The sequence below is a fragment of the Crinia signifera genome, chromosome 4 (assembly GCF_055691185.1).
Source record: "Crinia signifera chromosome 4, ASM5569118v1, whole genome shotgun sequence".
Lineage (NCBI taxonomy): Eukaryota > Metazoa > Chordata > Amphibia > Anura > Myobatrachidae > Crinia > Crinia signifera.
This window is the reverse complement of record NC_139220.1, coordinates 279,388,211-279,532,389: the sequence shown is the minus strand read 5'-3', so window position 1 is coordinate 279,532,389 and position 144,179 is coordinate 279,388,211. Positions and strand designations below refer to the sequence as shown.

Genomic DNA, 144,179 nt, shown 5'->3' with positions numbered 1-144,179 from the left:
GAAAACAATCACACATCTGGTACCATTTTCTGATTAAAGTGGGATAATAAAGACAGAAAATAAAACTAAATAGATACAGCTGGTGACATTTGTATAAATGCAAATGAAAATAGAATCTGTTCACTAAAGCCAAGATTTTAGTCAAAGGGAAGTCTAAAGGATTGTATGGATTGTTAGCAGTACCTAGGAACCACTGCAGGAAGGGCCTCATTCAGACCTGATCGCAGGGAAAACCATGCTGCACTGCTGGTGGGGCAGATGTAACGTGTGCAGAGGTAGTTAGATTTGGGTGAGTTATTTTGTTTCTGTGCAGGGTAAATACTGGCTGCTTTATTTTTACACTGCAGTTTAGATTTCAGTTTGAACACACCCCACCTAAATCTGGTTATGGCATAGTGGGTCGACAATGTCGACAGTCAATAGGTTGACCACTGGCGGTCGACTTTGACTAGGTCGATACCTAGAAATGGTCAACATACCTTAGGTCAACATTGACAGGTTGACAAAGCAAAAGTTGGACACACATGGTTGACACTGGAAAGGTCGACACTAGGTTATCACGTTGGACAAGGTAAAAGTGTACCATGTCCCCTCGCATGGCATGCTGTGATCTCCATGCTTTGGGCACGCTGCCTTGCTGTGCTCTGCACAATATTATAATCTAACTCTATACCCACTTGGATGGTAATGTACGAACCAAGTCGGTCTAAATAAAAAAAACCTGAAAAACTCTTGTCGACCTTTTCAGTGTTGACCATGTCAATGTCAACATTTTGTTTGTGTTGACTTTCTGTCAATGGTCGACCTAGGGTATGTCAACCATTTACAGGTATCGACCTAGTCACGATCGACCATTAGTGACAAGTCGGCCTTGTGACTGTCAACCTAGACATTGTCAACCCAGGGACTGGATTCCCCAAATCTAACTCTCTCTGCTCATGTTACATCTGGGTGAATACATATCCAGTAAGTGTTTGCTCCTAACATGCATGGTTGTAGAGAGCTGCCTTCCTTGCAGCTATAACCTGAGTAGTGTGATGCCCCTTACCGGCTTACACAGAGGTGAGTGGCGGCTCCAGGGACAGTGCACATGGTGCAGGAATGGACAAACTGGAGATTCCTATGGATGGGCCCCTGGGCTCAGACTCTGACTAACACACTGTGTGACCTCAGCAGCTGGAATATTTCTTAATGCGCTCGTCATGCCTTTGTTAACAAGCTGCCTCTTGTATTTGTGCTAACAGACGGAGGAATCTCAGCAACACTTCCCACGGCAATTGAGAAACCACAGGAAACAAAGATCCTGGAACTTAATACATGGAATGAGGTGACGGCCACATAAATATGATACAGTCAGGGGCTGCTCATCCGAGGTGACGTTTATAATGTACCCTTCAGACAAATAATCACAAAACAATGGGGGTGACATCGCAAACATGGTAGGAAATGTAATTCTTCATCTGTAACGCACAGTCAGTCTCATGTATACTATTAGTGCCCAACAGCGTTGGGTATGACAGTATCAGGGCCATATCCCATTAGCTGTAGGTAAATTCCTGCTATAAATGTATCGCCTGGGGCTATCCAATTAGCCCTGATAACATGGCACTTATCATAGATTATGCTTCAGAGGCCTCAGGCTCCCAGAGTATAATCTCCAATAAAATGCCCACAGATCCGCAATGTTATTGCCCAAAAACAGGACCTTTTTACTGCAAAAAATAGGCGGTAATGGATAACATGCTAATGACATGTATCTCATGTCATGTATCTCACTATCTGCCCATTTTTTTTCTGTTGTCAGGGCTAATTGGATACCGATATTATAGGGTTGCCTATCCTCCCGGAATGGGCCGGAGGGTCCCGGAAATCGGTCCCCCTCCCTGCCCCCCGGAAAGGGGGGAAACCCTCCCGCATTGCTGTCCACCTCCTGCAAACCGCCCCTCGGAGGAGGGGTGGGGGGTCCGCGGTTAAAATGACGCAATCGCTGCATTTCAGCCACGCCGTGTAATGCCTGAAATTCCGGCATTGCACGGCGGGGGGTGGGGCTAAAATGCCGTGATCACTCTAGACACGCCCCCACTAGAGCATTGCTTCCATGGCTCCACACCCGAACTGCCCCCTTTTGCCTCCCATAGATGGCCTGCCCCCTACTTCACTACTGCCCTCTCCCGGAGAGGGGTAAGAGACAGTCCAGCGGGACGCCGCTCAGACAGTTAGTTCCTTACACCCTTAAAGACTGTGACACTTTGTTAATATAAAGACTCTCCTGTACAGACCCTCAACATCGGGTCAGCTCAGTGATACTGCGCTGGACCTGTCTCAAGATCTAAAGACACACGATTAATCAATTGATTTATTATTAGACAGCACCTAACTAATCAAATTATTAACACATTGAACCAAACCTGTTAAACCAAAAATAAACTCATACTCCTCATTATTTATAATTAATTTATTGCACAAGCTCCATCATGCCTTGCCACAGTTTTGCTATTAGGGAATGCTAAAAATATAGCAAGGCATTCTGGGATGTGTAGTTTCACAACAGCTGGAGGGCAACAGTTTGGACATGCCTGTCCTATACCTTTACAGCACTCAAGCGCAGGCACTAATATCAATATAATCAAAGACCTTCAATGGTTAACCCAATGTATGTCGGCCTTAATAGTGTCGATCTAACCTATACCCAATTACACTTGCCTACTTTTGAAAAAGTATTTCAGGGAGATTGTGAAGGTTATGCCCTATAAGAGCAGGACCTTATTCTGGTTCACTCGCAAAGGCCAATTCCGATCTATATTGCAGTGTAAAAATAATGCAGCCCGTATTTTCCCTGCACAGAAACAAAATAACTCACCCAAATCTAACTCTCTCTGCACATGTTACATCTGCCCCCCTGCAGTGCACATGGTTTTGTTCATTTGAGAAGAGCAGATCTGTACTGCTACATCTGAGGTGTCATGGGCAAATGCAGGATTTCATGGGTCCAAATGCATTCCACTGTGCGGAACATTAGAGCAAGCGCAGGAATCTGAGGAAGTAGTAGCCAAACCTAGTACCGGCCCAGGGCATATAGTATATGTACTGGTCTTTCTATACACCGAATAAATGGTCTATAGCAGTTATTTTCAACCTTTTTACCTTGCTGCACACTAAATAAGATTTAAAAATTGCCAAGGCACACCATGAGATCCCCACAGGGCAGAACACATTGGCCCCCACAGAAAAAAAAAAAACCTATTGGCCTCCATATAAAAAACTATCACACTGGTCCCCACAGGTAACAAAACTAAAATACACTGGACCTTTACATGAAAAGAAGAGACCAGTAAATAACAATTGAACTGGTGCTGGCTCTAAACTGATTTGGGCATCTCTAGCTCTGGGGGCACACTTGAGAGCAGCTCAAGGCACACTAGTGTGCCATGGCACAGTGGTTGAAAAACACTGGTCTATAGTATAGTCTGTATCAAATATTTTAATATCAATAAATGGTCAGGTAAAGGATAAATATCCCATAATATAATACCCCATAATTACACACAGATGTAGGAAACAGAACTGCACTTTATTAGCACATATTTTAGACTATTATCCTACCTCATTGTAAAAAAAAAAGAATCCCCAATGCAAATAGTAAGATTTGTGCTCTTGACAATTATTTAACAGCTACATAATGGGGATAAGGTGCAATCAGGGAGATGTTTACTCTGATCATGGAGTCTGTGAGATTGCTACTAATTCAAGGCATCTCTCTGACAATTAGGCAGAGTTGTAAATCCTCACAACTGTAGACATTGTTGTGTCAATTGATGGATGTCAACATCCATAGATTCAAAATACAATAATAATGATACTACCGAATGTTGGACAATTCTCTGTCAATCACATCATTCAGCCTCACTCCGACTGTGCAATGCCGCTATTTAATGGTTTGTGTATGTTCTACTAAAGCTGGGTACACGTTAGACAATGTGTACCCGACGCAATATCCGGAGCAACTGTGGTGGGGTTCCTCCGGGGCTCTGGCTTGCCATATCCTCCGCCATCCTGCATGTACAGAGGATGTACTGTAGAACATCACTATTGACCCGCGGGAGTGCACATCTTTAACAATATAGTGCGTACATACTGGACAAAATGCATGAAATTATCATTAACGATGTCAATATCGTGCATATCGTTTACTTTATCGTCTAGTGTGTACACACCTTTAGACTTTAATAAAAAAATGTATGTTTCAAGCACAAACATTATTGGACTATACAGAGACATATAGAATCTGTCAAAACAAAGTTTATATATATGGCCCACTGTCATGCACATTGCACTTTATGTCTTTATGGATTGAATTGGATTAAACAGAAGTAAATATCCAAACCAAAAGTCCGGTGAGTGTCCTCAATTTTTTCTGCAAGCTATATTGGATTGCCAGAGAGATCTGGAGTTCCTGAGCTGACACCCCGGCAGTTGCTGCACTGTTGGTGGAGAGTGTGATCCTTGCATGTGGAATATATATGTATAATATATATATATATATATATAAAAGGAAGAAGAGATAGATGTGTGCTCTGTCTATTTCACCACTTTAGTATATCATAAATCATACATTGGTGCATAAGATTTATATTTATTCAAATTTTCTTTGCAATGATAAAATATCAATAAAAATAAGTCTGTACAACATTTGATGCAGGTTACAACTTCAGATACAGTTTAGTTCAGGTAAATGACAACAGATCCAACTTCAAGGTGTATAAGACTTCTTAGGATACGAAACCCTACGCGTTTCGTCCCTTAGGACTTCATCAGGGGTAACTGGGGATCCAATCGGAACAGTACCATAAAGATAGGCTTCTTCCAACAATAGTTAATATAAAGGGTTACTGACCACGTCAGTTTAGATAAAACCTCTGTCCTGCAGAGGTGTAGGACTTCAAAAAGCCCAAATTTCGGCCGATAACAGCTTGAAGTACACTGCTCAACCACAGGGGTCTCTTCCACGTATGTGTGGTTTAAAAAATACAATAGAGTAAAGTATGCATCCAAATCCTGTGGGTGTGCAGCGAGATATATATATAATCCGCAGGTCAATATATTGTACTAATTCTTACCTGTAACTATAGCGATACGTTTGCTTCATACATTCTTGAATTATTTACTGTAACCAACCAAGTACAACTACTGGGATCTACTGCTCTTTCCTCACATGGGACACTCTGTACTGTCTGTAACACAATACTGCAGGAGAGATGTTACCAGCAATATGTAAAGAAACACTACAGCCTCCCTATTCCTGTATAGATAGATAGATAGATAGAGAGAAATACCCCTTCATGATGTCTTAAGACGAAACGCGTTGGTGGCTGCTCTGCCTCCGTGTGTAAAAAAAAGTGGTACTTATGTATTATCTGGGCTCCCATGTTAAATGCACCTAATTTTTTCATACCCCTACTATCCAATTACGCATGGAGTTGATTTTATATAGTGTGGCGAGCGCAGCGAGCCACCGTGCCCGAAGCGTGGCGAGCGCAGCGAGCCCCGCGAGGGGATGCGGTCTCATAAGAAAAACGGGAGCCCAGATATTACATAAGTACCAAAAAAGTTAAGATACCTTGTGAATCTTTTTATGCTTCTTTTAAAAAAAATGTATATATTTTTTCTTTCATATATTTTTGGGATCATTTATGTGTGTCTCCACTTTATGCATACGATAAATAAATGTCTTGTTAAAAATTAAATCGATTCTCTGTGTAATATATATATATATATATATACAGTATATATATATATATATATATATATATATATATATATATATATATATACACACACAACTCCATGCTGGCGCGGCACTCAGAGCGGATAAATGAAGCAAAAGACTCAACCAAGTATAATCAACGTTTCATTTCTCTTGGAAATATTGTCAGGATAACAAGTGCAAAAGATTTTAGCTCACCTTATACCAACACCGTGGGTGCGGGATCCGCCTCTCGGGTAACGCCGACTTCCTCTCTGCACGGAGTGTCCACGCCGGCTGTCTCACCTCTGTGACGTCAGCTCCACGGTCTCTCCTGCAGCGCCGTAGTAACAGGGCGGCCCTAGTTGCATCTCCCGAAGGTTTCCATGGCGACCTATACACAAAGTACACAGAACATCAATGATTATACATAGAAACAATGTTGCAAATGAGATACTGTCACAAGTTCAACATAATTGACACAATAAACTTCAAATCTGTTAGATAGCTTTCTAATGTATATAGCTATAATTAGGATGTCACAGACCAATCAAAGAGATTTTCTCATTTAGGGCCAGATGTACTAAGCCATAAAAAGTGCTAAAATGGAGAGTGATAAACAACCAGCCAATCAGCTCCTACCTGCCATATTTCAAACCCAGCCTGTGACATGATAGGTAGAAGCTGATTGGCTGGCTGTTTATCACTCTCCATTTTATCACTTTTCAAGCTTAGTACATCTGGCCCTGAATCCCTTTGGGGATAACACATACGCTTGGATGTGTTATCCCCAAAGGGGGATACAAATACTCGATGGGATCTGATCTATCATTTTGTAATTTAATGTAGGTAGAGGATGTTTGTGATCCCCAAAATGTCGGGCTCCCTCCAACGCTGACTTGATGGGCAAGGGGTGCGCCGCCATCCATTCTTTGAAGGATCTTGTCATTTTTCCTACATACTATAAAAGAGCCCACAAGGGCAAAGGATGATATAAATGCTATAGCAACTTGCACATGGGAGGATTTGTTTAATTTTGTACTGCTGACCAGAATGCGGATGTACAAAGGAATTACCAGGTTCTACATAGCCACACGTGACACAACCAGTACATCTATAGAACGCTTGTAGGAATAATTGTACACAACATGAGAATTGTGTCTGCTGGAGGGAACGTTTAATAAGATGGAAAATGTAAGATCACTAAGGAGCACTACAGCTATGGGCATAATTGTGCAAGGGGCACTACAACTGTTGGCATACTGTAAGGAGCATTAGAGCTGTGGGCATAATGTGTGAGGCAATACTACGGTGGACATAATGTGGATCCTCCACCATCGTTATAGATAGTCAACCGTTGGTGTTTACGAACCCCCAAATGTTAATGTGGAGAAGGTCAAACAGATAGAGGCAGTGATTTCCAACATTTTCCAATGTGCAGACCACAAATAAGATTGTAAAATTGCCAAGGCTCACCATCAAACCTCCACAGGGAAAACACACTGGCACCCACAGGAAAAAAAAACATTAGCCCCCAAATGAAAAAACAATCACACTGGTCCCCACAGGTAACAAAAATAAAATACATTGGCTCTCAAATGAAAGCAAGAGACCAGTGAATAACAGTTGAGCTGGTGGTGGTGGCTGTAGACTAGTGTGGACATCACTAGCTCTGGTGGCACACTTGAGAACAGCTCCAGGCACAATAGTGTGCCATGGCACAGTGGTTGAAAAATGCTGGATAAAGGTATCTTTAACATACCAGAGTACTGTATCCCCTCGTGGTAATAATGGACGACTCAACACATATAAAGGTTTCTTTAACCAATTTGTGTCCTGGGGCTAATTTCCTTACATCCATGTAGTTACATCCAAATGATCAGTGAATGAGTAAGAAAAAAAAAACTTTTATTTAAGAAAAAAGGAACAAAAAACATATAATGGTACAAATGTTCCCCATATTCAAAAACTGTAGGTTAAAAAGATATGAAGTCCATCCAGTATAATTCATTGTAGCATACCTCCAATATATGGATAATAGGATCGGCATATCGGAGTGTGAACAGCCAATCCTATTCTGAGACAGCGTAATCACAATGCTCACTGCCATAACCCTGCACAGCTTTCTCTGCCTGCTGACATAGGAAGCTGTGCAGGCACCCGGCCAGTGTGATTATTTTGAAAATAAAAAAATGAAAGGGAAATGATGCTCACCTACTCCCAGTGAGCTGTGATCGGTGGTCCGGTGAGGGATGCCAGTAATTGGATCTCATGTGCTGCTGTGTGACCCCCAGTGCAAAGCAGCATCTAACTTTACAGTAGTGGGGGTCACAGTGGGAAGAGGATCAGATGAACAGCAGCTCTCCAATTGCCAGTACCAACAGGGTAGAGGATCTTGTGGTGTTGGTAGTACCGATGTCGGTGGCAGTGGTTGGTGAGAAATTGTCTCCAGGTGGTTTACCCACCATAAAACTAAAGTAATAACGTCAGTAAGCTATTATTTAACTTATTCATTTCAGCCATGAATTAATTATTCTTATTTTAGGCTCTTCACTGCGCTCTTCCAGTGTGAAGAGCTGTCTCCCAAATGCGCCATTGCCCAAGCCCAAGAGAGAGGTGTATCTGCCCATCCCTGGATCCTGACGGCTATTGGACCTTGCGCCATAGCCGGTCACACAGCTGTCATCAAAGACAAATCATAGAGAAGAAGATGAGGAAGGACGGTGGCCGAGCTGGCAAGTATATGTTGTGAAGCTGGGGTGGGGCTATTGGCATTGGCAGAGAAACATGGTAGGGCTTCATTTGAGCACATAGAACAGAGGATGGAGAATACAAGGCAATTCAAAACTGTGTGGGTACAGCACTGCCTAAATGTGTGCAGATCACTGTCATCTTTCAAGATTCTGAGGGCCAGATGTATCAAGCTTCAAAAAGTGATGAAATGGAGAGTGATAAACAGCTAGCTAATCGGCTCCAGTCCTAACTGTCATGTTACAGGCTGGGTTTGAAAAATGACAGGTAGTAGCTGATTGGCTGGTTGTTTATCATCCACTTTATCACTGAAGCTTGATACATCTGGCCCTGAATGTTGAAATGTCACTAATGGTATTCTGCCACATTCTGATGCCATCCCTACAGAATCTTAAGAACATCAGAAACCATAACTTGTATATTTGAGAGTAACTATTAATTCCAGCAAATGACATAGATTGTAAAGTGCAGATAGCTGCTGCCTTACTCTGTGTGAGAGTCCCTCGGGGGTGGGGCAAACATTCTCTGATGGGCAGGGACAGTTTTATCCAAAGCCACAATGTAAACATGTCCCCCAACTTCTACGCTGTAAGTTGGCAGTGCTGAGAGAGTGGCCAACTCTGTAGGGAGGACAAGAGTTCACCAGACCTGTGACACCCACATCAGTCCCACAACAGGCCTATAAAATGGTGCATATCTGCATGTCTGAATAGCAACCTCATAGCTGCCGCCAAAGAAAACCCATTTAATCTGCCATACATTACATGAGACTGAATGGGAGCAACAGTGCAAAAGCCAGGATCTATATCTCCCAACATACATGTCTGTGCCTTGCTTAGTGAGCTGGTGGTGGATAGTGGTCAGTAAGCAGGTCACTCAGAGTGATCCAGTGCTGTGCCTCGGATACAGCAGCAGATCATACATGCCTGCAGAGGGCATCTTATTACACCAGACACAACCATGCAGCAGTGTTGCTAACACACTGTCAGACACTTGCAATGTGCTACTTAGAGGCAGGGACGCCGAGAGGAATGCTGGGCCCCGGTAAAATTTGGGGGCGTGGCCTAATAACAGGAGGCATGGCCACATCCCCCTTTAGGGTTCTATTTATCAATAATCTTATAATTAATGGGACCTGTGGCTGATATCAGCAAAATCGCATTGGAGTATGCGAACATTCCACCGGCATGTACTGTACAACAGAGCACCCACAGCGGAGCCTGTCCCTTTGATGTGCTTTGAGTGGCAGCAGAACTACTCCACAGCCATGGAGGGTTCAGGAGAACATTTGACATGAGCGTGTTACGAAGAAGGGGATCTAATTTCCCCCCATAAAACAACAGCTTTTTTTCCCCATTGTTTCACTTTTGTGATTCGGCTGCTATCAGGTCAGTGATTTGGCAAAGAGGAAGGGACTGGTAAGGGTGCTGGGGGAGTAGGCCCTGGTGGTTGTTGGCAAGGAAGAAGGCCAGCTATGTTGCATTCAAATGTAAGGCGGTCTAAACGGCCAAAAAACAATAGCTCGCTGCTTATGCGTTCAAAGGCCATTTGCTGGGTAGGACTCAGCTGGCGTAAGCCGTCTGACAAATATTTCCCGAAAGCATCAAATCGGTCAGGAGGCCTACGTAGAACCTGTTCGGCCCGTATCAGTAATTCCTCCTCTGGGTTGGCTATTTTCTTTTCCTTGCGGCGCGGTTTTTTACAGGCCTGTTGTGGCAGTGTGGGTGTAGTGGCTATTCCTTGCGATGTTCCTGGAGACTCCGACAATCGAGACAGGTCCAGGGTCGGTGAATGTTCTGTCTCTGCACTGTGTTGCTGTGGAAACAAATACAAAGTTCAATTTATTAATCAAGTTTATTTATTATTTTTACAGTTCCCTACCAGCATGAAGGATTGGCAAAACATCGCTGCAGAGTTTGAAGAGACATGGAATTTCCCAAATTGTGGAGGAGCCATTGATGGGAAACACGTCCGCATCAACCAGCCTGCCCAGAGTGGTTCCTACTACTTCAATTACAAGGGATACTTTAGTATCGTTCTAATGGCTGTGGTTAATGCGAACTACGAGTTCATCTTCCTGGATGTTGGCAGGAATGGGCGTGCTTCGGATGGTGGAACTTTGAAGGATACCAAGTTCTACCAGAGGCTCACCTCCAACACTCTTCACTTGCCGTCGGTCCAGGAAACCAAACATGGGCTCAATTTTGTGTTCGTGGCAGACGAGGCATTTGCCCTTCATGAGCACATCATGAAGCCATATGCCAAAAGGGGCCTGGACCACGACAAAAGAATTTTCAACTACAGGCTTTCCAGGGCACGGCGGCTTGTGGAGAGTGCGTTTGGTATCCTGGCAAGCCGTTTCCACATTTTTCATACTGCCATCAACCTGAGGGTGGACAAAATAGACTGGGTCGTCATGGCGTGCTGTGTCCTGCACAATTTACTGCGCCGCAAGGAAAGACCACAAAGGCCTACAGGACCAGCACCACCAGAGGTCCCAGAGGAGCCAAAGGAGGTAGTGCAGATATCCTCCGTGGAAACGCTGGCGCAACAGTATAGGGGGACTACACGCGCCATGCAGGTTAGAGACCAGTACAAGGACTATTTTAATGGAGTGGGTGCTGTCCATTGGCAGGAGAACCACATTTAAGACATGTATGGACTGAACCTATTCTCCGGGCCCAAAAAAATAATGAGGCAGGACATGTGTCAATACTGGGTCTGTACTTACCGACAATGGTTGGGAACTTTCATCCACAGTCTGCAAAACCTCATCCCCCTCGCTCTCCACCATGAGGTGCAGTCCGGTCCTCTGTGCCTCCTGACTCAGGGTGAACGTTAACCCCTTCCTGACAGAGCCAGTTTTTGCGTTCCTGACAGAGCCCTTTTTTTCAAATCTGACATGTCTCACTTAAGTGGGTATAACTTTTTTTTGCTTTTACTTATCCCAGTGATTTTGAGATTGTTTTCTCGTGACACATTGTACTTCAAATTAGTGGTAAATTTGGGTCGATACAGTCTGTGTTTTTTTGTGAAAAATACCAAAATATCGTGAAAAAATGGAAAATTTAGCGATTTGCAAAATGTTAAATTTTCTGCTTGTGAGACAAATAATCTTACCACTCAAAATAGTGAATAACTAACATAGGCCATATGTCTACTTTATGTTGACATCATTATTTCAACTTCCTTTTAATTTTTTGGGACACTAGGAGGCTTACAATATGAATAGCAAATTCTCAAATTTTCAAGAAAATTTCAAACACTGATTTTTTTAGGGACCAGTTCAGTTCTGATGTGACTTTGAGGGACTTGTATGTGAGACACCCCCATAAATGATGCCATTTCAAAAACTGCACCCCTCACAGTATTCAAAACAGCATTTTGGAAGTTTGTTAACCCTTTAGGTGTTTCACAGGAATTAAAACAAAGTGCAGGTGAAATTTCAAAATTTCTTTTTTTTTGCAGATTTGCAATTTTAATACATTTTTATAAGGAACACAGTACATTTTACTAGAGAAATGTGACTAAAAATTGATTCCCCCAATTCTTTTGTTTTCATAAATATCCTATATGTGGCCCTAGTGTGCACGGTGACCAAACCACAGGCTTCATAATAGAAGGAGCACCTACTTGATTTTGGAGCCTCCTTTTTATGAGATTATTTTTTAGGCACCATGTAGGTTTCAAGGCACCATAAGATGCTAAAAGTTAGGAACCCCCCCACAAGTGACCCCATTTTGCAAACTACACCCCTCAGGGAATTCATCTAGGGGTATAGTGTACATTTCAAACCCCCAGGGGTTTCACCAATTGTGGTACAACTGGGCAGTGAAAATGAAAAATTATTTTTTTTACACAAAAATGCAGTTCTGGCTCCAAATTTGTCATTTTCAGAAGGTATGAAGGAGACAAAGCACCCCAAAATCTGTGCCCCAATTTCTCCCGAGTACGGCAATGCCTCACATGTGACCAAAAAATACCAGTTGGGTGCATGGCAGGACTCAGAAGGGAAGGAGTGATTTTTGGATTTTGCAGCTCAGATTCTGGTGGAATTTTGGTGGGTGCTATGTCGCATTAGCAAGACCCCCCAAGCACCAATACAGTGGAACCCCCCCACAAGTCACCCCATTTTGAAAACTACACCCCTCAGGGAATTCATCTAGGGGTATAGTGTACATTTCAAACCCCCAGGGGTTTCACCAATTTTGATACAAGTGGGCAGTGAAAATGAAAAATTACATTTTTTTACACAAAAATGCAGTTCTGGCTCAAAATTTTTCATTTTCAGAAGGTATGAAGGAGAAAAAGCACCCCAAAATCTGTGCCCCAATTTCTCCCGAGTACGGCAATGCCTCACATGTGACCAAAAAATACCAGTTGGGTGCATGGCAGGACTCAGAAGGGAAGGAGTGATTTTTGGATTTTGCAGCACAGATTCTGGTGGAATGAATGGTGGGTGCTATGTTGCACCAATACAGTGGAACCCCCCCACAAGTCACCCCATTTTGCAAAGTACACCCCTCAGGGAATTCATCTAGGGGTATAGTGTACATTTCAAACCCCCAGGGGTTTCACCAATTTTGATACAAGTGGGCAGTGAAAATGAAAAATTACATTTTTTTACACAAAAATGCAGTTCTGGCTCAAAATTTTTCATTTTCAGAAGGTATGAAGGAGAAAAAGCACCCCAAAATATGTGCCCCAATTTCTCCCGAGTACGGCAATGCCTCACATGTGACCAAAAAATACCAGTTGGGTGCATGGCAGGACTCAGAACGGAAGGAGTGATTTTTGGATTTTGCGGCTCAGATTCTGGTGGAATTTTGGTGGGTGCTATGTCGCATTAGCAAGACCCCCCAAGCACCAATACAGTGGAACCCCCCCACAAGTCACCCCATTTTGAAAACTACACCCCTCAGGGAATTCATCTAGGGGTATAGTGTACATTTCAAACCCCCAGGGGTTTCACCAATTTTGATACAAGTGGGCAGTGAACATGAAAAATTACATTTTTTACACAAAAATGCAGTTCTGGCTCAAAATTTTTCATTTTCAGAAGGTATGAAGGAGAAAAAGCACCCCAAAATCTGTGCCCCAATTTCTCCCGAGTACGGCAATGCCTCACATGTGACCAAAAAATACCAGTTGGGTGCATGGCAGGACTCAAAAGGGAAGGAGTGATTTTTGGATTTTGCAGCTCAGATTCTGGTGGAATTTTGGTGGGTGCTATGTCGCATTAGCAAGACCCCCCAAGCACCAATACAGTGGAACCCCCCCACAAGTCACCCCATTTTGAAAACTACACCCCTCAGGGAATTCATCTAGGGGTATAGTGTACATTTCAAACCCCCAGGGGTTTCACCAATTTTGATACAAGTGGGCAGTGAAAATGAAAAATTACATTTTTTTACACAAAAATGCAGTTCTGGCTCAAAATTTTTCATTTTCAGAAGGTATGAAGGAGAAAAAGCACCCCAAAATATGTGCCCCAATTTCTCCCGAGTACGGCAATGCCTCACATGTGACCAAAAAATACCAGTTGGGTGCATGGCAGGACTCAGAACGGAAGGAGTGATTTTTGGATTTTGCGGCTCAGATTCTGGTGGAATTTTGGTGGGTGCTATGTCGCATTAGCAAGACCCCCCAAGCACCAATACAGTGGAACCCCCCCCACAAGTCACCCCATTTTGAAAACTACACCCCTCAGGGAATTCATCTAGGGGTATAGTGTACATTTCAAACCCCCAGGGGTTTCACCAATTTTGATACAAGTGGGCAGTGAACATGAAAAATTACATTTTTTACACAAAAATGCAGTTCTGGCTCAAAATTTTTCATTTTCAGAAGGTATGAAGGAGAAAAAGCACCCCAAAATATGTGCCCCAATTTCTCCCGAGTACGGCAATGCCTCACATGTGACCAAAAAATACCAGTTGGGTGCATGGCAGGACTCAAAAGGGAAGGAGTGATTTTTGGATTTTGCAGCTCAGATTCTGGTGGAATTTTGGTGGGTGCTATGTCGCATTAGCAAGACCCCCCAAGCACCAATACAGTGGAACCCCCCCACAAGTCACCCCATTTTGCAAACTACACCCCTCAGGGAATTCATCTAGGGGTATAGTGTACATTTCAAACCCCCAGGGGTTTCACCAATTTTGATACAAGTGGGCAGTGAAAATGAAAAATTACATTTTTTTACACAAAAATGCAGTTCTGGCTCAAAATTTTTCATTTTCAGAAGGTATGAAGGAGAAAAAGCACCCCAAAATCTGTGCCCCAATTTCTCCCGAGTACGGCAATGCCTCACATGTGACCAAAAAATACCAGTTGGGTGCATGGCAGGACTCAGAAGGGAAGGAGTGATTTTTGGATTTTGCAGCACATATTCTGGTGGAATGAATGGTGGGTGCTATGTTGCACCAATACAGTGGAACCCCCCCACAAGTCACCCCATTTTGCAAACTACACCCCTCAGGGAATTCATCTAGGGGTATAGTGTACATTTCAAACCCCCAGGGGTTTCACCAATTTTGATACAAGTGGGCAGTGAAAATGAAAAATTACATTTTTTTACACAAAAATGCAGTTCTGGCTCAAAATTTTTCATTTTCAGAAGGAATGAAGGAGACAAAGCACCCCAAAATCTGTGCCCCAATTTCTCCCGAGTACGGCAATGCCTCATGTGTGACCAAAAAGTGGCAGGACTCAGAAGGGAAGGAGTGATATTTGGATTTTGCAGCACAAATTCTGGTGGAATGATGGTGGGTGCTATGTCGCATTAGCAAGACCCCCAAAGCACCAATACAGTGGAACCCCCCCACAAGTGACCCCATTTTGCAAACTACACCCCTCAGGGAATTCATCTAGGGGTATAGTGTACATTTCAAACCCCCAGGGGTTTCACCAATTTTGATACAAGTGGGCAGTGAACATGAAAAATTACATTTTTTTACACAAAAATGCAGTTCTGGCTCAAAATTTTTCATTTTCACAAGGAATGAAGGAGACAAAGCACCCCAAAATATGTGCCCCAATTTCTCCCGAGTACGGCAATGCCTCACATGTGACCAAAAAATACCAGTTGGGTGCATGGCAGGACTCAGAAGGGAAGGAGTGATTTTTGGATTTTGCGGCTCAGATTCTGGTGGAATGAATGGTGGGTGCTATGTGGCATTAGCAAGACCCCCGAAGCACGGTGAAATTATGAACCTAATATTCCATAGATGTGTGGTATATTTTAAAACACTCCTTTATACATAGGCCGGGTTTGTCGGGGCAAGTGTCACACTGGAAAATAGTTTGCTTTCTTATTCCCTTTTTATAGCAAACTTTGCACCTTTTTTGTGTCCTGCCCTTTTTTCCAGTGGAGGGGATTTCATCAGGAAAATGCTGCCCTGGTACAATACGGGGGCCAGTACTAGAAGTACTGGGGCCCTCTGCCTGCTGGTTCCCAAATATTAGGCCCTTTATGACTTCCTCTTGAAAGTGCATAAATGTCCCCCTCTGGCCGGTAGAACGGAATAGCACGTAAGCGTTATACAGTGCCATCTGGATGATATACACGGCCACCTTCTTGTACCAGATTTTTGTTTTCCGCAGGGCACTGTACGGCTTCAGTACCTGATCTGAAAGATCCACTCCGCCCATGTACCTATTGTAATCCAGGATACAATTAGGTTTGGAGGTGTGGGTACTGGTACCTCGTACAGGGACGGAGGTGGTACTGTCTCCGTGAATTGTTGTCAGTATAAGGACATCCCTCTTGTCCTTATATTTGACCAACAACATATTTTCGGTGCATATTCCCCTGCTTTCACCCCTTCTCATTACTTGGGCAATGTGCGTTTTTGGGAGGCCTCTTTGGTTCTTGCGCACAGTACCGCAAGCTGCTGTACCTCTTGAACCAAGGGCCTTAAACAGGGGGATGCTGGTGTAAAAGTTATCCACATAGAGGTGATAACCTTTATCCAGGAAGGGGTGCACTAAATCCCAGACAATTTTCCCACTAACACCTATGAGGGAGGGGGGGCATTCTGGCGGTTCAATTCTTGAATCCTTCCCTTCATAAACCCTAAACCTGTGGGTGTACCCTGAGGTGCTTTCACACAGTTTGTACATTTTTATGCCATACCTTGCCCTCTTACTGGGAAGGTACTGGCGGAATTTAACCCTTCCTTTAAAATGTATAAGGGACTCGTCGATACAAATAAATTTTTCAGGGATGTACACCTCTTCAAATTTGGCACTGAAATGATCAATGACCGGCCTGACTTTGAATAGCCGGTCAAAGGTGGGATCATCTCTGGGTGGGCACTGTGCATTATCGGTGTAATGTATAAATTTAAGAATTGTCTCAAATCGAGTCCGGGGCATGGCCATACGGTAAAATGGAGTACTGTACAGAACATCTGTACTCCAATATTGCCTAATTTCTGGCTTTTTTACTATGCCCATATGAAACACCAGACCCCAAAACGTCATCATCTCTACTGCATCTACAGGGGTCCACCTAGCAAATGATGACGTGGGGTTTTGAGCAATAAACTGCTGGGCATATAAATTAGTTTGGTCCACCATTAAATTTATAAAATCATCAGAGAAAAATAATTTGAAAAAGTCAATTTCTCTGAGACCTGTGGAATCAAATTGGATTCCTGGCATGGCCAAAAACTCAGGAACCTGGGGCTCAAAATTGTCTGGTGGTGGGGTCCATACGAGATCAATTATTGGGGGGGGGGGTCTCAGCTGCTCTACGGGGGCGTCTTTGAGGGGGTCCCTCATCACCAGAGGAGGAAGAGGAGCTTAAGGCGAATCCTTCAAATTCCCCGCTTGCATCACTGGCTGTGTCAGAGTCAGAAGCAAGCAGGGCATATGCCTCCTCCGCTGAATACATTCTCCTGGATGACTGGGAGGACATTTGGGAGGACATTTGGGAGGACATTTGGGATGCCATTTTTATTTTTGTGTTACTGGTAGTGAAATGTTTCAACACGTGTATAGTGTAGGGGGGGGTACAAACTTTATTTCAATCCGGGGGGTATGTAGTGTGTAGTGTGTATGTGGTGCAGAAAAAAAAAAAATACTTTATACCAATAAAAAAAAAAAAAAATGAAGGGGTTAAAAATAAAAAATTTAAGGGGTTAAAAAAAAAAAAAGGTCCTGCGCCAAAAATTGAGCACAGATGTTGGTCAGTAACGTCTGTCACTGAACAGCGCTCAAAGGCAACAGGAATTTGATCAAAAAAAAAAATATATAGATCAACCCTGTACCGAAAAAGATGATCAGTGATGTACGTCACTGATCAGCGCACAGCGGCCACAGGACACCCACAAAATCACAGTGTGTGTAAAAAAAAAATTAAAAAAAGACCCCACAGCACACACACACAAAAAAAAAAGGTGATCAGTGATGCGACACTGATTACCAGTGAGGTGCAGCAGGTGCACAACCTTTGGTGCAACTGACAGGTATATATAAAAAAAAAAAAACCTCTGTACCCCCAAAAAAGTTGCTGATCACCTCAGATATAGTGATCAGCACAAAAGGCGGGGGCAGCAGACAAAAAATTTAGCACTCTCTATCACTCTCTGTCACTATCTCTCTCTATCTCTCTATCTCTCACTATCTATCACTCTATGACACTGCAGCAGCAGCACTGACAGGTATATCTATATATAAAAAAAAACCTGCGCCCCCAAAAAGTTGCTGATCAGTTAATTTATACTGATCAGCACAAAAGGAGGGGGCAGCAGTCAGTTATATCAAAAATATATAGCACAATCTGTCACTATCTCTCTCTATCTCTCTCTCTCTATCTCTCTATAACTATCACACTGCAGCAGCACAAAATATAGCACTCTGTCACTAGGCCTCTCTATCTATCTCTCTCTCTCTATCTCTCTCTATCTATAACTATATCACACTGCAGCAGCACAAAATATAGCACTCTCTGACACTATCTCTCTCTATCTCTCTCTATCTCTCTATAACTATCACACTGCAGCAGCACAAAATATAGCACTCTGTCACTAGGCCTCTCTATCTATCTCTCTCTCTCTATCTCTCTCTATCTCTCTATCTATCTCTCTATCTAGCTAGTACACTGCAGCAGCACAATTTCACAGGAAGGCACAAGTAGCAACAGGATCCAGGAAGCAGTGATGAAGCAGCGATCAGCACTCTCTGACACTATCTCTCTCTCTATCTCTCTCTATCTCTCTCTATCTCTCTCTATCTCTCTCTATCTCTCTATCTCTCTATCTCTCTATCTATCTCTCTATCTCTCTATCTATCTAGCTAGTACACTGCAGCAGCACAATTTCACAGGAAGGCACAAGTAGTAACAGGATCCAGGAAGCAGTGATGAAGCAGCGATCAGGTAAGTATGGAGCAAGCTATGGAGCAAGGTTCTGGTCAGTATGGCGGCAGGGAGGTACGGTGACCGCACTGCACGCTATTCCAGACCGGAATGGCGTCTGCAGTGCAGTCACCGTTAGTTTAAATCCCCCTCCTTGGCTGTGATTGGTCCGTCGGTCCGACGAACCAATCACGGCCTTTGGGGGCGGGCGGGGTGCGGTGGGGTGACACCAGTGTCACCCTCACACCCCGCGGTGATTGGTGCTGTACTTTACAGCACCAATTACCTCTGATCCCGTGTCACCGGCGAACGTTATTCGCCGGTGACGCAGGAAAACGCTGTAATTGGCTGTTCACACTGAACAGCCAATCACAGCGATCGCCGACGGGGGGGCGGCATCGCAGCCCCCCCTGGGCATGCACGGACATGTCTGCTGTCAGGGACAGCAGACATGTTGAAACTGTCACCGCGTCTATAGACGCGGTGACAGTTAAATGCCATGACGTACATTTACGCCATGTGTCGGGAAGTACTTCCCGACCATGACGTAAATGTACGTCAAATGTCGGGAAGGGGTTAAGAGATTGTAGTACCACAAGGAGGTCTCATACACATCGCCGGCTCCGGCACCAGATCTCTTGGTGGTCTGCATTTTCTTATGCTCTTTTAGGAACACAGTGCGGAGATTTTAGATTTTTTTCCGCACCCACTCCGCATTGGCTTCAACGTGATACGAACGGCTGAAATCGGCCAACTCATCCAGGGCATTTGTTCTTTTAATTTTGTTACTGTAGTCTTTGGACTTCGTCTTCCAAAGACATTCGTACTCCCTGTATTTGTCGATAAATGCTTCGACGAAGTCACGTTCCTTTGCCAGAGCCTGAGACATGTCTATAAGAAAATAGATTAAAAAATTATTTTTTTCAAAATCCTATGATTATAGTTTATATATTGTTAAGACACTTCTTTTATTTCAGGTTCACTTTTGTTAATATCACAATAAAGTTTAAAGTTTCACCAACCAGTTTCCTTTTTATTGTAAACAAGGTGATAGTGTACACAGCTTCATCTATTCCAGTGTTGGCCAACCTTGACACTCCTGCTTTAGTTGAACTACACATTCCAGCATGACCTGCTGTGGTTTTGCTATTTACCATTTACACACACAGATATATCACTGCACTGCATTGGTGGGCATCAAATGCACTGGGGGGTAATTGGTGTGCAGCTAATGCATTGGTGGCCAGCGGTGGGCAGCTAATGCATTGGTGGCCAGCGGTGGCCAGCTAATGCGTTGGTGGCCAGCTAATGCGTTGGTGGCCAGCGGTGGGCAGCTAATGCATTGGTGGGCAGCTAATGCATTGGTGGCCAGCGGTGGGCAGCTAATGCATTGGTGGGCAGCAGTGGCCAGCTAATGCATTGGTGGGCAGCTAATGCATTGGTGGGCAGCGGTGGGCAGCTAATGCATTGGTGGGCAGCGGTGGGCAGCTAATGCATTGGTGGGCAGCGGTGGGCAGCTAATGCATTGGTGGGCAGCTAATGCATTAGTGGGCAGCTAATGCATTGGTGGGTAGGGAAGGTCCAAATACCTGTCTGCAATTTGGCTGAGATCCAGGATCCTCCGTCACTGCTATCCTGTACCATCCACGAGTCTCACAAAATGGCTGCGGAGGGAGTGACCAGGAAATGAGTATAAACAAGCCGGATCTGACGACGGTCTGACGAGGCAAGTGCACACGATCATAGTTACATAGTTACATAGTAGATAAGGCTGAATAAAGACTTGCGTCCATCTAGTTCAACCTACGTTTTAATAGCTTATCCCTTGTAAAAGACAGAATATGGTTCTTATTAGCACCCCTGGATATTTTTATCCAATAAATGCTTGTCCAACCTTATTTTGAACGTATTTATTGTATCTGCCAACACCACCTCTCCAGGAAGAGAGTTCCAAAGTTTGACTGCTCTGACCGTAAAGAAATTTTTTCTTTTGAGGGAACGAAATTTTCTTTCCTCTAATCTAAATTCGTGCCCTCGTGTCCTAGTTTCCTTTCTTGCAGTAAAAAGAGTGCTTGAGAGTTCCTTATATTGGCCCCCGATATATTTGTACATGTTGAGCATGTCCCCCCTTAAACGTCTCTTCTCTAGTGTAAATAGTCCTAGCTTGCTTAATCTCTCCTCATAGCTTAAATTCTCCATTCCCCTAATAAGCTTTGTTGCTCTTCTTTGGGTTTTTTCCAATTCCATGATGTCCTTTTTATAGTGTGGGGCCCAGAACTGTACTCCATATTCAAGGTGTGGTCTAACCAATGCCTTGTACAGTGGCATAATTACTTTTGAGTCCCTAGTTTCCATGCCCCTTTTAATACATGCTAGAATTCTGTTGGCCTTTTTTGTTGCAATGTGACATTGAACACTGCACCCCAGCTTATTATCTATATGGACTCCTAGATCCTTTTCAAGTGCTGAAGTACCTAATGCCTCCCCGCTTAGGTTGTAACTTGCACACTGGTTACGTCTCCCGAGATGCATAACCTTGCATTTATCCACATTGAACCTCATCTTCCACTTTTTAGCCCACTCATCTAGTTTGTTAAGATCATTTTGAAGTATGTTCACATCCTCTGTTGATTCAATAACTCTACTCAGTTTTGTGTCATCAGCAAAGATGGATATATCGCTGAGAATCCCCATCCCGATATCGTTAATATAAATGTTAAACAAGATGGGCCCCAGTACCGAACCCTGTGGCACTCCACTTAGTACTGGTATCATAGTTGATACTGCACTGTTCACAACCACTCTTTGTTCTCTATTACACAGCCAGTTCCCTACCCATCTACAGATATTTGCACCTAGTCCCAGGTCCACCATTTTATTTATCAACCTCTTGTGTGGTACTGTATCAAAAGCTTTTGCAAAATCAAGGAAGACCACATCTACTGCGTTTCCATTATCAAGGTTTTTGCTGACATCCTCATAGAAGCCCAGTAAATTTGTCTGGCAGGAACGATTTTTCACAAACCCATGTTGGTTAATACTAAGTAAACTATGAAGGTCTAAGTATTCCAGGATACCATCCCTTAAAATTCCTTCAAAGATTTTACCCACTATTGATGTTAAACTCACAGGCCTGTAATTTGCAGGGTCATCCCTTTTACCTTTTTTAAATATTGGCACTACCTCTGCTATTCTCCAGTCTTTTGGTACCATACCTGTTGATAGTGAATTTTCAAAAATGCAATATAGAGGGGTCGCTAGTTCCTCCCTTAACTCCATTAGTACCCTAGGATGTATACCACCTGGCCCTGATGATTTGTTAGTTTTTATTTTGCTGAGCCTCAAAATTATATCCTCGGTCGAGAGATCCATATTGAGGTCCGGTTTGTTTGTCCCAGTTGAGGTATCTGTGCTTTCCACTAACTGCTCTCCCCTAGTAAATACTGATGAGAAGAACTTATTTAACACTTCCGCTTTTTCATTATCTTCACAATCTGCATACAATCAGCCCCCAATCTGAGGTCGGATTGATAGATCTTTACTGCAGTAGGTAGGATCTTCAATCCGACCTACGACCGGCGGGTACGCGCATCGGATCGGAATTGTGGGCTTAAAACAAACGATTTTGCACCAATTCATAGCAAACGCTCGTACGACCCATCGAAATCGGAGGTTTTTATGCCAAATCGTCCTGGTGTGTACGGCCCCTAACTCTATTTCTCCTCTGTAGTCTTGAATAATACACTATTTAAAATAATTGGCATACAGCCCAGAAAAGTATCTGTTATGTGTTTCATACATTTGGATACATTTTCATTGAGTTATTGTTACTGTTTATTTTGTAGCAATTTCTTTACACAGAGTGTTCAGTTCTTATGGGCATTCAAATATTATGCAGGATCTCTCTTGTTAGGGAGATCATTGACAATTAAATTATTTTACATGTTTAGATGACACTTATATTGAGATTTCTATTAGTGCTTTGTTGGTCATATAGAGATCGTCCCATATAGGTTTTATTTAGGTTATTATATATTTATGCTGTTGTTTCTCTGCAGGTTATGCTGTCAGTTGTACTGATCTTATATCTCTGCAGGTTATCTCGCAAACTCCTGCTTGAGGCAAGCTAAACAAAATCCCTGATAAGCAGCGGGCAATCGGCTATCACGGAGGTAGATTGGAGGTAGGAGCAGATAGGGGTGGAGAGTTTGTGGGAGTTGGTCCAGCTTAAAGTGAAAGTAAAAACTGTCACAGCTCAAAATGAAAGTACATTGCAGAAGCCGTCATTGTGATGAGCTTTTCACTAGTGCTATATAACTTACAGTAGCGACTGCCTAATACCAACATAATATACAGGATTTCATTTTTATATTTTAATTCAGAGGTCACGTCTAAAGATGTAACTTTTAATCTACGTCTCATTTATTTGATTATACAAAATAGAGTTGTGCAATTAAAGGCCCATTGTAATATAACGAGCTTTGTGTAATAGTCAGCAGGTGATGCTCACATACCTACATACCTCTTATGGTATATATTTAGCTTCTTGGTTAATGCCCATTAAAGCGTGTAACATATTATTTGGATATCAGTCAGTTTGGCAGTGAAGGGGTGAACGGATTTGCCTGAGGACCAACACAGCTGGGCCGAGCTATTCTGAGCACTTAATAAACAACAAAAAGGAAAAACAAACAGACTTATAAATATACCGCAAAGAATCTGAATCATGTTCTGTGCTCTGATTCTCTCATGTATAAATAATGGCGCTGTGATTCACAGATCCAATACAGGAGATCATTCTGGAAATTAGAAGCTTTGCAGGTCATGTAAACTCCGCCCGCACTGATGCCCGCACGCCCGCCGCCTGCACGCAGGCTACACCCCCACGCATGCGAATGGATGGTTCGTATAAAAATCCATTCGCAGCTTGCGTGCGGCGCAGAAATCATTCGATGATCGCCGACCATCGAATGATTTCTCTAGCACTCGCAGATCTAGGACACTCTTGGTGTCTTAGATCTGCAGCGCCCCTGTACGGGAAGAGGGCGGGCTGCTGACATCTGCTGATGTCAGCTGCCCGCCCCCGCATCACTGGCAAAGTTCACACACAAACAGCCCATGCGGAGCGGCATGTAAGCGTATAAATGCCTGTTAGGAGGTACACTTTTAGCAGTTAGCATAGAACAGATGCAGGTACAAAGTGACGAGGAGATCTTGTGGTGTGGTGAACTAATCACATACTGGGCCTTATTCAGATCTGAGCTCAGTACAAATCTGTACGGAAAATGGGCAAAACCATGTGCACTGCAGGGGGGCAGATGTAACATGTGCAGAGAAAGTTAGATTTGTGTGAGTTATTTTGTTTCTGTGCAGGGTAAATACTGGCTGCATTATTTTTACACTGCAATTTTGTACAAATTTGTACTGAGCTTAGATCTGAATAAAGATGCCCACAGACGCATCGATCCCGGCGTGCGTTCTGTGCTTAACTAGCACACATAGCATTGCATCGTATGCCTTGTGCATGCGATGTGCATGCGATGCGATGCTATGCAATAAAAAGCTAGTACAAAAAGTATGTGCAGCACATACTTTTTGTACTGTGCGATGAGGTGCCGCGGGAGCGCGCACCCCATCGCATAGCATCGCACCGCCGGGATTGGTGCGTGTGTGGGCACCATAAGGCCCACTATGCAGATACAGAGAAGAAGGCTTTGCAAGAGTCCTATAGGTTTGTGTGTGTGCGCGACAGTAGATGTTTTTTTCTTAGGATCTATCTTTTTACTAACGTACACTCATCTTACACCTATGCATCTGCCCTTATATCTTTATCTGCATAAAGCAGCGGTTCCCAAACTGTGTACTTAGGCACCCTGGGGTGCCGCGAGGGGTCTGAGATGAGGATTTCCCATATATTTGGCTTCTCCAATCCCCTGAGCCAGGCATCTGGAGAAAGGGAAATTATCCTGATACACCTTTAATGTAAAGGCTCCATAACTTCATCTCCAGCCTATAGTACTGACCCTAAACCTACATATTATACAGAGAGGCTCTGAGGTAAATGTAATCTGTGAACTGCAGGCATTGATAGGTTCCCTGCAGTTGTCTGGTGTTTCAAATTGTCAATCATTAAAAAGACAAAACCAACCTAATGTCAGTTACATTTCTATACCACATCTCTTGGCAAACTAATCAGATCTTTCAGATTTCATCATCATCTGTGCATGAATGATACTCAGATCTACCTATCCTCCCCAGACCTGTCACCATCTGGTGATTGGTATTGATCCATGCAGGGGTATCATGAGAGAGGAGGATGACCATGTGTACGCTCCTCCAGCCGGGCCCCCTCCTTCTGCCGGGAGCAGTAGGGTCTGAGCACTAGAGTGAACGCCTCTCTGTCATTTCATATTGGATGTCATCTCTCCACCTTAAATGTTATATTTCCAAAATATAAATAATATTTCCACCGACCAATAGTATTTAATAAATATATTGGCACTTTTCAACAATTATCGGTTGAATTTACATTCCACCAATTTAATCTCAGTGACGATTTTTCGACCTGGGCACACAATATTGTGCATACACACTGAACGATAGGACGAACGATGAATGACGAACGATCTAACAAGACTCTTTTTAGCAAGAAGCTTTTTCTGAAAGACATCCGAAACTGACCTGCCTGCACAGTCAACGAACAATCTTGATGAACGAGCAGGGGGACCACACATCGTCGTTCACTCAAAGGCTGATATTTTGACCAATATGGCCAAAATGACTGATATTGGTCCAAAAATTATCTAGTGTGTATGTGCCTTTAGTCATGCAGCCCATTATGAACCTTCTCAATGTTACAGAACCATTATACAATTAGCTCCTATTCCTTGTGTATCACTGCCTATTCTATTCTATTACTGTTGTTCCCATTGTAAAGCACAACCGAATATGCTGCACTACATAAGAAACTGATAATAATTTACCCCTCTGACTATCGTTTCCTCAGTACTGCTTCTAAACCTTTATGTAGAGCAGCTCTCTCACTGGGCCAGATGCAATAAGCTTTAAAAGTGATAAAATGGAGAGTGATAAACAGCCAGCCAATCAGCTCCTACCTGCCATGTCACAGGCTGTGTTTGAAAAATGTCAGGCAGGAGCTGATTGGTTGGTTGTTTATCACTCTCCATTGTACTTTTGACGCTTAGTGCATCTGGCCCCCTATAACTTTTAAGTCTTTTGAGCTGTTATGGAACAGCTATAATCCAGACTGGCATGGCAAAGCTGAGACTTGCAGTTCCATAAAGATACAGAATTAATTCCTCCACCCCCTCCCCCGGGAACAGACACGGAGGCAGGTGAGGTCAGGGCACGGAGTTAATATTACCCTTTCTCAGCCCTGTGGATTACGCTACTGTCCTATCAGCATCAGTTCTATATTTAGAAGGACAATACACACCTGACATTCCTGTGGTAAGTGATGGAACTTGCAGCACAATGTAAGGTGTTTGTCACCTCTCCCTATATATAGCTTATATCTGTCCTACATGGGAGTGCAGGCATTCCCTTCTCTCTGCTCAGTAACAGAATTATATTGCTGTTGTTGGGGCTGTGCTTCTAGTGAGAAACCTCATAGGTGCATAAGAAATAAGTTGGGTACACACGTACAGATTTTCTGTCTGATCTATCTGGTGGGAACAAAAACCTGGAAATGTATGGGAGCATATGACAATCATAAATTTCCACCCAAATGCAGGAAAACAGAAAAAAAAAATATGCTTTGATAATATTTGTTATATCAGAACGATTAAACAATTTGTCTGACTGATCACTGTCTGTTTTCAAGTGTTTGGGAACAAATTTTTGATTTTCATATGCTCCCATACATTTCCAGGTTTTTGTTCCCACCAGATAGATCACAGAAAATCTGTACGTGTGTACGCATCTATAGCTGCAGATTTTATATCAGAAATATTTCCATGGTTACATATGTTTATGTGCAATTTTATTTTCACCATGATACATCCCCTTTGAGGCTATGGTCATAAATGACTAATTAACCATTACTAGAAGAGCACAACTCACTGGACAGAGACCCCCTTCCCCATACTGTAGATCTGTCACTCAGCATTACCCCTGAATGTCCCAAAATTCAGTACTTAAGACAACCCAACGATCCACATTATAGAGATATCCTATACTTGAGCACAGGTGTCTTATATTTAGTACCTTGGTTGATTTGATTTATCTGCAAACTTGATATCCATGGAGTCTCTGAACCACAGACATAGAACATTTAGTTTCTAACTCCAATATCCTTGAATGTACTAAGGCCCTTATTCTGTTTCACTAAAAAAAAAAGCCAATTGCTTGTCAAATGGACAAAACCCATGTGCACTGCAGGTGGGGCAGATGTGTAATGTGCAGAGAGAATTAGATTTGGGTGGGGTTTTTCTTCAAAATGAGATCTATATTGCAGTGTAGAAATAAAGCAGTCAGTATTTTCCCTGCACATAAACAAAATAACTTACCCAAATCTAATTCTCTCTGCACATGTTACATCTGCCCCACCTCCAGTGCACATTTTTTTCCATTTGAGAAGGAATTTGCCTTTGAGAGTGAACCAGAACAAGGGCCTATAGGTGGTATCACATATTTGGAATCTATATATACCCCTGTGACTGTACCCCTGATTGCATTTTGCAATTTATTATTTTCATATCCCCAAAGATAAATAATTTATTTAGATCATGGGTTCTCAAACCTAGTCATCAAGTGCCCCCAACAGGTCATGTTTTGTGGATTTCTTTAGTCATGCCCAGGTGAATTTTCTGTTGCTTGGTCGATAATTACCCCACCTGTTCCTTCAGCCAAAGGATGGCCTGTCAGCAGTTATGTAGTTTAAAAGGTGGAGAACACCGGATTTAGAGTTTGCATACTGTAACATATACCAATGCTGGCATTGCCCAATATATTAAGAATGCACTTGCAAGGCAATCACTCATTAAATAAAATTATTTAAAATGAGTAGGTGTGACTGAACTAGATTAGAGGGAAACAAGTGCAGCAGCCATAAAGCGAGACCTCAGTATGGGAAGCGCAAACACCCTGTAACTGTTGTGGAACTACAAGTCACAGCACACCTTTCTGCTAGAAAGCTACCCTGACCATGGGTTTATCTACTGCTGTTACCAGAGGGGAGGATGCTGAGCAGGATGGATGGATGGATGGGAGTTGTCATACATTAAGCAGGGAATATTTAATATTAGTTTACACCAGTGTGCCTACAATGAGCAGAACCAGGATGATATTCTTATTATTACTAATACAAATAAAAAAGACATACAAAGTAGAAAAGTAAAATTATAAAAAATAAATTTATTAACAAAATATAGTCGGCAAATAATAAATAGCTTAGGTATTTTAGCACCAGTAATTTAAAAAATAGTCTATTTGTAGAAACTCGGTCCTCTGTCCATATGGGGGCTGCTTCTCCCCAAAAGCCGTTTGCCAGGAGATTGATCTGGAGCCAGTTCCATTAGGGGCATTCACGTGGCACAGCGAGATGCCCCCATCCAGCTGGTAGTGCTCAGCTGGCACGGTCACCCCCTGCAGACCTGCGTGCAGTCTCTTCCGAGCACGTGTCTTATAGACTCGTCACCAGGCAGGCACAGTCTCTGTAGATTAGATTGCAAGCTCTGTGGAACAGTCTGTACACACGCTCTCTGGAGCACTGTCTCTAGCAGTGACTGTACAGGCTCACCAGGCTTCCCCTTCAGAGCAGACGCCTCAGGGTCACTTCCATTGCAACGCTTAGATTATAAGCTCTGCTGCCAAGGCGTTCAGATCAGTTGTAGAGGCAGCTTCCTGAGCCGTAGGAACTGCAGGATCTTGTCCCTGGTCCTCTGCTTCAGGGCCAGCAGTGCCCGTGCTTTCTCCTCATTGTCCTGGTCAATGCAGAAGATGATCCTGGCTCTGTCCTCCGCCTTCTTGTCCCCGCATTTCTTGAATAGCCGCTGCAGGGAGTCCTGGTCTACGCCCTGGAAGATGTTGGCTGCGGCTTTTTTGCGGGCGGCAGTGTCAAAGTGGTAGCCGTGCACGGAGGGGCTGACTCTCAGGGAGGTGGACATGCTGCAGGCTGGCCGGGTCTTGGCAGTGTGACTGACTACAGGTAGCAGGATGATGTGTCATCTGCAGCTGCTGGCTGAGTGTGTTGGAAACTGCTGCCTTAGCCGCTTATATACCCTGAGTCAGTGCTGCTGACATTATCCCCCGCCCCCCCGGGGAGGGACCGGAACTGGGACGTTAACCCCTTCTGCCTGGAAGCAGCCTCTGGAGCGGCAGAGCCCTGAGATTGTGCAGAAGTCCTAGTACTCACTAATGCGTAGGTTTACCAGCCACAGCCATCGCCTGTGCTGCTGCAGGTGCGGGGCATGTTTCTCTCCTCCCATGTGCAGGGATCACTTGGAATGCGGTTAGTAAAAATCTGCAGTATATTGCACCCATGCAACATACTTATTAGTATTACAGGGATAGATGCTCTGAAGATTACAATAATACAATAAAAAAAATAAACCAAAGGTTAATAATGAAATATAGAAGGCAAATAATACTTTAATTTAGGGCATTGGGGGACATAAGTAATGGGCACCTTATGGAGCTATTATGTAATGTATGTAACAGGTGACTATCATCTCTGCTGGCACCCGCCTGAGGTGGCAAGCAGTTAGGCTAGGAGCTCGATGGCAAAGGACTCCATTGCCTAATGAAGTTCTGCCACTGTGCTCTGTGCCCAAATGGCATTTTCATTGCGAATTTTCTTTGTCACTGAAACTTGTCTGTCAGTTCTCTGCCCATATGGACAAGTCCTAAGTAAAGGTTCCAGGTGCCATAGGCTAATACACATGTTGGGACGTGCGGTGAGGTAAATGGCTCAAGAGTCCCTGGCAAGTACCAGAGCCAGATTTGCACACAATATATGAGCCCAGGTGTACATACCAGCATTATAAGAGAGGTGCAGAAAAGGTAGCCAGGTGAGGCAGTGCCTCACCTGCCATAGACTTTTTACTCCAGAGTTTTGACTATAAAAATTATTACAATAATAAAAATAAGACTTTTTTTATAAATTATTTGTATTTGTGACATCATTTATCAATTCAAAACATCAGTATATATGCTAGTATGACAGGAAAGGCTGTGCCTCACTTGCCTCACCCCACCGCACGCCACATGTAGCTCCCCTTATAATGCTGCTAAACACACGTGTATGGGCGCTCAGGGACTCGCCAGTCATACTGCCCATGTGCATGTAACAAAGGTTATACACCTGGCATGTAGGATCTAATGCTTGTGGCATGTGAAGGAGACTTTGGCTTTAGACTGGCGCTGTAGCACAATGTACATAAAGTAATGTTCCATCAGTAAGGTACATTGGCACAGCCACCTGGCTGTCACCTTAATAACTTTTCCCACCACAGTACATTGGAAAGGGTGATAGCTAACAAGCATGGAACCTGCAGCCCCCCAGTCCTGGAGCCCTAGGCTGCAGCCTAATCAGCCTAATGGTTAATCAGGCCCTGCGTATGGAGGCTGCATTTCCCCAACTCATTTGGTTTAGTCAAGCATTTTAAAAATAGTAGTAACCGTGGAAGGCCCCATGAAAAAGGCTGTGTATGCAAGTACTAAATGAGTCAGCCCCCCCCCCATCCTCTTGTAATACAGAGATGTTTGTTTAAGCGTAAGCTCTGCAGTTTATCATAGTTACTCTTGAAATGTTTTGGATGCATCTCTGTTTATGCTGGTGTTAAACAAGGGTCTGATTAATGGCTGTTGTGGTGTCTGTGCTGCTGTGTAGTAGGAAATACTATCAGGTCTGGCTTGTAGCTACAAAAATGTCACCATAAATAAACCTTTCGCATGCACAGTGCACATCCATGTACAGCCCACCCCAATAGATGCATAATAATGTTTTCGGTATGTAGCTGTTGAAAAACAAAATTGCAGCGTTAGTTATGGCTTCTGGGGCCCATACATCTACAGTCTAATGTTGAAATTGTTTTGCAGATTCTGGCTCAAAAATGAGCAAAGTTGGCGAGTCAGGGTGTTTTACATGCCGATTTCCCAACAAGTCTCTGATCATCGAGTCAAATGATGATCGGATCGCCGATCCATGCTGAGAAATCAGAGAATTGTTGGTTGGATGGATGTGCCGCTACAACAATTTTATTTTGAACAAAAATGTGACAACCTGTATATTAACTGAAGGTTACCTTCATGAGAATGCAGATTTCATACCTGGAAAGAGAGGACACAGGAGGTCATTCAGGTGCAGTTTCACCTAAAACCAGAAAGTTGTAACTGTCCTGCTCAAATCAGGTATGAATATATGTTTCCCTACCCAAGGGCTTCTAAAGAGAGGAGTGGGCCCTTGTGCAGCCTCCTCAGCCGGGCCCCCTCCTCTCTGCCAGGAGCAGTAGGGTCTGGGTGCTCTAGCGTTCGGACCCTACTGTGCGCCCACGAACCTCAGCTGCGTTGTAGAGTCCACTGCGCATGCACAGATCACCGTAAAAATGGCCGCCGCACCATTTTTCCCGGCGATTGCTGCATCGATGCTGCCGCTGGACTCTGCAGGGTAAGTATTATCAAAATGGGTGCAGTGTTGAGGGCCCCCCTGGGACTCAGGGCCCGTGTGCACCGAGCACACTACCCCCATTATAGATACGCCTCTGTCCCTACCCCATCTCCCCAATGCGGTGGGAATAGCACAAAATACACACATTAGGCCTCAATAAAGCAGCCATAATGTTATGTGAACATTAGTTTTTATTATACTATCTGACTAAAAATATCTTAAGTCCTTATTCACAAATGTCAATTTTAAGAACTCTACCGTCAACATGCCAGAAGAGATGTTTACAGCATTCCGCGGTGAAAGTTACCTCAAGATTTGACTCTTAGCAATTATGATCACAATGGGGCAGATGTATTAAGCCTTAACAAGAGATTAATGCAAGGGTGATAAAGAGAGATAAATGTCCAGCCAATCAGCTCCTTACTTACTTTTTTCAAACACAGCCTATAACATGGCTGTTAGGAGGTGATTGGCTGGACATTTATCTCTTTATCGCCCTTGCATTTATCTCTTGTTAAGGCTTAATACATCTGCCCCATAGTTAGATAATTAGATCAGTTAGTATGATATCAACAGTACATAATTACTTTTTATTAAGTTGCATTTCACCTTTGCAGCCCATACATGTTCAAGCTTAAATGGCTTAACAGAACTGTATTTTAACTTCTTTTTTTTTTAAATAAGACAATGCGCAAGTTTGTATGTTAAGGTGTTTTTTTTTCCAACTGTCATTTTGAGCAACTACCCAGTATGCACAGTCTTTGGGATAAATTGACTAAGGTGGGAGTTCTATTTCAGATGGATATTGCCCATCACAACCAATCAGAAACTACTTATTTATTTAACACCTTCTAAAAGAGAATAGATAGTATCTGATTGGTTGGCCATAGCAACATCCCATCTGAAATGGAACGCCCATCTCAGTAAATAAACCCTTTTGTGTTTAGCCCCAGGGGATGCACGTCTCCATCGCGATGTAACAGGGGCAAGAACATTAAAGGGTGTGAGTAGTTAGATGGTGTACTGTATGCTAAATAAAGAACAAAGGCTTGTATCAGGAAGCCATAAAGGCTTTACTTAATTCAAGGGATGTGAGATGATTTGTTTTACAAGTACTTTGTTTAATTGCAAGATAAACAATAACACAGCCAGCTATACCCTCACGTACCCACAGACTGCCATGCCAATGCTGATGACCCTGCCTTACTATAGGAAGTTCCCTACTGTTGCCTATTAGCATGCCTGCATGCATGTGCCATTCCGCTTCTAATTTTAGAGTATTGTTGCGGATACTCAGCCTCTATGGGTGTGTGTGTGTGTGTGTGTGTGTGTGTGTGTGTATATATATATATATATATATATATATATATATATATATATATATATATATATATATATATATATATATATATATATATATATATATATATATATATATATATATATACACACAGTTATAGTGTTATCTAACTCCAGGGAAACATCTGATGCCTTATGTCTTCATAACTCATGTGAAGGAATATACCATCCTACTTGTAATACATATTAGGCAGTAATAGGCTTATGCATTTACGTACTGTACATCAAAGCATTACTGTCTTGTCATGTAACACGTTAACCCTTTCATTTCTTGCCTGCCTCTGGGCCTGATTCAGTGGAGGACGGTCAGTGCTGTGTCTTTGTTCACAGAGGATCTGCGCGGGCACATGCAAATGTTGCCGGAGCCGTCATTACAGCAAAGGATGTCATGTGACAGCAAATATATAGTTTATGTCATGGTGTGTCCATGCCAGAAGTTATACATTGGTAATATAATTAGAACTAAAGGAACGAATTGCAATGCATTGTTCTTCGATTAAAGAAGCAGCCAATGCCAGAGACTCTAGTACACCACCAGTTTTGGAACATTTGTTTGAAGCTGGACATATCATCAAAGACTTTAGATTTATGACACTTTTTCAAGTCAGACCATTTAAAGGGGGAGGAGACCGTCATTTGAAATGATTACATAAGGAATGCAAATTAAAATATGATTTTGACACATTGACACCATTAGGATTGAATGAGGAGTCAAATCTGAATGTTTTTTTTTATAGTGGGACTGCTCATGCATATTTTATAACTTCTGTTATGTGCTGCAGCTTAATAGTATTGTTGTTTTTGAATATTCTTTATAAAGATTTTTTCCTTATTCATCTATATTAATAAGTACTGTACAGTATATAGATTTGTTTGATATTCTTTATTTTTATGTTTATATTTATGTGGCCTATGGTTTTCTTTTTCTTAACTTTGTTTTCATTGTGCATTTGGGATTTTTTGTAGGTGCCTTGTAGACACATTCATTCTACTGTATAGTAATTTAAATACAGAATAAGCTTTTTTTTATGGAGAGCGACTTGGATAGTGGAGAAGTAAATAGGTACTCTTGTATTTAGTTGCTTGGCAATATCATGAGACAAAACTATTATTATTTTCCTGTGGTGACATCCGGGAGATCGGGGGGATGGCGGTGTGCTCCACTGTCACCCTCTGTGTGTTCCGGAGTCTACACAAGGGCTGATGGCGGTGTGTTCCATCGTCATCCTACGTGCATTCCTGAAGTTGCATACAAAGTGACAAGATGCCGGAAGCCGGGGGTGATGGCGGTGCGTCTTCCGCTTAGTGATGAAATAGCTCCACATACCGGTCGGCTGATGTGTGGCCTGGAATGATGGGCTCTTGGGCCATTGTATGCTGTTGTGGAGATGTGGACTAGTGATTCTTGTCCAGCTGGATGCTTTGATGCCCCAAGTTCAGGATGTAAGTAACCTCGTGTGGACACCGCTCCAGTGGCTTAACAATCGTCCAGCTGCCCCCGCCATACTCAGCCAGCCGCAGGTATTTGATAGAAGCCATCTGGGCATTCGCTATGACCTATATGTACAGACGGGGACTCTGAGGGTGCGATTTCTAGGATCAATAGTCGCAGGGCGTGAATGTTTTGGCCGGAGGGACTTGTTTAAAAAGTCTGCCCCTGGCCGTGGCATTACCCTGCTGGCTGGTTGGGCCGGTGCTGGTGCTTGAAAATACTCATTGTGTCTCCCAAATTTTGGGAACCAGGAACGGCACTTGAGCCTGGTACTGGTTTTATAAAATCCGGGGGACCCCTGCTCGGTTTGACCAGTGATTTTATTAAATCAGGACCGGCTCTTTGAGCCCGGGGCTGGTTATGCTCAGGAGGGGGGACCCCAAACTGTTTTTTTTTTTTTTGTTTATTTGTTTTTTTTACACATTTTTTTTTGGACAGAACCATAGTTCTATCAAAATCGCCCATCACAACCTCGTCTGTTTGTGTGGTGATTTTTAGTAACTTTTCCCCCAAATATCCATCCCATTAAATTTGCGATTTGTATACTTTTTAATGGGAAAACATCTGTATGCGAATTTAAAATTTGCCAGCGGTGAGCCAATTAAGAGTTGAGTATAATTACATGGGTGCAGGGTGTGCGGTGTGTATGAAAACATGGACCTAGTGGCCCACCGCATATCTTAATAATTAATATACTGGATGGCGATCCTGCACTCCTTGCTAAGGGGTTAATTGCCCCGGTGCCTTTGCAGGAATTAATGCAGAGATGGGTAGGTGTTATCCTATATGGAGAACACACAGCACGGCACTCAAGGTCTTGTGAAGAATGTGAAATTTATTCGAGCAACAGTTTCGGAGCCCTAAGCTCCTTCCTCTTGATATTGCTTGCTGTTAGCCTGTTAGTGCTGTGTGTTCTCCATATAGGATAACACCTACCCATCTCTCTCTATCTCTCTCTCTATATATATATATATATAATATGTGTATGCCTTAGTTTATAACTTTTTTTTTTATTCATTAAAAGATTAAATTCAAGATTTTGTAACAACCACCTGAGATTAACTGTTGCTGGTAAATGTTCTGGGTGTGGACGGAAGAGTAAAACGGGCTGGTGTGAGGAGCAGGTTGTTTCCTGGAAAAGAGTTTGGTAAAATTGAGGCTGGTGATACTGGAAAGGGCGACAGCGGCCTCAGGGCTACACTTATTAGGTAACTTCCATCTCTGTTTACAACCTTTCATTAATAAGGAAATGTTTTTAGACTCAGCCTTGTATGACTCAGCCCATTGTATTGGGGCAGATTTTGAACAACCAATTTTATGTTAAATTGTATTTGGAAGAAAAGCCCAGAAGTTCAGCAAGTCCCCCCGTAACCACAATGACTTTGTGCCCCTCACCATCAATGACCACCTGCATCACTCCTTCAGATATTAAGGAGATTAAGCAGACCTGATTGTATGGCTGCAAATTCACAGGCCGTGCGATAATTGATCGGGCGTGGCTCGGTGTTTGAGGGGAAGGAGTGTGACGTCAGCTCCGCCCCCTGTTTCTATCGCACCTGCCCAGTAAGTCCTGGCTATGCACAGACTGCACACAGTGTAAAATCATTAGATGTCGAGCAGCTTTCGCATGGATTTGTTGGTAATCGCCAATCTGCATAATTTTCACAAAATATCAGCTGAGCGATCAGATCTGAATAACCCCCTAAGGCTGGGAACACACCCAACAGATATGTTGGTGGACCCGCCGTCTGAGCAGCCAATCGATTTAAGTGTACAACGATTGGCCGCTCAATTTGTCAGTCCCTGTCAAGCAGCTAGGTGAGCATTTAAATTTTCCCACCCCTCTGTGACGTTGGTCGTCGCATCATGTGACCGCGTGTAGACAGCACAATGCCCCGATTTATCTGCAGATCTGTTGGCCATTGGCTGTGCTACAGGTTCAGTACAAAAGGTCCATGAATTAAGTAATTCGCAGACATATCACTGGTACATACCCACTGCCATGCCCACAATATATTGGCCATTCATATGAATGGGCGCATACCCAGCATAAGAAAACAGTAACCAAGTATGGTTAGAAAATGTAATATATAATTGTTTTAATCTACATGTCTCCGCTTGACCATTGTTTATAATGATCTGGATATTTTCTGATTTATAGAATCTCTATTAATTGCATAAAGTAATGTTTGTTCAGAACACAGAGTAATGAGTGTATGTGGCTGAGAAATATATATGCAAGGGCTGGGCAGGCTGGCTGTGCATGTGCCCCATTCTGAGGGCAAAACACAGATAGATGCGGGCTTTGTAAATCCGCTGTTTCAGTGGCGGAACTCCGGGCGACAACGGAGGCTTCCGCTGATGGGCACAAAGCTCTGAAGGGGGCACTTCCCCTCTGCTCCTGTGTCCCAGGACCTGAAGCCTCCATTTGTGTGGGGCGCTGGTACTTTCAGTTTTGAAGCATGGGCCGCCTTAATATTTCCAGTGACCGTGTCTCTCAATGAAGACGCCTGTGTCGGAATCTTGCCGAAAGAAAGCAAAGTATGCCAGGGCGGGTTAGGATTAGGCTGCGGGGGTAAGGTTAGGCCATGGGGAGGGAGGGTTAGACACTTAGGGGACAGGGTGTTAGGGTTCGGCACTAGCCGGTAGGGGCAGGCGGTGTGATTAGCTGCATGTTAAATGCATCTAAAGTTCAAAATAAAGGGATCCTTGATCCCTCTGAATTAGACAGACTACATAAGTAGCCATACATACAAGACGAGATAAATCGCTGTGACTAGTGTAAAGGCATTCTAACAGCTATTAGATTATGCACAGACCATACAATAAAATTCTCTATAAATGACATAAAATAACTTCTTTTTTTTTTTTTTACCTGTAAAGGTTTCATTCATATTTTTTTTATGTCATAATCTTCAACCAATTAAATCTTTTGGTTATTGGAACCCAAACTCGATATCTGGTTACTTTTTATGTAATATTTTGTTGCTTGCATAATTGTTATTCGGGCTTTAATTTGTTATACGAATCATTGGCGTGTGTGAGGGGGGGCGCCGACATCTATCTTGCCTTTGGGCAACTTTGACAAAGTTACACCACTGCGCTGTTAAGTAAATAAACAACTTGGACCTATGAGGTTGGGGCATCAAGCTTATTCCTTGCCTGGGGAAAAGGACGTCTAGTCTGGCCCTGTACCTGCCTTATAAGCTGTGGTTAATTATTTGAATTAAAAGTACAGGAACCGGTACCATAGATGGCAAGTGACTGGGGCTGTCTGATGCTCGCAATAACACCAATTACAGAGCTGGAATTCCGTTCCACTGGATTCTTCAACAAATGAGAGCCTTGGTGGGAACACGGTGTGACATGTACCTGTATAATGCAGTGACTGTAACTCCCAGAACAAAGGTCGCATACACCAACTCAAGGGGAACCAGCCCGGAACAGTAAAGTCATGGGAAATAAGTTATTTATAGAAGTATTTTGCATATATTTTATTATTGAATGGAAGTCTATAAGTAGCTTGTAATAATATTGTAACATAATTAGGAATGTTTTAATTCCCATTTTTTTTCTGTGTTTGTCTCATCTTGTAATACTTATTTGCCTAGACTTTAGAACTGATGCTCTTTAATGTACAGCATTAGAGGCAATCATTTCTATGGCAGATTCACATTATATGGAACTGTAATGTATGAAGCAGTGAAAGTGGAGACGTCAGCCAGTGGAGAAGCTGCCCATGGCAACCAATCAGCTTTGAGGTAGCATTTATCAAGTATATCTATAAAATTACAGGTAACAGCTGATTGGTTGCCATGTGCAACTTCTCCATTGTCTTGCTTCTCAATTCATCACCACAGACTACACCGTATATTCATGGAGACCGAGGAGATGGAGGTCATGCCAGCAGATGAAAGGGCCTGATTCAGACCCAATTGCTGGGCTGGGCATTTGCAGCCAAAGGGCGGGATGTTGTAACATCCGCTGCCCATTATCGCCCCCCTTCGCCGGCCACCGCATTTTTAATAACGGCATATGCTGTAACATATGCGGTTATTAACGCAAGGGACAGCACTTGCAATAAGAGCTGTCCCTTGCGATGCGGTGCCGGCACTGGACTTCCGGGTCTGTGACCCGGGAGTCCATCTGCGCATGTGCAGAGTGACGGCGCCGGCCGCAGGGCATGCTGGGAGGGATCCGTGACGGGTCCTTCAAACAGCGTTGCGGTAAGAAGCCCATAGGCTTCTGCAGGGATTCCCTCCGCAGCGCTGCCACTGCGGAGGGGCCAGAGAGCATACAGAAATGCGGTAAAAACCCTGATAACGGGGGTTTTTACCGCATTTCTGCTTTAGAGAATCTCCCCCAAAGTGATTTTTGAACGACCGCACATGCACATGGAACACATACATGCATGGGGTCCCTCTGCAAATGAAGCCATGTCAGCCGTTGGCCTCCATGTCCCCATGGCCATTGCAACACTGAGTAAGTCTAGCCTTTCTGGGCGTCTGCAATCAGAGGGAAAACCATTAAATGGTGATTGCGATTGGTTGCAAAGGTATTCACAGCTGTGCACAGGGGCACATTTCCTTGTATACAGGATAGCATTCTCTTTAGAATGAGCCACAAAACCAGTCACACCAAGAGTCACTGCAAACGAATGAGCTTCCTATGTGAGGACTCGACGGGATTACTCTATTGTAAAAATGCGGTAAAAACCCTGTTATCTTAACACGACCCAGCGCTGCCCCGCACCGACCCCTCCCTCATCTGTGTCCGGGCAGCACAGTGCTTCCCGGACCAGTGACCTCCTCTGCCCTGCACTGTACATCCGTTTCTGGGTGCAGGGAGGCGGAGCCCGCCCGCAGCAGCCAGGTAAGGGAGTGAGGGGGAGCCGCTGCGGACCCGCTCACCCTCCGTCGGCTGCTTCGCAACGGCATACCCTCCAACTGTACTGATTTAGCCGGTACAGTACCGTTATTAAACGGTTTGTACTGGATAAATCTTAGTGTACTGAATGTACCAGTTTTAGGCAGCACGGAGGTTAACAACCCTGCACTGGTGTCACTGAAGGCGCGGGCAGCACCGGGAGAAGAGTGGCTGGCTGCAGTGCAGAGTAAGGCTTTTACACTGACAGCACTGCAGCCAATGGTAGCCGCCTCTACGCTCCGCAGCCAATCACAGTGCAGGCACTGCGGCCAATCACAGGACATGAGGCCGTAAAGGAATTTGCATCGTGTCTGACCCATGCGACAGTGGAAGTGCGCAAGTGGCGGCTCAGGCAACGGGACCAGGGTACATATAGCCATGGGGGATGTAGTAGTTGGTGCACAGTACACATTCAGAAAGTGGACGTGGTTGCACCTGTTTTGCCCACGACCACGCCCCTTTTTAATGGCCACACCCTCTTCCTGAATGTGTACCGATTTCTTATCTTCAAATGTTGGAGGGTATGCAACCGGCAGCTCTTATCGCACAAGCTGCCCGTTGCTATACTAATCGCATATGTCACAGCATTAGTAACGTTGTGGTAGGCGGCGGAGGGTGGGGTGGTAATTGGCAGCGGAGGTTAGAACATCCTGCCCTCTGATAGAAGAGGTGGAATAATTGATCTGTTGTGTTACAATTGGAAGAATAGAGATTCTCCGGAATAACAATAATTCCCCAAACTAGCATGAAGAGATTATGCCATATAGAAGCACAGCCGCCATACATGGCAGGACATACAGACACCCTGTCCCTGATCAGGGCTGGCACACACTGTACAGCTATATTCTAGTAACAGATTCATTATACACATTTCTATGGAACCTGAAAGGAATGGACACAATCAACAATAACAATAAAACAAAAAACATTTTTTGCTAAATAAAATAAATGTCTGTGTGCATATATATAATGTTATCGTTTTGTGCTATATATGATAAGGGTTATAATTCTATATAGCATATTTTGTATTTGTGTCTACGTGCATATACTGCATGTATACTCACAATATTGTGCGTTACCCAATATGGGTTATTACAGCGGACGCTGCTGAGTAACGGGCGTATGCTGGCAGCTGTGTGCTCAGGAAGGGCAGAGCGGGGTCTCTGCAGACAGACCTTGGACAGATGGAGCTTCCTGTATTGTAGTCGGAGACGCCAGGCTTGGCGGGGAGACAGACTATAGACAGACAGAGATGCCCCTGTACTTCCTACCTGTACATCCGAGACTGTGCTGAATGATCGGGTCAGAGGTAAAGGTGAAGCTTATTGTAACCTATCTGTGCATGGAGATTTTACATGGAGGACACAGATTACTGTCCTGTTACACGGCCATTTGGAAGGCACCATGGATCACCATCAGCAAATAGGTCGACATGGAGAAAGGTCGACTTGATTGAATCTCGACATGGGTTAGGTTGACAGGGTTATTAGGTCCACAGTCAAAAGGTCGACATAGTGGGGGTTTTTTTGTTCACTTTTTTTTTTTTACCTGAATGTCGACACAGTCAACATAAACACTAAAACGTAGCATCGCGTCCCCTCGCATGGCTTGCTGTGCTCGCTGTTTTATTCTCCCACCACACCCTAGTGGATAGTAGGGCATGAAATACCGCCTGTCGGCACGTCATGTCGACTTGGACACCGAAACATACCACAGCGTCCCCTCACTGCACTCGCCATGCTTTGGACACGGTGCCTCACTATGCTCGGCACACTATTTTATTCTCCCACCACGCCCTAGTAGTGCGGCATGAAATACCGCCTGTCGGCATAAAAAAAATATTTGGTACTTGTTTCCTAGCACGGCGCCCGTGATTTTGATTGCATTGATCGCGGGCGAAAAAATTGCGTTGATCGAATCGCATGCAACCAAATCGCATGCGATGGACGTGATTTTTACATTGGAATAAATGTAAAATGGTCCCTCAGACCCAATTTTACATTGATTCCAATGTAAAAAGCCCCCAAAACCCCAATTTTAATTGCAAACCCCCCCTCATGGTTGAAATACCCCCCCCCCCCCCCCCATTGTTAACGCCACCCCACTTTTGACGCCAACCCGAAGCGTGGCGAGCGCAGCGGTACGCGTCCTCTGAACTTTTCAGACCCCCACTATCCACGTCGGCGTGGAGTTGATTTTATAAAGTGTGGCGAGCCCACACTCTGCACACACACATAGAATTCAGCAACAGGCCCACTCTGAGCATGCTCACTCACCATAGAGTAGAGTAACCTCCTAGGAGGGCACCTGTAGTCAGTGATGAGCAGTTGTGTCCCCTGTGGTGCACAATGAGTCACTAGAGAGAGTGTCATGCCTTAGGTGAGCACCCTTACTCTCTACCCAAGGGCAACTGTGATGAGGAGAGTGCAAGTAGTGCTGCCTCCCAAGGCCGAGCACTGTCACCCTGCGGCTTGGAGATCTTACCTAGAGCCACTAGCAGTTCCTTAGGATGTGCCCAGCTCTGTGTTCTGGTCCTGGCTTCATCTTTGTGATGTTGCAGCATCACACATGACAGGTTTGGGCACCATTGTGCAATATAGCCCCGCTACACTGCGGTTACTCACTAGAGAAGTAGTTTCTAACATCCTCTCACTCAGGGGCTGGCTGGCAACTTTTAGCCTGGGGGGCAAGTCCAGAGCACTGGCCCATAAGTAACAGCGCATCGTTAAATGGAGGTTTTTAGTTTAAAAAATATGTATTAATAAACAAAACATTAGGCCTGGAGTTGATTATAGCACCACAGGCTGCTCCCCCTGCATAGTAACAGGATAACACCACAGGCTGCGAATGGCAGAAATATTATATATTTTTAGATAATGAATGTCAGCAAAATGTTGGGCGTCAGAGCTGGCAGTGCCTAATTCTAATTATCAGTATGTAATGCTGTGCAGTTTGTAGATACTGTTAGTGTTGTGAATGAGTTGGTTGGTTTGTAAGAATGAAGTAGAAGCAGAATATCACAGTGCATTTGTAAAGACAGAAAACTGGGAAAACAATTGAGATGGGTTAATGGGAGGGGAAAAGTTGCAGGGCAATGGTAGATAAAATATATTGTTCTCCATTATCTACCATTTCCCAGCAACTCATTCACAACACTAACAGTATCTACAAACTGTACAGCACAACATTACATACTGATAATTAGAATTCCGCACTGGCAGTGCTGACGCCCAACATTTTACTTGTAATCAACCACAAGAGTTTTGGGACACCCTTAAGACAATAGCAGCCCCAAATACCCAACTGACCACCACCATAGGTCAGCGCAGTGTACCCACTTGTTAATGATTGTCATCTGTCCTGGGATTTTTCCGGGTGCTGCTGTGGCTCCGAATCCTGCCTTTCTGTCCTCCACCACAGTCCTCCGCCCAGGGATGCCATCAGAAATTGATGGGCCCGGGACTGGCATAATTGTTTGGGCCCCCATTCAACAGTGCCCTCAATTCATGGTTGAGTATCCGGTATCCGGACATCCCTTATCCGAATTATTCCAAAAACCGTGGTTTTTGGAATCATTTGAATATTTTTTTATTTTTTTTTTAACCCCCTAACCCTCTTTTCATACTTACCAAGTCCCCGGGCGTCCACAGCAGGCCTCTGGCATCTTCTCCAGGGTCTCCAGCGGTCCCAGGAATGCATTGCGCGAGTGTGCGCGCGCGCCGGTAACGTCACCGGTGCGCGCGCACACTCGCGCAATGCATTCCTGGGACCGCTGGAGACCAGGAGAAGATGCCGGAGGCCTGCTGTGGACGCCCGGGGACTGCGCGGACGCCGAGGGACCACCGGACACCATCAGGGGACAGGTAAGTATGGCTACAAAAAAATATTCCAAAAACCGGAAAATTCCCCTATCCGAAATGCTCGCGGTCCCGAGCATTTCGGATAGGGGATACTCAACCTGTACCAAACACACACGCACAAACAAATATATAGAATAATCTTAAATATAGAGAACATAATGAAAAGTTCTAAAGGTGAACAATGAAAGAAAAATCTGTGTAGCCTTATACATCTTCAATTAAGATCAAATTAATTTTAAATGATATACACTGCCTGTTACATAAATGGTATATATGAAGCCTATTACATTAGGTATTCAATTAAACTGTATATGAAATATATATATATATATATATATATATATAGACACATACATACATACACACATCCAGTGGGCCCGGCACTCAGACCCCCCCGTGGGGTAACTTGCTCAGGTGCCCTCAGTGCAAGTGAAATCACTTGAAAACGTACAATGCTGGAACAAACCGCGGCACTCTGAGAATTCCAAACTGTGCAAACCAAGTGAAACTTTTTAATTGTCTACATTTTTTGGGGATTCTTCCCCTTCTTCAGGACAACCAGAATACAAAAACAAAGTGCAATAAATAACCACACCAAACTTACCCCACCCTCCGGCATTCCCGCGTCCCCGATGTCGCCTCCCCGTCTCTCCGGGCATCAACCGGAAGTGTTGCTGTACCAGGAAGTGTGCGCGCTGACACCGGCGGTAACCAGGAGACTCTAACTCCCCTGGTACCTCCGGCCGCCATCTCGCGTCACTCCACCTCCGTCCTCTGACTGCCGGGATACCCGTACACATCCGGGTGGTAACCAGGGCGACCCGGCTGCCTCTGCAAAATATAAACAAACAATCTAAATACTGTCGCTAAAACGTGAACATTCATGGTATATATTAAAATACAAAACAGTTAATGTATTGTGATACAGTGATGAACACATAACATCAGATGCTCCCCATAAAAATGTTAAATATTAAAACACTAAGAGAAATGGTTCAATTCATAAACTTATACTGTGTGTGGGGAGCAAAGCAGTGTATCTTGTGATCGGAGAGAAGCCTTAAAGCTCCCCCTATTGCTATATCTCTAAAAGTGCTTAGTGCAAAACGATATTTAAAATGACACATATCGAATGCTGGCTAAAACATCTGTGAGTGAAACTAATTTGCATAAAAAAGACCAGCATCAACCACGAACTGTGTCTCCACCCTCTAACAACAATGCTGGACACCTACTCTTAAGAAAACTGGTTAAAAACTATTGTTTTTCTCAAAAGAGCTAAAACTAGAGTCCTTGCTGCCGGAATAAAGCTGCACTTGCCACTTTCCCTACCTCCAGTGGCGTAAGTTTGCCCCATTCGCCCGGAGGCATGATAAATGTTGGTGACCCCCTACACACAGCTTTCGCTCTGCTGCACACAGGACTCTCACTTAGACACACACACACCTCTCACTCAGATGCACACACACACACACCTCTCACTCGGAGGCACAAACGCCTTTCACTCAGACACACACACACACACCTTTCACGCAGACACACACACACAAATGCCTCTCAATCAGACGCACACTCCTTTCACACCTCTCAATCAGACGCACACACCTCTTTAACTCAGACACACACCTCGTGTAAATGTTGATGTGGTATATATACACCATAAGTTCACAAAAAATTACATTTGAAATGTTTACCCACTCATAAATAGCATACTGTGGCACAATGTATGTCTGCTTGTGTAATGCTCCTAGGCTTGTAACATACTCATAACAACAATGGGGTGTATTCAATGCCGTGGGCAAGCGGTGACAGCGAGTAGGACTTTCTGCTTGCTGTCACCTCTCACCCTGTCAGTATTCAACTGACCACCCTCATACGCAAATTCCCCCTCGCTCCGTTTATTGAGCGAGGGGGAATTTGCGTATGTGACTGCAGAAGCTGCGAGACTCGCGGCTAATTACAGCGAGTTTGCTGCATTAGCTGCAGGTCTCGCTGTTTAGGGGAATCCTCGCTGTCCTGTGACGGTGAGGATTTCCCTGGAATGTTGAATAGTGCGACCGGCCAGCGCGGGGGTTAAACAGCGAGCATGGCTGGTTTTCTGTGATCCACTCTGTTTAAACCCCACGCAGCGGCATTGAATACATGCCATAGTTGCAACTCCAAGATGGAACAAGCTGTAAACAGCGCCCTAGACATTGGCCATCATAGTTAAAAGAAATACCACAACCTTACTTATTGCAAGCACAGGAGTAGTACAGCAGACCACAATATATAGGAAACACTTTCCACAACAAATGAAGAGTGCACCATATATTACAAGTTTATAGAGTCCTGGGCTGTACTGGACATTTCTCACTGCTCAATAAAGGTGGTTCCAAAATCACATCTCTCACTCAGAGACACACACACCTCTCACTCACTTACATGCACGCACACACACCTCTCACTCACATGCATACACACACACACACCTCTCACTCACATGCATACACACACACCTCATACACACACACACCTCTCACTCACATGCATACACACACACCTCATACACACACACCTCTCACTCACATGCATGCACACACACACCTCACTCACATGCATGCACACACACACCTCTCACTCACATGCATGCATGCATGCACGCACACACACCTCTCACTCACATGCATGCATGCACACACACACACACACACACACACACACACACACCTCTCACTCACATGCATACACACACACCTCTCACTCACATGCATGCACACACACACACACCTCTCACTCACATGCATGAACACACACCTCTCACTCACATGCACGCACACACACACACACACACACCTCTCACTCACATGCATGCACACACACACACACACCTCTCACATGCATGCACACACACCTCTCACTCACATGCATGCACACACACCTCTCACTCACATGCATGCACACACACACACACACACCTCTCACATGCATGCACACACACACCTCACACACCTCTCACTCAGACACACACACACATACACACCTCTCACTCAGATGCACACACCTGTTTTATTAAACACACACTCCTATTTCAACTAAATAAACAAAACTTCCCCTAAGAAAACAAACACACACTTCACATAAAAAATGTACAAACATATCAAATCATTGCTCCGTCCCCCCCACACACACACTGTAACATGAACCAGGTGGCTGTCAGTGCCCCTACCTGTGGCTATATCAGGGTTGCCGACCCTCCCGGAATTTCCGGGAGTCTCCCGAAAATCGGGTACCCCCTCCCGGCCCCCGGAAGGGTGGGCAACCCTCCCGGATTCAGGGGGGACCCCCGCTGACCCCCGGATTGCGGAATTAAAATGCCGCAATCCTCGGGTCTCAGAGGAGGGGGCGGAGCTAAAATGGCACAATCGCGTCATTTTAGCCCCGCCCCCTCCACGGAGATCACTGAATTTGCAGCTTTACCAACATGGGGGCGGGGCTTAGTGATGTCACTCGTAAGCCCCGCCCCCTGAGCGGCTGCTGAAACTCTCCTCTCCGGGCTTCTCCCGGAGAGGAGAATCTAAAGGCCCCCATACACTAGCCGATTTTGGTCCGATTTAGGCCAGATCAGTCGGATCTGGGCGAAATCGGACCAAAATCGGCTACTTTTGATGTCCCCTCAGATCCGATGCGCGGTCCCGTGCGCATCGGATCTGCGTCGGGTGGTCGGACCTGCTGCACGTCCGACCACCCGACTTGGGACCTTTAGCTGGCGGTGAGTGCTGACCTGGGGGCGGTGTGGTCAGCAGCAGGGCTCATCAGGGGGACGCCGGAGCGGGGAGCGTGTCCTGACGCTGTAACTAGCCGGCGGCGCCTGTGTGTGATGATCTGGCCGGGCGGCGGGCGCTGTGATCATTCACATATATCATTCATTCAGCAGCGCTGCGGGACGGACGGGGCCGGGCAGTGGCGGGTATTATATTTTTAAAACACCTGTCAAATGACTAGCCGTTCTCTGATTGGCTGAGAGCTCTCAGCCAACGGTCAGTCATTGGCTGAGAGCTCTCAGCCAATCAGAGAACGGCTAGTCATTTGACAGGTGTTTTAAAAATATAATACCCGCCACTGCCCGGCCCCGTCCGTCCCGCAGCGCTGCTGAATGAATGATATATGTGAATGATCACAGCGCCCGCCGCCCGGCCAGATCATCACACACAGGCGCTGCCGGCTAGTTACAGCGTCAGGACACGCTCCCCGCTCCGGCGTCCCCCTGATGAGCCCTGCTGCTGACCACACCGCCCCCAGGTCAGCACTCAGTACCCCCGCTGCCCGCCCCACTGCTGCCCCTGATCACCACCGGCCCCCATGCCCCTCACCACCCGCTGCAGCTCCCCGTACATGTGATAAATCGCAAGCGATTTATCACATGTAAAATTTGGCTCATCAAGTGCCAAATTGTATTTGAGCCTCCCGGGGAGCTGCCGGGCGGCTCACAGGAGTATTGGGTCCGACTTGTCCTAAGGACAAGTCGGCCTAATGTATGGGGGCCTTTAAAGTCGGCAACCCTGGGCTATATTCCCCACACGGTGCAGGAGAGCACTCCAGCCAGCCAGCTACTGTAGCATTGGAGCCCGGAGGAGCTGTGCGCAGCAGCTCCCCCTAGTGTCAGTCGGCTGCCAGCTCATTCTCTATGTGAGAAAAGATGCTGTCATCAGCACTGAGGCCATGTCCTCAGAGCAGGGGGCCATGATCTGAAAGCCGCGGCTAGAAGGATGAATAAAGGAAGAGGAGGACAATGCACGGATCACCAGGCTGGCGGCCCGCATTAGTAACTGGTAAAGCGGCCCGGGGGGCACATGGCACCCTGCCCCCCCAGGCCCAGCCCGCCCCTGCTCTCACTGCATTTCATGCACTGGCGGAGCATACTTGGGGGAGGGTTTAAAAAAAAAAAAGACATTGGTACTTATGTATTATCTGGGCTCCCATGTTAAATGCACCCCATTTTTTTCATACCCCTACTATCCAACTACGCATGGAGTTGATTTTATATAGTGTAGCGAGCCACCGTGCCCGAAGCGAGGGGACGCGGTCTCATAAGAAAAACGGGAGCCCAGATATTACATAAGTACCAAGACATTTGCCTAAGGGGCATCTTTATAGTGATATGCTCTGCAGTACGTTATACGGGATGAGTGTCCTAATTTGCTGTCAGTCCCAGAATACTTTCCCCCACTGAGACCACTGTCATGTGATGTGTTACCATAGTTATACTTTCTGCTTTCATTTCCATTCTGTGTTTTGTTTTTCTGTTCAGTCCAGCAAAAAATGTTCTCACACAAAATCTTTATCTATTTATTATAATGTAATTAGCCAGATATCGTCTCCCGCTAAGCATTCCGGTGTAATCTCCCAGCTCTAGTAGAGATATGTGAAAGGGGATCCAGCCACATCAGTAATCCCGCCATGTAGTACAGTAAACTCTCTGAACTACTTACTGTAGAACTGAAGCCAGTAAATAATGAATGTAAAGTGTTTGCAGTACTGCCGGTATATGCAGCGTGGGAAGGAATGTAGTGTTGGCCTTGCATGAAATAACAATAGCGTTCTCACTCCGTGCAGTGATAAACAATTTGCCTGGGTGCAAATTCGCCCTCCTATCCTTAAAGTGTAGAAACTGAAATGTATTGTTTAGGTTCCCCTGATGCCCTACATTAGTTAGCTTTGCTTTCAGGTGGGTGTGAATTTCCGGGTTGGGTACGAAATATTGACATTCATTCACATCATGTCAACATAAGAATATCGACATGTACGTAATGTTGATGTTGACCATGTTGACATTGAGTTTGAAAAAACTCAGGAGCCCGAGGTGTGCTCCCTACCACCAGTGCTGTGCCTAAACACGTGCAAAGGGCGCCGTGCGTTCGAGTGGGCTTATCTCCCGAAGGAGACGGGCCCCGTTTTTCCCCTAACCCCTCTCAACCATAAGGCCGAAGAGGGGAAAATAGGGAACGGTGGGTCCTCTTCGCCGAAGCTTAGAGAGACCCTCATTCCTCAACCCCCGGAAGGGTTAGGACGGTGGGTCCTCCGCACCCGAAGGTTTGGAGAGACCCGCAGTGGACTTCCCTCCGCCTTGCGGCTCGGGGTTGTCCTCGGGGGGACCGCAGCTCTCCCCAAAAGGCGAGAGCTTTGGCACGTTGGGGAAATGGAAGGCCCGTAAGGGACGACCACACAACCCAAAAAAACGTGACACACTACAGAAAACGTGAAAAAGTGCACGAACGTGAAGAAGAAGAGAAATAAATAATAAAGAGGACCCCAGCCAGAAGGCCATGTTGACATTAGTCATAAAGACAGTGATGAAATGTCAACATGTTAGAATGTTAACATATCATCCCTGGTGGCCCAGAGGCTACTTACCTTCTCCTGGTTATTATAGTAGCGTTTACAAAGGTCCCATCCCTCCCGTATCAGAGTTAAATCATCCAATGTCACGGTCAGTATTTTTCCGCTACCCCTGACCCCCCATCTGGTGCATAACTGTAATCTCTCCCCCACCCCACATACTAGCACTAACACTCCCATGAGTGCCTAACCCTAATCTCTCCCACCACTCTTCATATTCCAGCCCTAACTCTCCCACTAGTGCACACCAAAGAAGATTTTTAAATTGCCATGGCACACTACCACCGACGAGGGAAAAAAAACCATTGGCCCCACAGGAACAAAATAAACCCATATGTCCCGATAAAACACAAAAAGGAAACACACTGAGCCCAGATGGACACAGTGCAGTCTGTGCCAGGCTTACAGAACACAATTGTTTTTCAGTATGGAGTGCCCCAGGGGTAGAGTTAAAACCTTAATCTCTCACACACACCCCACATCCTAGTCCTAAAGGTGCCCATACACTAGTAAGATTTATCTTCAGATCTGGCTGGTTGGAACAAAAACATGGTTATAGATGAGTGACAGTTTGTCAGTTTTCCAGCATTTCCAAGCAAATGGTCAACTGTCATTTGCTCTCATCCATAACCATGTTCTTGTTCCAACCAGACAGATCTGCAGATAAATCTGCATGTGTATGGCCACCTTAACACTCCCACTAGTGCCAAACCCCAAACACTCCCACCACCCTACATCCTAGCACTAACTCTCCCACTAGTGCTTAACCCTAATCTCTCCCACACCCCACATCCTAGCCCTAACGCTCCTACTAGTGCCTAACCCTAATCTCTCCCAACACGACTTTCGGTCGACAGGTTGTGAGGTTGACATGGGTTTTTTTCACAGTTTTTTTACCCGAATGTCGACGCAGTCGACATGGACCCAGTTGGAAGTCAACCGCAGCCCCTCGCAATGCTTCGGGCACACTATTTTATTCTCCCACCATGCCCTAGTGCAGGGGTTCCCAAAGTTTTTTAATCACGGCACCCAGAAGCATCAGAAATGTTTTCGCGGCACCCCCTAGGCTAAAGGTTTCTTATTGAGAAAGTCAAAAACAAACATTAAGTTAAATAAATGATGTTTCTTTCTCATCCTTAGCATCAGTTATGTGGTAATGGACAGGATTCACTTCTGTTTGTGCACAATTTGACTATTATCATGGACATAAATAACTTTAATTGGTCCTGGACCACCAACTCAGGGCACCCTTGCAAGTCCCCCAAGGCACCCCAGGGTGCCACGGCGCACAGTTTGGGAACCACTGCCCTAGTGGATGGTAGGGCATGAAATACCGCCTGTCGGCACATGTCGGGTCAACAACCAGTGAAAAAAACCAATGTCGACCTCGCGTCCTGTCGACCGAAAGTCATGTTGACTTTCACCTGTCTACATTCTATGTGTCGGTATTTTGACCTAGGTCGGGATTTTAAAAGTCAGTATTTTGACCTTGTCGGGATTTTAAAAGTCGGTATTTTGACCGTCGGTCAATGGTTGTCAGTATTTTGACTGTATACCGTGTTCTCGATATTACTCCATGCTCCAGCTGCTCCTTTATTATTATTATTATTACTATTAGCAGTTTCCTATATAGCGCACACATATTCCGCAGCGCTTTACAGAGTATAGTTGAACATTCACATCAGTCCCTGCCCCAGTGGAGCTTACAATCTATAATCCCTACCTCATGCACACGCACGCAAACATTCTAGAGTTAATTTGTTGGGAGCCAATTAACCTACCATTATATTTTTGGATTGTGGGAGGAAACCGGAGTAAACCCACGCAAGTACGGGATATACAAACTCCGGAAAGTTAGGGTCATGGTGGGAATCGAACCCATGACCTCAGTGCTTTGAGGCAGTAATGCTAACCATTACACCATAATTCTAACCATTACTGCCCTGCGCCTGGTGTTATTCCCTCACATTGGTAAATAGAACATTACACGGCTTCCAACAAGTGCCCGCTATTATAACAAATCTGAATACCACAAATAAAATATCTAATAGCTGTGATATATTTTGGACACAAACCAAAGAACTAGCAAATAATCTAAACACAGTTAGTGCTGCTCAGGAGCACAAAATTCCATTGCGGTCTCAGCGACCGTTTCCCACTTTCCAGCGCAACATGATAATGGGTGTAAAACGAGCGCAGAAGTCCCTGAAAGGACTTAGAAATGCACAAAACGTAATGACATTTGTCAAGTCTGACCTTATATTTCCCATGAAATTTCCTGTGCATAGCTAGTAATACAGTCCCGCACCCAACATGCACTGTTTGTGCTATGCTGACTATTCTCTCCTCTCTCCAATGGCTCATGCAACATGGGAACAACATAGTCCTTCCCTGGGGTACACCCTAGGGATGCCCATCGTTGCCTTTGCCATTGATGGCAAAATTGCAACTGCCAATCGATAGTGTAAAACTATGCAATGGCTGACCATCGACAGTTTTACATATCAATGTTTGACTGATTGTCCTGTGGGCCAGTCAAAACACGTGGGCGGGGCTTCGCGGGTGTCGGGGGCGTAGCTATGCTCAGTTTCCTGGCACTTTGAAAAAAAAAACAAAAGCAAAAGGGAAACCATCTGGTTCAACCTAATGAATGGCAAAAGTATTCAACATCGGCCATAAACCATCGATGATTTTGAATCATCGATGGTCGATGACCATCCCTAGTACACCCATGCACCTGCATGTGCAAGGGCTGAAAGCGTCCTGTCAGCATCTTCAGATGCTCAAATACCTTTTGGTACATAATATTGAGTAGCACCATGACCATAATAGGTTCAGATGCTCCACCGGAGAATGGCCTCCAATCTGAACGATTGTGCATCTGATTGTGGAACTCACAAACGCACGCCCATTGAATGGACCATCTGCGTGCATATGCTTCGTCACTGCCCAGGAACACCCAATACATTTCCCAGAAGTTTCTGCGACCGGGTGTCACAATTGATTAACTGCATCCGGCATCTGGCGATACATCGTTGTCGCCTGTGACTCAGATTGCATTTACTGTACTTTCAATTTTCTCTGTCTCGTAGATTGCACATCTGGGAATAAAGAATTGTATTGCAGGGTCCATAGACCCACACCAATAAGTCTTATTATGGCATCTCTGATCCTTCATCACAGATCACGTTGCCCAATATTTCCTAGAATTACCCCACTCATGAGAAACCTCTGTACGTGCTGCCGCCACTTCATTCTCGTACTGATCTGGAATCTTTACTGTCCTCAGTGACTTGTGGGAAACATACTAATCAGCCAGTCTGATCAGTGCTGACAGCCTCCTGCCTCTAACACATCACAGCTAGTCCCAGCAGCCCATGCAGTCACAGGCAGCAACCTTCCAGCTCAGGACGCATACCGGCAAGATATAAACAGTATCACAGACATAACAACCCAATATTGTGTGACAACAAAGCTTTCATCTGCAGTCACCGTATCCTGTACAATGCCAGTAATGCTGGGTGAGAGGCAATGCCCACTTCTGTAGCCAGCCACTTGCCTATTCTATTAAAGTGACCGCACTGCAGATGGGTGCAGAAGTGCAGAAATTACTATTCGGAGATTTCCGCATGGTGGAGCATTAAGCTGCAGTCTTGCAGTGACCACAATTTAAGTGGCTACAGGGGCCAGCTTTGGACAGTTGGAGGGAGGGGGGGGGCGGGGTGGACTGGTTTCTGGGTATGGTCCAGGTAATGCCAGCCGGACCGCTCGGGAGAGTTGCAAAGGCTGCCTGACGTCACATGCAGCTGCGGCAGCCCCAAACATGGCCTGTCTGCGTCTGGCTTTGCAGCTAGGCTGCGCTTGCACTTAATGATGTGCCCACAAATTTTTGCAGGCACACTGCTTAGCAGCACCTGGCGTACAGGGCGGCCTTGTCTTGTGCTGGGTGCTCCCCCACAGCCTTTCGCTATGGGTTGCAATTTAGCGAGTCTTTGCTAAGCTACAATCCATTCTGAATTGGGCCCATTAACCGCGTTCAGGGCACATCCTCATCTTAGGTGGGTACATGCCCCTGCAGGACACCCAGATGGCCAATCTACTCAGTTTGTACAATATACTGTATATACATTTGGCTGAATTAGTTTACATTTTTCACTTCATTCTTACACAAGTCAATGATATAGAGCATTGGTTCCCAAACTGTGGGCCAGATGTATAAAGCTTCAAAAAGTGATAAAGTGGAGAGTGATAAAGAGCCAGCCCATCAGCTACTACCTGTCAATTATCAAGCCGAGCCTGTAACATGGCAGGTAGAAGCCGATTGGCTGGCTGTTTATTGCTCTCCTTTTTTCACTTTTTGAAACTTGATACCTCTGGCCCTATGTGTCTAGGCACCTTGGGGTTTTGAGACGTTCTTGCAAAGGTTGCTTGTGTTGATGGTCTCAAACTGTGGGTCCTGACCATCTCAGCATGGGGTCGCAACTCCATGTTGCTGACTATCAGGCTGACGACTTCTCTAATCTCAGTCAGTGATTCAAGGAGTCTGAAAAATCGGTTGAATTATCTGTTATTATAGATTCCTCCCATCATTTGTGCCTCCACAATGCTGCCATGTATGTGCTGACTACACATGTCATGTGATAACCTTCTGCAGTAACTTGCTGGGGTCCTGTAATCATTTCTATTGTCTGATGGCTCCCAGAGCAAAATAGTTGAGGAGCCCTGGTCTAGAACCAAGTCAAAATATTTAAAGTCAAAGTGCTAGGTAAAACCAGTGCTAGTGGCTGCCAATCATAGAACATGTGACCAATCAGAAGCGCAATGCTCATTACCACATAACAGACCCTCAGGACCTACCTCTCAACATGACCCATTCCATCTGGGATAAAATGCTCTGTTCCTGAACTTACCTCTTAATTTATGATTCGGTTTATAAGAAAGGTGTTTAATCACATAAATGAATAGAGAAATTCAGGAAAAGAGCATATTGTCCCTCCTGAGATGAGTCACGGTGAGTTATGTAAGGATGACGAGTAGGAATAATTTATTTAATAGATTTTTTTAAAAATGTATCAACTTCTTTTTCCCCTAGGGGAAAATGCTGATACTCTGGGGCACCGGTGGTTCAAGAGTGAAAAGGTTTCTTCGTAGTCCAGCCCGCTGCCACTTAAGGACAACACCTTCAATGTTTTCATTTTCCCCCTAATTTATCATTTATTTAAAGATAAACTAATTTATTTCTGGATTCAAGTACAGGTTGAGTTTCCCGTATCCGAGTATCCGTTATCCGAATTATTCCGAAAACCATACATTCCAGAAAGTGAAAAAAAAAAAAAATTATTGCTAAAAACTCACTGGGGACATTTGTAACAGCATCACTGGTGACATGATATGTAACTGGCACTATATATGTGCAAGACAATGATTGCTTGGCATTCAAATTCAATATCTGAGATAGTACACAAATTTTGTTTCATGTTTTGAAACCTTGTTTTTTGAACAAATAAAATATATTTGTGTGTATTTTATGTGGTAATAAAATATATTTGTGTGTATTTTATGTGTTTATACAGCATACATGCAAGATAATTCAAAATACATAATTGAAATATTAAAATATTCCGAAATACGGAATAATCCGTTATCCAAATATCTCCTGGTCCCAAGCATTTTGGATACGGGATACTCAACCTGTATTTATAGGAGAGAAAACAGTTGTCTGCAGCCAATGCTAAATTCTCCCCATATACTGTATGCTTGTGCTAAATAATCTCACCAGAAATTAACCATTGAGATACAAAATACAGGATTGGGGCAATTTGCTGACTGACCTTGGTCAAATAGTGGATAATACCACAGACCATCACATCACACAGAAAGATGGAGTAGGATAGTCCCAAAGACAAACAGACACAGAGGTAGATGTAAGAAGCAGTGATAAGGGAGGAGAAGTGAGCCAGAGGAGAAGTGGCCCATGGCAACCAATCAGCTGCTCTGTATAATTTTATATTATCATACCCTCCAACATGACCCATTCCATTAGGTACAAAATGCTCTGTTCCTGGACTTCCCTGCCAGTGGCAGTTACAGATGTGAGCCTGCAGCACAGTCCAATATTCAAAAAGGGGAGCCACACCAGCTGCCATCCCAAACATCACTGAGAGTTGATGTGACCCCCCCTCTTTGAATATTGGACTGTGCTATAGGCTCACATCTGTAACTGTCACTGGCAGGGAAGTCCAGGAACAGAGCATTTTGTACCTAATGGGATGGGTCATGTTGGAGGGTATGTATTATGCAAATAATAGATGTTACTTCAGTGCTGATTGGTTGCCATGGGCCACTTCTCCTCTGGCTCACTTCTCCATACATCTACCTCTATATACACGTGGCACACAATGACGGTGGCACACAATGACGGTGTCCATGTCTTGCAACCCTGTCACCCTTAGCCATGTCAACCTATTTTATGTGTCGATCTCTAGTGGTCGTCCCGATGCATGTCGACATACTATGCAATGACCCGTAACCATGCCGCACCAAGCTCTTGGCGCACACACCCCTTTGAGAGCAACCCATTTACTGCAAGGCCATGGCTCCAGTGATGCCATGTGACAGTGGGTAGCGCATGTGCACATGAGGGCAAGATATTGTAAGAACATGAATTAGTGACGGCCACTTATCAGTGCTGCAGAAGGAGGCCTCCGCTGGATATTCTGAGACATGGTTATCCCCTACTACATGACCACATGCGCACTAGTCAGCGAAGTATTCCTATTGAATTGGTGTCAGTTAACTGAATACAATGAAATATATATGTTAAAAGGATTTAGAACATCTTATGGTCTTCAATGGAAAAGATTCAGTGCAGAAGCCATCCTATTGCTATAAGGTCATTGCTGTGTGTATACTGATCTGCACAGATATGTCATCCTTCATTCACAAATAAACAAACTCAACTTAAAGCTGAGCAGATAAAATGCTATAAGATATAAGGAAAATGCTGATCCATGATTTCATCAGGAAACCTTACTACAGAGGTTTCCAAACGCAGTCATTAAGGCACCCCATCGGCCCAGGTTTTAAGTATATCCATGCTTGGCCACAGGTGACTTAATTAGTACCTACTTAATTTTATGGCCTCAGGTGACTTAATTTAACCATCTGTGCTGAGCCATGGCTATACTTAAAGCCTACCGTTAGGGTACCTTGAGGTCCGCATTTTAGAACCGCTGCCTTAATACTGTAGGTTTGAGTCAAATATATATCTACTGCTAAGACAAATGGGTACTTGTTTCCTAGCACGGCCACAATCGTAACTAATCGTGTCCCTTAATTAAGGGACACGATTAGCCCGATGGACCCGATTTCTTTTGAAATCAGGTCCATTTTGCCGGCTAGGAAACAAAAATCGGGGGCATCGCGTCGGTCGGGACCATTAACATTGGTCCCGACGCGACCGACGCGATGCCCCCGATATTTGCATTGACTTCAATGTTAAAAAAATTTTTAACATTGAAATCTTGTCGGGAACTGTAAAATATCGGGGGCATCGCGTCGGTCGGGACCATTAACATTGGTCCCGGCGCGATGCGACGCGATGCACCCGATTTTTACATAGGATTCAATGTTAAAAAAATTTTTAACATTGAAATGGTGTAAAAATGTTAAAAAATGTGAAATGGGTCAATATGACCCATTTCACATTAAAAATGTCCCCGTCGTCGCCCCACGATAGACGGCAACCCGAAGCGTGGCGAGCGCAGCGAGCCCGCGAGGGGCGGCGGTACGCGTCCTCCGACCTTTTCATGCCCTACTATCCACTAGGGCGTGGAGTGAGAATAGAATAGTGTGGCGAGCGCAGCGAGCCACCGAGCCCGAAGCGTGGCGAGCGCAGCGAGCGCAGCGAGCCACCGAGCCCGAAGCGTGGCGAGCGCAGCGAGCCCCGCGAGGGGACGCGGATACCTTCACAGGTAAACGCGTCCCTTCGCGGGCTTCACAGGTGTCCATGGCGACGCCGACACCTGTGAAGCCCGCGAAGGGACGCGATTACCTGTGAAGGTATCCGCGTCCCCTCGCGGGGCTCGCTGCGCTCGCCACGCTTCGGGCTCGGTGGCTCGCTGCGCTCGCCACACTATTCTATTCTCACTCCACGCCCTAGTGGATAGTAGGGCATGAAAAGGTCGGAGGACGCGTACCGCCGCCCCTCGCGGGCTCGCTGCGCTCGCCACGCTTCGGGTTGCCGTCTATCGTGGGGCGCTGTGTACGCGCTTCAATTTGGGGGGGGTTGGAATTTTTTTCATTCAATCCAATGTAAAATTGGGTCCCAGGGACCCAATTTACATTGGATTTAATGAAAAAATCGGGTCAAAAATCGGTCGGATCGGTCGATCGCATCGCATGCGACCAAATCGCATGCGATGCGATCGACCGATTTTTTTCAGCACGACCACCCCGATCTTAATCGGTGTGGCCGTGCTAGGAAACAAGTACCGACAAATGTTTACTGCAGAGTACAGATGTTATTTACTCTTAACTTGGATATTACCTGAGTAATCACTTTAGACCATGGCTGCCTACCTGACCCTCTCCTTCAGGGAGAAAATGCTCTGTTCCTGGACTTCCCTGGTAATGTATGATTGTCATCACCTGTGGTGAAACACCTTTCTTATCAATTACCTAGCTCATACCGGGCCCCGACCAGTTGAGGGGCCCCAAAGCTTTGAGGGACTCAGGATCTGTATGCATGGCTGCCTAATCACCTGTCTGGCTACCCGTTCTAATGAGTTTAGTCACATCACGGAACACACCAAACCACACAACACACAATGCTGAGCCCTCCCATCTGCCCTTCCCTATTATATTGCATTGTAAAAAAAAATTCAATATGCAATGTAAAAACAATCTGCATTCTGTATTGGGGGGGCCCCAGAGATATCAGTGTTCCGGGCCCCAAGATTTCTGTTGCCGGCCCTGCCCACAGGTAATGGCAATCATAAATTACCAGGGAAGTCCAGGAACAGAGCATTGTCTCCCTCATGGAGAGGGTCAGGTAGGCAAGTAATCACTTTAGATCTGCTGATCTTAATGGATCCCAGTTGTTGGACTGCTGTCTGGATTCATAAGTTCCAGGGAATTTCCTGATCACTTTTCCACATTGTGTGACAACCGTGCACGGACCATGGCGACGTGCTATGATACATACTGATGCGGAACAAATTGCAGCAATTTCCCCTGACACACCCTGTGTATGGGAAGTGGACATTCCTTGGCTCCAAGACAGTCTATTTTCAGAGCAAGCCCCCTAACCCTATGTGGAGAAAATATCCATCATATTCAGGTTATGCAACCATACAACTTATAAACCTGCAAATAAATATAAACTAGGAACAGGTGCATGATGTACAGATAGAGCCCTCCTCATCTCACCCTTTAATAGGATTAAGGGGTTTATTCTAGTTCACTCTTTCTGACAAATTCCTTCTTAAATGGACAAAACCATGCACACTACAGGTGGGGCAGATGTAACTTGTGCAGAGAGAGTTAGATTTGGGTGGGGTTTTACTTCAAAGTGAGATCTATATTGCATTGTAAAAATAAAGCAGTCCGTATTTTCCCTGCACAGAACCATAATAATGCACCAAAATCTAATTCTCAGCACATTTTACACCTGCCCCCCCTGCAGTGCACATGGTTTTGTCCATCTAAGAAGGATTTTGTCAGAAAGAGTGAACAAGAATAACCCCCTAAGTGAGTAATAGGATTACTCTGCTATTCCCCTACAGTAATTTTCTATGCATTATATTGCAGCTGAGAACAATAGGCCTCGGCTCACCATGGCTATCCAGAGAAGGCTGGCTGGGGAGGGCCCCATCTGTAAATTGACACTCTGCAACTTACAGCAATGTTGCATTATTGTGGTCCCCTGGGCAATGGTACAATTTGTAACTGTTAGGGCCTTATTTTGGTTCATTCTTTCTGACAAAATCCTTCTTAGATGGGCAAAACCATGTGCACTGCAGGGGGGCAGGTGTTACTTGTGCAGAGAGAATTAGATTTGGGTGGGGTTTTTCTTCAAAGTGAGATCTATATTGCAGTGTAAAAATAAAGCAGTCAGTATTTTCCATGCACAGAAACAAAATTACTCACCCAAATCTAATTCTCTCTGCACATGTTACATCTGCCCCCCCTGCAGTGCACATGGTTTTGTCCATCTAAGAAGGATTTTGTCAGAAAGAATGAACCAAAATAAGGCCCATAGAGACATGGTGGCAGGCAACAATGGTGTAAAACATGTCACCACACCACACCACACCATACCATACACCCAGAGGGTAGAATACAAAATAGACAACTACTGAGCTGACTGGCACAGAACAGATAATGGGGAGAGGATCCAATGCAGTGAAGCCATCTGAAACTCCAGCTCTATGGGGCCCATTTGGGAGCAAAAGTGCCCTACACACACTATGTCTATTGTGAATATGTCGCTGGTTAGGAGTGTTTGCTCTTCTGCTCATCTATTTGGAAGAACATTTCACCAAGGGAGTGGCCATCACATTAGTAAATTGGGTCTCGGCAGTACTGGTGATCCCTCCTAAATTTCAAGTGTAAAAGGATAGAAAAGGTTTTTAATCAAGCCTTAAAGACAAAGGCCCTTATTCTGATCGGTGCGGAAATTCCCGCATGCGGACGGACCGCCGATGTTGATCGTCTGCGCATGTGCAGAGGTCACTCTGCGCATGTGCAGGCGATTTCGCCGCACGGATTCTTTATACGCCGCACAGGGGGCGTAGAGGGGCGTGAGGGGCTACTTAGCCTCATTACCCTATGCATACGCCCCCCGTTTCATGGGCGTTCCCATGCAAACGCGGGGCGTATGCATGGTAATGAGGCCGTGACGCGTGGGTACGGGGCGGGCATCTGACATCGCCGGATGTCAGCTGCCCGCCCCTATACATGATTTCACACGGACAAGTGTCCGTGTGGTCTTGTGTTGCGGGACCTGGTGGAGCGTGCGGCCCTGCATTCGATGTTCGGCGACCATCGAATGCAGGGGCTGCTCCCACCATGGAGGAGGCGTATCCCCGTACAATTTCATGCGGATCGCCACATATCCGCATACGGACGGCAGGTGGCGATCCGTATGGAAGGCGGGGATTCGCCTGCACGGTTGCGGCCGCATATTCTGATCGGGCCGCACCGATCAGAATAAGGGCCAAAGTATTGTGGGGTGACAGTTTCCTTTGAATGTTTATATTCAATGGAGACAGGATTGGGCCAGTTATGTACCTCTGGTTATAAGTAAAATTCTATGTGGATTTCTGATTAGCCTTTGATTGATCGATAGGGGTAGGTGGGGTTGGGTACGTGATCCCTACAGTCTTTATTTCGAATACCAACAGTGGCATCCCAATGGTCCAAATCTAGACACATTTTACTACTACTATGTGGCATAACATTAAATAGGGTACTGATATGTGGCATAACATTACCTAGTTCCCTACAATGGTTGAGAAAATTAACTAGGGCAGTACTGTGAATTATGGGGTATAACAGCAACAACTGCTGTGGAAAGGCGTCTCTCTAGAATCATTGGGACAGGGATCCCTTCAAAATGTTGCCATGGGACCCACAAAGTTCTGGCTAAACCCTGTACATACACACACACATCCGTACCAGCACTTTCCGCTTATGCTTGAAAACAGAGTCTTTAGGCCGGGATGTATTATCATTCTGAAATTGCATTGCCATTGTATTGCAATGACACTAATCACATACATATGAATAAATTCAAAATAAGTATCGCAAAAGGCAGCCCATTGTGAGCAGCCGGTGCCGCGTAAGAGGGTCCCCACGGTTTCCTCTCAGCTGAAGGGACTCCCTCCCTTGCGAAAAAGCTGCAGTTCATTCGTAATATGGGTTTTTTACTGCATTTGTCATGTGACGCATGCCGGCCACAGTGGGACGACGGAGACTTGGGCCCTTGATATAATGTTGGAATAAAGAACCTGATTTCAGTATGATATAGATAAGCAAATAACACATAGGAGACATGCTAAGTAAATGGACTGTTTAATATATTACATTGGTTACACTGAAAAACTGAGCATAATGATCACAACACATGGATGTTTCTAGAATACGAATGCAGTTAGGTTAATGTCAATTTGTGCAGCGATTGACAACACGGATTAATAAATATGGCAGTAGTGCCAAACCTTGGGCAGTACAATGTCTAATAACCAAAATACATATTATCATCATAATTTGAATAACATTGATGTCTATGAAGGTGGAATATCCTCTGCAGAGCACAGGCGGCCTACCGGCATTGATCACTAGACATACAGGGGGTGCGCGTATTGTGCATTGCGCTACTTCCCTGCTTACCACTACCTATAAATACATCTCTGTATGACACCGTTAGCCTTATGCATACATTTACAAAATTACTTACAGTTCCAGTAAAAAAAGTAAATGTAAGAGGCTTGGTACTTATCTAGAAAACACTTTGGGGTGATGCATCAAAGCTTCTTAAGACAATTGGAGACATTTAAAAACTATCTATAAGGTTCTAGCTATCAACTGTTAAGTACATTCTATAAAATGAGAGCTAAATGCCTATTGGTTGTTTTTGGCAACTTTTCCTCCAGCCCACTTTATAAGGTTTTGATACATCCGCCCATTTGTGAGCCACTATGGTGTGAGATTCTCACAGGGTTGTATCAGTGGTCCACTGGAGTACTCTGCTTCAACATTCCATCCTTGCAGGTGTCACGGACATTCTTTAGGAAACTTAGGACCTGTGACCCACCAGTACCCCTCTCCTTCTGTTCCTGCCCCTGTTTTTCATCTTGGCTCTTCTTCATCCTGGCCCGGATCCCCGCGGCATTCACATATTTGGAGACAATGCGAATGTGGAGGGAGCGGTGGTGAGTGAGGGCAGAGATACACTGGTTGAAAGCGGACAGGATAGTAGGATCCCCAGATCTCATTATGTACTCAGGGAGACTGGGCATCCCTTGTACCCATTCAATGAAGCCACAGTGGGCAGGAAGCATGTACTTGCGGTTCTGCAGGAGAAAATCAGCTGCAGGAGAGGAAGAACTATGTGAATTATATACATTATTATTATCTATTTATATTGTGCCACAAGGGTTCTGCAGCACCTAACATTACATAAATTATTAAAAACAAGAAAACAACGACTAACAGTACAATGTAATTTAGGACAAGTACAGGGTACATAAGATAGTTCATACCTGCCTACTTTATAAAACTTCTCTCAGGGAGAAGCCAGGAGAGGAGTGAAAGGGGGGCGGGACAAGGCTGATGTCACAAAGCCCCACCCCCATGACAGCCATCCGCGTTAATTTGCATGTCCGTGGACTGGGGGAGGGGCTAAAATGACACGATTCACGGCATTTTAGCCCCTCCCCATGGACCCACGAAAATACAGGATTTTATACTGCGGGGAAGGGGGGAGTGGGGGCTGCAGTGGTGATGCGGAAGACTTGTCCACTTTCGCGGGGGCGGGAGGGGGACCCTATTTGCGGGAGCCTCCCGGTCATTCTGGGAGGGTAGGCAAGTATAAGATAGTTTCATCAGGGGACAAGACACTGAAGTAATTATTAGGGTGACAGAGACCTAGGGATAGGTGTCTGAATCAAACTGTATGACGGCACTGCACCATGTGTGGGTAATTCATGCCATGTAAGCACAGTACATTTAAATGCGTATTTTTTATTTTATTTTTTTGAGGCTGCGCTTCGTCCCACCAATAGACAGTGGTCTATACTCCAGCCCCCCTTTTATGTGCCTGTATGACCCTGAACTTCCAGACACACAGCCTGAAGCAAAATATATAAATGTCTCAGCGCAGGATAGGAGGGGGCGGAATGCAGCAGCACAGGTCACAGAAGTCCAGGCTTTTGCACCCATAGTTCTACTGCATGGAAGAGCAGGTCAGATTGTTGGGGAAAATAAGTGTTGCTGTTTTTCTTTAGCTGGGAGGACCTCTGTAAGGGTTAAGCCAGTCTGGGCCATTTATCACAAGTTGGAATAACATTTTCCTGGAAGCCACTTGCCGCTTGTTTACCTAACCCAAATATTATCACACCCACACTTACCGCTCTCTGGCTGATGCTGAATTCCCAGTAGCTCATCAAAAGCATGATACACAGAGCTCTGTGCAGCGCTGCCCCCCGAGCAGAAGAGGGGCTCCTCTGACACGCCTTCATAGATCAGACCTCCTGACATGTTCGGATTGTTCTTCCATCTAAATGATGAGATGACATAAAAGCTGTTAGCAGAAGGTAATTCAGGACACTGGCCATGTCGAGGCTTAATAAGAAGATTACTTTGGTTATTTCTTACACTGCAGCAGTAAAATGCATTATAGCTTTCTATATTTACTTCTCTTTCATTAAAAACTTAATAAAGCTTATACAGTAGGGTAGATGTCAACATCTGATTACAAGAAAGCCCCCTCATGCAGTGGCCAGCACTTTGATAAGCCCTTGTCATTGTCCGAGATTCTACTATGCAAGCTCCTCTCTGGGACATTCGTACCAATTCCATTTCCCCAGGGATTTTCTACTGTGTATGTGCCATTCTTCCAATAATGACTGCAGCGTGTGTGGAGAGGTAGGTAGATGAGGGGGCACCCACTGTAGATTCTCCCCTACATGGGAGTCCCATCAAGGAACTGAATTATCCAGCCTTGGATCTTGCTAGTGGTTTTGAGAAAGCATCAATTATTTATAACTTTCCAGTAAATACAGATGTCAAACGATGTCTGACATCAAAGTGCTTGGATCTAACATTAGTCTCATTCTCTGCATTCATTTATTACTGCTGATTGTGCTGCCATTTCCCAGAATTCCTCTAACAACTGCCACAACCAAATCTGAATGTGGCACAACAAATTTGAATGACGGAATGTTCCGTAATCGCTATCACTGTTTGCGCAAAGTCACTTAGCAACTAGCTGCGAAAGACACAAATTCCATGTGGGTACATTTTTACCTAACTCCGGACATTTGACAAGGCATCTGTTGCATTTGTAGTTGTTGTAGGGTTAATGGTGACCGGTCATAACAGCAGAAGCCTGCATGTCTGTAGTTACCCCGTGTGACCTCGTTTGAGTACGCTCACACCCCCACCCCGGCCTTCTGGCTAGGGTCTTCTTTATTATTTATTTATTTTCCTTCTCACGTTCGTCACTTTAACGTTTTCTGTTTTTTTGTAGTTTGTCACGTTTTTGTTGGGTAGTGTGGTCGACCCTTTCAGGCCTTCCATTTCCCCAATGTGCCAAAGCTCTCGCCTTTTGGGGAGAGCTGCGGTCCCCCCGAGGACGACCCCGAGCCGCAAGGCGGAGGGAAGTTCACTGAGGGTCTCTCCAAACCTTCGGGTGCGGAGGACCCACCATCCTAACCCTTACGGGGGTTGAGGAATGAGGGTCTCTCTAAGCTTCGGCGAAGAGGACCCACCGTTCCCTATTTTCCCCTCTTCGGCCTTATGGTTGAGAGGGGTTAGGGGAAAAACGGGGCCCTTCTCCTTTGGGAAATAAGCCCACATTGATCGCACGGCCCCCTTGCACGTTTTTAGGCACAGCAATGGTGGTAGGGAGCACACCTCGGGCTCCTGAGTTTCTTCAAACTCATCCAATGACTCAAGTCACATACGTGATAAGCAGCTATTCTCTGCGCAATACAACTCAGGTGGCTGCACCCTTTCTTTTATCCTCTCCTATGCCTGGTTAATACTGTACCTAAGTTAATGCTTACCAAATACCCACTGATAACACACAAGCTCCTAATGTATTTATATTCTGTTTAGTAACTCGGAGTGGAGGCCTGATTGTATTGTCTATTATCTGACATTTGTACTTAACTTGGGAGTACAATATAATATACCTAATATTTGTTTCTGGAACGTATTTCATAACTTAGATTTTCTCATGTGGAGACCAGCACTGACTGAATCCGAAATTGTCTGATGGCTGGTTACAGTTACTGTGTTCTACAAACCTGATGCAGTGTGTTTCTGCGATATAAATCATCACATCTTTCTCGCACTACAAGGATTATTGCTGCATGGTCTCTAGATCATGCACACCAAGAATAGGCAATTGCCCCACAAAGGGATACTATTTTCTAATGCTCTTGGATAAATCTCACAGTCTATACCCTTTTCCAGCCCTGGGTACTAGCAGATGCAATCTCCATGGCCAAGAACTTCATCATCATCATCAAACTCCTCATTAGAGATCCAACATAGTCCTTAATCCAGTTTGCAAAGGCAAACTGAACCCTCTCCTATTCAGGTTTCCCCTTAGCATGCTTGCAGGCCAGTGCTGCTGGGGGTGAATGTACACCACAAAAGCAGAGCGAGAAGAAGTCTAGTAGTATTTCACACAATAGTCTGTGAAACAATAATTTGCAAAAGGAAGCTAGTATGACTGAAGCCATGATTAAATCTGCATCTAATACTGTATACACAATCAATGCATTTGTTTTTTTGCAATTATTCGTGGTCATGTTCTCACACTACCAAATTCCATCCTGATTATATTTTTATCAGAACAGCAATTACTTACATGTACACTACCAGAATGAGACAGATTATATCCTTAACTAAACTACTGGAGAAGCAGCTAGAGAAGATAAAGGAGAAGACGGAACTACGCAATTCTTCTAGGTATATTGAGCTTGAAGAGCAAATTCTTTATTCACTTTGCAGTGATCAAATCAAATGCAGTGCTAAATTTTGCAATTAGGTCAGTACATTTTGGCAACCATACTTGAGTCTAGGTTTAAGCCATCCTCTTCCCTCATGTTATTTTCCTTCTGTTACTTAACTGCAGTATTTGGTGCCATGAAAGATGGTTTTTTGCCATGCTGATACTTATCCAAGTGCCCTCTGCTGATGCAGCAATGTGTATGTACCCTACCTGTGCTTGCCCTCTATTGTATTCAACTGGAAGTCACTGGTTTGCTTATTCATTTATGTACTCTGTAATTGGGCACTGCGGATAGCTTGTGGCTCCATATAAATAAAGGAAAATAACAATAAATTAAGTCTTTATTTCCAACTGACAGATATATTTAGACATCTAAAGAGCTCCTTGCAAGCAAGGTGTCAAGCTCAAGTGGTGCTTACAATCTATATTCCCTACACACACACACACACACATTCTAGGGTTAATTTGTTTGGAGCCAATTAGCCTACCAGTATATTTTTGGATTGTGGGAGGAAACCGCGAGTACCCGGAGGAAACCCACACAAGCACGGGGAGAATATACAAACTCTGCACAGTTAGGGCCATGGTGGGTATTGAACCCATGACCTTAGCGCTATGAGGCAGTAATGCTAACCAGTACACCGTCCGTGATGCCCAATTCCTCCTTCTTCAGTTTCTCCTGCTAATGCTGCTGTCTGGAAAAAAACTGAACTTTTCTAAGTGACCCCCTGATGCTGATGAGTCAATGCATCGCACTTGAGAAAAACATTGTGACATCTGGTCAGGTTTAAAAGAATGGTGAAGTATTACTTTAATGACAATATACAAATTAGCATCTCACGCATCCCCTTTCAAGACTGGCAATTAAAAGAGGCGATTGTTATAGAAAGATACTTCCAAAAAATTTTTAAACACCATCAAAATGTACTACAATTTCTATGAGGCAGACCGTCGCCACCAGTTACAACAAAAAGAGATTTTATAATGTTGGATTGTAGTGGGGATGAGCTTATATTATTTGATTATATTAATAATGGTAAGCAAGGCGATGATGAGGATGAGGACATCTTTTAACGGTGCAATGATTAACAGTGCTGTTAACCTTAAGTCCAAACCACCCAGATGTTTGCTTTGTTGAGACCCAAACAACCTAAACACTTCAGCCACAAAAGTGTCATTCCCTGTGGCTGAAGTGCTTGCTTTGCTAAACTGTTCATGTCCTTTTTAATGAGCAACATAAGTTAGGTAGGAGATAACAAGGGCTTTGCAAGATTGTAAGTTTTTAAGAGGCAGCTTAGGCATATATTATTGTAATTAAGTATTACTATTTAGTGCTTAGTGGGGATTTTCCCCATAATATCATAATACACAGCAAAGTTATAACTGCATGAATACAAGGTTGCAAGCCTCTCTTACCACTATGATGCCATAATTTATTATTCATTTCTTGTACAAGCCTGTTATTCTGCTGTTACATTGGATTCAATTGCATGTATTGGCCTGAGGCCGGTGATTTCTGAGGTTTGGAATGGATTAAGTTTCCATTTTCAAAAGCTCATTGGGATTTTGTAACCATTTTTTGAATCATTTCTTCCATGACTCGTATTTACCTTTCTTTATTGTTGTTACTATTTATTTACTAGCAGTTATTTTTATAGTGCACAAATATTCCTCTTTACACTTTAAAGAGAACATTTGAACATTCACATCAGTTCCTACCCCTGTGGAGCTTACAATCTATATTCCCCACCACATATACACGCACACACATTAATTCTAGGGTTAATTTTGTTGGGAGCCAATTAACCTACCAGTATATTTTTGGATTGTGGGAGAATATACAAACTCTGCACAGTTAGGGCAATGGTGCGAATCGAACCCATGACCTCAGCGCTGTGAGGCAGTAATGCTAATCAATATACAGTCCGTAATGCCCTATTTAAAAACAAACAAACACATACATTCTAATGTGTTAGATACGCTTTTATCCCTCTGTACCCAACAGCAAACCAACAATGGGGTAGGGGTACTAGGACAGTCCTTGTCCCAGTACCCCTACCCCATTGTTGGTTTGCTGTTTACTACTGCTGCTTATAATGCCATCGCCTTGTCGAAGGTCCGCAACAAGACCAAAATGTTGGCAGGCTGTCGATTGGATTAAACTCTGGATTTATACTTTCATGAGAAGACTGGTGAGGGCTGAGTCATTACAGTACTCTCTGAACGGCACCCCAGTGGATGCATGGGATAATGGTGAGAGTGCAGTGCTTTTGGTTCTCATATTTTTATATATATATATATATATATATATATATATATATATATATATATATATATATATATATATATATATATATATATATATGAACCTAGTACAGGCGATCCAGGGTGTCATCCAGAATTGACAAGCAAATTCATGTATATAGAGGAAAAAGGACGCACTCTCCAGGTTTTTTTAAATGCAAATAAAATCAGCTGTGTATTTGAAGTATCATAGAAGATAAGACAACTTGGTATACTCAACGTAACATTGCGTTTCAGTCCAAACAAGGACCTTCATCAGGAGTTTCACAGCAAGGGCACAGCATGGACCACACAGCAGGTTCCTACAGCCATATATATATATATATATATATATATATATATATTATAATTTGCACTTTTGTGATTGTAATTGTTATAAGATATGTGAATTTCTCTGTATTTTGAACTTTTATAAATTATTGTGTTTTGTGTATTTACTGGCTTTGTAATAAAATTAAATTAACAAAATATATAAAATGATCACCATAAATGGAGATAACACTACAAAATGCAATGCTGATGACATTCAAAACAGTATAGTGAGCAAATGTTTATAAGTAAAGAAGAAGAGGAAAAAAGAGAATGACTATGGTATGGTAATCCGCATCGGAGATGAAAAATAATAGACCCAAAAATAGGGTTCGTCAAACCACCTCATATGGAGAAGGGTGGTTTTGCAACAAGATCCAGGGGACCCAAACCCCATCAACAGTTTTGGAGGATTTATCATATATCCCTTACATTTGCACTTATACAACATATAATAAAATGCAGAAGAGGGGGAGCAGACTGCTCCCAATAATTGGCTATTAGGTTGGTTGGTTGGTTGTATAGGTGGTTGCAAAAGCTGTATTACGTATTAGTTTGTTTTGGTATCTGGATGCCATTGGGAGACATAGGGAATGTAGGGGGGGAGTTGATTTTTTTTTTTTACATGATCACCAAATGTGTAGAAAGGCGCTTTCAGTTGCACATCCTGTCCATCATCTATGGGGTAGATGTATAAAGCAGTGATAAGGAAGGAGAAGTGATAAAGTGCCTGGCACATTATCAGCTCTTGACTGTCCCTTTTTAAACCCAGCCTGTAACTTAACAGTCAGGAGCTGATTGGCCGGTGATAAAGTACCATGCACTTTATCTCTTTACACCCCTATATGATATATCAGGGAACATTTTGCTCAAATAGGAGGGCATGTAGTACCATCTATGCAATAAATTATAAATGTTCTCTTTCAGTTTTACAACAATCGAACTGAAGAAGGCAGCATTTTCCAAAATATATGACCACTCTTCATCATCCAATGTCTTCCCCAAGTCAGCCTGCCACCCCTGCTCATGAGTCAAAGCCTCAGGGAACAAGTATAAAACGGAGATTAAACCTTTAATGGAGGGTCGTCTAAGACAAAGGTCTTCAAATTTCATGAGGGAAAGATGATGTTTGACCTTAAAAGATGATGCCTGATTTAAAGGAATTGATAAAAATTCCTAGAGAGAATATAAATATCGAATACCACCCACCTTCCAATGAATACATAAGTTTACAGAAATGCCTAGAGGGAGTTCGTAATTGTGGAAAACAAAATGAAGGAGGAGGAGCAATCAGGCATTTTTGAATTACATAGCCCTAGACCAGGGGCGTCAAACTCAAATTCATCGGGGGACGCATCAGCAGTTTGGTCACCCTCAGAAGGGCCGGTTGTATCTGTAGGTCCCCCTGTATAATTATAATGCCATGCCACCACAGGCTGCTCTCCCTGTATAATATAAAATGAATGCCATGACACCACAGGCTGCTCCCCCTGTATAATAATAATGCCATGACACCACAGACTGCTCCCCCTGTATAATATAATAAAAGTAATGCCATGACACATAAATGATTATACAGGGGGAGCAGCCTGTGGTGTCATGGCATTATTATTATTATACACGGGGACACCTCAGGAAACAGCAGATATATATATATTTTTTTATTGTGAGTGTGATCCTCATCCTCACTTACTGTTTCTCCGTCTGTCCTGCAGCTGCTGCAGCTTCCAGCTTTTCTTCACTGCACTGCCACACTGTCCCCGACTCCCGGTCCAGCTTCCCTGCCTGCTCCTACTTTTCTACAGACGCATGGGCGGGCGGCATCATCGTCATGACGTCCCCACCCAGTGTCTGTCACTGCCGGGCATCAGAGGGAACAGGCGGCCGGTCCCTCCTCCACGTAGCCGTGGAGGCCGGCGGCCATGTTTCTGTAGCCGCATACATATGTGCCTACAGGAACATGGCCGCCGACAGTGGAGGAACAGGTAAGGCGGCCGCGGTGGGGTGGGTGAGAGGAGGTGGCCTAGGCAGGAGCTGGGACACACTGCCCTGCATGCTATCTCCTCGCGCGGGCCACATGACGAGGTCTGGCGGGCCGGATTTAGCCCACGGGCCTTGTGTTTGACACCCGTGCCCTAGACTGTCAATGAATGAGCTACTATTAGGTGAGGAGATATACATATAGGGTGTTGTGGCCTGGGGAGCCAAATGAGTACATGGCAGTAGACAACCCAAGCTCCAGGTTTTTTACACCATAGTCCACTAGGATAGTTGGTGAACCATATAATAATTCTTCACGTTCAGAATGCCATTATTGTTATTACTATTAGCAAACAATCAATTGCTTTACCTAGCTTTCACTATCTAAATACTGTACATCTATTTACCTGTAGTGGCCTCGGTCCTGTGACTTGCTGGTTGGAGAGTTTATTATTAATATTTATTGACTAATTCAGTAATTAGCAATTTTTCTGCTGTACTAACCTTACTCTGTCTTGAATCACCTGTATTGGCCTGAGGCCTGTGATTTGCTACTTAGCTAAGTAAGTTATTCACTGGTTATTCATCAATATCGAGTAGACTGCTACTCTAGCTTGAATCACCAGCATTGGCCTGAGGCATGGCATTTGCTGCTTGGAGCAGTTTGTGGTTACATAACTTATGAATGCGTTATCTTTTTGACAAGGCTTCTATTTCTAGGCTATTCGTTCTTGATTTATGAAATTATTCTATATGATGGCATCGCTTATTAAATTGCCTCCTGTCTGCTACTGGTGTACCACTATGTTCCGCAGATGTGTTATATTCTTTGAAACTGATAAGTATTTGTGCTGCCAATATGAATCCAATATAACATACTTCCACTCACATACTGTATATGGCAGTTAAACTAAACTGTAGCAACATACATGTTCTTTCTTATATCTAATAATCTCCCAGCTCTACCCCTCCACTATGTGCAAGATCTGCATCACTCATTTACACTCCCACTCATAGCTAGAGGTCTTTTTCAGGTAGCACCATAGCTGCGTACCCTCCTGCATTGTGCAGGAGACTCCGTGAAATACCAGCAATCTCCCTCTCTCCCTCATTAGTCTAGAAATCTCCCTCATTTCACTGTTACATTTTTGGGGAAAAAGGAATGAGAGATAGATACATTTACATTGAATCACCTGCACCATTCCCTAGCACTTTACCAAGAATAGTAACTCTTACTAACTGCTATGGGGATCATCTACATTTGGATATAAGTAATTTCAAAAGATTCCTCTCAGATGTAGCAGTACACACGCATGGTTCTAGGTGCCACAATCTCTCCATATATGGAACTAGAAAACTAGGTGAATAAGAACTATGTCAACGGGACAACAGTAGATCATTTGGTCCTCTATGATGCGTACAGTTGCCTATCCTCCTGCATTCTGCAGGAGACTCCCTGAAATAACAGCAATCTCCCTCTCTCCCTGATTAGTCTACCAATCTCCCTCATGTCACCTAGCCCACATTACACAGTCACTGTTAAATTTTGGGGAAAAAGGAATGAGAGAGAGATACAGTTACATTGAATCATCAGCACCATTTCCCAGCACTTTACCAAGTATAGTAGCTCTTACAAACTGCTTTGGGGCTCATCTACATTTGTATATAAGTAATTTGACAAGATTCCCCTCAGATGTAGCAGTACACACTCACGCTTCTAGGTGCCACGTTCATAATCTCTTTTCCCAATCTCTCCATATATGGAACTAGACACGCCCTTTGGATGGAGCATGACACGCCCCCTCAATGGGGCGTTGTGCAAAATTCTACTACCAACTATAATCTCACTGAAACTAGTTTTCAAAAGTAGGCAAGTATGGGTAGCACCCACTCTGAAGAATGCGTACCCACAGAAGAACTTTCTTCTAGTCTCCAAACTTAGGGCCTTATTCTAGTTCACTCTTTCTGACAAAATCCTTCTTAGATGGACAAAACCATGTGCACTGCAGGTGGGGCAGATGTTACTTGTGCAGAGAGAATTCAATTTGGGTGGGGTTTTACTTCAAAGTGAGATCTATATTGCAGTGTAAAAATAAAGCAGTCAGTATTTGCCCTGCACAGAAACAAAATAACTCACCCAAATCTAACTCTCTCTGCACAAGTTACATCTTCCCCACCTGCAGTGCACATGGTTTTGTCACGGGAGCCAATCAAATCCCACAACCAACCACATTACCTCCATAAGCAATGCTACCAAATTACATCCCCCCAATACAGTTCACACACAACTTTGAATATTTTATTTTCAATACTATGGGCCTTATTCTGGTCTGTGCAGCCGAGGCCGAATATGCGGCCAGGACCGTGTGTCCTAAACCCCGCCTTCCGTACGGATCGCTCACTCCGTCCGAATGCGGTGAGCCGCTGACCGCACGGAGCACGAGTGGATTTCTCATGTATACACCTCCTCCATCTCTGGGAACCTCCTCCATCATTCGATTGGTCGCAGACCATCGAATGCAGGACCGAGCGGTCAGGCAGCTCCCGCAACCTCAGACCACACGGGCATTTCTCCATGCAAAAGCAGGGATCTGGGTGGACAGCTGACATCCGGCAATGTCATATGTCCGCCCCCTACACGTGCGTCACGGCCGCATTACCATACGTACACCCAGCGTTTTCATGGGAACGCCCATGAAACGCGGGGCGTATGCATATGTTAATGAGTCCAAACAGCCCTTCACGCCCCTCTCCTCCCCCTGTTCGTAGTGTAAACAATTCATGCGGAATTTGGACGTATGTCCCTTTCGCACATGCGCAGATATGCCTCTGCACATGCGCAAACACAAAACATTGGCGGAACGAACGCACGCGGACATATCCGCACCAACCAGAATAAGGGCCTATATGTTCTCATTCTCCCCTTTCACATGCCTTGTATCCTTGGCCAACATTCCTGTGTCAGTGGATCATACCACCCACCAACAACCGCTGCAATCTGGACCAATTTGCAATCTGTAGCACTTAATTACTGTACTGTATTCCCAGGTCCCAAATCCCTATTTCCCTATAGATTGCAATCTTGTGAGCAGAGTACTCATCTCTGTCTGTTATTACCCAGTATTATTTGAAATACTCCGTTACAGCTGTCATTTCTAATTAATGTTGCTGCCACTATATACAGTACAGTAAATACATGTTAATAAAAAACAATAGGGTAAAACATTGTATCATCATGATCCATTTTATGCGGTAGAGCATATAGGTTATCAGTGTCGCACAATATTATACAATGAGCTGCACAAATGAAGCAAAACTAATATTGTTATTAATATTTTCCTTATATACAGTAACAGCATTTTCCTCTCAGTCCATTAGAATTGACAGTATAATTTCCCTAAATCATCCCAGTTTAGGGGGTATTCAATTCAGTTTTTTTTTTTTGGCTACCTAAAAAAAACCAGACTTTCCTATTCAATTGCCACCATTTTCCGATGGTTTATAGCAGGGGTGGCCAAACCTGTCCTCAAGATCTACCAACGGTGCATGTTTTCCAGGCAACCTGTGGATCTGTAGTAGGAATGAATGCAGCATGTATGAAAATGTGACAGTTAGTAATGACTACAGCTGTGCACCAGCTAGGTAACCTGGAAAATGTGGACCGTTAGTAGATCTCGAGGACCGGTTTGGCCACCCCTGGTTTATAGTCATCTTTTGACATGCAGTTTCCCTTATTTTAAAAGTCAAAACTGCATCGCCGAAACAGGACTAAAAAATAGTTAAAAACGGCTGCAGTTTCGATAAAAACACATAGATCGGTGAATCATTTGCCGATCCACATGTTTTCCCACCAAGCCGGATTATTTTTGACAATCAAAAAAGCTGCACTTTAATTGAATAGGTCTAATGTAAATTCGACCTAAAAACATTGAAAGGTGCAGTTTTTTCAGCAGTTGTAAAAACTGCAGGAAATTCAATACCCACCCCCCCCCCCCCCCCTTCAGAAGTCAATTAACCTGCCCTTATGTATGGGCTACCATCCGATTACAACCACAACTGTACCCAATCGCTGTGCAACACTGTCACCAAAAAAGGGGTTGGTTTCCTACCCGAAGGTAAGTAGTGGGTGACAGCAAGGGGGTGTCCTGTGGTCCAAGCAGCTCACACCAAGGAAGGTCAGTTCCTTGAAACAAAGGTATAGCAAAAAAGAAGAAGGTTGTGGAGCGCTAGGTTGATTATTTAGAAAAAAATTCTTATAGGTATGGTCAGTTGGGTATTACAATTGGTAAAAAATTATTCAACACTGGTAAACATAGTTAAAAATTAATTAATACATTTATATACACATAAATGAATGTATAAAAGCAAATCATATAAAAGAATTAAGAATGGTTGGCCTGAGCACTATACTTATGCGTTCTCCCGCTTGCCAAATGTCATACGCCAGTCCGTACTGTAGTTTTAACTGGAGTTTGTGGAGGTTGGGTGTCCATATACCATGCTGGGAATTTGGTGTTGTTTTGTATATATTTGCAGGTGATGCATCTATTTTTATTGCATCTGAAACACCCTAAAAGGGTATTTTTTATTGAGTGTAGAAAGTCAGATTCTTTGGTTTCTTTTATATCAAAAAAGCTTGGTGCTAGTATATTTTTAACAGTTTTATTTCTACGGAAAATGAAGTTGGGTTTATCTGGAATTTGTTCTTTGAGAACCAGATCCAGTTCTCAAAGAACAAATTCCAGATAAACCCAACTTCATTTTCCGTAGAAATAAAACTGTTAAAAATATACTAGCACCAAGCTTTTTTGATATAAAAGAAACCAAAGAATCTGACTTTCTACACTCAATAAAAAATACCCTTTTATGGTGTTTCAGATGCAATAAAAATAGATGCATCACCTGCAAATATATACAAAACAACAAAAAAGAAGTGACAACCAGTGACAATAAGAACTATAAAATCAAAACTTGTATTAATTGTGAGAGTACATATATAATTTATATGTTGACATGTGCATGCGGGCTGATTTACATCGGACGTACCACACGATCTTTGAAGAAGCGTTTCCTAGAACACAGGAGAAATATCTTAAACAAATTTATGAATCACAGTGTGTCCAGGCATTACTCCTTACACCACAAAAGTGACCCGTCCTGCCTCAAAGTTTTAGGATTAGAGCACATTAAGAATACTAAAAGAGGAGACCGTTTTAAAACCTTATGCCAGCAAGAGATATACTGGATGCACCGTATGAATTCTATTTTTCCAGAAGGGTTGAATGATCAGGTGGAGCTTAACACATGCTTGTGACAGGACTCCTCAATTAAAGTAAAAATAATAAAATATAAAAGATAAAAAATAATTAAAAAACTATATTTACTTGCTAACCTCTCCTTCCCCCTCCCCCTCCACCCCTCCCCCCTTTCTCCTCATCATACCCCCTACCCCTCCCTCTCCCCTTCCCTCCCCTCTCCCCCCCCCCCTTCCAAACTGCTTTGCCCTGATTCCATCATTAAACATTAAATATGAAATATTCAATACTCTTCCCCTCGTACTAATATTGATTACGAGGATTTTTTTATTCATATTTATGTGTTGATATACTTTTATGTATGTACCAATCCTTAAACATTCAATGAGTCCAATTTTCAATTTATCATTTACTGTTTAGTACTCACCATCAAATATATAATAATAATAATTTTTATTATTTTTACTTATATTATTTCATATTATCATATATATTTTTCTTTTCTTTTTATCTTTACATTATATTTATTTATATGATTATTATTATCACTATTTCCTTTAGATTAATGCAATGAATAAAAACAGAAAATCTTACATCTATTACAAATATACATGTGTTGAACGCTATATAATTGTTCCTACTGGAAAGTACCCTGTGAAATTCCCCCACCTTAGGATATTAATATGCTCATATTTCTATGTGAATAATCTGTAAAACCAGCAGCATGTAATTCTAGTCTATATAAGACCTCTCGCCCGGAATTGAGTATTATGCGTTCCAAGGAGCGATAGGAAATGTACTTCCGCGTTCCAGTAACCAGGAAGTCTCTATGTTTAACTCCGGACAACAAACCCGGAAGTAGATCACGTCACTTAAGACGCCACATCCAGACGAGTGACGCAGCGGCAATGCGCGGCCACTCGATGCACACGCATAACGCTGCGTCCCCATGGAGACGGGGACACAGATAAGCATTACGCATAAACCGGAACTAAGGACAATCTCCCGCCACACATATGCGGTCCATATACCAGAAATAGTGACGCGGAGTGCGTTCCACTATCCGGAACTAGCTAGAAAATGATTCTATATTAACTTTATTATTGCATATAATTAATATATTTGATTGTGATGTCACCATAATACACCTGATAGGTCTGCCTCCTGTTGGGATTAACTATTTAAATTGTATTGGTCATTTGGGTAACTAATTCTTGTTGCACCCTGTACTTCCTGTATATAGGTATAAATAGCCTGACCCAGACACTGGACAATATTCCTTTGATAAAGTTACCAGCATAGGTAACGAAACGCGTTAGGATATTGCTAAGGATATTGCTAGATTGGACTCTGAGCTACACTGCGGGACACTCCCAAACTACATCTTGCCTAGCCATCATTTTTTGGATCCTATTTCCATCCGTACCTCACCTACTGGAAGAGAGCCTTGGGATACCACCACCAGCCTACTCATTGGAAATCTATTCTCGACCTGTGCATCTGTCTACAAAACATCCAGACAGCAACATTCTACACAGTGGCACCAAATTCCCAGCATGGTATATGGACACCCAACCTCCACAAACTCCAGTTAAAACTACAGGACGGACTGGCGTATGACATTTGGCAAGCGGGAGAACGCATAAGTATAGTGCTCAGGCCAACCATTCTTAATTCTTTTATATGATTTGCTTTTATACATTCATTTATGTGTATATAAATGTATTAATTAATTTTTAACTATGTTTACCAGTGTTAAATACATTTTTACCAATTGTAATACCCAACTGACCATACCTATAAGAATTTTTTTCTAAATAATCAACCTAGCGCTCCACAACCTTCTTCTTTTTTTGCAACACTGTCACTGCCTATTTGCAACGTTTCTCAGGGGATGGGTCATTGGGTCGATCAAATTTCGGTCGACATGCATAAGGTCAACCACTGAAGCTAGACAGGCCTTAGGTCAACACCTGTAATATGTCAACAGGATTGGAAGGTCGTTAGGTCAACAATGGGAAGGTCAACATAAGCCTTAGGTCGACAATGGGAAGGTCAACATAAGTTTTTGTTCAGGTTTTTTTGTCCCGAATGTTGACACACTCGACATGGACACCGTCTGTGTACTGTTGCGCTCGCCATGCTTCGGGCACGGTGCCTCGCTGCGCTTGGCACATTATTTTATTCTCCCACCTCGTTCTAGTGGAAGGCTGGGTATGAAATACCGCCTGTCGGCACATGTCGGCTCAAAATGAAACATGAAAAACTCATGTTGACCTTTTCACTGTCGACCTTCCCATTGTCAACCTACTGCTTGTGTCGACCTTCGACCCTGTCAACCTATTTCAAGTGTCGACTTAAGGCATGTCGACCTTTAGTGGTCGATCCAGTGCATGTCAACCTTAATAGGGTCGACCTAATTACCGTATACCGTTTATCATGAAGGAAACAATAAGGACTATGCTGCAAAACCTGGGGAACAAGCTTGTACTGCTATGGGAATCATTCAGATAAGGCGAGGGCACCAAGGTCTGCATAAAAGGTAATATACAACATAAAAATCCTGGTCTCCTTCACTGACACAGTATAAGGAATTTTGGCTGTTAAAGGGTCAATTATTACAGGTCCCCATGGAATATTTAGGATGTTTCCAAAAATAATCCTTTTTTCCGGGGAACTTGAGAGAGTGAGGAGGGAGCTAAAATTAGCTTGAAAAACAAAGTCTTGAAGTTGTGGCCAATTAGTGATGACAAAGTGGCCCGATAAAGGGAGAGGAATGAATATATTCCTAGCATAGATGAAGAATTAAAACGGAATGAGGTTACTTTGTGCTAAACTGGTGTTCCACCGAACCAAGGGCCTTATTCTGGTTCACTCCTTCTGGCAAATTCCTTCTTAGATGGACAAAACCATTTGCACTGCAGATGTAAAATGTGCAGAGAGAATTAGATTTGGGTGAATTATTTTGTTTCTGTGCAGTGAAAACACTGACTGCTTTATTTTGACACTGCAATATAGATCTCACATTGAAGTAAAACCCCACACAAATCTAATTCTCTCTGCACGTTACATCTGCCCCACCTGCAGTGCACAATTTTTTGTCCATCTAAGAAGGAATTTGCCAGAAGGAGTGAACCAAAATAAATCCCCAAATCCTGCTGCTGCTGATTGACATCTCCCACAACAGAAAGAGATTGAACTTGGGATAATAAAGCTATATGTACAGTATAGTGGAAATAGAAGGGTAAATTACAGCACTGACACAAGTATTCTGTGTGGAGCGGGAGGAATCGGACCACACGTGGTAGTCGATAAGTCGGTGTGAGAGCGGATTCAGTATTAAATCCCGGCGGTCGGGATCCCGGCGTTCAGAATCCCGACGCTGGAATCCCAATCGCCGAAATCCCAACAAGGGGGAGACGTGGATCACCCCTCCTTGCGGGCTCGCTGCCCTCGCCACACAGCGGGCCCAGTGCCTCGCTACGCTCGGCACACTAATTTATTCTCCCTCCGGGGGTGTCGTGGACACCCCCGGAGGGAGAAAGTGTCGGGATTTCGGCGATCGGGATTTCGGCGATCGCTATTCTGAACGCCGGGATCCCGACCGCCGGGATTTACACTGCATCCCGTGAGAGCATCTGACTGTTTCAGCGGCGAGTCAATCTGGAAGACGAAGTAGTAAGGACAACGGCTGTGGCCTGTGTATGCTGCCCTGTTGAGACAGAGCCCAGGGGGCAGGAGCAGGCAGATAGTCAGGGTCCAGTATGTAAGGATTGAAGGGGCTGGCGTAGTGTTGTCAGCTGGTTATTGAAAGGGGAGAGTGCGTTGAGTTTTAATGACCAGGGTGGTGATTTGAAGTAGACAGTTGATCGTCAGTGAGAGGGCTATAGGATGTACATTGGAGGGGCTAAGGAATGGTATGGGGTGGACAGCGAAGGAAAAGCTAAGCGCTGTAAGGATGGCCTTATGGGGTGAAGTGTTGTGAGGGGGGGTCAGTGAAAGACCTGAGGTTGATTGCTGTGACAGGCAGTGAATGAGCAGTGGGGGGAGGGGGGTTTACAGTGAGCGAGATATGAAGGCGGCAGTGAGTGCTGTGATGCGCTCAGCGTTTAATGGAACTGGCAGTGAGAGAGAACTATGGAGGTTGTAATGAGAGAAAGCCACGTAGGGGCAATCAGGCATATATGCGGCAGAGAGATACTGTATGTAAGGAAGGCCAGCACCACTTGATTGCACTTGCCCCCAGGCTAAAAGTTTCTAGCCACCTTTGCTCATGTATAATCTAGCACTATCCTCTCACAAATGTAGCTGTGGATGAGGGCAGGGCCACTCTTGGCTTTCAGTTCCCCCTTCTTGCAGTACTCTTCATGTTATGTAGCTGGTCGCATGGTCATATTCATGTATTTAGGGCAATACATGACAGTACCTAAACACCGCCATAGCCTGGAGAATTTCGGAGGTTCACCAGCCTTGATTTAACAGATCTTCAGCAAGCTACAATAAGTTAGAGCAGTGATTTACAACCTTTTAAACAACATTTTAAAATTGCCGAGGCACACCATCAGACCCCCAGGGGGAAAAACACATTGGGCCCTCACAGGACAAAAACAAAGCCATATGGAAAAAAAACAATCACACTTGTCCCCACAGATAACAAAAATAAAATACATTGGTTCTCATATGAAAACAAATATCAAATTGGTCCCCACATAAAAAAAAAACAAAAACGAATCGCAATGTTCCCTGTAGAACACAAAACGAAAACACATTGACCCCTAGATGAACACATTGTTTTCAGTTTGTAGTGCCCCAGGGGGTAGGAGTCACTACCTAGCTGCCATTATGTTCTTCTAGGGAGCTAGTGGGGACAGTATAACATGTCCTATGCAGTCTCCAGAGAGTTTCTTAAGCAACGAACCCTTGAACCAGGACACCGGGACTGACACCACTGATGTGAGGGAAGGAGCAACAACAGCCACTGCAAACCAATGATGATTAGTGGATGATAAGAGGAGGAGGAGGGGCCAGGAGCACGACCTGGACCCACTTACATCAAATAGGGGTGGTCCCATATGCCCAGAGTACAGAGACAGGTCTGGGGCAGGAAGAGACTAGTGAATAAAAGATGAACTGGCGGTGGTGGCTGTAAACTGGTGTGCCAATCTCTAGCTCCGGGGGCACACTTAACAACAGCTCAAGGAAAACTAGTGTGCCATGGCATGGTGGTTGATAAACTAAGCTAGAGGGTACCTGCAGTTATACTAGTTGTGAGACAGGATAAACCAATTAAAAACTAATAATGTATAATTCTATCAGTGTAAGGAATAATCAAAACAAGACCATATTTTTCCATCTACATTATTGGGGCCGTTATGATGTTTTAGAGACTGCGAATGTGCATGGTCTAATTTGCACACATGCAGCCCCTTTTTTGCGAATGGCTTCAGCGACTTGCATAGTCCCCGAGCCGTTTGCAAGGATCGGGGCGGGGAGGGAGAGGAAGGCGGCAGGGACTGGGATCGCCCATGGGAACGCACAGCCTTTTACAAGCGTTCCCATGAAAATGCTGGACATTCCCATGGCTACGCGGGCGTGATGATGTCTGCCGGGGGGCGGGCGGCGCCACACATCCCTTTTTCATACCGGTGCTCAGAATGAAAAGTCAGTTCCGCTGTAACTTATAATTAACATTTAATGAATATATTAATCTTGCCGAGAACATAAATGCAACCCAAAAAAGTACATCTGAAAAAAGTGTCAACAGCTGAGTACACACCAGTGAGACCAGCAGTTGGACCAAAGTGCATGGCAATCCCCCTTTGCTCTGGACAATGGGGCATTGCTGGAATACATTAGGCAGATATTAATAAGTGATGGAACGAACACTTCTCTGTCCATCATTAATATTCATATACAAGGTCACGGCCAATCACATGTCCTCAGATGCCATTTGCAAGAGCGTGCAATTGGCCATACACACGATAAGACTGGTTTGTTTGTTTTTGTTTTTTCAATTTATCTGGACTGATAAATTGGCACAATATTGTGCAAGTGTTTACCCAACATATTGCATTATGTATGGCCAAACTGGAGTGAAATTGCTTAGTGATGATTATACTGAGGTCCTATACACATCAAGCAATGTGCATGTAAAATTTCTAGAAGGCGATAAATATATAGTTCTTAAGAAACTAAACTTACATGTGCTCCACGGGCATGCACTTACAAGGAAGCATCGCTGTGCCAAATCCACTATGAACTGAGTACCCATTACCTACCAATCACATGCTACGCTGCATTAAACTACACATGTCTACCCGCAGTTCCAAAGAAATGACTAGAGTAGACCATAGGTAGAAGCTGATTGGTTGCGATCATAAAAAATGTACTTGATAAATGCTAGTAAGAAGCTGATTGGTTTTCCCTCTGTTTACTTTACTTTTATTTACATATTACTGTCACTATCGACAGACAACCTGCATACAGAAAAATAAGAGAAGCCGATCGTTAGTTAAAATGCAGGAAATAAGCATTTATTTTGTCACTTTTTCAGTCCTATAATTAGCAAATGGTGCATGGGTCGCAAACACATGGGCCCTTATTCTGGTTCACTCTCAGAGGCAAATTCCTTCTCAAATGGACAAAACAATGTGCACTGCAGGGGGGCAGATGTAACATGTGCAGAGAGAATTAGATTTGGGTGAGTTATTTTGTTTCTGTGCAGGGAAAATACGGACTGCTTTATTTTTACACTGCAATATAGATCTCACTTTGAAGTAAAATCTCACCCAAATCGAATTAACCAGAATAAGGGCCCAGTAGCGGACACAAATGAGAATGCCCTGAAAGTTACTATTTCTAAAAAATATATATTAATGGAACTCGCAAGACATTGCCCTATTCTCTTTAATGATCCCATGGAATATTTTGTCCATGAGTAACTGTAATCTGAAATATCCCTTAGTTATTTCACTAGGTCGTGGAGAAATTCCATTTATAGTACTGGTCTGAATCTTATCTCCACTGCAGGCAACTGAAAAATGAAACTGAAAGCCCAGAGTACAAAAACAAATAACAACACTGGACATTGGGGGTTATTCTGATGTGTACGCAATAGTGTGGCGTTTGTACGGGGACCGATGTTTTTGTTATGCGCATTTCTGCACATGTGCATACGCAGGGTGCCTCCTCAGAAGTCATTGGCCCACCCACATACCCATGGGAATGCCCAGCGTTTTTATTGCGATGCCCATAAATCGCTGGGCGTTCCCATTGGTGATCCTCGTCCCCGCCTCCCACCTCCCTGTCCCTCCCTCCCTGCTGCGATTGGCCCGGTGAGTGTCTGTCTTGCCGCAGCCCCTAATTTGAATAGATGATGGACTCAAACTCTCTCCAACACATATCGGACGCTGTGTTAGCATATTAAATGTTACAATACGTTAAGTCAAACTTACCCGGAGAGGAATGTGCGGATTGTATTGTAATACACATCAGAATCCACGTAATCTAAAGGAGAGGAGTTTGCATGTTACACTTAGTGAGCACAGGAAATGCAGATACACGCAATGAACAGTTACAGGTAACACTGAGAAACAGAACAGGAAAGTCAGTATCACTGAGCACGAGGGTGTAGCATGTATGTATGTATGAGCCGGGTACGGAATTATATGGGTTCACTGCAACGGATTCAGAGGTGAATGCTAACAGCACAAACGCTGTGTTGTCACAATGTATGCAGCAGCTGTGCGAACATTGCAGAAGCCTATTGCTGATCAGATCCACAGCACCGGATCCTCTGTATGGACATCGGACCTCTGAGGAACCTTAAGGCTACTCATGTCAGGCCACTGGTGCCATTGAAGTTGCATCCAAGGAAGCAGCCGCTGGCTTTGTAACGCCCCCAAAACGGGTCACATTCACCATTTTTTGGAACATTCCGCACAGTGGCCCCCCAAACGCCATGTTAAACAGGCTGCAGCTTTGGGCACTGCCAGCGACATTGCAGCAGTACCTGATATGTACATGTGCAGTGCAGCTCCTGCATGTTCCTATAACCACAAATCTCATTTGCCGCTGGAACAGCCCTACTGATCACTTACCATGCATGAGCTGCAGAGCTTCACTCATTCTGTGTATGGACTGCTCCATGTCCTGCAGAGCTGAGAGTAGTGACTGCTTATCATGCTGCTGTACAGCTCTCACCGTCTGGATGATCCCCTGAAACCAAGTTATCAATACACTAAAGATTAGTGACATTACGGCATTGTTCTGTACAACTTTAAGCTGGGACATGCCCTTTTGCAGCGGTGCACAGCTCTGGTGATCGCTTCTGGCCTGCAAACAGAGCTAAGATGTAGATTTAGTTTGTGGTGTGGTTGGGGTGAGACTGGGGACACCGGACAGAACATTGGGAATTCTGTACTGGACACTTAAGGCCAAATGTCTCCGGGGAAATATGAAATTGCTCAGAACCATTGTCAAGATTACTCCCATCCCTACAGTGAACCTTTATTATTTCTATCAGTTCAATATTAAGCATACTTGCCTACTGTCAGGGGGGATTGATGACATCATCAAGCCCCACCCCCATGCCAGTCAAACACAGCAATCCACAGGTCAGCGGATTTGCATCATTTTAGCCACACACCCTCACCGTGGACCCGCAAAATCCGGTATTTGGTGCAGCAGGGAACGGGAGTGTGGGGGCTGTACGGGCGATGCCAGAGACTTGCCCACCTTCCTGGGGGGCCAGGAGAGGGACCTGATTTTCAGGAGCCTCCAGCCTTTCCAAAAGGGTAGGCTGGTATGGTATTAAGTTATGTAACAATTGAACCTGTAACAGAAAATGAATGAACCACTTTGAAATTGTAAACCCAAATAGTACTACCAACATAAAAACGTGTGTGGTTGTAGTAACAGAATGCTCGGCTGTTCTCAAATCATTGTCAAGTCTATTAAGTTCATGTAAAAAAAAAAAAAAAAAAAAAAAAAAACATTCAGGTCCTGATTCGGAGGTGGGAGCAAACAAATCAAGTAACTTTGTATCCAACTTTTAGTATTTAACGGCATTTTATATTATATAGCTTTATATTATTTACTATTTTTCATTATATCTTTTTTTATAATGTATGAATGTATTTCCCGTGTAATATTTTATAAATATATAATATATGACCAGTCACTACAAATTATAAACATTGAAGGGCAGAAAGCCAAATCTCTCTCCATTTACAGGTCTGTCCGGCCATCTGCTGCTATATATATATTTATATATATATATATATATATATATATATATATATATTTGGTACTCTTTACCTAGAACGGCACCCACGATTGAAATCGCGGGCGTCGGGGGTAAAAATCGCGGTGATCGCGGTCATCGCGGGCATCGCGGGTAAATCGGGATGGCCGCGATGCCCGCGATGACCGCGATGACCGCGATTTTCCCATAGGGAACAATGTTAAAAAGCCTGATTGACCGCGATTTTACACTTAAATGCCTCAATGGACCCGATTTGGGCATAGAAATCAATGTAAAATGGGCCACACAGCCCAAATAGGGCCAATGAACCGTTAAATGTCCCCCCAAATTTTTAACGCCACCCCACGATCCACGCCAACCCGAAGCGTGGCGAGCGCAGCGAGCCCGCGAGGGGCGGCGGTACGCGTCCTCCGACCTTTTCATGCCCTACTATCCACGTCGGCGTGGTGTGAGAATATAATAGTGTGGCGAGCGCAGCGAGCCACCGAGCCCGAAGCGTGGCGAGCGCAGCGAGCCCCGCGAGGGGACGCGGATACCTTCACAGGTAGACGCGTCCCCTCGCGGGCTTCACAGGTGTCTGGGTCGCCACGGACACCTGGGAAGCCCGCGAGGGGACGCGTATAACTGTGAAGGTATCCGCGTCCCCTCGCCACGCTTCGGGCTCGGTGGCTCGCTGCGCTCGCCACACTATTATATTCTCACACCACGCCGACGTGGATAGTAGGGCATGAAAAGGTCGGAGGACGCGTACCGCCGCCCCTCGCGGGCTCGCTGCGCTCGCCACGCTTCGGGTTGGCGTGGATCGTGGGGTGGCGTTAAAAATTTGGGGGGACATTTAGGGTTAATGGGCTCTGTGGCCCATTTAACATTGATTCCTATGGCAAAATCGGGTGGATTGAGGCATTTAACAGTAAAATCGGGTCCATCGCGGCTTTTAACATTGATTCCTATGGGAAATCGGGAGCATCGCGTCGCGGGCATCGCGGGTGCATTTATGGCCGGCCGCGACGCGACCGACACGATTTCCAAGTTTAACATTGGTTTCAATGGGAAATCGCGGGCATCGCGTCAGTCGCGTCGCGGCCATACATAAATGTACCCGCGATGCCCGCGACGGGCGCCGTACTAGGTAAAGAGTACCATATATTTCATAAATCTATAATATTATCTTTATATTTAGCGCCTACAGTACTTTAAAATATCTTTTGTTTGGTTTGTTAAACTTTGTTTCTGGAACAAACTATTTTGCAACATCGTACAACTACGGAAGGGAGTGCATGCGGAGCCTGCCGCCGGTCTCCAGCACCTCCCCCGTAGCCCCCACCAACTGCCCCCGCAGCGAACCCTGCCCGCTTCCGCTTCAGGGAGATGGATAGGGTTAGGGGGGGTGCGGGGAGGCGGTGGGGACCAGCGAACAGCAATGGAACGGCGGCGGACGGCAGCGGGGAGCTCCATCGGAATGGGGCGTGCGAGCGTCTTGTGCGTGCGCGCCTCCATCCGACGGATGGTGGGGCCTGGCGGCTGGTGTTTCTATCACCAGCCCTTGCAACAGTGAGAGGGGTTCCATCTGAATATATATTTTTTCTGAGACAGGCTTTTAGTGCATAGATGTGGATAGTTGCATCCTCCCTAACCCTATAAAAACCAAAGTACCATGCTTAGGAGCTGCTGGTTGGCATTTTATTGTTCTAAAAGATATGATACATTTCTGCCTATGTACTAAATTCTAATAGCCAGTTCTTCAGGAACATTTAAGGACAGACAAAGATATATGTAATTATAACCACATGTTTATAATATGTTCCAGGAGCGAGTTGTGCTTACAATTTCTCGTCACCAAGTGGCTCATCGACTTTTTGTTACATTGTAAATGATTGGTGATCTTAAGGTTCATACACATTGGGCGACTATGCCCAGCGTGTATGGACAGCGATGATCGCTATCATTGCTGGTCTCTCCCAACACCGTCAGCGGGAAGAGGACACCTTTGCATGGTCCATCCTTGAAGTCGCTCATCTGCTGGTAATATCAGCAGATGAACGGCTTTCCCGGCGGTGATGCGGGAGCACGCAGCAGCGCTCACCGCTCATCGCCGGGGCATACACACCTGCCGTTTTGAGCGGATTTCAGCTCAAAGTTTCCCAGTGTGTATGGGCCTTAAGAGTGAACCAAAATGTCAAGGAACACACAAGAGGAACATCTTCTGCAGCTATTCCCCATGTCGGTATTAAGGTTCCAATACGCTATGGTGATTCACATGCAATTTGGTTGCTTTTCATGTGATTATGGCAATAAATCGCATGAAAGGCGTCCATGTGATTGACAGCCAAGCCAGGCATATGATACATCGAATGCAAAATGACTGCATATGGTGTATCCTATACAGTGCTTCCACCCTAGAAGTTCCCAAGAGGCTCAAGGGGGAGGGGGTCACTTGAGACTTCTCCCCTCGGAGAAGTGGCACAAGTGTATGGCCAACTTAAGGGTCATTAACACCATGGAGATTTCTCTCTTATGTAGAGATCTATGACCAGAAAATGCTGGACACAGCTGAATCAGCTGTATCTAATAGGGATAACTGATTGTCTATGGTAATCTAGCCCTCTATACTTGGAGCAGAACAAAGCATTTTCTCCTTCTGATGAGTTCAGCACCTTGGTAGTTACAGAAGACCATAGAGGCAAATGATCCCAATAGTCACAGTCGTGTTCTACTTGCATCAAGTATTGAGTTGATCTATCTTTACCATAGATCAAGTAACAATCCAGAAGAAGCCCGCCCCACACCATAGGTTGATCAGTTCCCAACGGAGGCATTATTGTTTGCTAAGCACAGTAAGATTTCCTAGTTTGGGGAACCCTTACTAAACAGACATGTACGTATAACGACGTCAAATTTACTTTACCACTGTGTGATTTCATTCACTGCACTACATTGTTAGATCCCTGCAGAGAGTCATGTATAGTGCAATCTGTTGTTTGCTATTTATCACTGTGCCCTTTGGAAGTCTAGAACGGTTGCTAGAAGCTAATTATCTCAATAAAGGCTGACGGAAACATAAGCAAAACAGAGACAAGCTGTAACCAGGCAGCCTACACTTCTTATACGTCACCAGTAGTTTTTCCCAAGATATGCATAATAAGGCGATACCGGCTCCTCACCGCACCATGGACTTGGATATAATAAGTGTCTCGCTCTTCCCTACCATGTACTCACTCTCAGGGCCGGGATTGCTGCCACCTCCACAAGAAGCGTGACGAGTACAAAACCCTGCAGATTGTCACCTCCTGGGATAGAGACGATGGTGGACAGGTTCCTATGAACAGGACAGTAGAGTCATGAGGTCTGCAGAGTATCCCATTCATCATGGTTGCTAAACCTATGAAATTATTATTTATGTTAGTGGAACTACATATCCCATCAGTCCCTTGCTGCTAAGGCATACTGGTGCTTGTATTATACCACTTTTACACCAGAACTGCCAGGTCGCACCCAGGTTTTTGGACCAGGGTAGGACCCGGCAGTTGTTCCCTTTTACACCGGCGTCCTCCAGCATTATGCCAGGTAGGCAATGCTGGGGTGAAGTCGGGCCCTGAGATGGCGCTTGGAGATTACATCATCTCCAAGCGACAGAAACCCCACAAGCCGGGACCCCCGAAACGCTGAATAGCATGCTGGGGGCAAGCCCAGCACCCAGGAAAGCTGCTGGGCTGCCCCAGCCTCCATCCATGAGGTGAATGGATGCCGCACACAGCCATCCGTTCACCTCCTCCCAGCCTCCGATGCTGTCTGCATAGAACAGCAGCGGAGGCTGTATGCGGCCCCTGCCCAACCTCCGGACTAACCGCAGGATACTAAGGTCTGGAGGTTGGGGCTCCCCTATTGGTGGAAATGGGTCCCTGAGTCATATGACCCAGGTTAATACATTTACACGCTCCCTGACTCTGGGTAAGCCCTGTGTCCGACCCTGAACATTTGCCAGGTCGGACACCTGGGGAACAGGACCAAGGATATTTTTTTACCCCTTTTACACCAAGCCCCGACCCGGCCCGGACCGGCAATATCCCGGGTTGAGGCTCTGGTGTAAAAGGGGTATATGTGGTCTGCAGGGTGTGTTATGCGGTTCCGACAGACGGGATCCTGACAGTCATTAGCCCGATGTCGGGACCCCGACTGGCCGGACTCAGACAGCGTGGCCAGCGCAACAAAGCCCCTTGCAGGGTCATGAACCCCCACGAGGGAGAATAGCCGGCGGCCGGCGGGAACCCGGCCGTCAGTGTTTTAGCAGTCTGGATCCCGACGTCGGGTAAATGACTGTCGGGATTCTAACTGTCGGGACCCCGTCCAGGACCCGGTCTGCAGAACTTCACTCTGTTATTACCTATCCTGGCACTGCCCTGCAGAGCATTTCTAGTTTACTGTCCTTAATGTCAGGATCCTGCAGAGCATCACTGTATTACCCCAAGGGTGAACAAAACAAAATAACCATTTATTTCATGAACATTACCCCACTCTGCCTCATAATATGCCAAATGTTGTACTTCCAATCACTACACAAAATGAGGAGCCCCAACACCGCATACCTTCATTAACTTCAAAGAAATGTATAAATGTAATGGAATTTCACTCACTCTATTGTCAGAGGCCTGCGCAGGAATCCGAGAAGCAGAGAGAGGAAGGAAACACAGAGTTAGTATAGACACGGATTTATCAGGGGGTATCCTGGCCTTATACATGCATTCAGTATGGTCAAACCTTATTGTGTAAAATTCCACAATAGAAAAAAATGTGCCCTGATTGTATAACCAAGATAAGCTGATATATATATAATTTAACAGAATGACCTTACCCTGCTGGGTCCTTCCGTCTCCAATTCGCCAGCACAAAGTCAGCATGCACCATAATCAGTGGCAGCCCGAGGACTTGTGAAACCTGGTGATACGGCACAGCCAGGCTACGAGGCAGCACCTGAGGGAGATAGTGTTAATGTCAGTAGCTCCAGTGAGTACATCCCTCTCACTATGTGCTTCATTACATATGATTTTCCTTAGAACTGGAGAGCTGCGCACTCTCCAATATGGCTCCTCAGGGGATGATGCTTTGTTTCCTTACCAGAATGACCACTAGTACTGTTACCACACATGCATGGCCCACGCCATTTTATTACTATGTTTGAGTGACATAATGGTAGTCAGATGGTAGTCAGATGTCAGTTAATGACATTACCTGGGCTACTGCAATTCTACAGTAGCTCCAGTCACTGCTGCTGATCTGTCCTGAGCCCACGCTGCTATACACTCAACTTCATGGTCCTCCTAAACCAGTGTAACAATGAGTACATCTGTACTGCAATCTGCACCATTAACTAACTATCTGTAGACGGCACACTGTATTTTGTGGGTCAGATCTGCGCTGTACATTAAAAACCACCAAATGTGCATAGGCAAACGCAGGGGGGGGGGGGGGGGGGGTTCTGGTTGCCTGGAAACCCCCCTCCTCTTGGCAAGTGCCTTAAATGATGACAACAATAACACTGGTATATAATATGATCAGTAGAGCTGCCACCGCATCATGCAGTGTAAGGGACAGAGCAGAGCTGCTGCACATGCGCATATGTAATGAGCGGCTCATTATTATGCACGTGCACTCATTACATATGCTCAAAGTGAGAACTACTAGTTCTCATCAGGCACTGGGACTGCCTGTACCCCGCATGGACCCTGCATGGACCCCCGCTGCCTCCCCACTGCCCTGCATCCCCATGCAGGTAAGTACAAGGGGAGGGGAGGTGGGGGCACAGGGTATGTACAGGGGGTTAGGCACTCTTTACACTTGGGGGGGGATTAGGCACTCTTTACACTGGGGGGGGGGATTAGGCACTCTTTACACTGGGGGGGAGGGATTAGGCACTCTACACTGGGGGGGGAGTTAGGCACTCTACATTTTACACGGTTCACTGCAATAGGAATGGTACTTAAATGGTATTTAAAATGGTAATCTGCTGCAGTGGGAATGCTAATACCGTTTTAAATAGCATTTAAGATTAACAGTACTTTAAACTGGTCTGCAGTGGGAAAGCAGCATCAGTGGGAGATTGTGAGCTTAGATAGTGCAGTACTGGTTCTATTATGTTTGTCTATTTATTTATTATGATAGGTTTAACCTTTTCCTGGCCACTTATTTTATTTAAATGTTTGAAACAGCCTATACTATAGACCATCTGTACTGTTAAATATTAATACTGCATTCCATACAGTATCCAGTGTATAACAAGACCAATTTTTAAGGCTTTTGCCATTCCCTCAGATTCCCGTTCTTATTCCAATGTAAAGTGGGAGATTTTGGATTACATTAGGAAACCCCCCTCTAAAAATCCTGCGTTTACCACATATATTTTCAACAGGTTATGGTTCCAGGCACACAAGGCTGACAAACACCCAGACTCACTTGATGGGTGCCGGACGGGTTCCCGACAGTCGTTTACCCGACGTCGGGATCCCGACTGTCAAACGCCAACAGCCGGGTGCCCGACGGCCACCTGCTATTTTCCCTCGTGGGGGTCCATGACCCCCATAGAGGGAGAATAGAATAGGTGGCTCGCGTGCCCGCAGAATGGCAATTTACAGGCAGTCGGGATCCCGACGTCGGGCTAATGTTGGGATCCCGACTGTCGGAGTCCCATACCACACCCCACTTGACTGATATAAGCACACAGAAAGCTTAACAGCTCTATGCATGAAGCAGTGAAACGCTTCAGTGAAGAAGTTGCCCACAGCAACCAATCAGCAGCTATGTCTAATTTTGTAGAATTTACTTGATGATTGGGTGCAGTATGGCGCCGTGCGTCTGAGTCCCCTTGCGGGGGATTGGTTTCCACGGGCAAATCTTCACTGGCTTACAGTACTTCTCCAATCTTTTCACTGCTTCATAAATAGACCCCTACCGCAATGTGTGCCGAGTGATCCGTGCATTGCTGGGCTTTGCCTATTGCCGCAAAGCCCTGCGATCTAGCAGGGTAACCATGCATCGCAGTCACCTGGAGCTATACACATGGAGCAATTAGTGCTCCATTTCTAAGCAATCTAATCGGATCGCTTGGAAATGGGGAGAAAATCGCCCTGTGTGTATGGCCCCTTCTGTCTGAGGGGCCCATTTATCATGGATCGCATTTACAATGCAGAATGTTACCGCCCAGGATCGCATTTACAATGCGATCCCATCGGCGGGATGTATGATACCTGAGGCGCAGGGACAGGGCTCAGAATGGTGCTCGTCTCTGTGATGTACTGCTCCGGAAGTCGGGGGTCTGCACATGCGCGGTTAGTGCTGACCCCCCACAACCCCGATGACAGTACTGCCACCAGGGCAGTGCGATCCGTAGCCCACAGTATCAGAATGGCGATAGCCCAGGGATGCAAAAGCCGGGCTGCCTGATGTTGATACATCGGTCACCCTCGCATCCCCCATAGAATTCTATGGGAGAGGCGGCCAGGGGCCATGCAGGGGGGTCGCAGCAGGGATTAGAGATTTCTGCTGCGGTCCCCCTTTAGTACATTCGGGGGAAACTTAATATTTGCGACTAACCCCCAAAAAAGGTGTTTTCGGGGATTTAGCTGCAAATATTCTTTGATGAATGTGGCCCTTAGTCACTTGTGTTTATGGTTAAGTATCAAGGGCCTGATTCAAACCTAATCGCTAGACTGTGTATATTCGCAGCCTAGTGAGCAAGTAAACGCTGCCACTCTGATGACCCATAAAACGCTGGTTGTTCCCCTGCTTCCGCCTCCTATTCGCCCCCTTCCCTCCCATACTGGAGCAAAAGCCCCGGCATGTGAAGACCCCCACCATTAGACGGGTGACTGAATTCGGCCCGCTACCTGCAGGTCTGAATAATCCCCCAAATTAGAATATGTCAGGTTTATTCCATGCTTCCTCCACATGTATCACAACTACTGCCGCCGGTGAGGTAATGAGGATCAGGTTCCCCAAACTTCCCTCTGTCACATCCTGTTGCACAAAACCCAGGCTCAGCCTAGAGGCTGTGGTACTGCTCCAACCTGTAGTTAAATCATTCTTACCTAATATTTATACTGGAGACAAGGCACAAGTGGGAAATGTGCTGTGGCAATGCGATTTGTGTAATTGTTGTCCCACCCTTGCTGCACAATGAGCCTGATTCATGGTCGTAAGTAAAGGGGGGGGCAAGAAACTTTGCATCTGGAACAAACCACGCTGCAAGTGGAGATTATTAACAGTTACTTATATATGGCAGAAAATTCTGCTACATTTTAAAATTGGAAACATCAGTGATAATAACAAAGACTAAGGAAACAATCATAGAAGTAGGAGGCCATGCGCGCAAGCTTACAATATTCAGAGAAATTGATATACACAAATAGGTGCTATCTAGTGTATAATGGTCAACCAGATTGCAAAGGTTCGTCAGGGCCACATTTATCAATCAATCAATATTGGCAGCTAAAACGGGTGTTTTCGGGGGTTAGCGTTTTTAGTAAGTATCACCCAAATGTATCAGGAGGGACGGCAGCAGGAATCTCCGATCCCTGCTGCGACCCCTCCTGCACCGCCACCGCTGCATCCTCCATAGATTTCTATGGGGGATGCGAAGCTGCACCATGTATCAACATCGGGCCGCAGCACTTCGCATCCCTGGGCTACCGCCATTCTGAGATGGCGATAGCCCATTGCAGCCTATGGGCTATGGGATAGCACTGCGGCCGGGGCAGTGCGGTCAGCGGCAGTCATCGCTAACTGCGCATGTGCAGACCCCCGGCCCATTGTAGTACATTCAGGTGATTGGATCACATTTTACAATACTATCCTGGGCAGTAATATGCCAACCAGATCGCATTGTAAATGCAATCCTATAGTAAGCTATGTGATATGGCCAAATGGCAATGTTGGTCAGAAGGATGGGAAAATTAAGAAGAAAGAGAAAATATGTGTGGTTATGTTGGGACTGTATAGTGGGGATGTAATTAGACAGGAAGGTTATGTGGCGGATCTGAAATGTGATAAGCTGCCTGAGGAGGTGAATTTTCAGGGATCACTTGAAGGTTTGAAGACTACGGGTCCAATATATCACCATCCGCATCTGAGGATGCTGTTGTGCTGTGAAAATATCGGCCCAATTCGCAACCCGATAATTGATTACATCGCATGGATACATAAATAATCGTGTGCAGGGACAGAGCTTGTGAGAAAGCCCTGTCCCTGCAATGCCACTCCAAAGCCAAATCAGGGCATTTCTTGCAAAAATAGCTATGAATGTATAGCTGCCATCACCACTACCTCCTCCCCCTGGGATCGGAGGACGGAGCTCCTGGAGAGCTGACAGTCATCGGGGCTCCCTGCTGATGTGAACTCCAGTGCTGTAAAGTGAGCTGCAACTTTGCAGAATCACTTTAATGCACCAGGGGTCACAGCAGCAGCTAGGAGCCCCAATGACTGGCAACCCTCACCAGCGCACCATATGTAGGCGAGTATGATATTTTTTTTTACACAGTGATCAGCCTGTGTGCCCATCAGATACACATAACTGATCACACTGGCCTTCTTCTATCACACCTGGGCACAGGTAATTAGTACCACCACCCCCTCCTCTGGGCACCCCTGATTGTATGTTGGAGGGCATTCCACAGAGTGGATGCAGCCAGAAGATCGCGTGAAGAGCAAAGAAGTCAGGTTGGGAGATATTTTGAGATAGGTGAAGAGATGTACCTTGGTTTATTTTGGTTTATGAGTTTGTGCACGAATAAAAGTATTTCATATTGAATATGGAAGTACAGGCAACAGCAGGGACTGACAGAGCGGAGAACATTAACCTTGCAGCTGCACTCAGAATCGATTGTTGCGGAGAGTCTCTTTTTCTGTGCAGGGAAAATACTGGCTGCTTTTGCATGTAGTCCACAGATGTTAGACAGCTTTATATGTTCAATGTTCTTTAGATGTCAGTTTGCAGACATCAGTGACATGACACCCCACCCAAATCTAAATCTCTCCGCACATCGGCACCACCTGCACTGCAAGAATGGTTTTGCCCAGTTGCTTTACCTACAACATGAATCGGACCCAATCAAGTTATCTGTCAACCGGGTCTGCCGACTTCAATGAGGTAGTGGTCAGGATCCAGCAACTTGGTGTACCCCCTGGAAGATTGTTCCTACTGTCTGTCTCTGCAAATGCCAGGATTAGCCATTTTTAAATTTGTGGGAAAATATATATTTTTTTTTACTTATTTTTTTATTTAATCTTTTGTGGGTTGTGTATTTACTCATTTTTTCAGAACACAGCTGATATGAGGAGAGCGGCGTACATTCCATAGAGTAAAAAAAAAACACAAAGAAATACACAAACAAATACCAGGTATGGTGAATATTCCGTCAATATTTTTGAATATTTCAATCATCTCTACCTCGGGTGCGATCTTTCTATAAAAGCCTTTTCCGCACGGAACTACACTGATTAGATAACATTATTTTCCTTGCTCACTAAGTTGACTCATGAGTGAGTGGTAAAAATGCTTTTGTTTATTAATCTATCCTTTAATTAGCGATAAGGCAGCTGTCTATTGTTTATCAGAACTGGCGGACATTAACTCCGTACAGATTAATCAAATTGAGGAAGAAACACAGCAAGATTATACAACACACAAAAGACTGTTCCAACAACATTAAAATGTACAAAAAGTATCAGTGCATCAAAATATTTAGAAGGCCGGCGGCATAATCACGCTCAGGCAACCTGAGGTCACAAGGTTTTGGGGGCAGATAAAAGGGGCACCAAGATGGGGGTGGGAGTTGGTACTACTAATCACATGGATCTGGGGTCCCCCCCCCCTTTTTTTCATACTTACCTCATCCCCCGATGTCCACGGGGGATGAGGATCAGGATCCTCTTCAGCGGCATCTCTGGTCCCAGGGCTGGTCACCGGCGCACACGCGCACTTGCACAATGCACCCCTGGGACCGGAGATGCTACTAAAGAGGATCCTGAATGCCGCTATGGACGTCGGGGAACCATCGGGGACCAAAAAATAATATTCCAAAATCCGGAAAAATCCCTTATCCAAAATGCTTGTGGTCCTGAACATTTCGGTTAAGGAATTTTAAACCTGTATTAACTTGGTTGTAGGTCTTAAGCTATTTACACACAGAGCGATTGTTCTAAGCGATTTTGTCTACATCGTCAAAATCGCTTAGACGGTTTCCCTGAATCGCTCCGTGTGTACACAGCGGGCGATAGTAATGCACGGCCTCGCAGCATCACTATTGCCCAGCCGAATAGACACTGCAGGCAAGAATATTCTTGCTAGATGCTGCAGTGTCTATTTGCTGTGCACATGGGCTGCTGTTGGGGATAACCGTCGGCTTATTTCCAGCAGCTTAGTCAAAATCGGCCAGCAGCAGCCCGTGTGTGCACCCCTTAATTGTGTCTTTTAGTGCACACAACTTGTGTACAATTGTTTATGGTAGTTAAAGGAGCTATTTATGTATTTATTTATTAATTCATTGATTACCAGTTATTTATAAAACGCTCACACATGTTCCGCAGCACTTTATAGAGAATATTTCTCCATTCACATTAGTCCCTGACCTAGTGGAGCTTACAATCTACATTTATATCAACACCACAAAATATTTATATTTTTCCATTGAATATCTGGCGGGCCGATGTAGTCATGATGCCAAGAGGATAGAAAGGAATTACAACATTGCTGTACAAGGTTGAAAACCATGAACTGACATTGTATTATCTTTGGTGGGGTTTATTTTAGTATTCTTTTTACATTTTACATTATATTGTTTATATATTATATATTCCTTGTATTATATGTTTTATCCTCTGTATGAAATACTTTTATATTTTCTAGTAATATAGTGAGAAAATATTTGTGAATTTTAGGTCAAACTTTCTGAAATAAGTACACATTGAGGGTCATTCACCCCAGTCCCAGTAGCACTACAGGGCACCACCTGTAGATCACTTTAACGTCCACCACCCCAGCAGCACCCAGACACATTCTTCCCAAATGCTTATACCTGCTATGGGGCGCATAAAGCAGAAATGAGAGAAAATGGAAAGGTTGGTGTGCCCCCTTCAGGGTTGATACCCGGAGGTAACCGCCTTCCATAGTTTCCAGTATTTATGCTCCTGTATAATAATTATTGGGAAGAGAAAAGGGGTTTTCGGGCCCTGCACTAGACAAATGATAATAGACGAGTTTAGACGCTGATGTTCTCTACTCAAAAATTCCACAAAGTTACTAACTACCCTCTAAAATCTATGGTAGTAAATAACAAAGATAATATATAGGGGATTGGTGGTGCTCCCCGAGGTATATAAAGTGAAGGAAAGACTGGAGGAAAAGAAGACTTTGTTGGAGCACTGCTAGTTTTGATTGAATTAGCAGTGCCCCAACAAAAAGTCTTCTTTTCCTCCAGTCTTTCTAGATACTAAATACCATAGTAGGTTGAAACTGGTTCAAAGTTAAATAAAAAAAGATGCAGTTGTAAAATAAGTTAGTCTGTAAAATAATATATCAGCAGTCTTCTCCTTCCTAGACGGAGTGAGAAAAATACTTATATTTAAAAAACTGCCATCAAAGATCGCTGCCACTCTAGTTATACTATATTTACAGGGTCTTTGATGTATTCAGAGAAGCAGATGCCTAATCATCATCAGCATGCAACTTGCACCAGTGGTCACTAAGGCCCTTATTCTAGTTCACGCTTTCTGACAAAATCCTTCGGTACTTATGTATTATCTGGGCTCCCATGTTAAATACACCCCATTTTTTCATACCCCTACTATCCAAATATGCATGGAGTTGATTTTATATAGTGTGGCGAGCGCAGCGAGCCACCGTGCCCGAAGCGTGGCGAGCCCCGCGAGGGGACGCAGTCTCATAAGAAAAACGGGAGCCCAGATATTACATAAGTACCAATCCTTCTTAGATGGACAAAACCATGTGCACTGCAGGTGGGGCAGATGTTACTTGTGCAGAGATAATTAGATTTGGGTGGGGTTTTTCTTCAAAGTGAGATCTATATTGCAGTGTAAAAATAAAGCAGCCAGTATTTACCCTGCACAGAAACAAAATAACTCACCCAAATCTAATTCTCTCTGCACATTTTACATCTGCCCACATGCAGTGCACATGGTTTTGTCCATCTAAGAAGGATTTTGTCAGAAAGAGTGAACTAGAATAAGGCCCTAAGTACCAGCAGTTTATCCTGCTCTAATCAGGAGTGACGGTGTTGTCCTCAGGGCACTGTGCCATAGCACTACTTGCACACCTAGTTAAGGCCCTATTGTTTTGGGACACATTTTGCAATGGGGCATCCTTAATGTACTTTGACCTATTCTCTCCGGCTAAACCCGATTGTCAATCCATTTTTCCCAGGGAGTTGGAAGTGGTATTTGCACTATGGCAAAAGACACATTATGTGAATTGATGCTTATCTGCAATTACAGGTAAAAAAAAAAGAGCAAGTTGTGGGAGACTAAAGGTATTTATTCGATGATTTCCTAAAAGAAAGACTGCCATCTAGTGGCATCAGCTGACACCACAGACCAAAACTGAAAATGGAATTTTTTGATTACACTATATTCTAGGTGGACACAGAAAAAATCACTTACACCTACCGGCGGCTGCCGCTGAATAGGACTGACAGTCTCCGGCTGCTGTTGATTAAGAGGAATCTTGTGAGAACTACCGACCTCTCGCGAGAATTCCCCTGTACTTGACTCCCGGCAAAGCCGCTGGGCGTGTGGGCGGGCCACTCAGACCAACTACGCCCCTGGGCATGAGGTTCCGCACCCTTGCTGTAAAGCTACTGTACACCACATTTACTTAGACCCACATATTGACGATTTTATAATGTAATATTTACTTGCTAATTTTGAAGCAATTTCTGCTTTAATAAAAGCTTGGGCCACCTGCAAAGTATTGTCACTGGGATGTGTACCTCTGTCCCCTCATGCCACTAACCAATTATACTCATCCCGCGGCTGGAGATGACATCCTCACAGACTTCAAAAGGGTCTGTATGTTTATATCTATATTTAAAGGCACCTAAATTGGAAAACTGTCAGTGGCTAAGCCTATGACAGTGCACAGGAAACAGAGACACTGGTAAATCCGCTATTATGGAAATCTCTTACACCAGGTGATAAATGTATTAGCCTGCACATTTTTAAGTTCAAGGCTATTATAAGTACGGTCCATGCAAGATTTTAGTGTGTAGACTTGTGTCTTCTAATAAGAGAGTAACAGTGAGATGTGTGCATGCTTGTGTGTGCAAAAGTTAGAGGGAAAAAAAAGTAAAAAACGAAAACCAGAAAAAAATAGTTGGCTGTGAGTGGCCAGACTGTCAATCAAAGCTTCCCCCATTTACTTCAATGGTGGGAACCTCTCCATTGAAGTCAATGATGGTCAACGATCCATTGTAGTCAATGATGGAAACTGCAAGGCTGACTTCTATTAACATTTTTTAACAAAGTTTTTTGCATGATTTTGGGTGCGAGTATAGAACTTATACTCATTAAGCTTTGAAAACATCTGGATGCAAGTTTGGCTACTGCAAACTGTAGGAGTGCAAGAAACACTCAAGTTTGTATGTTCTCACAGCCTATTACATGTCTGTGCAAGTTTGGCAAAGTGAGCGAGTTTAGCACTAAACTAGCGCATTACCAGTTATATTGAGATTTCCTGACAGACAGTGCCCAAAACTTGGTACAATATAAGAGAGTTCTATAGGGATGTACACATGGGCTGGGTGATTTTGAGCAAGCGATTTGGCTAAGTCAAAATCGAGATGTTGCTAAGCCGTCGTATATGTATTGTTCATATATACATGTGCTAATTCTGTGCATAAAACAGCTATATTTATCATGTCAAAAGACCAGAACGATCTTTTCAGCTGACTTGTAACACAAGATACGGAAATGAATCCGTCAATAGTAAAGGTACTAATGATTGGTCACACACACCTGTGTACAACACCTAGCCAGGTATAAGACCAGCCCACACAATTTAACTCCTTATCCTCAATTGAAAAAGCTGCCGTAGCGCGGCAAAACGCGTCTTGGAAAGGAATTCTTGTTGCCGCCATTGAGACAGTGGACCTGGAGGAATTTCTCATTCATTTGAGCTCCACGACATCTAGTACAACTCGGTCCTTGTCACCACCTCATAAGCGCAACAGCGGAGTGTCCCAGAAGACGACACGCAGCCGCTTTACCTCCTTGCGGCACACGGCTGCTACAATCACAGCAGGGCGCACGAGACCCACAAATAAGGCAGTCTCCGCTCGCCACAGTGTTCAGCGGCTTGCACTTGGCTCGCTGGCCGGTGCAGCTACTCTGTTACCATCCAACACTGTCAGGCGTGTGGCGGAGTGGCGCATTCATCTACCCGAATTGGGACCTGCTGAAGATATTCTATCTACATGTAAGCTCAGTGGCTGTCGTCTTCATCGACACAACAAGGGTTGACCGCACGGACTCTGCAATTTCGGTTCGCTGCCATAAAGCCCCCTAAGGAACATCCTTTGTGGATTACAAAATCCCTGTTGGGAGATTCTACAATATTCATTTACTCCCACAGAGCGCTGGTATTTTTACCTTTTAAATTGGGACACTAGTACCTGGCTTCATATGCGCATATGAGAAACACCTACCGGGACTTGGTAACTATATACCATATTGAATCAGCACCTTACTATTGCACATGTTTTTAACTATTTTTATGCTTACCTTATAATTAATTTTATGTTTTCTGTGTATATTATGTGTCTTATTTGTTACTAATTTTTCATACTATATGTCCATTCAATAAATTGTTGTATTTGTGTGCATAAGGCGCCCACTGGTATTTCTCTTCTTTCTTCTAACTTTTTGGGGGCGGCAACCCCCTCCCAGAGGGCAGCCATTTGCACACAGCATCCAAGCATTAGCCCATAGCGCTCAAAGTATATTGTGTTCCATCACCAGCAGCTTAGCCCGTGTGTACAGCCAAATACACTGTGGCCCTCATTCAGCCAACCAAATGCCGAATTCATGAATGTCTGCCCCCGCAATACGTGCGGGGCAGAAATCATTCGATGGTTGCCGACCATCAAATGATTTGTTAAGCACTCACAAATCTTATGGTGCATACACACTGGGGCGATTATAGCAAATATCGCTGGAAATATGGTCGCTGAGCGACCGTATTGCCAGCAATGGGAGTGTGCACCGGCGATAAATTGCCGGGTGCGCGCTCCCGTTTTCTGCCCGTAGTGATCGCTGGTCGCAGGAGCTTGCTCCCCCGGCAGTTTCTTTTGCATCAGCGACCATCTCCAGCAAACAGGACACCGAGCAATATATCGCTCAGCGTGAGCGATATATCGCTCGGCGATATATATCGCCCCATGTGTACAGGGCTTAAGTCACTCTATGGTGACTTAGGTTTTTGGCACCCTGTTACGGAAACAGGGCGGGTGACATCAGCTGCCTGCCCCTGACACCTGTGTCATGCCGCAATTTAAATAGGAATGCCATGAAACGCTGGGCGTTCCCATGGGCTCTGCCCGTCGCTGCCGCCCCCCCCCCCCTCCTGCACTGCTCTGTGCAAATGGGCCAGGGAATAATCAGTTGAGCTTATTCTGTACATACTAGACTCTGCTGTAGGAAAGCTTTGAGAACACACTTTTCATAATCTGTTAAAAGGGAGGACAAAGTACAAGGTTTTGTCTCTGCTGGTAACAGCCATTGTCTTTCAATGCCAATGAGCACAGTGCTTTCGTATTTGGTCTTTTGTTTAACTGTTTATAGTAAGTGGTCTTCTACTACATGAATTGCTGCTTTTTGACACAGTTGACCATTTTCTTCTCATTTAAACGGGATACGGTCACTAAGTCGACACTGAAGGTTGACATACATTAGATCAACCACTAAACGGCGACAGGGCTTCAGTCAACACATAAAATAGGTCAATAGGGTCAACACAAGCATTAGGTTGACAATGGGAGGGTTGACAGTCAAAATGTCGACATGAGTTTTTCTCATTTTGTTTTCTCCAAAACAGGCGGTATTTCATACCCTACTATCCACTAGGGGGCAGCAGCCTGTCCTCTCTCCCTGCAGTGGTGTGCGAAGCCAGCCGTACCCACCTGCTTTTGCTGGCCTATAGGCTTCTCTCCGCAGCATTGTCAGAGGGATCCGACACAGATCCCTCCCAGCATGGCCTGCGGCCAGTGCCAGATTAAGCCTTCGGGGGGCCCGGGGCACTTTAGACAGGGGGGCCCCCTTGCACTTGTCATTACTGGCCGCACACTGCATGGGGGAATATTACACTGTCAAAACACAGAGTAAAGGCAGTATAAACTTTGTCAATGGTAACTTCAGGGGATATATATATATATATACACACACACATACGCACGCACACACACACACACATACATACCACATGAAAAGCCTGTGTTTGTCCCTCTGCACCTTACTCTGTAGGAGACCTCACAGACCCAGTGCTGCCTCTGATTAAAAACCCTCCCATGACTAGGCTGCTGCTGCTGTTATCCATGGGCCTGAGAAGCATGTAATGAGCTTCACCAATCAGAGCTCAGCACAAACGTCTCAGCCTCTGCCCTCTGGTGCAAAGTGTCATGGGACTTAGTCAACTCCCAGTAATGCACTGCATGCTTGGTTCCGATTGCTCAGCACCATTAATCATTGTCACATTTGCAGATAGGTGAAGCTGCAGCACTACCCCACTCCCATGCAGAAAAAACCTGTAGCTAAAAAAAAAAAATTTTTTTTTTTTTTTAAAATACATGCCAACCACAGGGGGCCCCTAGCTAGAGGGGGGCCCAGGGGCACTGACCCCTTGTGCCCCCATTATAATCCGGCCCTGCCTGCGGCCAGGCCATCGCTCTGCGCAGACCCAGAAGTCCAGGGATGGAGCCACATCGCAAAGGACAACTCTTATCGCAAGAGCCATCCTTTCCATTACTAATCACATATGTAAGTGCATATGTGATTAATAACGATGGGGTTATCCGGTGATGTGACGTGCAGAGGGGTGGTGGATATTATAACATCCCGTCCTGGGTCTCTGAAGAGTGCATATCCCAACTTTGAATACATTTCTTAAGTAATACTATAATGATGTTCTCACCTTTATTCCGCCAGTCTCTCCGTTCTGCCAGACATAACCCATCACCATATGACTAAGGATCACCCTGGCCAGGCGCATCTGTCTGTGCCCTCTCAGGCGCTGTATATCCAGCTCTGGCATCTATGGGGAAACCAGAAGATTCCACAATTTACTGTAACTATGAAGATAATGATTTGTACACATACAGTATCAACCCCACAGCTTGGTACATAATGAAGACAAGTTACAATGCTGACAATGAATTGTTCTATTCACCAGATCACACAGATTTTATGCCCTGTAAAACATTATGTTTGATGTGTAAAAATATAGTAAGTGTAGCTTTCACTAATAAAGCAGAAGTACAATAATGGCCATCAAAAAGCATTAGGGCAGATGTATTAAGCCTTAACAAGAGATAAATGCATGGTTGATAAAGAGAGATGTGCTGCCAGCCAATCAGCTCCTTACTGACTTTTTCAAACACAGCCTGTAACATGGCAGTTGGCAGGTGATTGGCTGGACGTTTATCTCTCCTTATCACCCTTGCATTTATCTCTTGTTAAAGCTTAATACATCTGCCTGTTTGTAATGGTCTCCTACCTTCTAGTGGTCAAATTTGCCATTGCAATCAGGTTTACCAGTCAGCAGAGCAGCCTTCCAGCTAGTAAACCTGAAGGACAAGGGTGCCTTAAGCTGGGTACCTACACACAACCAGAGGCGTAGCTAGGGCGGAGCACCAGCTCCGGGCGCCGACATGTCATCTGGCGCCAGAGCTCTGCCGCCAGCACCCAGCCCTGCAAGACAACTTCATCACTCCCCACATACAGCCGACATCATCATCATTCCCCGACGGCTTCCAGAGACGTCATCAGTAGGCGCGCGCTGGGCAGCCGGACGGATCGGCGCTGAGCTCCGGTGAAGAAGACGCCACAGCCATCATCTGTGAGACCCCGCAGTACAGCATAGTGCCAGCGGCACAGAGGGACCGATCCAGCAGCGGGACCTGTTTGCCATTGTGCGCTTTGCACAAACTTTCTCAGGTACCCATCAGGGGGCGTGCACTACAGGGAGTCGGGACTCCAGCTCCCTGTAACACAACCTCCTTGCTCACAGAGACAGCATTGACTTTTAATAACTTTTACTTGTTGACATTCAGCCCCTTCCCCATATGTGTAATTCTTTGCACAAAATAAAAGATTCACATTTAATTCACATTGCACTGTCTGTTCATCAACATAATCCCATACCTCCCAACATGACCCTCTCCAGGAGGGACACATTGCTCTGTTTCTGGACTTTCCACTTAATGTATGATTACCATCACCTGTGTTCAGACACCATTCTCATTACTTATGCTGGCCACACATCAGACCAACTTTCCCCCAACCATCCAACTAGTTGCTTGGATGGAATAAAAATATGGTACTGGATGGGAGCAAATGTAATATTTACTTCAGAAATAGACGCTCAGACACGGTACTGTAGTTGAACCTGTTTGATTTTAAAAATTTTACTGAATGTTTTTGTCCATTTTCCTGGGTTTGTGAGCACATTTCTGATTGTCCTTTGCTCCCATCCAGTACCATATGTTTATTCCATCCAAGCAACTAGTTGGATGGTTGGATGAAAGTTGGTCTGATGTGTGGCCAGCATTAGCCTGTTCAAAACAGGTTATAGCAATCATACATTCAAAGGGAAGTCCAGAAACAGAGCATTGTGTCCCTCCTGGAGAGGGTCATGTTGGGAGGTATATAATCCCCAATAGGAGCACTGTATTTTAGATCCTGATTCAGCATATAGTGGTGCATCACACTGACATTCAGAATAGAATAATAATTTATTGTCACTACAACATTAAAAAATGTACAGTGAAATTCACAAGGAAGAAAAGAAGAGAAGAAGGAAATACTCATCAGGAGCATGCATTACTTCAACTATTCCACCTATAGGCAGCGCCAACATCTCGTCCAATTCCGCAGCCCTGCTCGCCTGCTCCCTGCTGTGCCCTGCATCAGTCTGCACTGCGGACAGTTAAAACCCGGCGAGCGCTTTCACTGCACATGCGCCGGTTTGGGACGCCGGAGGAAGGTATGCGGCGCCATGATGTCACAACATCATCAACGTCATGGCGCCGCATCCCTGCTTCCGGCGTCCCAAACCGGCGCATGCGCGATGTGAGAGCGCTCGCCGGGTTTTAACTTTCCCACTGACTGATGCCGGGCACAGCGGGCATCAACATCATGGCGCCGCATTCTTGGCACCGGAGACCCTATCCAGGTGTCAAGGGATGAGCGCTGTGGGGTCCTATTATTATTATTATACAGGGGAACAGCCTTATTATTATACCGGGGGAGCAATCTGTGGAGTCCTTTTACTATTATTATTATACAGGGGGAGCAGCCTGTGGTGTCCTTTTATTATACAGGGGGAGCAGCCTGTGGTGTCCTTTTATTAAACAGAGGGAGCAGCCTGTGGTGTCCTTTTATTATACAGGGGGAGCAGCCTGTGGTGTCCTTTTATTATACAGGGGGAGCAGCCTGTGGTGTCCTTTTATTATACAGGGGGAGCAGCCTGTGGGGTCCTGTTATTATTAATGAGCAAGGTCAGTCCTCTTAGCAACAAGCAAGGTCAGTCCCCCTTGGCAACGAGCAAGGACAGTCCCCCTTTTCGCCGCGCGGGGGGGGGGGGGGCGCGAAACATGCCCTTGCTCCGGGCACCGTGGAACCAAGCTACACCACTGACAACAGCTGTGCGGCCCAGCAATGTGACAGAATGATAAATGATACCACCAAACATACTGCACGATAACCTGTTTAACAGAGCAAGGTATCGCTACAGGCTGCATGTAACACCACCACTCCAGGCGTGGAATGTCCAGATGGATGTGCAGCACATACAATAGGACAATGCAAAAATTCAATTCATCAACCGATGACTTGGGTATATTTAAGGGTTCATGGATCGAACCAGTATATCGTAGCGTGTACGCAGCTTAACCCTTCAATCTGAAAATGACTCATGCATTTAGCGCCATTACCAACCAGGGCTCCACCCTGCGATCCCCGCAGTCGCATTCAGTCCCCCTGCTCCTGCACTCGCAGCGGACGCTGTACGTAATTCAGCATAGTACCGATGGCGGCGCATCACATGGTTTCCCTGCTCCCCCAGAGGCACTACGCTAATTGCGTACAGCGTCCGTGGCAAGTGCCGGAGCAGGGGGACTGAATGCGACTGGCGGGGAGTCACCGTGGATTGCGGGGAGTCAGCGGGGATTGACGCGTGCCCAGGCCGGAGGAGGGTAAGTATAGACCAGGCATTTTACCCCCACTATCCATGTCATACCCCCAGTATCCATGCCGGCGTGGAGTTGATTTTATAAAGTGTGGCAAGTGCAGCGAGCCACCAAGCCCAAAAGCGTGGCGAGCCCCGCAAGAGGACACGTATCCTCTGCGCTCGCCACTCTTCGGGCTCGGTGGCTTGCTGCACTCGCCACACTTTATAAAATCAACTCCACGCCCACGTGGACACTGGGGGTATGACGTGGATAGTGGGGATATTAAGCATTGTGTATTTTTAGGGCTCCAGAGCCACTTACGTAGTTTACTTAGCCAGCATAGTGCTGTATTGGTACTCTGAATACACCACTACGTAAACTACGTACCGGGCGCCCTGATAATACACAAGTACCATTCATGCTTATGTATTTCTGAAATTATTTTACTGATATTTTCAGTAAAATAGGACAAGTCTCTGAGATCGGAATGGTATCATTGGATAGACAGTAACTAGGTCGACACCACTAGGTCGACATGCATGAAGGTAGACATGGGTTATGTCGACAGGTCATTAGGTTGACACAAGCATTAGGTCAACATGGGGAGGGTCGACAGTCAAAAGGTCGACATGGGATTTTTCACTTTTTATTTGTCCCGAATTTCAACACCGTCCACATGGACACTGAAACGTAGCACCGCATCCCATCGCCATGCTTCGGGCACAGTGCCTCTCTACGCTCGGCAGTGGATGGTAGGGCATGAAATACCGCCTGTCAGCACGTCAGCTCAAAAAAAGTGAAAAAACCCAATGTCGACCTAATGATTGTGTCGACCTAATGACCTGTCGACCTTCATGCATGTTGACCTTCAGTCATGTCAACCTAGTTACTGCAGACCTAGTGACCGTATCCCCTCAGATCTGGCTGTATCCTCATCACCCACTTACCAAATAAAGTGGGTGGCCCGGGGACACATGGGCAATATGTGTCCGATGCATGCACAAAGTACCTAACATTTTGAGCCATGGGCTGCAACTACAATGGGACCTGACTCAGACTCAATGTCTTGGGATATCCTGAAGACTGCCAAAGTATGCAGGACCTCCACAAATACACTTCCATGCCTGTTGGGTGGGAATACTGCAGTATGGTGAATAGCAGCCATTAACGCCATGCCCACACTGAGTGAGCATGTATAAGAGAATATAATTCCATGATGCATCCTGCCCTGTTGCCCACATTGTGAAGCAAATTGATATCATACCTTCCCACCTGTGTATATTGTTTATGGGAGCTATGAAAGGTGGCCAAGTGCGACCATACCCCTTACATCCAGCCATTCCCGGTCACAGCGGCCATACTCACCCTCCTAACTTCATCTCGCAGTTTCTTTGTTTCAATCAAGTCAGGTAAATGTTCTGCAATGTCCATCCAGGGTTTGTAATAGTCAGGAAGTTTGTCCTGTACCCAAAATAAATGGATTAAATATTTAATAAAACCTATTTTATCAAAGCAAATAACATAAACATAATTCCATGCCCAGCACCAACACCCAATGGGCCTGAGTTTGAGTTGCCGTAAAGCAAGTAACTTTGTATCTGGAACAAACTACATTGCCCTGCAAGGGGAGCAAATATGCAGGATAAATACAGGATGTAGTCAGAACAGTCACTAACAATGCGGATGGTATAGGAACTAGGGTTAGTTTTAGGGTTAGGCACTAAGAAGAAGGGTTAGGGTTAGGCTATGAGAGGAGATGGTTAGGCTGTGGGAGTGGATGGTTAGGGTTAGGCTGTGAGAGGGGTTGGTTAGGGTTAGGCTGTGAGAGGGGTTGGTTAGGGTTAGGCTGTGAGAGGGGTTGGTTAGGGTTAGGCTACAGAAGTGGATAGTTAGGGTTAGGCGGTGGGAGGGGATGGTTAGGGTTAGGCTATGAGAGGGGTTAGTTAGGGTTACAATTGAAAAAAGAAAGGAGAGATTGTCACTTTTAGGCGCACCTGGAGAGAAGAAATTTTATAAAATATAACTTTTATTGATTTATTTTTAAGAACTGCGACATATAAAAAACACATATAAGTGTAAGACAAGGTAAGTATAAAAGGGGAATTAACCCCGCGTAGTGTATCCCCTCTATCCCCAAATTGTCTGTGATACGTCTTGTGTGTATGCTGTTAGATTGGATCAGCGCTTTTTATTTGACAAATTTTCCTTTAAATTATTTTAATTAATTACAGAGCGAGTGACTGTGTGAACATAGTGCTGTTTCCAGCAAGTTGGCACTATTAGGCAGATAAATGTTGGTTATAATAGGGTCACCTCTAGTGATCGGCTATTTGTAATATGCCGTGGGTGTCTATTAGCTGTAACTGCTTGCTGGGGTATCGCCAGTGGTCTATCGTATCACTGTATATAGGTATGGCACATGCGATAAATCATTGGAATGGTGTAGTGTATACCCCTCAGGTCATCGGCTATATATGTTGCTGGAGGTATCACTAACCGTCACTTATGCACCTATGATTGCTGGATGCACCTCTCACACAGTACAGGGGTAGCGCTCGGGATACACCCTGTCAGTGCTAACCCCTGTGATGCTGCACCTGCTGCCGGCTTCCCCCTAGGTAGTGGGAGAGAGCCATGCTGGACGCTACAGACACAGGCGCTACAGTGTAAGTGTAGTCTGCACGCCGGCTTTTCTCTAAGTGCTGGAGAAAGCCGCGCCAGACACTGACTACACGTGCGCCCTTGCTGTAAAGGGTGTTGGGTCTCTGTGGTATCACTAGCAGTGAGTGCTACCGTGATCCCCACCCAGGCACCCGTATCTCGCCTCTGATGGGTACAGCGCTGCCAATCTATCTATGAGTACAGATCAAAATACATTTCAGTTAGGAGGGGAATGATTTATCGCATGTGCCATACCTATATACAGTGATACGATAGACCACTGGCAATACCCCAGCAAGCAGTTACAGCTAATAGACACCCACGGCATATTACAAATAGCCGATCACTAGAGGTGACCCTATTATAACCAACATTTATCTGCCTAATAGTGCCAACTTGCTGGAAACAGCACTATGCTCACACAGTTACTCGCTCTGTAATTAATTAAAATAATTTAAAGGAAAATTTGTCAAATAAAAAGCGCTGATCCAATCTAACAGTATACACACAAGATTCATCACAGACAATTTGGGGATAAAGGGGACACACTACGCAGGGTTAATTCCCCTTTTATACTTACCTTGTCTTACCCTTATATGTGTTTTTTATATGTCGCAGTTCTTAAAAATAAATCAATAAAAGTTATATTTTATAAAATTTCTTCTCTCCAGGTGCGCCTAAAAGTAACAATCTCTCCTTTCTTTTTTCAATTGTGTCATATCCATTGTCCAACGGCAGCACACCCCACAATAAATAATAATATTATTCTTAATCAAATTAAAGGGGTCCTATAAGCATTATAAATTTATACCCTCCTGCGATTGGCAAAACCTTGTTAGTTAGGGTTATGCTACAGAAGTGGATGGTTAGGGTTAAGCTGTGGGAGGGGGTGGTTAGGGTTAGGCTCTGGAAGGGGATGGTTAGGGTTAGGCTGTGGGAGGGGATGGTTAGGCTCTGGGAGGGGATGGTTAGGGTTAGGCTGTGAGAGGGGTTGGTTAGGGTTAGGCTACAGAAGTGGGTGGTTAGGGTTAGGCTGTGAGAGGGGATTGTTAGGGTTAGGTTGTGAGAGAGGATCCCTAATTTGGTCACCTGCACTACTCCCAGTCTTTATCCTCCGCAGATATCCATCCTTGCCATAGGTCTCTATTTTCACAGGTCAGATGCTGATCCCGGTCCCTGACTTGCCCAACCTGTGTCTGTAACTATATGGGAGGCACAGAATACCTGGTTGGACTTCAACTCATTGGACATCCCTTCATCTCTTTGTGTCCAGGGGCAGAATGGGAACTAAAAATGGCCCTTAAAAAAATTCTAGATGTGGCCTCACATAGGTGGCACTAAAACAAATGTAGGCAGAACCAATACACAAAATAGGCGGAGTTAATGCATCACTAGACCTGCGTGGAAGCTGTTGGCAGTCTAGTTGCCCCCAGACCTTTAGGCTGCTGTGACAAACCACAAACCTCCACATTTCAAATAATACCCCCCCCCCCACACACACACACACACACACACACACTGAGACTGTCCACAGACCCCAAAACATCCATCAAGCAGACAAACAACTCATTACCATAATCCCCAAAATATCAAACATATCGTCACCTCTCTTCCAGTGAAGGCCAGAAACACCCCAGAAATTGTTACAGACCCCAGATAGCGCCCACCTCTGTCCCTGTAACAGATGTCGCATTGGATATAAATGGACGCCTGCCTTAGATGAGTACTTGTAGCATCAGGTAGGTGAAATGCTATGGTTGTTTGTGTGGGAGACAGGAAGGGGGGGCACAACTCTGGGCAGTGTTACATCTTTAAAAATAATCACTGGCTGACAGGTGGTCTCACAAGTGCATCAGCCTGTCAGGAATCTTCCCCGTGAGTTCTATGGCCAAGCTGACCCTGTTTTGAGTCTTTTATGTACCAACTGTCAGAACGGTCTGCTGTCACATATCTCCTTATCACGTTTTGACACCAATATAGGTATGTCCCGATTACCGCGGGAAAGTCCCAATATTCGGGGACGTTCCCGCGTCCCGCCCGGGGCCGCCATTGTCCCGCGGTTGGGAGCCCCCCCAGCTTGCCGAGAATAGACGCTGTGCGCATGCGCACAGCGTCTATTCAGCGACAACGAGCGGCGAAAACGGGGCGTGGCCGGATTTCGCGTCACCCCGTGAGGCCACGCCCCCTTTTCTCAAGGCCACGCCCCCTTTTCGGGAGCGCGCGCGGCTTTGCCGCGCGAACGTCCCGACCTCCCAACTTCAAAAGTTGGGAGGTATGTAGGTTAGAGGAGAGGAAGGTAGCGGATGTTGGCCACACCCCTGGGTGGAGGCAGAGCACTGACATGCCCACAATGTGACATGACCACACCCTCATGTAATGGAGTGGAAGAAAATGGAAATGCTGCTTATTACTATCATTTCTTTATAAAGTGCTAAACTGTTGTGCAGTACCAGACAATAAGGGGCCATGATAAAAGTGACACACATATAATGACATGAAGTAGAAGATATACATATTACATACTGTAATATAACTTGTATGACCCACCTCCTATTTATCGCTGCAGGAGTCTGGAATAAACGTTTTACTTTGTAAATGAGCCAACTCACAAAATACATCCCTTATTGGTGGTGCAGTGTATGGAGCTCACTGCGACAGTAGCTATGTAATAGGTGATTAAACAGACATTACATCAGCGGGGCAAGGATCATGGCTATGCAACACTCCATTTACATTGAAACTATTACACAAGCATAACACAAGTCTCCCGTGCCAGATATTGGAGGTGATTCTGTTTGGCTCGGCAAGTTGTGAAGATAGCAGCTTACCCAGCACCAGAGACGCCGCCCTGCCGAATACAGACACACACCCCCTCCACCACCAACACCGAATCCCCTCGGAAACATGCAAGGGCGATGTGTTACAATAACACTTCCCCTCACATGTCTCCACTGAAGGAGAAAACATTCAATGGTCGCGATCAACAAATGATATCTCCTCCTGCCTTTGCAAATAAAGGCGGTCTCAACCGATTTTTATTTGCATGCGCCGGGACGAAGACAGGGCGGGCAGCTGACGTCATGTAACGTCTTCTGCCCGCCCCTGGCAGGCATCAGCCTGCTGGGTACCCATGGGAACGCCCACTTGGCGTTGCCATGGCCCAGCGCCACCCCACCCCAGTCCCTTCCTCGCACTAGGGCTTCGCACATGTGCAGAAATGCCCCTAAATATCAACCTTTACTGATCTGCATCAAAAGTAATAATGGCAATATATAGTGTCACATCCCCGTACAGTGATGGTCTCATGATACTGCCCAAAAACCCACACATGGGGCACCCAGATACAAATCAGCCATTTCTATCTGGGTCACCCTAGCACAGCATTGACAGATCTACATGGTTTTTATAATGGTGATATTCTTGTTCTGCACAGATCTCCGGCTGGAATGGCATTTCGTGGTTACTTATCAACAGTTATTTATGTAGCACCTACAAATGATATATTGCTTTACAAAGAATACTTATTCATTAAATATATCTGCATAGCCAGCCACACAGACACAGACATACCGACACTAGGGATCATTTATCAGAAGGAACCTAGCAGTATAAGCTCTGAACTTTGGGGGCAATTCAGCCCTGATCGCTCAGCCCAGCATATTATGGGCATGTCTATGCATCCTCAGGGCAGGCAGCTGACATCACATGACAAAAGGTTGACCCCTATTGGTCGATAGTCAGAAGGGTGACATACATTAGGTCGACATGGACAAAATGTTGATACAATCAAAAGGTTGACATAGAAAAAGGTCAACAGGCGGTTTTCATTTTTTTTTTTTCTTGCGTCTAGGTCAACATAGGCCAACATGGACACCCTATAAGTGTACTGCATCCGCGTTGGTTAGCTGATTCGATGGAACGCGCCCATTGTCAATCACACAAGATCACCATAGTAGGTCACGGTGTTCAGCCAGATATATTTTACAATCCACATCTCATAGATTGTTACCTAGAGTAGAATATGAAGATTGGAGAAATCAGCAAGTGGCAAATGCCCACATAACGCTGGGTCCGCCACAGCTATTAGCTGGCACCAGAACTGATAGTACATTGCTGTATTAGGAAACACTATGAAGTGCAATAGATGAAGAAGTACAAGTGGATTTATCTCACCAGAGGGTCCTGGAGTATGCATCCATATTCCTCAGAGACGTAGAAGTCTGCCTGCGGTTGACTCTCCATTTACTCGTGTATTCCACTGAACTCCTCTACTCCAACTGTCCTGAGTACTAGTAACTGTGCACTACCTCCCCCCCTTTGTGCTTTTAAGAGAGGCTCAGTGGTGATGAGCCTGCAGGGTCAGAGTCTAATGACCCGCCTGATATGAGAGAGGGTCTGGCACTAATCAGAATGAGTTTGAGTCTCTTTAATAATGAGTAACAAAATGCCGGTCAGGAACAAATACATACCAACCCAAGATATATACCATTGTGACAGATAATAAGGTTCCCCAATAATTACTGCCACCTTCCACTATGTGATACCTATGAGAGATGGTACTGGAGATTGCATCTCCTCTGTAATCCCTACTCTGCTCATCGTGATTACAGTGGGTCATTTATTAACCAGATACTGTATATATGTATATAGCTGGTGTATGTGTGTGTGTGTGTGTATGTATGTGTGTGTGTGTGTGTGTGTATGTGTGTGTGTGTGTGTACATATTGATTGAGTCATCCCTGCTGTTTTAGAAGATACTGAGGGGATTATAGCAGGTTAAACAGCTCACTCTCACCCTCGCTGCAAGGCGATCTTGTTTAAATATACCAGGATTGCGTACCTTCCCGGAACGGCCGGGAGTGTCCCGGAAATTGGGACCCCCCCTCCTGCCCCCTTGAAAAGCCTCCCAGATTTCTGCCTGTGTCCTGCACCCTTCCCGTTGGCGGTGTCCATGGGACCAGATTACACATTTGTGTCATTGTAGCCCCACCCCCTGCTGTGCAATGCATGCAATACCGGCATTGCACGATGGGGGGGCTGGCCATGAGGACGCATTCCCATGAGCTCCGCCCATCCCTTTCCCCATCCCCTGCCTCAAAGAACTGGCTGCCCTGAAATATACACACACATACAGTGGGGATCGAAAGTTTGGGCACCCCAGGCAAAAATCCATTTTAATGTGCAAAAAGAAGCCAAGGAAAGATGGATAAACCTTCAAAAGGCATCAAATTACAGATTAGACATTCTTATAACATGTCAAAAAAAGTTTGATTTTATTTCCATCATTTACACTTTCAAAATAACAGAAAACAAAAAATGGTGTCTGCAGAAGTTTGGGCACCCTGCAGAGTTAATACCTTGTACTGCCCCCTTTGTCAAGTATCACAGCTTGTAAACGATTTTTGTAGCCAGCCAAGAGTCTTTCAATTCTTGTTTGAGGTATCTTCACCCATTCTTCCTTGCAAAAGTATTCCAGTTCTTTGAGATTCCTGGGCTGTCTGTGACGCCTTGCTCTTTTAAGGTCGATCCATAGATTTTCAATTATATTGAGGTCAGGAGATTGTGAAGGCCATGGCAAAACCTTCAGTTTACGCCTCTTGATGTAATCCACCATGGATTTTGAGGTGTGTTTAGGATCATTATCAGTTTGTAGAAGGCAGCCTCTCTTTAACTTTTTCACAGATGGCATCAAGTTAGCGTCCAAAATTTGCTGGAATCTTTTTGAATCCATTTTTCCTTCTACTCGTGAAATGTTCCCTGTGCCACTGGCTGCAATACAACCCCAAAGCATGATTGATCCACCCCCATGCTTAACAGTTGGACAGAGGTTCTTTTCTTTAAAATCTGTGCACTTCCTTCTCCAAATGTACCTTTGCTCATTCCGGCCAAAAAGTTCTATTTTAACCTCATCGTCCACAGAACTTGATTCCAAAATGCATCAGGCTTGTCTATATGTTCATTTGCAAACTTCAAATGCTGATTATTGTGGTGAGGACGTAGAAGAGGTTTTCTTCTGATGACTCTTCCATGAAGACCATATTTGTACAAGTATCGCTTTATAGTGGAATAGTGTACCACAACTCAGGTGTCAGCCAGATCTTCCTGGAGGTATTGTGCAGTCAAACATGGATTTTGACTTCCTTTTCTCACAATCCTGCGAGCTGTTCTGTCTGATATTTTTCTTGGTCTTCCAGATCTTGCTTTAACTTCCACTGTCCCCGATGACTGCCATTTCTTAATTACATTCCGAACAGAGGATATGGGCATCTGATAACGCTTTGCTATCTTCTTATAGCCTTCTCCTGCTTTGTGAGCGTCAACTATTCTCAGTTTCAGTGTTCTACACAACTGCTTAGAGGAACCCATGGTGCTGAGTGTTGGGGCAAGGTCAGATGAGTCTGGGCTTTTAAAACCTTTGAGATTGACATCCCCTGGTCTTTCCAGAGGATGATTGAGAACAATCTATGACACTGCAAGGTCTCCATGACACTGCAAGGTCTCAGCTGTCCAAAGGGGGCGGTGCATGCTATAAACTCTGCAGGGTGCCCAAACTTTTGCAGACGCCATTTTTTGTTTTCTGTTATTTTGAAAGTGTAAATGATGGAAATTAAATCACATTTTTTTGACATGTTATAATGTCTAATCTGTAATTTGATGCCTTTTGGAGATTTTTCCATCTTTCCTTGGCTTCTTTATGCACATTAAAATTATTTTTTGCCTGGGGTGCCCAAACTTTCGATCCCCACTGTGTATATTATATATATATATACTCCGGACCTTTATCAAGGAGCATTCAAGGTGATAATCGTGGTATAAATTTCAACTGGTTATTCGCAGACCATCATGGTGCAGGAATGGTCATTGTTCTTGCATCATGATGGTCTGCGAATAACCCGTTGAAATTTAGAACACGATTATCACCTTGAATGCTCCTTGATAAAGGTCCGGAGTTACAGGACCGAAACGTCGGAGCGATGTGATTCTGATAAATATACTCTGATGACACCGTTGGAAATAAATACCTCTTATTTTATTATCAAATTGATTCTTCTTTGATAAAGTGGCGAGTGCTCATATCTCAGCTCGAGAATTGGTCTATACATTAGGGCACGCTTACACATCTGGACCCCTTTATGGGCACCCCACCGCTATCGCGTTCAACATCAGTGTGAGTGTGGTCATCCATTGGATATATATATATATATATATATAGCAATCCGACCCTGGCTAAAATAATGGTTTTACCCTGGTCGGTCCCAGGTGGCTGGGCCTTGTGAACGGGGGACTCGAGTCGAGTGACCTGATTCCCGTTCACACTATAGGGAAGGACAACGTCAGCTCCAAGCGCTGCCTACTTCCCCATCCCCCAATGAGGCCCCGCCGCTCCACCCCAGCCCCCGATGTCGTCAGCGACCCAGATTAGCTGCGGGGAGCTTCATGACGCAAATGTCGGGTCGCTTCTGGGACGGACCCGTGTCCAAATTCTGGTTGTGACACCGCATCTGCTATGTGAAAGAGGTGTAACTATTCTTTTGAGTTGGTAGCAGACATGAAATGTGACAAACTCAAAGTAGCCAATCGCTGCCAAACTGTGGAAAGTGGGCATGTAATTATGTCCTGAGACTACATAATGGGGTAAATTTATTAAGATGGGAGTTCTAATGAAGATGGGATGTTGCCCATAGCAACCAATCAGATTCTACTTCTTATTTCTTTAGCACCCAACATTGGGTTGAAATGTAATAGGGTGAGAGAATCAGAAAGTGAGAGATTTGGTAAGAATTCTCCAGTTTTTTTTGTTCTTCACCAGTGCAGCCTCCCACAGCTCTCTGCCTCACCAGTGCAGCCTCCCACAGCTCTCTGCCTCACCAGTGTAGCCTCCCACAGCTCTCTGCCTCACCAGTGCAGCCTCCCACAGCTCTCTGCCTCACCAGTGCAGCCTCCCACAGCTCTCTGCCTCACCAGTGCAGCCTCCCACAGCGCTCTGCCTCACCAGTGCAGCCTCCCACAGCGCTCTGCCTCACCAGTGCAGCCTCCCACAGCTCTCTGCCTCACCAGTGCAGCCTCCCACAGCTCTCTGCCTCCCCAGTGCATCCTCCCACAGCTCTCTGCCTCCCCAAAGTAGCCTCCCATAGCTCTCTGCCTCACCAGTGCAGCCTCTCACAGCTCTCTGCCTCACCAGTGCAGCCTCCCACAGCTCTCTGCCTCACCAGTGCAGCCTCCCACAGCTCTCTGCCTCACCAGTGCAGCCTCCCACAGCTCTCTGCCTCACCAGTGCAGCCTCCCATAGCTCTCTGCATAGACCTTGAACAACTTTGCAAAGGGAAAGTCTGGTGTGTCCAAAAATTAAGCTGCCTACACATATATATATATATATATATATATATATATATATATATATATATAGGACGTTTGGTGTGGCACTCGTTGTCTGCATAAATGAAGAGTCGACAATACTGTGTCTTAAGTCAACGTTTCAGTGCTCTTTATTCGGCACTATCGTCAGGACAAAATGTTTTGTCCTGACGATAGTGCCGAATAAAGAGCACTGAAACGTTGACTTAAGACACAGTATTGTCGACTCTTCATTTATGTTTCCATGAGCTGTGGGGGCACCGTTGCAAGCTACTACTAACAACAAGGGAGTGCCGGATCCCCAATTTCATATATATATATATATATATATATATATATATATATATATATATATATATATATATATAACGTTGTTTTTGAAGCAGGCACTCACCATAGGCAATTTTGAGCAAGTTGGATCAAATTTTATTTCAAGACATCAAAAGTTTGGTCGACGTTTCGATCCACGACAGGGATCTTTGTCAAGACAATAATAGGTCACATCTCAGGACAGGCAGCACCAGGCAGTGTCACACTGCCTGGTGCTGCCTGTCCTGAGATGTGACCTATTATTGTCTTGACAAAGATCCCTGTCGTGGATCGAAACGTCGACCAAACTTTTGATGTCTTGAAATAAAATTTGATCCAACTTGCTCAAAATTGCCTATGGTGAGTGCCTGCTTCAAAAACAACGTTGTATTATTGGGACTGATACTCCTCTAAAGTGGAGCACCGCTGAGTTGTCCTTTGTTTTTACAGAGTGCGGTTCTAATTCCTATTATATATATATATATATATATATATATATATATATATATATATATATATATATATATGTTTACAGGTTGTAAATGAACATGTTTTTTTTTAAGGGTTATTGAAAAGGGGAAAAGTACCCAACTATTAGGGATTGTGGTATTTTGTGCACACATTGGAATATTTTGGTGTGATTTTATGTTTTTACATGAAACTTACTGATGCCGCTGGCATGTCAAGATCTCCCCACCACGTGCTTCTTACCTTATATGATTTTTTTTCTTTTCAATTCAATTCTGTAAAAAAAAAAATTCTAACATTTCTTTCTCTTAATTTCTACAATATACCTATCACACAGGCCCAACAATACATATAACTATAGTCATATTTAATACCAATGGAGTAACTACTGTAAGGCAGCCCCCGCTGCTGCTTGGGGGAGCAAGGGGCAGAAGGGTCTGTGTGGGCGCCAGACGCCGGCACCTGCTTGGCGCACTGACATGCTGCTGCCTGCTGGCTGAGCACAGGATGTGTCTTAACAAAATGCCATGGGGGGGGGGGGGGCACAAACTTTTTGGCAGAGGGGAGCAAAATTTATAGTTACGCCACTGTCTAATACAGTATACTGTATGTCCACTTTATTAGTTTATGCTCACAGTTTATAGTCACAATAAATCTATAAAGGATGGGTCAGTGACCTCTACGCTCAGGTTTGGGCATGTATACAGACGCTCTACCACTAGGGGCAGTATCTCTGATTCAGGGTATTTGGGTGATGGGTGGACCAGTATTATGTCAACAGCCAATAGGCTGGCACCATATGGTTAACAAGCATTAGGTAGGTAAAAAAAAGCTGACATGGTCAATACGTCTACATGTAAAAGTTTCTGTCATGTCAAAATAAGGTTGTTGTTTTTTTACTTTTTCATCCTTTGCTCCCATTCGTAGTCCACATGGATGGTAGAGTTCCTTACCACAGGAGGGGACACAGTACACCAAATAGGGTTACATGCTGTTAAATATTGAAAATGCTGTGCTTGTCAACCTTTTCAACTGTCTACATTTTGCATGTCGACCTATTGCCGTAATACTGGTTGACTCAATTATCTACACCCCTGATTCAGTGTGGCAGACAGATCTTGGGGGTTTTGCCGCTGAGCATGCATCGGAGCTAAGCAACTGGGAGCATTTCAGTCGCATGTCTACTTGCGGGCTGGATGGGTGTAACTTGGGGGCCACTGGCAATTCGTTTCTATGTCGGTACATAAGCAGAATTGTGGGCTGTTCAGATTTGTGCTTATGCAAAGATGTCTCATTACAGGCAAATCCAAAGCTCCAAAAAAAAAAAAATCCCATTAAACAGAGGTAGAAAATATATGCAATTAGTGACCTTTAAACACATTTGGAATGCTTGCTGAGCACTTACAACCACACCATAGCCTTATCTAAATCTTTAAATCCAGTGAGCAAACATTGTGTAGAGGGAATGATCTTCCCAGCTATGGAGTCATGGTAGAAACCAGCAGAGACTACACAATGGCCAGTATTCAATGAGAAAAATTCACCTTGTTTTATGGCGAGTTTGTGCTGTTTTCACGTTGGAAGGTGCATTTTGCTCTCCAAAAGTGAACCACCTATTCAATGTGATATTTTCGCCGTCTTTTTAAGTGATTTTCGCCATGTCTCTCCGTGTAGCAATTCTCCATCTTTTCATGGAGAACTGGAATGTGAACTTTTAAACTAAAAGGTTTTTTTTTTTAAATTTGGTGTAAAAAAATCAGGATTTTTTTTTCTGTGAAGGGGAATGTTATTTTTATTCATGTGCTAATAGCACATGAATATATATTTAATTTTTCAAAAAATATTATTTTAATTTATTTATTTATTTATTTACACAGAGCAGCCAGCAGGGGGCAGGAGCTCTCGAGCCGCTCATTAGATATTCATATATTCACTGCATCCGATCATTACATATGCACAATCGGGTGCAGTGAATACTGGGCCCCCCGCTGGCTATGGGGGGGGGGGGGGGGGCAGCTTGTGCTGCCTGGGTCCCGGGGAGCCCACCTCCCCTCCACATATGTTCTGGGGCAGCCAGGGAGACTTTAATCTCCCTGGCTGCCACCGTCCCCCAGCTCCCTGCCGCGGACGCTCGTCCGCTGCAGGGGTTAAGACTCGCCGCGAGTGGCGACGAGTCTTAACCACATTGAATAGTGGGAGCAGGAGTGGCAGCGAGCCCTCCGGAACAGGGCGAGTGCATGGCGAGAGAGAAAATCTCTCGCCATGCACGGAGAATTTTTTTCATTGAATACTGCCCAATATTACACAAAGCAATAATATTACCTGCAAAACTAATTTTCTTGTACACTCTAGGCTTTACCTCAGCATTAAAATACAGACCAAAATATACTGTAAGCACTAAAGCAAAGGTGACACCCCAGGTAGGAAGGAGGAACTACATGGTTTTTGAATGGTGCAGGGTGCTAGAATGAACGCTAAATAGGATTTAAACTTGCTCTCCATTTTATTTGTACATCATTTATATGATTGTAATACTATAGGTTGCTAGAAAGATTTACCAAACAGTAAAAGACAGGCGCCTACAGGGGTGGTATGCCAAGCGGGTATGTGATCAATTAGGTATTGCAATAATAGTATATTTATTTTTCAGAAAATCGTCTCAGATATTGGATTATTTTGACAATAACATGAAATAAAATAACATACAGCAATATAAAACAAGTGCACTTAAAGTATTACTTGTTACTTTTTGTATTGTATACTACTGGTTGCCCAAAGCAACATCCTATCTTCAACAGAACTCCCATCTAAGTAAATAAACCCCTACATTCTCAATGCACGTTACACTCTGTGAATTGCTCCTCCTGCCACTGTAGCCTATGTACTGCACCCTAGGAGGCTGCCTCGCTCAGTTAGGTCAAGGGCAGGATGAGCAACACACTGATTTGTTTAAGCAGAAGGTAGCCAGTTAGGTCACTGTACTACTCCCAGTAGTACTTATTTGTGGTCAAGATATTATTTATTAACAGTTTTATATAGCACACGCTTATACCGCAAAGAATATTTGGATATTCACAACAGTAGTCCCCACATGTGTACACACACACACACATTGACGCTAGGGTTAATTTTGTTGAGAGACAAATAAACTACCAGTATACTTATGGATAGTGGGAGGAAACATAGGCACGAGGCATGAATGCTATCCATTACACCGTCCAAGCGGCAATCAAAGACTCACAAATACCTGGTCTCTGCATTTCCCTCATAGCTAAATTTCTTTATTATGTGCGTAGTTTTTATACTGTATTATATTCATACTAGTTGTTAAGTGCTTTGAGTCATACTGGAGAAAGAAATAAATGATTATTATTATTAATACTATTATAATGTAACAGAATTAACTGTATCTTTCCAGGCACATTCCACAATTGGCATATCTAATAAAAAGGCAGATGTATTAAGCCTGTTAAGTGGTGATACATTGGAAGGTAGTATCGCACCAACCAATCATCTCCTAACTGTTTTTTTTTTCAAACACAACTGATTGGCTGGTGTATTATCACCTTCCACTTTATCACCACTACACCAGGTTTAATACATCTGGCCCAATGGGGCAGATCTATCAACTAGCGTTAAATGCATATGCTGCACTTAATGTTAGTTAACAGGGGGGGAATAAAGTTTTTTTTTTAAATATATTACTAACGCCTTTAACATGTGCTGGGGACAGCCCGCTGAGTAACACTAGGTAGGGCTGTTCCCTGTAATCCCCCAGCAATTAGCGGCAGAGCATTGTATTAACAGCCTTCTAGGTGTTAATCCGCGCCAGCTACAATACATCTGCCCCAATTAGTAGTATTCAATGCCGCTCGCCGTGGCCGGTGAGGGGGTTAAACAACAAGGATCACAGAAAACCAGCGATCCTCGCTGTTTAACCCCCTCGCTGGCCGCTTGCCCAATTCAACGCTCCAGGGGAATCCTCGCCGTCACATGATGGGATTCCCCTGTGGCTAATGCAGCGAACCCGCTGTAATTAGCCGCGAGTCTCGCTGCTTCTGCAGCCACATACGCCGATTCCCCCTCGCTCAAAAAATGTAGCGAGGGTGAATTGGCGCATGAGGGGGGTGAGTTGAATACTGACAGGGCAAGCGGTGACAGCGAGCAGGAAGCCCTCGCCCACGGCATTGAGTACACCCCAATGTGTGCTAAATACTGCACTGTAGGGATGTATGGTTGAAGCCAGACAAGCTTCAAAAGATGAAACTACACAGACTCAGGGCCAGATTAGGATTTGTATGCACACCTGATGGTTTATATACAGAGCCGATATTTGGGGGACTGCGTATGTGCAGAATTGGTCCTGTGTCATTGTAGTTCCTCCTTGATGCATCATGATTGACATGATGCGTTTGGGGGGCAGAGTGTGGGCAAAATAGATGTCCCAGCATCAGTGCCCTCAGTACTAATGACATGAGGGGCATGCTGTTCACGAGAGAAAACATACATACAGAGAGGAAGCTATGGTAACAAAATACCCTGGCACTAGTACATAGATTGGTACAGCAGCTTTGCGTGTCATTATGAATTTAAGGCACGGCTGATGTCCCGTTTACTGCATTAATAAAGCAGATCCATTTAAACATCTAATCGGGACTGTTACAATGATTCTACAATGAAATGGTTCTTACCTCAGAGGAGCCGGAGCCCCTGGGGTAAATGTATGAAGCAGTTCTAAAGGTGCCCACAGACGCATCGATCCCGGCGTGCGTTCTGTGCTTAACTAGCACACATAGCATTGCATCGTATGCCTTGTGCATGCGATGCTATGCGATAAAAAGCTAGTACAAAAAGTATGTGCAGCACATACTTTTTGTACTGTGCGATGAGGTGCCGCGGGAGCGCGCACCCCATCGCATAGCATCGCACCGCCGGGATCGGTGCATGTGTGGGCACCATCAGGGTATAGAAGAGAGCAAGAGGAGAAGTGACCCATAGCAGCCAATCAGCACTGAAGTAACATCTGTAATTTGCATAATATAAAATTATACAGAGCAGCGGTATAATAATCATAACCAGGATGACAGGAAGCTCTTTCCTTTTTACTTCCTACAGCACCATTGAGAGCATCACCACTGAAGGTACAAGGAAAAAGATTGCAAAGTCCCATGGCAATGGCATCTACTAAAAAACCCTTTAGATTCCTGACCCTGGAGGATATTCAGCATCATGTTGATTCATGGATCACTCCATCTTTACACAACCTGGAGAAAGACTTCTGGGATGAAGAGCCTGATAGGCCGAGAAAATGCATTTGTAATTTGCTTATGTATGGCATGACTCTGCATCCCAGAGGCTCCACCCCCTGCTACAATCTCTCACACAGCCGTCCAATAGTGTGCTGGGTTTCTCAAGCGATGTCTACAGTCCAGGGCAAGGATTGGATTATAAAGGGTCATAAATAAGGTAAGAAATAAAACGAAGGTAGTACTAAAGCATAGCCTTCTCATTTCCAAGCACTTAAACCAAACTTAGTGCTCCCAACATGCATGAAGCATATAAGGGAGATGCTCCTGCACTCATTAAACCCCAACATTTCCCCAGTGTCCCCCAATTGGAGGACTAAAAAATTGCAATAACATTATTGGTATTTCGATGTACTATAATAAAAGAAAAAAATAGGTAGTTAGGGGGGTATTCAATCCCCCGCCGCTATTCCCGACGGGGGAAATAGCGGCGGGATCCTATTCAATGCTGTCTTCCCCGACAGCATTGAACAGGGATCTCGGCAGAACGGGCCAGACTTTACAAGCTGTCAGGCAAGTTCTGCCGAGAACCGCCGGGAATTGTTGAGCTCCCGGCCGCAGTTCGACAATTTATGGCCGCACCCCCTTTTCAGGGCTCGGCAGGTGGGACATTGAATCCCGACTGCCAAGCTGCAGTCGAGACGGCCGAGAACAGGACCGGGTCACTGCTGTCAGGCCAGCCCAACAGGTTGTGTTCACTGACATGGCGGGTCAGGGGAATAAAGTGTCCTCAGGTAGGGAGAACGTGTCTGAGAACTACAGGGGTGAAATACCAAAGTTATACATTGTAATACATTGAACTAGATAGACTAACGTCTTTTTTCAGACTATACTATATAACTATATAACAGGGAGTTTACTGATAAGTTCACTGGGTAAGAGATTTCTGAGTATCTGGAATAAGGAACTGGAGGAGGGGGGATCCTAAGCATCACTGTGACTTTCTTTTGGGAACCATTCTATTGCTTAGGACACCCAAACAACTGTCCTAGCGAACCCTGAAAACAAATACACACTGCTATATTCGACAAGAGGGCCCTCATTCTGGTTGACCCGCAAAGCTGCCATCATCTAAAATAACGCCCGCACGAACACTCCATCCTCCTGCAGCCACATGATGGAGCAGCAGCGTATGACTAGTGTACCGCAATGAGGATAGTGGTATAATCCTCTAGCCACCTGTGCCCACCAATGCTCTCACCTGTACTACTGACACAACATAGCCGGGTGTGGCAGTGCCTTTCTTGCTACACAGAATGGTTTTCAGCGTTCTTACTTACTAGTCTTCCACCCCAGTCACAAGTCTCACATTAACTTCCTATAGTAATTCACCAACACTGGACGCATTCAGGGAGCATTGAAAATATTTAATGTTGCTAGAAAATAAACATTATACAGTATTATCCTCTTTTATCAAACTGTGAGATATATTCTTTCTGGCATTTTGTCGGAAAAGGATCAAATAAATTAATGTATGTACAACATATCTATTACTAAAATAACATCCGGAACCTGAAAGCCGAAATCTTGCTTAAAAAACAAACAAAAAAAGAACAGACTAAAGCTGGAATTTGACAAAAAGCGTAAAAAATAATAATTTGGCGGTAAATGCACAGCCCCAAATAGCGAGGAAAGAAAAAGCTTTAAAGATTTAGCACCAAAATGTGTCATGAGCTGTTAAATGTTGTAAAGAGAAAATAAACTCCACCAACTGTTCCCTAGTTTTGAAAGCTGGTTTCATGGTTACAAGTGATGCAAGTGCACTGTACAGCCGGGAACACCAACTGGCGCTCGGCTAGTAATGGGTCAGCTCTGTAGGAAACTGAAGGCCGCAAGCTTCACAGACCAGATCAAGTTCTCCGTTTATTCTTGTATGCTCCTTCTCTACAACCAACTCTTTAATAAGAGTTTATTGACAATGCAGGAGTGGGGAGATGCCATACACCTTGCAGGAATTATCGCAGATCCATGACAATGACGTCCTGATCACAGACTGTAGTGTGGCTGCTGGCCTGTAGGGGGAGACGGAGAGAGGGATTATGTTAACGGTACATAGACTGGTATGGGTCACCCAATATAGGTTGACCGGCATTGGGGTCGACAAATGAAATAAGTTGACATGGCTAAGGGTCGACAGGGTTGGAAGGTCGACACAAGCATTAAGTCGAGAATGAGTCAAAAGATCGACATGAGTTTTTCACATTTTTTTTAGTCGACTTGTTCCGACATGCAGTATTTCATACCCTACCGGATGGAGAATATAATAGTGTGCCCAAAGCATGGCAGCGCACCGAGGGGACGCGGTACACTGTTACGGTGCCCATATCGACTTTGGGACAACCCCCCTAAAAACTCATATTAACCTTTTGAATGTCCACCTTACCAATGTCAACCTAATGTTTGTATCAACCTTCTAACCTACTCATGTGTCAACCTAATTTCATGTGTCGATCTAAGTAATCCCTGCCGACCTTTAGTGTTCGATCTAATGTTGGTCGACATTTATAGTGTCGACTCTATGACCCTTACCCATTATTATATATATGGCACATAAGATGAAAGAGGCGAACATAATATCTTCTAACACTAACCTCTCACAGTTCAGACAGGCACAGATTTATGTATGTAAAAAGGAATACAGGATGACGGAAATCCAAGCAATGCACATTACTGGCTTCTGCCTCTCAGCTCCTTACAGATGTGCAAGCCATGGCACTGCTGGGTGGCCTGAGACTCATCTCACTGCCACAACTGGATCCTCCTCTAAAGGCCCCCATACACCCCCCATACACTAGGGTGACTTGTCCTTAGGACAAGTTGCCCCCGACTTCCCCCTGAGCTTCCCCGGCTGCTCCCCGTGCCATTTTTTACATGTGATAAATCGTCTCAATTTATCACATGTAAAAAACCCGGGGAGCAGGGGGGGGGGGGGGGGGGCTACAGAGCAGGGCTGCTGGTGGGAGCAGGGGGGGGGGGGCTGGGGACGCTGCGGGGGACACAGGCGGCACAGAGCCGGGCAGAGGGAGCCGGGAGCTGTCAGTGCTAGAAAAAAAAGCCTATACAATGAATGGGCAGCCTGTGATTGGCTGAGCGCTCTCTCAGCCAATTGCTGACTGGCTGAGAGAGCGCTCAGCCAATCACAGGCCGCCCATTCATTGTATGGGCTTTTTTTTTTTATTCAGTACTGAAGCTCCCAGCTCCCCCTGCCCGGCTCTATGCCGCCTGTGTCCCCCGCAGCGTCCCCAGCCCCCCCTGCTCCCTCCACCGCCGCGCCGCCCCACTAGGTCCCAAGTCGGGTGGTCGGACGTGCAGCAGGTCCGACCACCCGACGCAGATCCGATGCGCACGGGACCGCGCATCGGATCTGAGGGGACATCAAAACTAGCCGATTTTGGTCCGGTTTCGGCCAGATCCGACTGATCTGGCCGAAATCTGACCAAAATCGGCTAGTGTATGGGGGCCTTTAGTGGCCAGACCAATCCCACATTCCTCTACCTGTTTTCTGGTCTTCCTTAAGCCAACAGATGTTATGATTTTTTGAGGTGTAATAAGTAGAATATTCTTTGGGGACCAAATTGAAGATATATTATACTTGTGAAATACACTTTTTCGCTTGCTCTTCTTTATATAAAAATTTTCAAGTAGAAAATATTCAATAGTTCTTGCTGGTATATTTACAACTAATAAGAAATAAGATTGTGGAGTTACAATTTCTGTGTCAGAGAAATGCAATGACTGCAGTGCCATCTAGTGGCCCAAAGGCAGAACGGTGACACTGTAAAGGCCCATACTCACTAGAAGATTATATTTCCAATCTGGAAATTTTGGGGAGCAAAAGGGACAATTGACCATTTGCTCCTAAATATGTAAAACAGACAAAAATAATCTTTCAGACAAATTAGTTAAATCCATTTATGCAGATGATGGCTTTTGTCCATTTTCCATCTTTTGGGAGCAAATGGTTGATTGTAATTTGTTCTCTAAAAATTCCAGATTTGCATTCCAACCAGCCAGATTGGAAAAATAATCTTCTTGTGTGTATGGGCCTTAACGAAGACACTGGAGCTTTTGGAGAGAAATAACACGCAACATGGTTTTCCCCTGAATGATCACAGGATTTACACCAGGTCAACAACTCCTCAGATTTTTTTGATCGGGATGAGAATCAGGCCAAATTTTCGGCCAGAGGAAGGTCCCAAAAATCTCTATTTTTTTTTTTTAGTTACTTCGGCCGGGGGAGAAAAATTGGGTTTACCCACACGATACCTGATTTTGACACCTGGACACATGGTCAGATTATGGAAATGGCACAGACACTGATCAATATCAGGAGTCTTAACCAATCAGATAATCGTAGTGCATGTTTGTAAGAAATAATTCTCATTTATTGGCCAACCACTGAAACAATTATTCATACACACACACTAAATCCGGCCGATCACCCAATTATTGGCAAACCTGGTCAATAATTGTATAGTGTATATACTTAGCTAAACAACCAGGTCATGGTTGCACTCTGGAATTCACATTGTTGCAGTGTATGAAGGACAACTCACACAGAACAGAGGGGGATCTTTGCAGTGCGGGTGAAAGCCTTTCTCGCGACAGTCACCAATCTCTTTCATGCCATAGTCCGTCAGTTTGAAAATTCCCGTTCTGTAATACAAGAGGTCACATTTATGTTTATTACTGAATCTGATCCAGCATCTGTAATGATTGAATCTATCACATCAAAACTGAAAATGACTAAAACAATCCATGTTCATTTGTAAATGTTTGATTCTGGGGAGTATCTTTTACTATTTCTCAGTTTGTCAAAGCCACCGATTTATTATTAATTCTTATTGCCGCTTTAAAACTATTGATTTGGCAAGCGTGATGGGTAGTAAATAAGCCCTGGGATTCTCCAGAATCTCACAAGCAGTAAATCGCCTTGTGGCACATTTACAAAACAATTTTTGACCAATTGGGTTTGACCTCAAAAAAGAATGTGTCACAGGCCCTTGCGCTTAATATAAAGTAGACATGCTCTACCCCAAAGGTTCTTAAACTTGGTCCTCAGGATCGCAAACAGTTTATTACCAGTCATTTATATTCCACAGCGCTTTACAGAGAATATTTAGCCATTCACATCAGTACCTCAGAGGGTGTTTACAATCCGTAGTCCCTACCATATGTACACGCACACAAGCACATTCAATCTAAGGTTAATTTTTGTTGGGATTGTGGGAGAAAACTGGAGTACCCAGAGGAAACCCATACAAGCACGGTGAGAGCATATTCAACTCCTTGTGCTGGCCCTAAAGCAAAACCCTCCCGTTATTGGTTCTTTAACAAGTAGTCTGGAAGCAGTGTTACTTCATAATGGCCCTTATTCTAGTTGAATCGGACGGATGCGTATTTTGGACAGGAAACAAGTGTTCTTAGCCCCGCCACACATATGGATCGCTCACACCGTCCGAATGCGGTAAGACGCTGACCAAACGGACCTTGAGTGGATGTTTCATGTGAACACCTCCTCCATCTGTGGGGACCTCCCCCATTCTCCAATGATGGACTGAGCGGTCAGGCTCCAGACCACATTTTTCCGTATGAAAGCAGGGATATGAGCAGGCAGCTGACATCTGGCTATGTCAGTTGTCCTCCCCCCCACACATGCGTCACGGCCGCATTACCATATGTACGCACAGCGTTTTCATGGTAATGGCCAAACAGCCCTTCACGCCCCTCTCCACCCCCTGCTCGGATGGTTCCGTACGATTGTTTTCTGCATGGACCTCACACCGTATTCGGACGTGCGAGGCGTTCGCACATGTGCAGATACGCCACTGCACGTGCGCAAACACCAATTAAGTTAAGCAATTTACATATTAATCAAAACACAGCAGTCTCTAAACATTTAAATATATTATAAAGACATTTGTGTGTGATGCAGCTAAAATATTCCAGATAAAACAGAGGACTATAAAGGTAAAGAAAATAATAGAAGAATGAAGTACGCACTCCTGGAACTTTGGGGAGCAGACGATGGCGATAGATTCTGGCAGCATCATCTGGTATGAGCAGTGAGTGTGCAGGTCAACACTGGAAAGGAAGGCCGTCTGCGTGGGATGCGTCTGCAAAAGCGGAGAGGAAGGGTTACTGCTGACCTGCAGGGCGATCTTCCTGCCATATACATCATCAATTCTCACACCTGTCCTTCAGGCCTCTCCTGCACGGCATGTTTCAATGGGATTCAAACACATGTGCTACCCGAAGCCTGAGAACCTCTGCTTGCAATATTCTCTGTTCTTCAACCTCATATGCCTATTTGTATCACTTCTAATATATATCAAGTGACGCAGCTCTCTGTGATAACTAAACAATAATTACAACACAATTCGGAAAGGATGGTGGACGCCACTTGGCGCTCCCTCCAAGGTTCAAAATGAGAAAGAGTTCAGAAGGATTAATCCCTGTCATGGAGGTAATGTAGTCACATTGACTGCTTTATCTTACACCTGGAAGATGGTCCTCAAGGTCCGATAAATAGGTGGAGCGTGGTATAAAACAATACTATTTGCAGTGGGATCTAAATCGCAACCAGCGTATAAAAGAGTGTTAGACTCTAAAATCAACTATGCATAAGGGGGAGAGGGGGTTACCCAAAACTCTTACAAAGTTGGAGAGGATAAAGTATATCAAGGTATCCTTATATATATATATATATATATATATATATATATATATATTTTTTTTTTTTTAATGTATTGGTTTTGAATGCGTACCCTGACTTACAATGTGCAGGTTTTGGAGACTAATATAAAGGTATCTTTAAAAACTTCTAATAAGGTGTACGTACTGGTATTCACAGTGGAACTTTGCAACCCACATGTATAGCAGTTTCTTTTTACTACAGTTTAAAGTAGGTAGTAAGTCCAATTGAAAGGACTAACTATCCAGTTTTGGGTTTTTGTTTTTTATTGTGTAATGGAACCATTTAGATCGATAAAATCTGTCTTTTGTTTTTATACCATGTTATTTGTTTTATGCCATGTGTTAACTTGTTTTTGTGCCAAATAAAACGCTTTTCTACCATTAGACTGCTTACTTTTAACTGAAGGAAAAATAAACTGAGTACCGATACGCACACCATATGAGAAATTTCTAAAGATACCTTAATATGAGTCTCCAAAACTTGCATAATGTAAGTCAGGGTACACGTTGAAAACTGATATATTTTGAAAAAAAATTGGACAAAGACACCTTGATATACTTCCCCCTCACCAATTTTGGGTGAGTTTTGGGTTCCATCCCCCTCTTTAATAGTGGATTTTGGAGACTTACACACTTGTATGCACTGATTAAGATTTTGGGGGAAATTTACTAAAGGAAATTTGTAAAAAATAGGTGTATTTGTATCCAGAAATACACTTATTTTTGACATTTACTATCCCGAAAATACGGCAATTCGTATTGATAGCACATCAATACGAATACGAATTTACGTATTTTCGGGATAGTGAATGTCAAAAATAAGTATTTATGGATACAAATACACCTATTTTTTTTACAAATTTCCTTTAGTAAATTTTCCCCTTAACTCCCACTACACATGGTTTTCTTTCATCTTTTTTTTTTTTTTTTCTAGCACGACCCACCTATTTATCAGACCAGGAGGACCGTCTTCTAGGTGCAAGAAAAAGCGGTTCAACACGACTACATTACCTCTACGACAGGGATGTATACTTTCTAATTCTTTCTCATTTTGAACCAAGGAAGAAGCATCAAATGGCATACACCATCTTTTCAGATTGTGATTTTTTTTGTGGGTCACAAGCGATAAACCCTACTGTGTATCATCCACTGGCAGATCCTTTTTGAAACACTTGTATCCTCCAAAACTTACATAATAATTACAACCCATACACAGTGCATGCATCTCTTTATATACACCCAACCATGGCGAATACCCATCAGTATTATTTATCTCCTTTTTCTGACATGGACTCTAACATCAGAGCACTACTAATCTAAAATGGACCATAAATGGCATATGCTCGATATGTGAGTGTCCGCAGTCACTAGCGTTATCGCCCAGTTGGCTCTGCAGCAGAGGTGAATGGGAGATATCAATAGCGGATTAGTTCTATGTAAATGAAGGACAGAAGGATATGACTTCCTGGTTCTGAGGTGTTAAATGTCAGTAGACTGCTAAAGGGTTACCAGCCATACTCTGAAATTACAAATATCCATTCAAGATACCTCTAGCGACTGATCTGGTAGTGCAATGCAGTAAGATATAGGCGGCTTGTCAGCCTTTTCATTACACAAATCGGTATTTTGCTGACAATGTGTATTTTAGCATTTTAAAGTTGAATATCCAGATTTTGCTCCAGATCCCCTGGGGCCAGACTTGCAGGCAAGACCAAACAAGCCGCATCTAAAGATCTTTAGCAAACTGTGCATACGTCACCGATTATATAGGCATCTTTGACAACTTAAGTATTCATTGAGCCATACATATCTTAAACCAGATTCGATTGTCATATCAAACCAAATCTCTGCTGATCGTGCCCATTAAGGTCAGGTTTTGACATGAATAGCTACTAAACTTGAGCAAACTAACAGGCGTCCTGTTTGCGAACTGAAATGTTGATGCTGGCAGCCTGATGCGCCCAAACAGAGCTACATTTGAACAGCTTCATTTGGCGCCCTCTAGTGGTTGCTGGCGGTGCAAACAATTGAATCTAGCCCTTAGTCTTTTCTCTGCAACCACTAAATGGGCAATTATGAGCAAAAATGCAAACAGGCAGGAAAATAATATCGTGTGGGTGTGTGTGTGTGTGTGTGGGTGGTGTGGTCATGTAGCCAAAGTTACTTACTATTTTTCTGTCGTGTGTATACATAGAGCATGGCCATTTCAGATAGATCTATACCTGGAATAGGGTAGGTATAAATGCCAATGGTAATGACAGGTACTCATGTGGACAGAAAGCATGAGACATCAAATAAAAAGTCTCAGAAGACATTCCACTCCCTTACAAAAGACCCAGAATCAGGGCCGTGGTCCCCAGGTATGCCACTGATCGGAACACTAGTACACAAAGTAAGATCAAACCGTAATGGATAGAAGAGAAGGGCTTGGTGGGTGACATACATGTATCCAGCCCAGAGTGATAAGTCCGTACTGGTCCTGGATAAGAAATAAGTCCTCCTCGTTCTCTGTGTTGCAGTAATCGGGACCTCCACACTGTTTGGGCACAATGACGTGAGTGATGGTAAATTCATTCTGCAACTACAAAATAAGCATTACAGCCAGATTAGATCCATAAAATTGGAGAGAACAAAATCACCTAAAGGAAAGCAGACCAAAAGTGTGCCAATATCAGATTGAAGCTCATCCTTATATTTGCCAGAGTGATGTCACCCAATCCTAGTTAATGATCACTTGAATTGTGATGATGTGTACAATATAGTGTTCACTCTTGCACCCTGCGTCTTTCAAAACCCATGTAGATCTTCTTTTCTGCATAGGGTCGCTCTTTGATTGGTGCATCTGGCACACTCTGGTCTATACCTCAGCATTTAAATACAGACCAAATAGGGCTAGAAACACCACAGCAGACAGCAATACCTCAGGCAGCAGAGAACTACAGTACAGTACATAAAATGAACACTACAATATAATACTAATTTATATTTTGTCATAATCTGAATCATTAACTGGACCAGTTGTCACTTACTGTATGTCCAGTTAAGGATCACCCTTATAAATGACTTACGTCTAAAGTCATATTTCTATACGGTAGAGACTGCACCTCTATAGACACATAGACTAATCTCTACCACTCATGTGACATCAGCTGCCCACCACAAGCAGGCATCGCCATGCCTGCAGGGGAATGACCCGCGTTCCCCTGCTCCAGGCCCCTGCCCGCCTCCTTACCTCCCACTACGGAGCGTACAGCTCGCCAAAGCCGTTCGCACCAGAGGTTTGCATATGTGCATATTCTTGCATGCGCAAACCCCGAACACCATGGATGGGGACGAATTCGGCCCAGTAACTAATGTGTCTGAATTGGCCCCTTAGTTGGAAAGCGGAGATTATATTGACATTTGCTTACCAGCTTCCCACACAGGCTCCCGCAGGTCTCTACCCCTCGCTGCGTGTTGGCCTCTGCCAATCTCAGAAATCTCACGCACACATCCCGAGGAATCCTTACATGGCGCAGACCATCAGTGGACACAGCTGTGGACACATATCAAGAGAGAACCATAAACAGTTGTTGCATTTTTCTGAATCAACTGGACAAACACCCCGGTATTCTCCATATAAATACCTCTCACTGTATCTATCACACATCATCGGTGTAAATAAAAGCTGAGAAAGTCTAAATATTATTCTGTTTACATAAAGGCTACAATGCGCAGTCTCACCTGCACACAGCCATACTTCTGTACTTCCTTTGGAAATTGCTGACTACGGATAAATGGCACACTTATTACCTACTCATTTTATGTACCATTTTATAAACATTTTCTACAGATGAAATGTTCTGAATTTGATCATACATTCCCCGGGATTCTGGAAATGTCTCTTCCCCAATCACAAGCAACAATGCACTAAGTTGTGGTAAACCCCACTTTAGGCAAGGCCACACGCAATGCAATATAACTGCATGTGAGGTACCAAAATACCACAGTGATCATAAGGCAACCCATAGGACCATCAGGTCTAACAGTAAATATTGTGGGATGATAACTGCTAAGCATGTGTATAGTCATCCTTTGATATACTAAAATAAACTTTTGTTAATACAATCTATTAATTATACTGCTTTCAGACCGCAAACGCAGGGTCGCACCGGTGCGACCCTGCATGTGCGGTCTTTTCAGTTTGCATCGACGAACCGGCAACATGGCAACAAACCGGTAAGAACCCTTCTTTTTACCCGGTTCGAATTGCTGGTAACCCCTTTCACATAGCACAAATTACCGGGTCGAACCAACAAGAAATCAGCATGAACCCGGCAATTTTGTACAATGTGAAAGGGGTATAAGTGAGGTGGCGGTATAAAGAGAAAGCAGTATAAAACATAAAATAATTGTAGCATATGCAAATTCTATACTTAGTTCTCATTTATAGTATAGTTATTATTATTTAGACTAAGCATATAGGCCCCTAATGTATTCCATATTGCTATAACCTGCAGCGTTCCCCACTTACAGCCTTCATGATGACTGACAGACGATGGCTTCAGAGTCCGATCTACAACAGGTGGTCGGGGCAGGACAGTGTCATTTGTAGGGGGCGGAGGGATAATAGGGGGAGCATTGACCCCTGGAATGAGGGGCCCTCCAGGCGTCTGTGAACTGGAGTTGTCAGTGGAGAACTGGTGTAGGATCTGTAGCCGCTCGTTCTCCAGTTCCTTCCTTCTTATCATCTCTTCAAAGACCTGGAGCTGTTCCTGTTGCTCCTGCTGCTGTTTCATAAGTGCCACCCGCTGTTTCTCTGCTTCCAGCTGCTGCTGCAGTGCCAGGTGGCGGGCACACTCTTCTTCCTCGCATTTCTAAATCAATGAAACCAAACAGTGTCACCAGCCTGTCACATTATACTGCGCATCGCAAAGAAACGTTTCAGCCTATAACTCACCTTCCTCTCCAGAAACTCAGCGTACTCTTTTCCATATCGCTTGTGTAGCTCTTTCTTTAGCTCTTCTGCTTTAGGGAAGGCCACTTCCTTTAGTTTCTACAAGAGAAGGATTAAATTCAGCGCTCTCTAGACAGACCTGAGAACAGCCTGTGCTTCCAGATAAGCCTCCTCACCTTCAGCGTTTCCTTCTTCTCTGGAGCACTGGCGGTTTTATAGTCCCGGTGTTTCGGAAGCCTTTCTATAAACAACCTAAGAATAACCAAGAAAAAATAAAATCAACTGAGTTTGATCGGTCTTCTGTTTTCCAGTGAGTCATGGACTGGCCTGCAGGAGAGACTCAACGCCAAGGTGACTTCTAATATAGATATGGTACATACATCCCAAAACATGGATCAAGGCATATCGCTGGAACATACCTACCTAAGACATATCAACTGTTCAACTAAACAGCCGATACATCGGCCAGTATGTACCCAGTTTTCGATTGGGTTCGCATATTTCAGATGCGGCCTTTTTGAGGATGTTATAGGAATGCTTCCTTCTGACAACCTACCCTTCCATGTGGAGTATTTTTCTGCTTAAGCAACACTACTCAATAGTCATGTATGCAGTCATCTCTTAGGAGACCTCCCCAGTGGATACTGTATTTTGTATGGTCGGCACATAATCATCAGGACTGCAGGTCTCCACTAGACACCCCTTGGTCTTGTGACCCTTGCACAGAAGGTTTATGCCCCGCTGGAATAACGCTTATCGGCAAACACCAAGCTGACATCCATGGCGGCTACTTCCAAGTGGTTCTCTGACATCTGCAGTGGTCACCACTCACTGGCCAACTGTCATTCCGGACCAACAGTAGTGGGATGTACAGTGGTAAGAAATAAGGGACCTTGCACCTGAACCGTGAAACGGTCTATCATTGCAGCAAATTATATGCCTTTACTCCTGTGGGTCCATTAACATCAGGATCACTTATTAGTTAACTGTTCATACGCCACCTTGACTGTGATCATTAAACATCGGGGAAGGTCGAGCATAATGCTATAAACAACACGCTAAGAAACTAGCTCATTAAATGTGGAGGAGAATATGTCCATTGCTTACTTAATGAATTACATTTATTTACACAGGAGTGCCAAGGTGTTTTTTGGGTGGGTCTCTGGCGTCAGCCATGACCACTTCCAGACAGTTTCTTTAGCAGATTAGAGGAAGCCATAAACTATAGTGCATACACAAGGTTCTATTCCGTTTTGACTAGATTTGGACTGTTCTGAAGTTTTTTTTTCACTAGTCTCCATTCGATTCACTATTCGATTTGCACTATTCAATTTCAATTCGATCTCACAGTGTTCCTGATCCTTCAGACAAGAGTTTGAAATTGAATCTGGATCGAATCGAATGCAGCAGTGAACACATTATAGTGGGTACACACGATGCGATTTTGCTTGTGATTCGATTAGGATTGATTCGAATGGTACGTAAAATGCATTCGACTTGACTATATAGTACACATCTGTACTATATATTCTTGCCTAACAAAACTATTATTCTACTAGATTTACACTACACAGAAGCACGCATTGGAATCAAATCTGCATCGAATGTAGAAAAAACATTAGATGCCCATTTGATTTTCTATTAGATTTTATAAGCTAAATCTAATAGAAAAATTGTGAATCTCTCACTGTGTGTTTAGGTGGGTACACACGTACAGATTTTCTGTCTGATCTATCTGGTGGTAACAAAAACCTGGAAATGTATGGGAGCATATGACAATCAAAAAGTTCCACCCAAATGCAGGAAAACAGAAAAAAATATATGCTTTGATAATTTTGTTATATCAGAATGATTTAAACAATTTGTCTGACTGATCACTGTCTGTTTTCAAGTGTTTGGGAACAATTTTTTGATTGTTAGTTGCTCCCATACATTTCCAAGTTTTTGTTCCCACTAGATAGATCAGACAGAAAATCTGCACGTGTGTACGCACCTTTAGATTTGCACTAGATTAGATTTCCCCTAGAATAGATTTTTTTCTATTCAATTTTAACTACATGGCAGCGTGCACTGGGATCGAATCTGCATAAAAGCAAAATCTAATAGAAATATAGAGCACATCTCACCATGTGTACCCTCTATTATACTTAGATGTTTTGTTGTTCTGCAAATAGATCTGCTAGTGCAGTGGTTCTCAAACTGTGGGTCCCGACCTTCTCAGCATGGGGTCGCGACTCAATGTTGCTGACCATCAGGCTGATGAATTTTCTAATCTCAGTCAGTGATTCAAGGAGTCTGAACAATCTGTTGAGTTGCATGTGCTGTCTGCTGACTACACATGTGATGTGATGTGATGACCTTCTGTAGTAACTTGCTGGGGTCCAGTAATTATTTTTATTGTCTGATGGGGTCCCAGAGCAAATAGTTTGAGGACCCCTGTGCCAGTGTATCACTATTTGCAATGCATTCACAATTTTGCAAGGGGCGTTTAATTCCTTCTTTCAGGGCGGTGACTGTTTGATTGCAGGCATCTGCTTTTTCTCTAATTAGCGATTCATGCTGAATTAGGCCATTGTTCGAGTCCCCCTTGGCTGAATGAAGAGATCCCTGTTTGTGAAAGCTTACAATCTATGGGGAAGGAGTAGACTGACAAGGGTGACACAGATGGGTAAATCAGTGTGTGAGGACACAAAGTGACAGATTATAATGAGAGTGGCCCGGCTTGGATAAAGATGTGGATTTTGAGAGCCCGTTTGACGTTCTGATAGGAGAAGGGAAGAAGTTCCAGTGGACTCAAGCAGCAAAGGCAAAATATTAGATGTAGTGTTTGTTCTAGCACCCTGCACCTTCCCAAATCAATGCAGTTGATATCTGCTGTGGTGATTCTAGAACATGTCTGGTCTGCATTTCATTGGTGAAATACAGACCCTACTGTGCTAGAAGCACCACAGCAAAGAGCAACACCTGAGGCACGTAGGAGGAACTGCATGGGTTTTGGAATATGCAGGGTGCTAGAAAGAACAGTATAGAGGTGAGAATTGAAAGCACTTCAATTAGGAAAGAAAAGCAGCAGTGAACGGCAAAGCGTGATGAGGTGAGATACATATATGGGGGAAGACTATTGGGTGAGGGCTTTATAGGTGGGAGTGAGAAGTTTGAATTGGACTATATAGGGGACAGAGGCTTAGCAGAAAGGGGAGATAGTTAAGAATGGATTGCAGTGTGCAGCATACAGAGGCAGATAAGAGGAGGCTGCACTTGAGCAGAAAGAAATGCTGAGGTGACGGAACCTTTAATTCTAGAATGTAAAACACACAACTGAAACAACACTTACGTGATATATTTGTTGTACAAGATAAAAGCATTTTCCGTGTTTCCCTCCCCAGCGTACACATTGGCCATACGGATCAATTCAACACCGGATCTATAGTAACGCTTGGGAGGGATATCATGGTTGACATCCACGGACGTCCCCTTTAATACCAGAGCTCGTATCCTTTCCTCTGGAGGGAGGCTGGTATCACTGTATTCTGGCATGCTGAGATATTGGGGGGACACAGCTAGGAAACAACCAGCAGCGTAAAGTCACCATGCTGTGCACAGATCAGTAATCACATTATAAAGTGCAATTAAAAGCTCCCATTCTAAATAATAACATTTCAGTTTAGCAAAGAGACACAAGGGGCCAAATGTAATAGGGTGAGAGTTTCAGAAAGTGAGAGATTTTGGGAGAGTTTTCCCATGTTTTTTAAAGCAGCAATCAATTACACTGCAAAACCAGGTTGATTTTGCCATGTAAGTGATTGCTGCTTTAAAAAAACTCTCACTTTATTACATTTGGCCTAAGGAAGTTTAATTATTTTCCAGAAATATATCTAATCTTTCTAAATAACAATAGCTGGACAAATGTCTAGGAACACAGGAGACAAAAATACTGCATGTGACAGAGGCCCTTATTCTGGTTGGTGCGGTAATGTCCGCGTGCGTTCGTCCCGCCGATGTTTTGTGTCTGCGCATGTGCAGAGGCGTCTCTGCGCATGTGCGAGCGGGGCGTACGGCCAAATCCCGCATGAAATGTGAACACTCCGAACAGGGGGTGGAGAGGGGCGTGAAGGGCTATTTGGGCTCATTACCATATGCGTACACCCCGCGTTTCATGGGCGTTCCCATGCAAACGCTGGGCGTACGTATGGTAATGTGGCCGTGACGCACGTGTAGGGGGCGGACATATGACATCGCCGGATGTCAGCTGCCCGCCCAGATCCCTGCTTTTGCACGGAGAAATGTCCGTGTGGTCTGAGGTTGCGGGAGCTGGTGGAGCACTCGGTCCTGCATTCGATGGTCTGCGACCATCGAATGTTAGGGGAGGTTCCCTGAGATGGAGGAGGCGTATTCCGTGAAAAATACACGTGCGGTCCGTTCGGCCAGCTTCTTACCGCGTACGGACGGAGTTGGCGATCCGTATGGAAGGCGGTGTTTCGCACGCACGGTCCTGGCCGCATATTCGGATCCGGCCGCACCGATCAGAATAAGGCCCAGAGAGTGACAGGAGGTCTGTTATGTTGTACAGCTCCCATCTGACCTTAGTCATAAGCTGCCCATACACGCTGCTATGCGTGCTGTCCCGATGTGTGCTTTGAGGTGTGGGCTCCCGCGGCACCTCATCGCACAGTACAAAAAGTATGTGCTTGCATCACATTGCATCGCATTGCATGCACAACGTGTGCACAGGCAATGCAATGTGATCCGTGCTAGTACAGCACGCCCTCATAGCAGCGTGTATGAGCTGCTTTAGTACTAGAGCAGTGGTTCTTAACCTCGGTCCTCAAGGACCCCCCCCCTAACAGTGCACATTTTCCAGGTCACCTGGCAGGTGCACTCATTAGTCACTGACACATTTTAAAAGGTATCTGGACTGATCATAGAATGACTCTAGGTCGCCACTCAAAAGGTCAAAAGGGTTTAAAGGTCGACAGGGTATAAAGGTCAAGAGGTTCCAAAGCATAGTGAGCACAGCGATCCATACAAAGGGACGCGGTACACTTAGACAGTGTCCATGTCGCCCTTTGTCAACATAGACACCCTAAAAACATTAAAACCCCATGTCAACCTTTTTCCATGTTGACCTTTCCAATGCCAACATTTTGACCATTTTTGATGTCGACCTTGTGACTGTTGACCATTAGTGGTCGACCATATGATTGTAGACCTAGAGACTGTAGATGTTTTATACCATAACCTTTTGAAAGATCACAGATGGAGCAAATGATGTCACCTGTGATTCTGTGTGGAGACCTGAAAAACGTGCACTGTTGGGGTCCTTGAGGACCAAGGTTGAGAACCACTGCACTAGAGGCTCTCAATTGAAAGAACGGATGAATGTTGGGTTCTGTACAGACCAGTGAAGTGTATGCAGTTGAGCATTCTCCTGGCACCCGTCAATCCCAGATTTCTCCTTCACATTACCAGGGGGTGCAGTGTGAATAGTCACCATAGAAATCCATTTCCACAGTTTCAGGGTCCTCTTGCTCAGTGGTTCTCAACCTCAGTCCTTAAGTACCCCCAAAAGTTCATGTTTTCCAGGTCACTCAGCAAGTGCGCAGGTGTACTCATTACTCACTGACCCTCTCCTTCAGGGAGAAAATGCTCTGTTCCTGGACTTCCCTGGTAATGTATGATTGCCATCACCTGTGGGGAAACACCTTTCTTATCAATTACCTAGCTCACCACAGGTGATGGCAATCTTAAGCTGGCCATACATCAGAAAGATCGATCTTAAGATCGATTGCGCTCATGATTGTGTACAATTTCTCTTGAAATCTCCGGCAGTCCTTGGTGGTTTTTGGACACACAATCTACACACAATCGATCATACAATCAATCATACAATCCATCTACTGCATGATTGTGTACACAAGATGTGCACACAATCTGCATACAATCGATCTTACAATCAGTCATACAATCCATCTGCTGATTGATTGTATGATTATGTACATAAGATGTGCACACAATCTGCATACAATCCATCTTACAATCAGTTGAGATTGTATGATTGGGTACAATATCTTTCTGATGTATGGCCACCTATACATTACCAGGGGAGTCCAGGAACAGAGCATTTCCTCCCTCGTGGAGAGGGTCAGGTAGGCAAGCACATCACTGACACATTTTAAAAGGTGGAGCTAATTATTTCACTTGCAATTCTGCGTGGAGACCTCAAAAATGGGAACTGTTGGGGGTACTTGAGGACTGAGGTTGAGAACCACTGCTCTAACTGACATTTGAAAAAAAGCATGGTACTCTGAGGCTTGTACACGGCTGCCCCACAATGCATGAAGCATACCTCCCAACATGACCCTCTCCAGGAGGGACACAATGACCTGTTGGTGTGAATGGGGTATTACTGGACTTCTCTCTTAATTTATGAATACTATCACCTCTGTTTAAACGCCTTTCTTCTCAATTAGCATGTGTAAAACAGGTGATGGCAGTCATTAATTTAGAGCAAAGTCCAGAAATAGAGCATTCTGTCCCTCCTGGAGAAGGTCATGTTGGGAGGTATGATGAAGCACTTCGCAAACAATTCATGCACTAATATTTCTTACAAAGTCAGTGTTGCAATAGAGGACTTGCAATGTATATATACGATTCAGCACTCAACAATTACCTTGTCTGGCCTACATGTCATTTCACACCTATTAACTGGTTACAAACCAACCATTACAGATTGTAATGAAATGTGCCATAATAAATGCAGAGATGGGTGCAAAGTAAACCACCAAACCTTAGGATGATATGCACAATGGTTTTGAACCACCTCACACCCCTTCATTACTGTATGTGTCCCTCCTACGTGTAACATCACACAGCTTCTTCCCTCCCTTACTGTATGTGTCCTAGCATTTATTATAGCACTTCACATTTTTCGAACCCCTGCAGTTCCTCTTCCCTGCCTGGGGTGTTGCTCTAAGCTAGTGATGGCTAACCTTGACACTCCAGCTGTTGCTGAACTACACATCCCAGCATTCACTGCTACAGTTTTACTATTTGGTCATGCTAAAACTGATGCAGGGCATGCTGGGATGTGTAGTTCAACAACAGCTGGAGTGTCAAGGTTAGCCATCATTGCTCTAAGCTGTAGTACTTCTAACACAGGTCTGGTCTGCATATCATTGCTGAAATACAGACCACGCTGTGCTAGAAGCATCATAGCAGTAAGCGACACCATAGGCAGGGAAGAGGATCTGCACTGGTTTTGAAAGATGCAGGGAGCTACAGTGATCACTATGTGTCCCTCATTTGTGTGACATCACACAGCCTTTCCTCACACCCCATTACTGTATGTGTCCCTCCTATGTGTGATATCACACTGCCTTTCCTCATACCCCCTCATTACTGTATGTGTCCCTTCTATGTGTGACATCACAGAGTCTCTCCTCACACCCCCTCATTACTGTATGTGGGACATCCAACAGACACTCATTACAAAGATTCTCCTCACTTCATGACTCTACTACACCTGATTTCCTATACAGTTGTATAATTTGCTCCCTGACACTCCCCCTCTGCTGCCCTGCAGGCCATGCTGCCCCATTCCGCGGTGCACCCTTGTTTCCCCAAAATCCCCCATACCCTCACCTGACAGTCACTCATAGACAGCGCTGCTCAGCTGCTCACCACATACTTCCGGGTCACATGACGCTCCCGCTTCCCTCACCTCATCGTATCTGATCCTGGTCACACGGGGAGCAGCTGTGAGGGATTCGCGCGATGCTTCCGTTTCGCTGCGGCTGCGGCGGACATTTTTAATGATGGCAAAAATCTGTACGCGCACTGTTGCTATGGTAATCAGGTCACCGCATTGGGTATGGGTAAAAACCGGACCAGGACAAAACCCCCGGACCGCCGGACCAGACATCAAACTCTGCATTTTGGAGCTTGTAGCGTCCGGTCCGGGGGGTGTCCTCTCCGGGGGTGTCCTGTCTGGGGGTTCTGCCTGTGACACCTGTCACCAGGTAGAGGAGGAGGGGTAGAATAAAGTCTCCCTGTATGGTCCGGGCATGTAGCAAAAACCGGACGGTCCGGACCACAGGGGGAGGCTGTAATCTCCCCTTCCCCATGTCCCTGATGATAGCTATCACAGGGACCCCCCCGGACAAGACACCCCTCCAACAGGACACCCCCTGGACCCTATAAGCTCCGGACTGCAGATTTTGATGTCCTGTCCGGCGGTCCGGAGTTTAGTCCGGTCCGGTTTTTACATAGTCCCCATCAGACCTTCTCTACAGTACATGTTCAGCATGCAACAGAAAAATCAATCTATACATAATTTAATCTTAATATGTGAAGAAAGATGAACATTTATTACTATTGTACGTGTCTTCCATACATATCCAGTTTACAGTTAGCTTGAACAATTATATTTATTGTTACTGTTGTAATAATAATTAATAGTGATAATAACAACAACACACACTTCAACATGACCCATTTCTAAAGTAGTCCAGGAACAAAGCATTTTGTGCCTTATGGATGGGTCATGTTGGAGGTTATGTAATAATAATAATTATGTACGGCGCTGCGTTCACTTTGCGGCACCTTATAAATAAACGTACTACTACCAGTGGCAAACGCAGGATTTTCAGAAG

The 144,179-nt window shown here is 44.6% G+C and overlaps 3 protein-coding genes across 6 annotated transcripts; all 3 read right to left on the bottom strand.

The window, feature by feature from the left end:
- Window positions 1-28,209: 28,209 nt before the first annotated feature.
- TCIM (transcriptional and immune response regulator) lies at window positions 28,210-29,080 on the bottom strand. The gene has a single exon (XM_083179822.1). The coding sequence runs from the start codon at window positions 28,979-28,981 to the stop codon at window positions 28,694-28,696; it is 288 nt and encodes a 95-aa protein (XP_083035948.1). The 5' UTR covers window positions 28,982-29,080; the 3' UTR covers window positions 28,210-28,693.
- A 32,476-nt stretch (window positions 29,081-61,556) lies between these two features.
- Window positions 61,557-113,981, bottom strand: IDO2 (indoleamine 2,3-dioxygenase 2). Its single transcript, XM_083184746.1, has 10 exons — window positions 113,632-113,981; window positions 108,163-108,258; window positions 103,542-103,661; window positions 90,207-90,325; window positions 89,989-90,003; window positions 88,574-88,673; window positions 84,192-84,309; window positions 83,547-83,598; window positions 63,630-63,778; window positions 61,557-62,590 (listed from the first exon to the last, which is right to left on the bottom strand). The coding sequence occupies exons 1-10, from the start codon at window positions 113,698-113,700 to the stop codon at window positions 62,226-62,228; spliced, it is 1,203 nt and encodes a 400-aa protein (XP_083040872.1). The 5' UTR covers window positions 113,701-113,981; the 3' UTR covers window positions 61,557-62,225.
- Window positions 113,982-125,248: 11,267 nt separating this feature from the next.
- On the bottom strand, window positions 125,249-143,344 carry STAMBP (STAM binding protein). Of its 4 annotated transcripts, none has more exons than XM_083184744.1 (10): window positions 143,249-143,344; window positions 138,863-139,088; window positions 135,705-135,780; window positions 135,532-135,627; window positions 135,106-135,448; window positions 134,003-134,127; window positions 133,036-133,173; window positions 129,900-130,012; window positions 128,453-128,552; window positions 125,249-125,908 (listed from the first exon to the last, which is right to left on the bottom strand). In XM_083184744.1, exons 2-10 carry the CDS (start codon window positions 139,063-139,065, stop codon window positions 125,852-125,854), a joined length of 1,251 nt encoding a protein of 416 aa, XP_083040870.1. In that variant the 5' UTR covers window positions 139,066-139,088; window positions 143,249-143,344; the 3' UTR covers window positions 125,249-125,851. The 4 variants fall into 4 exon arrangements, with proteins under 4 accessions (XP_083040870.1, XP_083040868.1, XP_083040869.1 ...); XM_083184742.1 differs by having other exon boundaries at window positions 143,209-143,315; XM_083184743.1 differs by having other exon boundaries at window positions 143,170-143,290.
- Between the last annotated feature and the right edge of the window lie 835 nt (window positions 143,345-144,179).

What these genes read in the sequence shown, in the direction of transcription:
- TCIM (XM_083179822.1), bottom strand. Translation starts at nt 28,981, where the DNA reads ATGTCCACCTCCCTGAGAGTCAGCCCCTCCGTGCACGGCTACCACTTT.
- IDO2 (XM_083184746.1), bottom strand. Translation starts at nt 113,700, where the DNA reads ATGGAGAGTCAACCGCAGGCAGACTTCTACGTCTCTGAGGAATATGGA. An exon ending in GAGAGACTGGCGGAATAAAG is followed by an intron (nt 90,326 to 103,541) that starts GTGAGAACATCA and finishes TATCTCCCTCAG; the next exon opens with GTGCTGCCTCGTAGCCTGGC. An exon ending in TCAGCATCAGCCAGAGAGCG is followed by an intron (nt 62,591 to 63,629) that starts GTAAGTGTGGGT and finishes CCTCTCCTGCAG; the next exon opens with CTGATTTTCTCCTGCAGAAC.
- STAMBP (XM_083184744.1), bottom strand. Translation starts at nt 139,065, where the DNA reads ATGCCAGAATACAGTGATACCAGCCTCCCTCCAGAGGAAAGGATACGA. An exon ending in AGAAGAAGGAAACGCTGAAG is followed by an intron (nt 135,628 to 135,704) that starts GTGAGGAGGCTT and finishes CTTCTCTTGTAG; the next exon opens with AAACTAAAGGAAGTGGCCTT. An exon ending in CTGAGTTTCTGGAGAGGAAG is followed by an intron (nt 135,449 to 135,531) that starts GTGAGTTATAGG and finishes TCATTGATTTAG; the next exon opens with AAATGCGAGGAAGAAGAGTG.